This window comes from Malania oleifera, chromosome 13, assembly GCF_029873635.1.
Source record: "Malania oleifera isolate guangnan ecotype guangnan chromosome 13, ASM2987363v1, whole genome shotgun sequence".
In the NCBI taxonomy this organism is placed as follows: Eukaryota; Viridiplantae; Streptophyta; class Magnoliopsida; order Santalales; family Ximeniaceae; genus Malania; species Malania oleifera.
The window spans coordinates 70,321,641-70,465,819 of NC_080429.1; the positions used below are offsets into that span (position 1 = coordinate 70,321,641).

Here is a 144,179-nt window from a genome sequence, read left to right on the forward strand (position 1 = left end):
AAAACATTATATAAGATTGTATCAAATTATATTGGAAATCACATAAATCACCTTCGGCTCTTGCTATTTGTGTTTGCAAACACGTCATTGTGATCAATATTATGAATACATGTGTAGTTGTATAATGAAATTGAATACATTGCATTCATATAATGATATAAATAAAGATTTACTATATTTATATTTTAAAACCTATAATTTGATGGTACCAATAATTTATTTTTGCGATTCTTATTATTTTTTTTATTTTTGCCAGGAGGGAGGGTCTAAAACCCCACAACTGGGAGGCCAAAACCCTCCCTCTCCGGCCTCACAGGTAGAACTTGCTGGTGCCTTCGAACCTTTTCGCCTCAGCTGCGAAGTTCAAATCTTCAAAGAAAATGCTGTATTCAGCTACTAAAATCTTACTCTTCGGCACCTCAATCTTCCGCAGCCACATAATTGTGCCTCGCCCACTGCCTAAACCGTTCCCTGCGCCGTGCTTCCATTTCCTTCAATGCAGTTCTTCCGCCGCAGTCGACACTGCTAGTATCGGCTGTGATGCCTTAGAGCCGCACCATCCATGGACGGAATGGGTCGCCTTCGTCAACCGGTTGAAGAGCAAAGGCTACTTTCCGGAGGCTTCTGTAGTCAGCGACTATGAGGATGGTGATGTTGCTGGTGTTGGCGGGGACGCAGCGTCAGTATATAAAGACATGAATATCTTGAAAGATCCTTGTCTCAGCTTTGCCCGCGATCGCTATGACCTTTTCAAGTAAGGAGAGGTTCTTTTGCTGTTTTACTATTATTTCTCTATTTCGTATATGCGACAAAGGGTGAGAGTAGAGCGAATTGTTTAGTGAGTTTCAAATTATTGCCCAGAAGGCATACAAGAGGTTGTGAATTCGGTGTTATCAAATTTTATGTCACTAATTGCACCTACTAGTTAAACAAATTATAATAGTAGAGATAAGGGAGATTGCGATGAATTCAACTTTTTATAGTGGTTTGGTTGTAACTTGATTTACATCCACTTTCCACGAGCTCACTTTGGTTCCCCCCCCCCCCCCCCAATGAAATCGGCACTTACACGTGCACGATTTTGTGTACAGGAACTCAATCCTGGCTACAACATTATTGGTTATTGACCCATAATTAAGGTCAACTCTCTGACGGTACTCATGAACGATGAAGAAGTACACACCTAAGGGCAAGAGTCCTTCATTCACTATATAACTCTCAAGAATATTTAAATATAAGAATAGAAAGAGTCGAAGAATGGTTTCTCACATGATTTCAGCAAGAGGTCAACTTTGTTTGATGCTCACTCTGAGTATTCAGAGCATAGTATTTTTATTTTCATGTTTGTGTTCTTTTCTATCCTTTATGTTTGAAGCTTCGAAACATTTATATCAAACTGGACAGTGACTGTTAAAGCTCTATTATGAGATTTTGATGGATAGAAATGCTGCCAACATGGCCCATGAATTTCTCCTCATAATTATAATTGTCTTTTCAACCAAACATCTCTCCCCTTTGTCATAATAGCTATTGTATATAAACCATAAGTAAATATAAAAAATTAAAAGTCAATCAAACAACTCTAACGCACATGCAAAAGAATGATTTTTACTTGCCTCCCTCTTAATCATAACCTGCCATAAAAAAATTATCTTTCCTCCGTGATCATATGTGACAAAAAATATATTATAAAAAATCAAAATATCTTCCTCTAACAGGGTAAGTGACGATTTTCAATGAATTATCAATCATGGTCAAATTAAGTGAGAAAATCAAATCAAGATTCAAATTATTTTCAAATAGGTGCCTATTAGACTATATCATTAGAGAATGAGAATCACAAAGCATTAACTAGGATAATTACCACATGATCATAATTTGCATTGAGGTATGCATGTGCGTATGTATATAAAAAAGATTTTCCATATTAGCCATTGAAATGCATTAATCCTCATTTGTGACATAAAAATAAAAAAATGCAAAAAGTGATTAAAATACAACAGCGGAAAGAGCGGGAGTTTCATTTTATTTAGTTAGAACTTCTGCGTATGTATACATAAACTCCCATTGCAAAGGAAGCATCTCCTCTTGTATGCACATAGAATAAAATACCTTGTGTTTGTCATTCATGGTTTTAGTAATTTGTCTCATTTTGCATGTCATATTATCCTAGCTATTCTATATCCTTTTCATAATATGTCTCATATTATTGCTCACTAACACTTTGGATGAGAGTCAAGATGCTTTTTCTGTGCCCATTAATTTCACTTTATATGATTCTACCAATTATTAAAACCTTTTTCCCTCGAGGGGGGCAGGTTAGTCTCACCAAGTATTATATTTGTTGACACTTCGACAACCATGGTTCAATGAAAACAGGATTAGTTACATAAACAGTTACACAATAATCAGACTCTCAAGATTAAGAATTACACAAATAATACACAAAAAATCGGTTTAAATTCATAGTGATTGTTCTAAATGCTCTTTATGAAGCTAATACTAATTTTTCCCTTTATAATTACCAAATTCAAACAAATTGTGCACAAATATTTCACGAAAATCTATCATTTCATAATATTATCATTTTGGTCGATAATAGAGAATATGCCCAAGCCCAACCATGTAATAAAATAGGCAATTTGGCTCATAGCTCATATTAAATAATTTATAATCCAAAAATAATTAATTAGTTGAGTAACACATGATAAATTCCTATCTGAATTTATTATTATTTATATGATGTGTATTAATGCCAAAATTATCTCATAAACAAGTTATACTACTGGTGAAACATTGTTTGCTTTCTGTTTTCCTATAGTGAAGAAACATATTACAACAATGCGTTTGTTTATGTTGCTAGTATTCTGTTTGTGTTAGTTTTTTGTTGTTCTAAAAAAAACTGAAATTGTTTTTAGTTGTTTTGGCAACCTATTGCTTGTCACTCCTTTAATATACATTATTAATTATTTTTACAAATTTTAGTTAAGATTAAAATGACCATGTGAGTTTAAAAATATCCATAAAATTTCCAAAATTTTTAAAAAATTAATATAAGTTCTTTACTATTTTTTCAATTGTCATACACAATAAGATTGTTCTTTTAGCCCTAAAAAAGTGAGTTTTGAAATATTTTTGATTCTATTACAATATTTCTTAATTTGTATATATATATATATTAAATATTACTTAGACCTTAAAATTGTTATTTCATTCAAGGACAAAAATGAGCATTTATTCAATCAACTGCCTTACTTTTACCATAGTTGTTTGCCTATTAGGCCGAACATCCACAATCCCATTTTGTCCAATAGTTCTTCTTGAGTGTCACAAACATCAAGGATTAGACAATGATCATTAAGAATTTTCCCACTAAGCCACCTGGTGATAGCAGTAATCCATTGGGCTTTGCAGGTCTAAAGCGAAGTAGATGAATCTTTGAAGGCTTTCTTATTTCTTTCCTTCCGAGCCAACCAAAAGATGGTGGGAGGGATGAGGTTTAAAGGCTTTCGCTTCTCCTTTGTGGCTTTGATGCCTTTCCAAGCCCAAATCTCCCCTCCAACTGGATTTGCCACAACACACTGCTGCCCAGTCAAAGAAAGAGCCAAATTCCACATTTTCCTTGTCCAGGGGCGGTGGAGAAGAATGTGGTTTACTGATTCTGCGTCTGCCATACAGAGAAAACACCGATTCGTGACTGTTAGCCCCCTCTTTTGCAGATTGTCGAGGGTTAAAATATTTCCATGTACAGACTCCCAAGCCAAGAAGGCTTTGAAGGGGCTGCTGTCCTCCAAATGTGAATTTAAGGGGAGTTATTGCAATTTGTTCCCAACAGTGAGAGCTTCGTATAAAAAAATTAACAAAGAAAACGCAATTTTTGTCCAAAGCCCATTTTGGCTCGTTGGGGATGTTTTGGTGATGGAAATTGTATAGAAATCTGTAGTATTCAGACAGTGTGTTAAGTTACCAAGCTGCCACGTTCCTTGTAAAAGGAATCTCTCAAAAAATTCCCTAACCAGCGATTTGGAGGTGATAACTGATAAGGGCATTTCTATCAAGAGTCAAGTTGTATATGGAGGGAAATGCAGCTCTAAGATTATGGCTCTCGCACCACACATCATGCCAAAAGTAAACATTGGCCCCATTGTCCACTTGAAATGTCACAAATTGAAAGAAATCATCCCATCCTTTCTTGAAGAGTTTCCATACACCCACTTCATAGGGGCCTCTTCCATTGTGTGTTGTCCAATCATTGTGCTCTAGCCCATATTTAACAATAATGTTCCACCAAAGGTGGCTTTGTCCTTCATGAACTTCCATAACCACTTCTCGAGGAGGGCTTTATTGAAGGTGAGAAGGGATTTCAACCCTAACCTTTGGGAAAAATGGGTTGTTTGACGACTTCCTGTCTAACAAGGCGGTATTTAAACTCATCCTCTAAGCTTCCCCAAAGAAATCTTCTTTGAATTCCCTCCAATCTCCTAGCATTTGAGGCCTGTAAGGGAAAGAGAGGCATGAAATAAATGGAAAGATTTGTCAAAGTGCTCTTGATAAGTGTGAGTCTACCTCTTTTTGATAATAAATTTCTTTTCCATCGTACCAATCTCCTTTCAAACTTTTCAATAATAGTGCCTCAGACTCCTTTATTTTGAATTTGGCTCTGAGTGGGAGACCGAGGTAATTAATGGGAAAGGTTCCCATCTTGCAACCCAAAACCGTGTTCTCCCCAATAGGAATAAGCTCACTTCTACCAAGGTTCACTTTAAGGCCCGAGACGACTTCAAACCCTAACAAAATGCATCAGAGGTTGAGGATATGGGGGCATCATCTTCACCAAAAATAATAGTATCATCCGCGAAAAGGAGATGAAAATCTTTTGTAAGCCTCCCATTTTTGCCCACTTTGAGACATCTAAAGATCCCTCCTTCAGTAGCTTTCATTAGCACGAGGCTAAGCATCTCCATGACCAAAATAAACAGAAAGGGGACAAGGGATCTCCTTGTCTCAAGCCTCTCGAGGAGCAATAGAAATAAAAAGGGCAGCCATTAATTAGCATTGATAAGCTTGGGGTTTTGATGCATTGAGCAATCCAACTACACCGAAGCTTACCAAAGACCTTTGTCTTTCTTGAGGAGACAAAGAAGGAAGTTCCAATTGACATCTATTTCCATTTCCCCCCCCTTCAGATAGGTATCCACCACTTCATTAGCAGTTAGGGCAGCGTCCAAAATCTGTCTTCCAGCCATAGAAGCATGTTGAAATTGACCAATAACTTCCTGTATTGCTTTTTTGAACCTTTCAGCAAGCACTTTGGCAATGATTTTATAAATGCTTGCCACCAAGCTAATGGGGCGAAAATCTTTGATGCTAGTAGCCCTAACTTTCTTTGGAACAAGAGTTACAAAGGTGGTATTTATGCAACTGACAAATTTTCCTGATCAATGGAACTCCTCGAACATGTTTAACAAGTCATGTTTGAGGGGGCTCCATGATTTTTCCCTACCTCTCAGCTGGACTCCAATCTCCCTCTTCGTTTATTTGGCTGTACTGCCTTTGTGCATGTCCATCCTCACCAGCACACCAAGCTAGATCCTCAGGTCACCAAATGTGCCTTCCTTGGGTATTCTCCCTTTCAGAAAGGTTACAAGTGCTATGACCCTATTTCTCGTCGTCTCTTTATCAGCCTTGATGTCACCTTTTTCGAGACCACTCCATTCTATCCCAAGTATTCTATTCATGCAAATAGTTCCTTCTTCCACCTTTTCTTTAATGAAGTGTCTGTTAACTTCCACATGTTTGGTTCTGTCATGCTGGACAGGGTTGAGAGAGATACTGATAGTTGCCTTATTATCACAGTATAGCTTGATAGGTAACTCTAACTTAGCATGTAGTTCTTCCAATAGCCTCTGCAGCCATAATCCTTCACATATTTCCTGAGCAACAACTTTGAATTTTGCCTTTGCACTGCTCCTTGCTACAACATTTTGTTTCTTGCTTCTCCAAGTGACGGGATTTTCCCATACAAAGGTGCTACATTTAGTTGTGGATCTTCTATCCTTTGTAGAGCCAGCCCAATCAGCATCAGTGAATATTGCCACTTCCTTTTGTTCACTTCGCCTGAACAATAAGCCTTTCCCTGGGGATCCCTTTAGATATCTTAGGATCTTGAAGGCTGCTCTTTGATGTGCTTCTTTTGGAGATTGCATATGCTGACTTGCTATGCTTACTGCAAAAGCTATGTCTGGTCTGGTATGTGACATGTAGATTAGTTTGCCAACTAATCTTTGATATTTCTCCCTATCTATTGGCTTCCCAACATCTTCTGTTCTTTTTCTAGCTTCAATAGGTGTGTCGCTTGGTTTGCAACCTAGCATGCCTGTTTCGGTCAGGAGATCAAGGGTGTATTTTCGTTGTGAAACACTAATTCCCTTCTTTGATATAGCTACCTCCATCCCTAGAAAGTATCGCATTTGCCCCAAATCCTTCACTTCAAATTCTGTTGCTAGAGCTTTCTTCAGTCTTCCCATTTCCTCAATGTCATCTCCGGTGAGGATAATGTTGTCTACATACACATTTAGAATAGTCTTCTTCCCATTTTTTTGTTTGAAAAACATAGTATGGTCGGACTGTCCTTGACAGTATCCCTCTCCTTTTATCACCTTTGTAAATCTATCGAACCATGCCCTGGGAGATTGTTTGAGTTCATATAAGGACTTTCTCTGTTTACATACTTTGTTTTCCTCGCCCCTTTAACTGAATCCATTGGGTAATGTCATGTACACTTCTTTTTCTAGCTCACCATTTAGGAATGCATTTTTGATGCCGAGTTGTTGAAGTGGCCAGTCTAGATTGGCTGCCAGGGATAGGAGCACTCGGATAGTGTTCAACTTTGCCACCGGTGTAAAGGTTTCTGTGTAATCGATGCCATATGCTTGAGTAAATCCTTTTGCAACCAACCAGACCTTGTATCTTTCAACTGTCCCATCTGTTCGGTATTTTATAGTGAATACTCATTTGCAGTCTACTGGTCTCTTTCCTCGTGGCAAATTCATAACCTCGCATGTTCCATTCTTTTCCAATGCCCTTATCTCCTCCATTACAACTTCTCTCCATTTTGGAATTTCAAGTGCCTTCTCAATGTTCTTTGGAATTTTGACCCTGTCAAGGTTAGAAGTAAAGGCACGGTATCCCATGGACAAGGTATTATAGGACACAAATTTTCAATTGGATGAAGGGTACATCAACGAGGATGTTTTTTGAGAGCAATGGGAAGATCAATATCATAAGATATATTAGGAGTAGGTTCTATTACCTGTTCTGAGTTGTTGGGAGGTTCTTGGTTGCTCGGAGCTGCCACTAGTTCTGACTCTCTTGGTGCTTCGGGTATCAGTTTTTCGTTACCACTTGGCTTCGGCCTTGGTGAGTAGACTAGTGTCTCCTTGTTATTCTGTTGTTCTATCTCTTCCCCTGAGTTTAAGTTTCCTTCTGTGACTGGCAAGGAAGTGGAGGAGGATGGTAGATTGGTGAGAGGAAAGTCTAGGAAAAACATGTCACCATTGGAATTATTCCGAGTCTGAGATTCACTCACATGACTTGTTAAACATGTCATCATCGAGGATAGAAACACCCTCAAGAAGATATGAAAACATATTTGTTTATGTTGGCTGCTTTTTGTTTGTGTTATTGGTTTTGAGTTGTTTGCAAGAAAACAGAAAACTAGATTTTTGGTTTTCAGTTGTTTTGGCAACTGAATGATTTAATATCTAGACTCAATTTTTTTTCAATTAAATCATATATTTTATACTTATTTTTTCATTAAATTAATGATTATATGAATTTTAAATATAATTAAAATAAAATGTCCATAAAATTCAAAAAAAATTAAAAAAATAAGAAAACCATTTACAAAATATTTGTACTAATTTTTCAATTGTCATGTACAATAATATTGTTCTTGTAAAGTGAATTTTGAAGTGTAATAATTAAGTAAAATAATTATAATAAATTTATTTTTATTATAGTATTTTTAATTTGTATTATTTTGTATTTTTATTATTTTAATAATATTTTTTAATTGGTATTTGATTAAGGACAAAAAGAATTATTTTTTAAATAAAATTTAAATAATCGAAATGTTTCATGACTTTATTGACTCAGTTAGGAAAAAGAAGATTCCCTATTTTTAATTCCCTTCTTTTTGTATTGCTGAACTATAAAGATTAATTATATTATATTTCTATTATTTATTATTTTTATATTCTATGTAGTATATTGAATTGAATAATTTATTTCATTTTCAATAAATGTAAAGAAGACATTAGACATTCCTTCTTTTGAGAACATCACTTTTGATGTTATTTGGTGTGTAATAATTTGAAATTGCTAGTTTTCAGTTTCTATTTTTGGTCTCTAGTTTTTTGTTTTACAAATTTTGACAGTGCTACCAAACAGCCCCTAAACCATCCAGCAGAGGTGGAGGTACATAACAAATAATACCTGCTAAATCAGAAGAATATCTGTTTTGATCTATGAAGAGAGATTTATATATAAGTCTCCAAGGGGGTGTTGCACATTTACAAGCAATGAATAGAGAGAGAGAGAGAACCAAAAAAAAGTCATTGTGTGATAGTGTGTCCAAAAGGTCAAGAATTGTATGTGTCCAGCTTGTATTGCCACCAAACCGGATTGAAAGAGTAGTAACAATAAGCCATTTATCCTTGAGGATTGTGGGAGATGTAGTGGTTCCTTCAAAAGCTTTAGCATTTCTCTCTCTCTCTCTCTCTCTCTCTCTCTCTCTCTCTCTCTCTCTCTCACACACACACACACACACACACACACACACACACACACACACAATCCAAAAATCATGAGGGGGATAGAGCACAAGGCTTTTTTCTTTTCTCTATTCATAGACACCCTTCCATGCCCATATTTCCTTTCCCACAGATTCAGCAGTGGCCCAAGGCTGTCTCATAAGAGCAGTGGCCAGATTCAAAAAAATTCTAGTCCAGGGGCACTGGAGCAGTTAAGTGGTCTACATTTTCTACATCTTCTTTGCAGAGAAAGCATCTATTGACCATGTGAAATCCTTTCTTTGGAGGTTATTAAAAGTGAGGGTCTTCCTTAATGTTGCTTCCCAAGCAAACAAAGCAACTTTGGTTGGCCTTGGGAAACTAAGCCTGGCCTAAGTGGGGCTGTCTAGCTGCTTGTAGAAGGAAATTGTCAAATTGTCAAGCAGGCATTTTTTTTGAGCTTCCATAGAAGCACATCTAGATTGTTCCGGTTGGGCATGTTACTGTATGGGCAGGTGTGTTAACAAAAGAATCAAGCTCCCAATCATGACCATTTCTAACAGAAGGGGTGTTCCTAGGTGTTCCATTGATGGATTGGTCTATGCACATGCTCCCCAAAGCATCTTTGTTGCAGGCAAGATTGGAAATAGCAAGAAATTGAGAACTGAGATGAGATGAGCCATGCTAGTTGTCGTGCCAAAGAATATATTGTCCCCATTTCCAACTTGGAAGTGGATGAATGTGAAGAAATCCTCCCAAATTTTCCTGATTGACTTACAAACACTTACCCTATAGGAATGCTTGGGCTCTTTGGATATTATCTATTATGATCAAAGTTGTACAAACACAGTAATCATCTTCCACAGCAACTCCCTCTCTTTCATGAATCTTCATAGCAATTTACCGAGGGGCTATTGTTGAAAAGCATGTGAGATTTGAGACCTAGTTCATCTCTTGGGATTGGTTGCTAAACAATATCCCATTTAACTAAGTGGAGCTTGACATCTACCTCTGTATTTCTTTGAAGAAATCATTTTGGGATGTCTTCCAAACTTTTTCCGTAGAGCAAGGAATATGGAAGGCAGACAAGGAGTATACTAGGAGGATTGAGAAGTTTGTTTTTTATTTATTTTATAATATTTTTATTTTTATGAGAGTGAGTCTAGCACCTTTAGAGAGGTAATTATGATTCCAAGTTCTAACTAGCCTAGTATTTTATTTATTTATTTATTTTTAAATCCATATTTTTCAACAATAAGTTTCCAAATCCTTTTTCCCTTGAATTTTGCAGCAAGGGGAGGATCAAGGTAGTTAAATGTCCCAGCTCGCAACCCATGATAACCCGCCAAGAAATTTCCATCATTTACATCTCTATTGGGATAAGGTCACTATTTCCCAAGTTGACTCTCAATCTAGAAATAGCTTCAAAGCACATAAGTAAGTGTCACAAATTAAATATTTGATTAGCCTCATCCTCATAGAAGATCATGGTATTATAGGCAAAAAGGATGGGAGGAACTTCTAACTCCTTGCCCTTTCCTTCTACCATCAGCCCTTTTAAGAGTTTAGTGCCTGTGGCATTTTGCAGCAAGATGCTAGAAGCCTCTATGACAATGATAAAAGCCTAGGAGGTAGGGGATCTTCTCAGTTAAAACACTCTCATTAGGAGCAAATTTGATATCCAACAGACTTTCATAATCAGATGTGTCACCCCATTTCTTCTTCTCCTTGATATGATTTTCTTCGCTGTTCTTTACTCCAACTCCAACCTATTCGAATTGATTTTCTTTTTGATAGTAATTAGAAAAAGAACTTCATTAATAGAAAAGAAAGAGAATTACAAAGAATGGAGAATAAAATATGCTCCCTGAGAGAACCCCAGTTAAAACACTGTCATCAGGAGCAAATTTGATATCCAACAGACTTTCATAATCAGATGCGTCACACCATTTCTTCTTCTCCTTGATATGATTTTCCTCACTGTTCTTTACTCCAACTCTAACCTATTCGAATTGATTTTCTTTTTGATAGAAATTAGAAAAAGAACTTCATTAATAGAAAAGAAAGAGTATTACAAAGAATGGAGAATAAAATATGCTCCCTGAGAGAACCCCAAGTAGTGAGAACAGATGAGAGTGAATTACAACGAAAGGACAACCAGATAACAAAACTACTTGAAAGAACCACGAAGAGTGAGCCCAAAAGGAAGCACCAACTCTACGCTCCCCAAGGGTGGCTTAGGTGGTAAACTCAAGGCTCTCATGGTTGAAATGCTAGGGTTCGAGTCTGGGGGACTACAGTGTTCCATTTGAGATAATACCTTGGTGTTTAAGTGGAAAAAGGTAGAGGGGCAGACCCATTGGCTCAATGCATTAGTCGAGTGTCCAAAGGGTCTTAGACACCATTGTTTAAAAAACAAAAAAAGAAGCACCAACTCTATCCCATAATAAATGTGAGGTAGTTGTTTTGTATTAAAAATCTTCACATTGATTCACAAAGTCCAAAAGATAGCAACAAAATTGATTAGCCTCATAATGGAAAGATCCTTCTTCTCCATGCCCTTTTGCCTAGGGGTTTGGCAAGAATAAATGTGGCATGATGTTGGCTTTACCTCAACTAGAGGTTTTGCTGTTCTGTTCGACCTTTTTTCATTATTAAAATCCTTAGTAGCTCACATGAAACTGATCATCAATTATTTTAGTCACTAGCTGCCTCCCCACCTCCATCCTTCAGAGAAAATCTGATTGAATCCTCCTTGGCATGCAAAATATCCCTTCCCCATTCATTTGATTCACTTGATAAAGTTATAGGCTCACCAATGGAAGTTTTATCTCTTGCCGAAGAAGAACCATTCAACAAGCCATTAACCTTCTTGTCTCCCACCTGTGCACTCTACCTGATAGCAGAACTGCTACAGCCATCCTCTTCAAACCCCTTCTTGGCATGAACCTTTACTTATTCTTCTCAAGATATTTTGCCGAAGTCCCTTCCCCTTTCCCTCTCGCAAAACCCCTTTGCAGCCCCCTTCCTTTTCCCTTGTTGTGAATCTCCTTCTGCATTTGAAGTATCTCTTTGAAAAACGCATCTTTGTTTTCCAAGAAGAGCATCTAATTTTTCCTTTTCCATTTCTAAAGTATCTCTTTTAACTTTTGAAAATTTGTAAGGATATTTAGCAACAACTAAATCTTGATGACATTCAGATTTGCATGATCATGATACCATGTCATTGTGCTCCATGCTAGAAGAGCTCCTTGTCTTATGATGTAGTAGGAATGCTTTGCTTTGACCTTTTTTTTTGGGATAAAATAAAAAGATTCATGAGAAAAAAGGAAATGCGAAAGAGGACAAGGGATGGTCCTAAAAGAAGCAAAACAAAAGGGTGGATCAAGCACCGTAAAAGAGCACCAAAAAGCATAGGTTATGTTGCCTTCTAGTCATGCTGCAAATTACCCAGGAAATAGCCCCGAAAAACACTAACCTTGTTGTTAATGGTTATTTTGGTCATTTACTATTATTAGTATGTGCTAGTGTTATGTTAGTAAGCGTGAGTTTGTCATAGTATCATGGTTATTGGTATGTACTTGACATTATAAGTAGAGGGAGAGACCTATTGTTGTGATTAGGTCTTCCGGTTTACCCAATACTTTGGCCTAAACCCTACTGCCAAGCCAAACCCTAAACCTGATACTATGCGAATATGTCATTATAGCAGGATCAATAGCACATTTAGAGCTCAGAAACAAGTCCAGGGATCACGGAACTTCATTGACGTCATTGCCCGTCTTAGAATCCTAAGAACCCTTCCATATTTTGAAAAGAAAAGAAAAATAAAGAGAAAAAAAAAAAAAACAGATATATAGTCACAAAACCCTCAAATCTGTAGTTTTGTGAAATATCATTATTGGAGTCCCCATATGCCACACGCGTCGGCCAATTGCTGGCAGCTCTGATCCCATGTGCCGATTCCTGGCTTGCTTTTGCTCCAATTTCCTCTTGAATGACTTAAATCCTTCTATGGACAATATATCAAGTTGTTGTTTCATAGATCCAACCTTTTCAGTCGTTCACTCATGGCTAAATGTTGTTTAGTACTATTACAATCATCAGTTAGTCTTCTGTGGCAGTGTCTGTGTTTGTATGTTGGTTTGTTGGATTTGTGGCAGTGTTATGTTAGTTTGTTGGTGGCTCATTCGTGATTGTTTCAATATTCACCTTGTTTGTTGTGGTTCCGATTATTCCAACTGTTCACCTTGTTTGTTTTTGGTCTTGTTTATGAGTTTTGGGATGGAGTCCATGAATTCCAAAAGTATGTTACCTTCATCACTGTCACAAATAATGACCAAAAAGTTGGATGAAAAGGATTATGTTAAGTGGTCTAGGATTGTTAAGATTTGTTTGCAGGCTTAGTTTTAGAACACTTGTTCCAATCCTAGCCCTCTGATCATAAAGGAAAGAAGTGTGATTCAGGAAGATGCCTTGATTATCTCCCTCTTGTGGAACTCAATGAAACCCCAGATTGCACGACGTTTGGTTGTATGCATGGAGATTTGGGATTAGGTCAAGCTTCTGTATCATAGTAACATTACATGCATGTACGATCTATCCTTTGGGTATATTTAGTTACAACAGGGAGTTAGGAGTGTCGCAGAGTATTTTGCAAAGATGAAGCGTATCCATAAGGAGCTTAGCATTGTGTAACCTATAGTGCGAGATGCAAAAGCAGAGGGAGTAGATGATCGCTTTTTGGGTTCTAGCAGGTTTGAAACCCAAGTTTGAGGTAGTCTGGTCCTAGATTTTGGTAGTGCAGAGTTGCCATCCTTTGTTGATATTCGCATTCTTCGTGCTCCTTTTAGTACACATTTCCCAACCCTTGCATCTAGTTTCAACCATTGGATGTGAGAGGGCTACTTTCATTGCACTTGATTCTGATTTTCAACCAAGCAGTCACAGAAGTTCTCGTGGTGATTTAATTGACCTTGGTGGAAGAGATGGATGAGGTAGAGCCGTAGAGGCCCTCCTTGCAAGTGCACTAATTGTGGATGGGGAGCTTATTCTATTGAGCAGTGTTGGGATCCAAACTTTATGATGCACCTATGGATCCTAATAATAAGTTATTGCCAAATATGGGTGAAGGATTTTTTAGAAGAAACCATTCTTATTGAAATTTCCAAGAGACACGATTACAAGATAAATAGTAGAGGAAGACCACCAAATTAGGAAGGCCACAAAATCAGCAAATCAAATCACCACAAAATCAGCAAATCAAATTGGCAGACCTCTAGGCTAGAAAACAGGAAACTGAAACTACTAGAATCTGAAATAGTAATTTCAGATTTTATTCAAAAATTATAATTTCCTAATTTAATCCCTAGAAATCTGACAATGAGTGATTTGTTGCCCAGCCCAAGGCAATACCAAAGACTTGCAGTAAAGTTGTCTATCTTATAGTCACTTGACTAAATACATCATTTGTAACAAGTGTTGTGAGTCAGTTTCTTGATTCTTCGAGAACAAGTCAGTAGGATGCAATAATTTGCATCTTGAGATATTCAAAGGTGCACCTAGGAGGTCACACTATATTTAAGGATATATAGGTGTAGATTGGGCTAGGTCACCTTCCTAGATGATCCACAACTCGGTAGTGTACCTTTGTTGGTGGTAATTTGGTTTCCTGAAAGAGTAAGAAACAAACTGTGGTGGTTAGATTAAGTGCTGCGTTGGGCCATGGTTCACCCTACATATGAACCTGTTTGGTTGAACATTTTGGAAGAATTGGGTTTTTACATTCTTAGTTGACGGAGTTTATTAAGGCTTAATATACATTGTTAACCCACAACCTAGCAGCTTAAGCTTTAAAGTAAAGTGGTATTCTAATATTGTATTAAAGTTGGTTACAACGAGGTCCTAGGTTCTAGTCTTGTTGCCCACTTTTGTTGTTTGTTGTTGAGAATTATCTTATTCAATATAATGGGTGTTGTTTATCATTTGTTTATCTTTCCTTGTGCTGTCAAGCTGCATGTTTGGGGGAATGTTAAGGCCTGATAAACATTGTAGGCCCTCAGCCTAACAGCTTAGGCATTTAGGTAAAGTGGTATTCTAACAGAGTTGACATGTGATGATCAAGATACTATTCATATTGCCTCCACCCGGTCTTCATGAGCGGCCAAAACATTAAAGTTGATTGCCACTTTGTCTGGGAGAAACTTGTGCAAAAGCTTATTACAACCACTCCTGATAGGTATGATTTGCAGCTTGCTAACTTATGTACTAAAGCCTTGGAGGTTGCTAATATTAAATTCATTTATAGGAAGCTAGGAGGATATGATATCTATGCTCCAACTTGAGGGGGATTGTTAATGGTTATTTTGGTCATTTTGCATTATTAGTACATGCTAGTGTTATCTTAGTAAGCGTGAGTTAATAAGGGTATTATGGTCATTGGGATGTACTTAACTTATATTATAAATAGAGGGAGAGACATATTGTTGTCATTTGGTCTTCCGTTTTACCCAGCAATTCAACACCTATGTTTAGAACTTGGATTTGGATTTGTGTGAATTTTGACAAAAGGCATTACAAAATTGTATTGAGTTTTATCAAAATCCAGGGCCCAAAATCCACTCTTTCACAAAGCATATGAGGAATGAACTTATGCTGAAAATACTTTCTTGAATTTATGCAGAAAGTTCTCTAATATCTTTCTAGCAACAACACTCAAAGAAGATCAAACAAGCAAACATCCAAATAATATCTACATCTTCTCCTTCCCAAGTTCATAAAACTCTCTATTAAGAAAAACTTTCCATACTTGCTTGGCACATCCATTCCTGTCCGAAAACACCAAACTACTCAAAGCAACCTAGCGACATCACAATGGAGAAAGAGATGTGAATTATTGCCTAATGAGGGCTTACCTGGTATATGTTTCTGGACTACAAGCGCTGTAAGGTCTTTGATCTACAAAAGTTCATTAGCGTGAGTTTATTTAAGGATCAAAATTCAGGTGAAGCTTTAATTTAAGTAGGAACCTTTGCTTTCAAAAAAATTTCATCTAGGAAAAAAATGGCGCAGAGGAGTCTTTCAACAAATGCAAAGAAAATGGTTTACAGCAAAAATGACCATAACTATGACCTGTCCAAATCCTCACATGTGCCTTCAAGTGAGGTACTAGAGGGGCAAGACCTCCACTGGATGAGCTAACTCCAAAAAAAGATAAATGAGCATTCGTAACCCAAATCTCCTAGAGTCAAGTGGATTATTCCATCCCCAATTTTTGAAGAACCAAGGGGGAAAATCAGTTGGAAGCTTGAGAAATCAACTCAGAAAAATGTTTACCTTGGGGCCTGTGTTTTGCAGTTGTACTATTTCCATTAGAAGGAAGCTAGAAAGGATTCAGCTATTCAGGTAATAACTACACGAATGATAATTGTTATATTTTATTCCAATCATTACTGTTTAGTCCCCATTGCCAATTTTGATGCAATCATGGAATGGCATGAGATAACAAACATTACTGAAAGGCTATGATAGCTGATCCTGCTACCTCAGAATTTGATTCCTTCCTATCTGATTCGTCATTAATAGCATGTGGCCAAGCACCAAAGGTGCTGCTGTCTGGGGTTATTTTTCCAATTGAGAATTGAATAAGCCTCTTTTTGAAATCTGATTGAACCCAATTCAGGCCTGCTTGGGTTGCCATTTGAGTGTATAGTCTTTTATTCAAAAAATCAAAGTTTGTTGAGACTGTAGACTCTGCTCTAGATTTGAGGACAAGCCTGATCCATTGCTAATGGTGTTAAACTCAAATAAGGTCACGGTTTTTATTCATGAGAGCAGCTTATCCAATCACAGTGGTAAAACTGAAATTATACCCTCCCCGGACCCCTAACTTGTTGTGGGAGCTTTATGCATTGGGTGTTGCATTTCACTATGGACTATATTTTTGCTTGAATGACTGTAGTTATATGAGAACACTTGGTAACCAAATAAGTTCATACTTGTGACATGGATAAATTTTTAACATTGTCTGATGTTACCTTTGCCTGATAATGCAGATCATTGTCGAGGAAAGATATTCAAACCGTGGTTGAGAACGGTTGCCCTAATCTGTTACGAAAAGTTGTTAATTCAGCAAAAAGGTTGAGAGCATATGTACGACTAGATGAAGGAGATGTAAGTTTTGTTTTGTTCATTATTCACGCCCATTGATTTAGTCCATTGATGAGAAAGACATCTGCTGCACTCTTTGTTCATTTTGTCTCTTGGTTGCAAAAAATATTTTCATTGCGAAGACCTATAAATCTTGATTTTCGCTAGATTTTTAAAAACTATGACTATTAATTGAATTTGGACACTTATGTTTAGGTATGTGGTGCTTGTAATCTGCGAGGAGCTTGTGATAGAGCCTACATGATACTTAAAGATTCTGAAGCAGCAGCCCGTACAGTGGATATTGTTCGTGTATTGTTGTTCTATGCCCTAGATCCACTTGTTATTTCAGATGGAGAAAGGCCTCCTGGTAGGGAGGTTGTTGAAGCATCCGTAAGGAAACTTCTTTCTGGGTTGGTTGAGTTGAGCGATACATCCCCTGATCCAGCACTTCCGAAGCCTGCTTCTAAAGTTTCATATGAAAAGGAACGACTTGTGAATTTTGTGGATGATGAAATGTCTCAAAACGTAGAAATGAAGAGAGGAGATTGGATGTGTCCTAAGTAAGTCACTTCAAGCTTCTTTGTTTGAATATACTTCTTTTGCGTCTTTCTTTTGCCTTAATTTGGTTCACATTGTTGGAGAATGTGTTGAAAAGGTAATCCCTGTTTCAAATATGAAGGGTTCATACTCCGTAGTGACAAAAAGTGAACACAAAAGCTCACTAAATTGGCAATCAAAGAAGCTGAGCCTAGGTACATCTGTAATTAACTCAACTTTGACCTGGGCATCCCAGGTTTGAGCTGTCTTTTTCGCTGGCATTGAGGTGTATTCATATTTGGATTTTAAAGTTTTGGGGCATGCATAAAGCATCCAAAATATATTAAGAAAAAGGGGCATCCTGGTGTGCAAAGCTCCTGCGTATGCCGGATCTGGGGAAGGGGTGGATCACGATGATAGAGAAAATATATGGAGTTATGTTTAGTAGTGCAAATGTGCCATAGGTACGTGCTATATGCATCTTTGTTATACCAAAATATTTTGCATATGTACCTGTATTTTTTTGAAGACTTACATATTAAAGAGAGAAGAATGGTCAATCTTCCTATAAAAATGATTAGATGAGCACTTGATGTTTCTTTAGCCTTTCGTATTAGATTTTGTATCGTAGAAGGAATGCTGTGCTTTATTTTTTATTTTTAGGTAAACAAAGAATTATATTAAGAGAGAAGAGAATAAATACACTCTGTCAGAGGGTTTTGGCTAATTAATTTAGTATCTAGCGATTCTAGCGTGAATAAGATCATTGCTAATGTTCTTGCTGAGAGGTTGAGTTTTGTCCCTAGTGATACTATCCGACTCAAAGTGCTGTTGTGGGACGGTGGCGGACTCTGGTTGCTATCTTGATTGCAAATGCGGTGATCGAGGATGTTTGCTTTTGAGAGAAGCAGGGCATTGTGTTTAAATTAGACTTTGAGTTGAGAGTTCTTCGATAGGGTGCTTAGGAGGAAAGGGTTTGGAGTTGGATGGAAGAGCATTGAGTTTAAATTAGAATTTGAGAAGCTTGTGATATAGTGGGTTGTGAGTTATTGGATATGGTTAGGGCTGCAAATGAGCCAAGCCGAGCTTTCACATGTTCAGGCTCGGCTCGGAAAAAAATAGGTCAACACGGGCTCTGGCTCAATTCAATTTGATCTCCCAAATAAAGCTCGAGTTTGGCTTAAAAAATTAATCACAAGCTTGGGGTCGACTCGAACTCGGCTCTGTTTAAACCACAAAACAAACAAATCCAAGCCCAGCCAACTTAATTTTAAAATTTTAAAGGATTTTCAAGGCCACCTGGCCTTAAAATGGAGTATTAAGGCCCATCAATAAACAGGCCCAAATACAACTCAAAATACCCAACAATAACCCATAATAAAAAAAAAGGCCCACAACTATAATAAACATTAAGCAGGCCTGCAATGGAGCTGGTCCGCAGCCATGGGGAAGGTGGAGCCAATAGGTAGTTGGGCAAGAGCTTTTATAACCTGTTGAGGAGGCAAATATATTGTGGATTTCCGATGTGGGACAAAAGCTGAAAAACATGTAGGTGCAGCTCTCTGCCTCTCTCCCCATGCTTTCTCTTTCTCCCCACTTCAACTTTACATCCCACATTGGAAGATTGAAAATCTTCCTAGGTGAAGCCTCTTCTATATTAGCCTCTTTTGTTTCACATTTGTTTAATTAATCAATAAATAAACTACTTAATAAATAAATTAATAACTCTTAGTTATTTTTTGAGTTTATTTTGTTGACTAATGTGAAGCAATACTTAATGAACTTGAATAAATAAAATAAAATATTTTAAGAGTTAAATATAAAATCAAACTCATTACCAAGCCTAATCGAGCTGCTCATGAGCCTCAACGAACCTAAAAAATGAGCTCGGGAATTGCTTATTTGGATAATAAGCGAGCCTGAATGTGCTCTTATCAAGTCAAGCTCCCGAGCCGCTCATGAGCAGCTTGGTTCATTTGCAGCACTAGATAGGGTGCTTTGGAGGAAAGGATTTGGAGTTAGGTGAAGGAATTTGAAAAGGGGGTGTTTATCTAATGCTCATTTTTCAGTGATTATTAATGGGTGGCATAAAGAATGGTCCAGTTCATCTTGCCAGGGGGGGTGTTGGCAGGGGATCCTTTATACCCTTTGTCTTTCTAGTGGATGTGTTGACTAGAATGATAGATAGGGGGGTTGTCAAGAGTATTAAAGTGGATAAGGGAAGGTTGTAGGGTCTCATCTGCGGTTTGTTGATGGCATCATTATTTCTTAGATGAATGTGTGTCTCTTTCATTAACATTCTAACTATATTGCAGATTTTTTAGAGGTTCTCTGGTCTTAGAATTAATTTGGGCAAGAGGTCAGGCTGGTTATTCTTAGTCCTGAGAGGGTTTCAAACTGACCTTCCTAGCTGGGTGTTGTGTTTTAGAATGGCCTTTGACCTATTAAGGAGTCTGTTAGGAGATAAGCTACATTCCTTAGCTTTTTGGGATTCGATGGTGACCAAGGTAGCTAAGCAGGCTGTTGGATGGTTGGAAAGGAGTGCCTTTCTCTTTAGGTGGTAGAATTACTCTCGTACAGGCCAGCCTTTCCACAATTCCTTTGTATTTTTTTATCTCTTCTTTTTAGGATTTGAAGAGGGGTAGCTCAAAAGCATGAGAGGGTTATGAGGGTTTTTCTTTGGTCAGGTGTAGGGGAGAGGAGAGATCATTTGGTTAAGTGGGAAGTGGTGCGTAGGTTGAAGGAAGGAGGTTTGGGTGTCGGTAATTTGGTGTCTAAAAACACTGCCCTCTTGGTTAAATGGTTGTGATAATTTCCCTTGGAGGTGAATTCCCTTTTGCATAGAGTAAAAAAAGTATGGCATACAAATTAATGTGGGGGATACTAATTTGGGCTTAAGAAGTTTTCTGTACAGTCCTGGAGTTTCATTTTGCAGGTTTATCCTTCTTTTCTTCCTTTAACAAACTTTCAATTGGGTAGATGTAATCTTGTTACATTGAGAAGATAAATGCGCTTTAGAGGGATGCATTGCTATCTTATTACATTGGGAAGATAAATGCGCTTTGAAGGGATGCATTATCCTGTTCCTTTGGTTGCCCTTCTTCTCGTTACAATGATATTTTTTCCTATTTTTTTATTCTCGAAAGGGATTCTTTCATTTCAAAGGGATTTAAATGATAGAAAGGTAGAGGCTCTCTTCTTTGCTCATTGTACTGGAGGGTTGACACATCTCCAGTTTGAGTGATGGTAGAGTTTGATCTTTGGATTCATCTGGGGATTAATGTGTAAATATTTCTATTTCTATCCTTATTTAGGCTGATGTGGTTTTTACTCTCTACTGGGGTAAATGGGTGGCTAAAGTTTCATTCTAAGATAGAAGCATTTGTATGGCTGGTGGAGCTTAATAGAGTTATCACCAACAGTCTGCTGCAAAGTAGGAGGCCTTCTAAAAGCTTTTGTTCCCTGATGTGTGTCAGGTATTGTTTTGAAGGTGTGCCCATTTGTTTCTACATTGCTCATGTGCCATGGGCTTGTAGAGTACAGAGTACTCTTTCTTTGAGTTCTTGTTGAAGTGTGGATTTGTTCAGTGTTGGCAGAGGAGTCTTGATTATTTATTTTACAGTCTTAAGGATGACAAGAGGTTGTGGAGATGTGCTCTGCGCTGCATAATGTGGAATTTGGCTGGCAAGGAATGATTTATTTTTTTCCCCTAAGAAAAAATTATTGATGGGGCTTCTTTGGGATTAGGTACAGTATTTGGCTTCTCTTTGAGCTTATAATGCAGGCTGTTTTAAGGTTATGCTGTTTTGAAGAAGTGAATCAGAGACTGGGGGCTTTGTTAAATTGATATTGTTTCTTCTTTTCTCTGTTCTTGAATGAGGCTTTCATGTTTTCCTTTATTTTATCGGTTGTCCTTCCTAACTTCAATAAATCTTCTTTTTCTATCATTTAAAAAAAAATGATACAAAAGGTGGATAGCTCTTCTTTATTTACTTATGGTAGAGTGGCGGCAGTCCTGGAGCTTTTTACCTGTTGCTTATAGTTTGAAGGGAATGTTATATTCATAAACTAATTTATATAAGGATTGATCATCCGAGCTCTCTCTCTCTCTCTCTCTCTCTCTCTCTCCCTTTATGAACCCACCTCTTCTCTCACTTCCTTTTTCTCTCTTCTTCCATCTTCGATCTCTTGCCTTAATACTCATAATCAAGTAGTTCTTTCAGGTTTATAGTGTAGTATCAGAGAAAGGTTCAATTAGCATGCTCGAGTCTTGTTATTTTTCACTGTTTGCAATTACTGCTCATAGTTACTGTCCATGCACTCTTTTCATTGATGCTATTAATGTATTATTCACAGCACTGTTCATTGATACGGTTCACAGATATCTCTTCTCTTCCCTTTTTTCTTCATGCCTAGTAGACTCCAGGATCGATATCTAGAGACTGGTGTGAGCATCGCTTGACAGATTGTATGTATGGTTCTTCCTGTTTATGAGATCAAAATTGTGTTCTTGTGTTTACTGCTCATTATTACTGTCCACGATCACTGGTCATTGATGCTAGTCTTACTATTCATCACACTGTTCATTTATAATGTTTACAGATCTCTCCTTTTTCCCTTTCCTCTCCATCCCTAGTTGGCTCCAGGATTGACATCTGTGGTCTGGTTTTAGTCATTCAGGGTTCCTTTGTTCCTGTTAAAGCTTGATATACGTTGTTGGCCCATAACCTAACAGCTTAAGCTTTTAGGCAAAGTGGCAATCTAACATCGAATCATAGCCAGGTTGCTAGGAGGTCCTGAGTTCTAGTCTTGTTGCCTACATTTATCCTGTGGTGCTTAAAAAAATATTATATTCCCTGTAATGGGTGTTATTTCTTGTTTGTTTATCCCTCCACGTGCTATCGGGCTGCATGTGCAGGGGAGTGTTAAAGGTTTATATACATTTTGGCCCACAACGTAACAACTTAAGCTTTTAAGTGAAGTGGTAATCTAACAGTTTCTTTCTGTTTTGTATGTGAATTTCTTGTTGGCTCAGCTCCTGGTTATGGCCTGTGCCTGCTGTGATGGTTGATCCAGCATGGTGCACTTGTGTTGGTAGTGTGTCGAGGTTGTCTCCTACTTTTTCCCTGGTTTTTTCTGCGAGTCAGCTCATCATCTTTTCTATGTGGGGAATTGTGTTTAGTTGCTGGAGTTTTTATTATTATTTACTTATTTTTACTGTGTTGTGTTTGATGCTCCGCATACTAATATCATGGCTCCATTGATAATGTCAATGTGCAGATCTCAATCAGTCAGCTAGCTTTTTCTGTGTATTGTTTCTTGTGATCACAGGCTGCATGGGTCTATATTTTTGTTGATATTAACAGTGTGGGTGTATATTTGCACAAAAGGGAAGAACAATTACCTATTTCAACTCCTTTCGATCCCAACTAAAAGAATTTGAGGTCTGGATGAAAGAGATTGATGCAATCCTGTCATGGTTATGGAATAGCATAGAACCTAAGGTGGTAGCCAATCTTAGTTTCACAGTGCTGCCAAGGTTGTTTTGGATCATCTTTGTGAGCGCTATGCTTAAGATGAGAGACATCTTTGACTTGTAAGAGAAGGTTTTCAATTTTGATCAGGAGACAAGGCCTATCAGTGCCTGCTGAGGATGCTATGCAGGTTGAGGACAATATTGTGAAATTCGAAAGGCAATTATGCTGTTGAAAATTTTCGAAACGATCTCAGGATAAAAGATCGATGTATCTAAGAGTGGGGTAGCTGGCGTTAATGTGGGTGTCATAAAGTTGGAGGGGTTAATCCCCTGGTGGGTTGTGCTGCTTTGCACTGGTCGTTCTTCCTGCCTTGGTTTCCCTCTCGGAGGCAACCATAAATCTGCGGCTTTCTCAGGTCCTGCGAGTGAGAGGGTTGGTAGGAGGCTGGAGGGTTGGGAAAATATGTACTTATCTTTACGGGTGATACCACCCTCATTTGTGTTGCCCTCTCTAATGTCCCTAAATACTTCCTATCTCTTTTTAAAGTGCCCTAGAGTGTTGCCAGGACTCATGAGAGGATGATGCTTTTGACTCTCTCTCATGAGTTTTGGGGAGAATAAGAGAAATCACCTTGTTTCTGGGTGGTTCTCAGTAGACCTAAATCTAAAGGTAGTTGGGACTTGGTAATGTGGTTCCCAAAAATATCTCTTCTGATCAGAAACTGATTGTGAGGTTCCCCTTAGAGGTTAATTCCTTATGGCACAAAGTAATTATTTGAGTATGGGGTTCATTGGAATGGGTGGGATTCTTCAGGAAATGGCATTGTTTCTGATGCAAGACCATGGAAGTTCATGTCCCATGTTTGCTTGTCTTTTCTTTCCCCTCACCTTATTTAAAGTTTGTAATGACAACAGGGTTTGATTTTGGGAGGGCGCTTGGGTGGGTAAGGGTTCGTTGGAGTTGATGGTTCCTCACTCATACGAACCTTTTCCCTTTCCTTGTTGGCTTGGTGCTTGGGTGGTATCTCTTTCTTGGGATTTCCATATTTTGTTTTTTGGTAATCTCAATAAAAGAGAGGTCGATGAGCTTACCACATTACTTAATGCCTTGGATCACTTTAGGAGGTCTCTTTTTCCATGAAATGTTTCTTCCTTCACCTCCTTAAATAACTTCCCCCAGTTTCTTCCCTTGGAAACACATCATTTGGAAGGCAAAGGTTCCTTCAGGATTTGGACTTCATCTGGATTGCGACTCTGAACAGGATTAACGTGCATTATTCGTTACAGTTCAAAGGGCCCTACAGTGTGCCATGAGAGCAATAAAATGAATGCTTATCTCTTCCTTCATTGCAGGGTGGCTACCCTTCTTCAGAGTGCCTTATTTTCTCGTTTTGGTGAAGATTGGGGTGCCACTTGGAGCAGTGGGCGATTTTTTTGATTACGAAATATCACGGATTTGGCAAGAGTATGGAGGAGGGGTTTTAAATTTTCTGGGCCAGCGCATTTTTGCTTATGTTGAGAGGCATGTCAGAACTTTCAAGGATTGCACAACTTCTCGTTATTTATTGTTGGATAGATCGGTGTTTTTAGCCTCTTTTTGGGCCCCTACAGTTTTTTTGGGGTTTGTCACTGCCCAATCTTGTTAGGGATCGGAAGGCAGCATTATTATAACTCTCCAGTTGTTTCCTTTTGTTCTTTGGAGGACATCTTGGGAGCATAAGAAACCATCCCTTTAACACAAAAACAAAAAGTTACACCAGGAGATCAACATAATCTGAAAGCCAAGTCTATGAAGCAGAGCCAACCTGTCCCGCTGCAGGTCTCCTAGAGAAACATAACAAAAACATCCATGAGCCAACACCCACAAAGACTCGAGATAAACCACTTTACTCCAAACCAAATTATTAGATGTGGTCACCCCATTGAAAATTCTGGCGTTTCTATCCAGCCAAACATCTTAACAGCCATTATATTGCATTGCCACTCGACTTTCTTATCCTTTCCTTTTCCAAAACCTCTAAAAGCAATAGAGCAAAAACCCTTCAAAGTGGAGGGACAAATCCAGTCTTCACCACATATAGAAAATAATTTATTCTATGCAACCCAAGGGGCAGTTAAGAAACAAATGTGAGCAACTCTCTCAACTACTCAAACAAAGGACACAAACATTCATTGATAGGGCCTTATTAGGCATTCTCTATTGAAGCACATCATTAGTATTAATTCTATCTAGTACCGCAGTCCAAATAAAAGCTTTTATTTTTTGAGGGAGCCTAGCTTTCCAAATCAAAGAGTACAAACCAAAAGGATCTTCTTTAGGGTTGTGAGTCAAATAAGAGAAAAAAGGATTTGCAATAGAAATCCCCAAAAGGATCCAAGCTCCAAACCCTTTTTATCATTCCCCAAATTATTTTGAAGAGAATCAACCAAACTGTTAAAAGAGCCAACTCGTCAATCTCTCTTTCGTTGAGATTTCTCCCAAAATGGAAATTCCAAGAGAGACTATCCCCTTGCAAAAGAAAAAAAAAAAAAAAAAATCAGAAATAGGTGTATCATGAAGAATAGAGGCTTGATAAAGACAGGGAAAAGCAATAGCCAGCAGCGTCTCCCTAATCGAATGGTCCTCCCAGAAAGGAGTCCGCTTCCCATTACCCACCATGTATTGGATTTTAGGAAAGAGATAATCATTTTTTTTTTTATCAGTAAAGGAAGGAAGGAAATAATCATAAATCTGAGATATAAACTTCGAAGGACACACATGAGTAATATTAACCCCAACTTTAGCACCCCACCCTTTCTGTAGTAGACCAAATTTACTACGAATTACCTTATGCCAAAGAGAATTGGATTCTAAAGGAAAGAGCCATAACCGTTTTCCCACCAAGTAAATATTTTTGGACACCAAACTACCAAAACTCATACCTACCTCCCTTTTAGATTTGCACACATTCTCCCAGCCTACAAGGTGATCTCTTTGACTCTCTCCCCTCACTTGACCACAAGAAAACCTTCATTAATTTCTCAAGCCTGCTGCCACTCTCAGAGGAATTCTAAAAAGAGAAAGATAATAGAACAGAATGGAAGAAAGACACATATGGATAAGAGTAATCCGACTCTCTTAAGGTGAAAAGCACTCCATTTCACCCATCCAGTCTCCTAGCCACTATATCAAAAACAGGAGCCAAGAAAGAATCCACATTAGGATTACCACCTAAGGGAATGCCTAAGTATATGATCGGCCAATTCAAAACTGCACAGCCTGCAAGCCTAACAAAAGGGTCAAAATTTATGCCAAGGCCCACCAGACCACTCTTGGAAAATTTAATCTTCAAACCAGAAGCTTTCTCAAAAACTTGACGGATAGTTAGCAAATTAGAAAAACAACGGATGTTATCTGTGAGGAAGAGAATAGTTTCATCTGCAAATTGGAGATGTGAAATGACGCATTCCTTATTTCTTGCCTTAATCCTTTCCACCAGCCCTCTACCAACTCCTATCTCAATTATCCTGCTCAAACCATCAACTACAATAATAAATAGAAAAGCAGAGAGGGGATCCCCCTGTCTAAGACCTCTGGATGCATGAAACCAAGACCTAGACTCACCATTAACTAAAATAGATGACACAGACCATAAGCACACTCTAATCCATTACCTCCACCTCATACCAAAACCTTTTCTATCCATAACCTTGTCCAAGAAACTCCAGTTCACCCTATCATAGGCTATTTCAAAATCCAGTTTCAGTTATACCCCTTTTTTCCTATTAGATCCCTCTTTTTCCTAAGGACAGCATCTTCAGCCACCTCATTAGCTATCAAAGCAGCATGAAGGATCTGTCTATCACCTATAAAAGCACTCTGGCTGGGATAGTTAGTGTCCTCCAAAACAGTAGCCAATCTCTTTGATAACACCTTAGTCAAAATCTTCTATACACTTGTGACTAAGCTAATTGGTCTAAAATCTTTGACTTTAACTGCACAATCCTCTTTAGGCACTAGGATCGAACTACTCCATTATCAAAAAATTCATGGAAAACTTTGAGCAGGTCTTCTTTCAAATATTCCAACAATCTTGAAAGAAAGCCATAGTAAAACCTCCGGCCCAGGGGCTTTTTCTCTATCCATTTTCAAAAACTGAAATTTTAATCTTTTCTACCTCAAAGGGTCTCTCTTGTCACGTTGCTTTATCAGCTGATATAGGACACCAGTCCTGCCCCTCGACTATAACTCTCCCCTTTTCCTCTTCTTAAAAAGGATTTCTATAAAAATCAGTAACCAACCCCGCAATATGATTTGAATCCCTAATATCCTCTCCTCAATCATCCTCAAGCTCTTTAATAAAATTCTTTCTTCTCCTGCCATTAGCCACCTATGGAGAGTCTTGAATTACAATCCCTGCTCTTGACCCAATTCATCCTAGATTTTTGCCTCCTACTCATCTCTTCCCTAAAAACAACCTGCTCAAACTTATTGGACAACTGGACATGTCTTCCAGTAGTGTCCTCAGAAATCAGACCCTCCCTAAATAGTCTATCAATTGCCCCCAATTACTCAAGAATATTTTTTTCTTATCCCAAAAAAAGGCAAAGACCTGTCAGTGAGTACTATAGTTATTAGTACCCAAAAAGTCAATTGGAGGAATTGAATATTTATTAGCCTAGAATAATGATGTTGAGGTTCTAAAGAAGCAAGGGGCAGACTTATTAGTTTTCATGTTCATATCTGGGGCATCTTTTGGGCTTTTGGGCAGTTTGTGATTAGATTCTTGTTGGTGAGACTACACCCTCTATGAATTAATTTGGCTCAATTACTAAGGATGGGTTTGGTTCTTTTTGCCATACATATCTCTTGGAGAGCTCACAATCATTGTTGCTACCCTGGTCGAAGGAGTGGTAATGGTCAGAGAGGCTGTAGTTCAAGTTTGTCGTTAAAATTGCTGTCTGAATTGTGGATTGTACATCCTACTTAACCAAAACAATTGAAAGCATTTTTTGGGAAATAATTTTTTGTAATGGAAGAAATTGTATAAAAAAAGAGGAGGGATTACAACATAAAAGAGGACAAGAAATCCTCTAGGAAAAAACAACATAAACAACGAAAGAAAGACAGAAGAACATCTTATTTTTTTGCCCCATCCAACAAACCTTGTTGCCTCCAGGATCAGATAGCAACATGTCCATCTTATCCAGTAATTAGTGTGCTTCTAAATCCTTTCCATTTGTCTCCTCCACAGTAGTAGGCAAAATCCTGTCCTTGCTTTACTTTTTTTTATACCCATTCCATCTTTCTCAGATATGGGAACACCCTCCAAGCCCGAAACTAGAGATGGGGTCACATACGACCGATCCCCTAGTAAATCAGATGAATCAGAAGTATAGCCGTATTGTTCTTGAAACACCTCCAAAGCAAACCGCCATAATGGTTGAAACAGCTACTGTTATCGCTATCACTCTCTGACAGAACAGCCCATTCTTTCTTCACCTTCCCTTTGCTAACCCTCTCATTTGTATTTCCCTTCTTGCGACACTAAGATTCCACTATACACAAGGATCCTTCAGCATTTCTTCTCAAATTTTTTGTTCTCCCATCAGAATCACCCTGCTTGGATTCAAAAGATTTTTCCATATCTACATCTGCCTGCCCTGCCCGTTGATAGAGATAAACCTTACTTCCGCTATCATTTTTGCAAGTCATTCCGTTACTAGTAACATTATCTCCCTCGTCATCACCTTCTCACGGAGTATCCTCCACACAGCCTTAGTCAAGTACCCCCCCTCTCTTTTCCCCTCTCCCCCCCTCCCCAAAGAAAAAATCACCATTCACTGGATATATGGTCATTTACTGATCTTGTCTCGACAGTGGCCAGAGGTGTCAACCAACTTGAATTTTTCTGTGCAGCATGCATGTTAGCCGTAATCTGAAAAGAAGATGTTCTTGGATTCTTCTCTAGCTGGGAGCAGACCTAGTGGGGTTGCAAGAATGTATGATTTCAAGGTGCATCTCTGATCCTATGTGTTACTCATTCTTCTTAGTGAGATACTCCTGGGCCCAACAGTCTCTTTAGTTAATCAGAATATTGGGCCTGACTTAGACACCCATTAGATTCTAAAGCAGACCAGCTTGGTCCTTCAAAACTACTCCACAATGGGCCTCGGCCATATGTCTCGGTTTTTTTTCCCAACTGAGCTGCCTTTTTGGCCTGATTCAAATGAATAATAATAGCATTAGCCATCTTACCTCAAGTTTATTTCGAGTATATTATTATTTATTTACCAAACTAGGGCACTTTCTAAAATATTGCAGAAAATAGTCATTTTGAATTCAAGTAACCATTACTTGTGTTCGCTATATACTCAATCTCAAGTAATGGTTACTAGAGTTGATTTGATGAAGTTGAATAATCAATTTTCAAATTTACTTCAGAAATGGAGTATTGGTTATTTGAGCTTAGTGTCCCTAGAGTCGCACCCCTTGCATGCATGCACTCTTAAAACATGCATAAACTTTTGCCATCATGCTCACTTAACATCTCACTCTTGCAAGAATGTACACTTAAAACATATGCCAACCTTTGTATGCATGCTTACTGACCACCTCACCCTAGCATGCGCATGAACATAAAACATTTGTCAACGCCTAACACATATTCTTGCATGAGTGAATGTGGATGTAAAACATGATGATGACCTTTCCATGCATGCCATGTAAAACATGCCTAAACCTTCGTATGCATGTGAACCTAATACCTCAATATCGCGCGCATGCACATAAAAAATGTGTCAACTCTCACAGGCATGTGCACCTGACGCCTCACTATCACGCATGCACATGTAAAACATACGTCACCCCTCGAATACATGCACACCTAACACCATAGTTGTGCATGCATGTGTGCGTGCACGGATAAAACATGCATCACCGTTCGCACAAATGCAACCGAACAACTTGCTGTCGCATATATGCATGCATAGGCACATAAAACATGGGTCATGCACATGAAATACCTCATTAAGGGGTAATCCCAAAAATGTAGGTGGAGAAGCATAAATATTTTGGCCTTCTAAATGATGAAGCCAAGGAGTTTACAAAACTTTCACATGGTTGATATCTTGCATAGGACCTCCAAATTGTGGAATAGGGGCTCCTTTTTGAAATCTCAACACATGCATGAATGTATGCAATCATGCATTCTTGGGTGCACGCTTAAACATGCATCAACCTTTGCATGGATTCACACCAAACCTCACTCACATTTTGCACGCATGTGCACCTAATATCTTACTCTCACATGCATATATAGAGGCATGCACATGTAAAACATGCATTAGCATCTTGCATGCATGTGGACTTAACACCTCACTCTAGAGTGAGGTATTAGGTTCACATACATGTGAAGTGTTAGGTGAGCTTAGACCCACATCCATGTAAAGTTTGACGTGTGTTTTACGTGCACATGCATCCATGCATGCTTTGAGAAGTCACAACACCCCCTTATTCCCGTAGCTTAGAGATCTAAGTGAAGATACTAATCGTACATGAAATTTGCAATCCTCATAATTTATTATGGCCAAAAATAGTTATGCTTCCCCACTTGCATTTTTGAGATTACCCTTGAATGAGGTGCTTCTTGTCCATCAATGCATGTGTGCGAGGGGTGATGCCTCTCTTATGTGCCTGTGCATGCATGCATGACAGAATAAGGTGTTTGGTGTGCATGGATGCAATGGGTGTTACATGTTTCATGTGCACATGCATGCATGCATGTGAGAGTGAGGCGTTAGGTGCACATGCAATTGAGGGGTGACCCATGTTTTACATGTACATGCATGATAGGGAGGTTTTAGGTGCGCATGCATGCACTACAAAAAAACTAGTTTTTAGTGACGAAAGTATTAGTGACGGATTCAATTTCGTCACTAAAAGTGGGTATAAGTGACGGTTCCATCACTAATAGTGTAAGCATTAGTGATGGTTTTAGCAACCGTCACTAATACGACACTATTAGTGACGGTTTTAAAACTATCACTAATACTTTCGCCACTAAAAACCGGTTTTCGTTCTCAAACTATCGCGGGAAACCATTTTGCGTGCAGAAATTATCCCGAGAAAATATTAGCCACGATTCTTGGGGTATTAGTGACGAATTGAATCTGTCGCTAAAAGTCACTTATTAGTGACGATTAAGTAACCGTCACTACTAGTCTATTATTAGTGACGGTTTGGAAAATTCGTCACTAATAATAGGGTATTAGTGATGGTTTAGAGGATTCGTCACTAATAGTGTTTTATTTTAAAAATATAAAAATAATTTAGTTAACAATAGTAGTGACGGTTTGTAAAATTCGTCACTAATAATAGGGTATTAGTGACAGTTTAGAGGATTCGTCACAAATAGTGTTTTTATTTAAAAAATATAAAAATAATTTAGTTAAATATATTAGTGACGGTTTCGAAAAAAATATAAAAATAGTGTTTTTTGTATTTTTTTTGTTATCTAAACAGATGGAATTTTTGTATTTCAATTTGAATTTGTATAATGTATTAGTATTTGAATTTGAATTTTGAATTTTTTTTTATTTGAACAGATAGAATTTCTGTATTTTAATTGAATTTGTATAATGTATTTGTATTTGTATTTGAATTTGAATTAGAAATTTGAATAATTTATGAATTTTTTTAGTAATTATGGTTTAATGTTATGTATGAGAAAATGTAATTACAGATTTTTACATAGATTAATGATTAAAAAAAATTATTAATTTTAAATTATTAGTGACGGTTTTGAAACCGTCACTAATAATTGGCCATTTTTTAAGTATTAGTGAAGGTTTCAAAGCCGTCACTAATAATAGAGTATTAGTGACGAATTTCAAAAGCGTCAAACCATCACTAATAATATACTATTAGTGACGGTTTTGAAATTCGTCACAAATATTCTACTATTAGTGACGGTTTTGAAATTCGTCACTAATACTCTATTATTAGTGATGATTTTGAGGCGAGCCAATGTAGAATTTATAGTGACGGTACTAGGGTTTTAGTGACAGTTATAATCTGTCACTAATACTTCATTATTAGTGATGCTTTTAAAATTCATCACTAATTATTATTAGTAACCGCAGTTATGACGACTAATTCAAAACCGTCACAAATACTTATAAAACCGTCACTAATACTATTAGTGACGGTTTTGTGATTATTAGTAACGGTTTTGATCCTTCACTAATAACCTTATTTTTTGTAGTGATGTGGAGGTTAACATTGTCTTACATGCGCATGTGTAAGCTATTTAAGATAGTGGAATACCCAAGAAAGTTAGTTGGGAAGTGGAGGTGGGTCAAGTGAATCGAACTATTGTAAAATTTGGTGTGCTTGTGTTTGGGTGAGTAAATATGATGCTGCACTGGACTCTTGTTTTAAATTGTTATTGAATAAATAAATTTTAAATCATCTAATTCACCCCTCCCCCCTCCCTCTTGGATGCCATACCCGCAACAACAGTTTTGAGGGTGTTTTTTTCCTGGATTTACACCATGATTGGTTGGGTTTGCTTTTTTTAATTTCTTTCTATTTTTTTGCTTTTTGTTCTTAATCTTCCAAGGAGGATTTCTTATGCTCCGTGTTGTACTTCTTGTTCTCCTTAATAAAATATCTTATATTTTGGTAAAAAAAATCCTTTAGGTCAAATTTTTCGTTTGGATTGTGGCAAGAGTAAGATGAATAAAGGGCTGTAGTAATTAGCAGCTTTGACGTGTGAAGTTAATTATAATGGAAAAAATTTAAAATGGGGTTTCTAGGCTAGGTAGTGTCAGGTTTTCTTTGATTTGTTTTTTTCTGTTGCTTTGATTTTTATTTTTATTTTATTTTCTTGTGAGGACTTGTGTTTCTCTGCCTATTTTAATTTTATTTTCTTGTGAGGACTTGCTTTTATATTATTGAAATTGATGAAATAATAATATACAAGAAGTGCGTTTTTTATATCTATTTTATATGCTTAGTACAGTGTAGGGTGCTTGATCCGTTCCATCTAACATCTGTAACAATCCTATGTGGGATCTTGATTTGATGACTGTATGTAGAGATGAGAAAGGAATGGAGGTGGGTCAAAGCATCATAGAGTGGGCAAATGAAGCAGGGGGAAGATCTTCGATCAAAGTCAGATCTCTTATGCACCGATTTAGAGTCCTTTATCCCTATGAAGCATGCCATTTCTTTGCTGAAAGAAGCTTCAGGATCTTCTTACTAAGATATTTGAGGAGGAGATGATAGAAGATACACTATTACTAAATTTGAGAGGATTTGAGATTTTGTATAAATTGGGGAAGGGACTATACCTGGGCGAGAATGGTCCTGAGGATGAGACAGATCCTTCCTTGCCTAGCATGAATAAAATGGAAGAATGTGGAGAGAAGCAAATGGATTTGGGAGTGCGTAATGTAAAACTGGGAGCTGGCGACCCAATGGGGTAAAAAGTACAGGTTGTTGCGCACCATTGTAAGAATGAGGGTGGCCAAATTTGATTGAGGAGGAGACTTTGGCTATTGTTCCTGGTCATGATTGTTGATTTTTTTGTTTCCTCTTTAAGTTTCCTATGATTTTTTATAGTTTGCAGGCAGATTTGGATGCTTGGAGCAAGATGCATCCCTGATGAGATGGGTATGGGGATACAAATAATGCTTTGAGGCATATTTGGGGCATTTGGCGGGGCGGATTCAGGTTATGCCCCTCCGGATCCATATCCGCCATGTTTACATTCCTGTTGCTTTCTTGCGCAAATGGTTGTGGAGGTTTCCCATGGAGGAGAACTTCCTTTGGCATGAAGTTTTAAAAAGTAAATTTGGCTTGCAGGCTGAAGGGTGGAATGCTAACTTTGGCAATAGATACTGTGCTGACAGCCTGACACCGCTGAGAGTCCTTGGAAGGGCATTGCCCAAATCTATTCCTTGTTTCCTCCTTACATTAAATATGTTGTGGGCAATGGGTCTCAGATTCGTTTCTGGGATGACTCTTGGGTGGGGATGTTGCACTTTTTCATCTCTTTTCCTCGGTTATATTGTCTGTCCTTAGTGCGTAATGATGTCATCGCTTCCTTTGCTGCTTCAAATGAGTCTACCACTTATTAGGATTTCCATTTTGTCGGCCTTTAAATGATAGGGGGTTGGAGGAATTCTTTCTTTCTTGTTGTTATTGAAGGGAAGTCATCTCTTGAGTGGGGCGGGGGAATGAATGGGTTTGGCTTTTGGATTCTTCAGTAGTCCATTTTTCTAAATCTTTCTTACAAGTTCTTTCTTCTTTATCGTACTTTGTGGAAAGCTGAAGTCCCCTTTAAGATGAAAGCTTTTTTTTTTTGGTTGTTATTAATAGAGTTAAGACCAACAATCTATTGGAGAGTAGGAGACCTTTGAAGGTGTTACTCCAGATTTTTTTCCCTCTGCATTGATCTTTTTCTTGTAGGAGTTGGAATAGTTGTTTGCTTTTTTTGGAGAGAGTTGGCTGGTCTGGACTCCGTGGAAGATTTTTTGAATATTTCATGTTTAGACTTTGGGAAGAGCAGAGATGGTTTGGTCTAATGGAGCTGTGGGATTTTTGCAATTAATGGGGAATTCAGTTGGAAAGGAACATCTGTTTTTTCTGGGAGGAAGACCACTTGTTCTTTGCTGTGGGAAAGGATTCAGTATTTGGCTTCTCTCTAGTCATTCACAGGCTGTTTTAAAGGGGTTCCTTTTTTAGATATTCAGCGAGATTTGAAGGCTGTTTAATGTCTTATTGTAGTTGTTAGAATACCATTTTACCTGAAAGCTTAAGTTGTTCGATTGTGGCCAACAATGTATATCAAGCCTTAACACTCCCCCATATGTGCAACCCAACTCCATGTAGGGAGATAGACAAAAGATAAATAACACCCATTACAGGGAATACAATGAAGTTTTAAACACCGCAAATAAACTTGGGCACCAGAACCTAGGACCTCCTTGCAGCCTGGCTCTGGTACAATGTTAGAATACCACTGTACTTAAAATCTTATGCTGTTAGGTTGAGGGCCAACAATATATGTCAAGCCTTAACAGTAGTTTTTTCCTTTTCCTTTTCCTTTTTCTGCAGGCGTTGTCTTGTTCTCCTTTTTGTACACCCTTATTTATTTAATGAAATCTCCTCTCTTTTTCTGTTGAAAAAAACCCCTTGTGTCGGGGTGGTCATCCTTGTACTCATTGTGGGAAGGAAATTCAAAGGCGACTGAGTTAACCAATGCTTAGGTAGGCTGATAAATTATTCACTGATGGTGATGGTAAGGGGGATTCCTCTAGCACATCTTGTCATCCTACTTGGGGGTTGAGCTCATCATTTATTCTCTCTCAAAAGAAGGATGATTGTCTAGTCTGTATGGTCCAGCAATCCCTAGCTCTGCCTTCTATGGAGTCTAATGAAGTGCTATTGTGGCCCATCTATGCAGAACTTGGTTTTCTTTTCCTTCTTAGTTACCTCTTATCTTTGGATCATTGATTATGGTGCCTCATTTCTTGTGACAAGGACTTGGACTATTTAGCCTAGTGTTTAATCCTCTAAATCTTGTCTTGTTGATTCCTGGTTGTAGGGATGCTCTTTTTTCTCTCTTTCCCCATTCATCTGTATTGTGCGTGCCAAAATTTCCATTAAATTTGCCATCTTTGAGTGGCTTTGGACAAAGTCCCTTAATTCTCTATAACCTTTATTCTTCTCAATATATTATCCACATATCTAGGATCTCCAGACGCAATTGTTGGTATTTCAAATTCCTCTTGCACAATGTTGTGCTTTTCCATCTTGCTTTTTCTTTGCATCAGTGGCATGCTTGATAGAACATCCATCTCTTATAAACATATAAAGAGTATTTCTTGCTTTTAAGGCCTTTTCTCATCTAGAGCTTCTACCAAGTTCATTGCCAAAGCACAATGGGTCATCCTTTGGTTTTAGGATTTAATCTGATAGAAAATCCCGGTTTTTTCTTGTTCATTTAGATACTTGGGGTGGGGGGTCTGTGTAGGAACATGCACCCATTTGGGTACAGGTACTTTTTTGTATTTTGTGGGCATCTTTCCTGGATGACTTGGTTGTCTTTTTAAAAGAAAGGGTTTCTTACTGTGTTCATCAAAATTTCTGCTGACTAAGATTCGGCCTGGAATTTTCATTAAAACATTTCATATTGATAATGCTTTTGAATATATTCAAAGTTAGATCCTGCCTTCTTGTTAAGATAAACGTATTATTCATTGTTCCTTTACTCAGCAAGATGAAGTTGCTGAGGGGATGAATTGACATAATCTTCACATTTGCTAGGTCCTTGCTTTTTAACATGCTTGTTCCTTGCTTATATAATATTGACTGATACTGTTCCTAGAGTAGGCTGGAAATTGATTTTCTTAAATGTCACTAGGCTGAATATTTCCTTTGCTGCGGGACTTGTTAGTTTATGGAGAATCTGAAGCAGGCTCATGGGGATGCTCCTTGTAGGATTGTTCAATATCTCATGAGTTCTCTTGATAAAGGACTAGAGTATAAATGTCGAGGAGTTTTGGTATTGTAGGGTATTCGGATGTAGCTGGTCATTCTATATTTCTATTGAAGATCGAACATTAACTATCAGATATTGTACTTCTGTGGGTTAAAATATTGGGGCGTAGCAAGAAACAAACTAATATTTTAAGATTTAGTGTTGACAGAGAGTATCGGGTTATAGTTTATGCATTTAGTAAAGTTAATGTGGTTTATGGTCTCTTTTGTTGGAGTTTTGGTTTCCTTTGAAAAAACCTTCAGATTGTTTTCTACTATAATGACAGTGGTATTTATATTGAAAGCAACATGGAATTAATGTCTGAACAAAGCTCATTAAGCCGCCGCTTTGTGTGGGGTGTTGTTGAGTAGCTTGAGATATATTGTAAGCTAACCACCTAAGAACTAAAGCGGTTTAACATGTTTTATAGTTTGAGTTCTAGAAGTTCCTATGTTCAAGTCTTGTTATCTATGTTTCCTCCATTACATCCATTAGGGTGCCCTTTGTTTTTTCTTTTTTTTTTTGCCTCTTACCCATTCAAGTTCATCTATATGTCTCTCCATGTGCAAGTTGGGGTCACATGTGAGAGGAGTGTTGAATAGCTTGATATATATTGGTGGCCCAGCACCTAACAGATTTAAGCTTTTAGGTATAGTATTGAACTGGTGATCGAAGAGCTCTGATGAAGAAGACTATGGTTACTTTACTTTTCAAGGTTTGTACTCAGTTGGGAGGTGTTTACACAGGGCTTGTTTAGACCTACCTTTATCAAGTTGGGCTTGGTTTAGTGATTTAGTGTGAAGGGTATTAAGATATTCTCTGTTGTTAACTATTATGATCTATTAGGTCTGCTGGTCAAAATGATTCATGTTTCTATAGAGAATTACAAATTTACTAGATTTCAAGCAAGCAGCTGAATGAGGTATCATTTGCATAGTTGTAACCAAGAAAGGGACACTGTTATAGAGTTGTTGGTACAAAAACTTTAAGGAAGTGGTGGCCCTCATGGTAAAGAGTTTGATTGCAGAGCTTGCGAAATGTGGGATCAGGATACTATGCATGTGCTGATATAGAACATCCAAATATCTATATTTCCTCGCATAATTGGATTTGGAGGTTTCTCTGCAGGTCATGGATTAATTTTTCTGCTACCTACTCAGTTACTGTTTGTACTTCTGGTTCTCCAAACATTGCAATGCAGTAGCTGGAGTTTGTGCTGGTTATGTCTGTTGTGGAGTTCGACGAAATGGGAAAAAGTCGAGTAGCAAGGATAATTTCTAGCGAGAGTGCTTATGTTGGATGTTGCGTACTTGCGTCAAATACCACATTCCCTTTGACATGTTGATAACACATGTTGAATGAATCGGAGCAGGGCATTTCCAAAACTTTAAGTAGTTTTCATATTCGGGACACATGGTCAATGTGAAACCACCGCATATTTGGCAAGAATTCAGTGAAATAGGATGCTGTGTTCCTTTTTAATTTTAACTAGATGATCACACGTGCTACGTGCAGTGTGTTGATAAGTAAATTTATGTAGTCAATTTCAATAAATACAAATAAAAAATTAAAAATATTAAGATAAATTGGAAAGGAAGAGGTGAGTAAAGACATGTGGACCTAGCAATTGAATGTAAAAGGGGAAGAGCACACAGAAGCCAAAGGTAAACTTATTCTTTTTCTATATTATAGTGTTAATATAGATAAAGATATAATTAGAAAAGAAGATTATGTGGATCTGTTAACAAATTTAAAGAAATTTATTTGTCCTTTTAGCTGATGGGTTGAGCAGGATGGAGGATAGGGCGTGTAGAGGGGGATGGTTAGAGGTTTAAAAGTAGGGAGAGAGGGAGTGGCGGTATCTCATCTCGATGTCATATTTTTCCTTGATGATCTTCCCTTCTTTCAGGATAATTTCGGGTATTCTCCAAATTCTTGAGAGGGTGTCTGGTCTTAAAATTAATATGGGGAAGTTTGGCTTAGTAGCTTTGAATGTGCCTGTGGAGCCTGTCAGGGAGTGGACTACTAAAGTGAGGTGTGGCATTCTGGATTGGCCATTGATTTACTCAGGGGTTCCTTTGGGGGGTAATCCTATTGCTGCAGATTTTTCAAGTATGATAGTGGAGAGGATAACGAAGAGATTAAATGGTGGAAGGGGGCTCTTTTCTCTTTTAGGGGAAGAATAACCCTGACTCAGGCTTGTCTTTCTAGCATTCCGTTATATCTCCTAGCTATTTGTAATATTCTGATGGAGATTGCTAGCAAGCTTGAGAGAATTATGAGAGACTTTTTTGGTCTGGTGTGGGGGGGTCACAGGGACCACTTAGTAAGCTGGGAAGAGGTCTATAGGTATGAGAAGGAGGGCTGTGTCTAAGTAAGTTGGCGTTTGAAAACACTGCTCTTTTAGTTAAATGCCTATGGCGCTTCCCTCTAGAAGAATCGTACCTTTGGCGTGGAGTAATAAGAATCAAGTTCAGGTTGGATGATAATGGGTGGGATGTTAATTTAAGATATTCTTTGGGAAGTTCGTGGAGGTCCATTTCTCAAATTTATCATTCTTTCACTCCTCACACTAAACTTTATGTTGGGAGGGGTTGTCGTATCTGTTTCTGGAAAGACCTTTGGCGGGAAACGCATCCTTTTCCACTTCTTTCCCTCGTCTCTTTTATTTGATTTCTGAGCAAAATAGAGCCATATCTTTCTTTATTGGGGATCTGAGTAGCCTTTGATTTCCTGAAATCTCCATTTTGGGAGACCTCTTAACAATACGGAGATGGTGGAATTGTCTTCTTTATTATCTTTACTGAATGGGATTAACCTTTCTTTGGGGAGGGATGCTCGTTCTTGGTCTTTGGGTTCTCAGGAGTGTATTCTTGCAAATATTTTGTTCAATTCTTGGTTCGTTCTAATCCCTCTTTTCCACTCTTACCATATTATTTGGAAGGCCGAGGTTCCCCCAAAAATTAAGGCTTTCACTTGGTTGTTCATGCTTAATAAAATAAATACTAATAACTTGTTGCAAATCAGGAGACCTTTGAAGGCTCTCTCCCCCAATGTATATGTGCTCTGTTACAAGAACTCCGAGACAGTTTCTCATCATCTTTTGCACTGTGATGCTTGGAGGATTTGGAATAAGTGTTTTGGTATTATGGGAGAGAGTTGGGTTATTTGATGGAAGACTTGTTAGCCATTTCTTTCACAGGATTTGGAAGGAGGAGGATAAGGCAGCTTTATGGAAGTGTGGGGGTGTTTGCAGTTTTATGGGGGATGTGGCTGGAGCATACTGCATGGATATTCTCTGGGAAGAAATTAAATTGGGTGCTGGTTTGGGATAAAATCCAGTATTTGGCCTCATTATGCTGCATTGGTTATGGAAATTTCGGAGGGATTTGTTTCCAGGAGTTGCAAAGAGATTGGAAAAACATGCTGACTTGTTGATCTTCTCTTTTTGTCATTTTTAGTTGTTATTTTCTTCCTGGTTTGTTCCAGATCTTTTTTCAAGAGATATCTCATTCTCCCTTGTGTTACTTTCCCTATTAATGAAATTTTATTTTGCTGTAAAATTTTTTTACCCTTGTGAGAAAGATGATATGATTTCCATGAAAAGATACTAATTGGATATGTCATCATGAATTAATTTAACCTATTTACTTATAATTTTGTTTCAGGTGCAATTTCATGAACTTTGCTAAAAATATTCGCTGCCTAAAATGCCAAGAAGATGGCCCAAAAAAAGTTGGTGCTGATGATGTTGAAATGAAGAAAGGAGATTGGATCTGTCGAGAGTAAGTTCCCAACTACTCTACCTGCTAGTCTTCCTTATATCATTCAATCCTCATCATCCCTGTTCTTGTGGAAAGCACTCACCTTTTTAGTTATGAATAATTGAAGATTAAAATTTTGATTCTGTGATTGAGGAATAGGAAATTCTTGTTTGATTTTTGATTTTTTTATCCTTGTTTTGTTAACAGAAAGGAAACATGTTTAATTCATGTCCCTAAACATTAATGTTCATAAAAAATTACATAAGGAATATCTGGCAATAGACAGACATACTTAAATTATTAGTCTGTTATGTGTATTTACTTATTTTCTTGAATAATTTGCTTTTTTGGAAAAAAAATAAAAATCAGAGAATTCCATTTTTACTATTTATCTACAAGGATGCTATTGATAACTAATAGCGCCGACCTCAAACCTCTCTGTGAATGTGAGTTTCTAGTTAGCTTATTAGCAGAGGTAATTTCCTACTATTTTAAGAATTCCCTGCATATTTAGAATTTCTATATTCAGATTTATCATTTTTATTTTATTTTATGGGAATAATGGAGGCTCCATGGTCATTGGGAAGCATGTACCAAATACAAGTCTTATAATCTTGTACAATTAGAAGTTTTGGCATCTTGCGTTAAAACGTTGGGTGTATATTGCTAAACTAAGTCTGATGGGATTTTAGGAACAGTGAATTTGCATTTCAGAAATATTTTTCAAATGAGCCCACAGTTCCTTCCTATTCTGAACACTATTGGAAGCATGCAGTACTGTAACTCAACACTGATTCTCATCTATTTGGATGCATAGAGACATATCCTGCTTATACTTTCTTACATCATGAACATTTATAATATTTGGGTTATTACCCACCCAAACTCTTGCTGCTATTTCATCCCTTCCATAACTGTGCATAATAACCCAGCTCTTTTATAAAGCATTTTGTAACCTCATCAAATTAATAGGTTTAATTTTGTTTCAAGCAGTCCAACCAACTGTAGAAGTATTTTGCAAATGAGCCCACTTTTCCTTCCTAGATTGCACATACATGCTCTCCTACGTCAAGAGAGATTGAAAACTGAGGTGTAGCCCCAAGAGAAGGGGGGTGTGAATTGGGTTTTTAAAATTTTCTTTTAATTCTTTGCGAGAGTTCTTAACCCCTTATTAATTCAGCAATCACACAACCAAACCTTATTTCTTTACAACCGTACAATTTAAACAAAACCTAATATAAGTAAACCAATATTCAAACAATCCTCCAATCAACTTTAAAGTAAACTACCAAAAGCACCAACTCAAGATATAATATGCGACTCTATGGCATTTTTCGAATTTAAAGTATTTGTTTTTTTGCAGCTCCGTGTATGTAAATTTATGTAAGCCCTGTGGTTAATGCAAGCCCTGTGGATAATTGATTACTCAATATGAAGCCCAACACTCTTTCCAAGAATTTAGACTTTAAACAAACTTTCAGTTTAAAGAGTCTTTGGGTGTTTCATCAATCAACGTACTTCCTTACGGTTTCCGCAAAGTTTGGATAAACCAACGTACTCCCTTTCTGTTTCCGTTAGCCCAAAAACAATTTAAACTTCACTTTATTTAATTTCCAAACTCCATAGTATTTATGATTAGGAATTTAAAACATCCATGCAGTTTATATGTATGCTGAAAATTAAAGAGAGTAAAGGAAAGAGAGAGACGCCGGGTTTTTACGAGGTTCGGCTTATCCCCAGCTTATGTCCTCGCCTTTGGCAAACCACCAAAGGATTCCACTATACCAGTTCCTTTTCGGGCGGAACAACACCATTACACACTCCTTCAATAGGCTAGAGCCCGTCTCTCCAAGTGATACCCCTTACTCGGTCACTCCTTCAATTAGGCTAGAGTGTGCCTCTCCAAACGATATCCTCTCGTTTGGTCCAACGATTCAAGCACTTGAACCGTCAATCAATCTACAAGACAAGATTCAAAAGAAGGTGTACAAGAAATGCTCTCAAAAGAGCTGATAGTACAAATTCAATCTATATACTTCAAAGTAATTCAAATATGAAACTTAGATTGAAGCTCAAGAGAGTGTATCACTAAATAGTTCTTTCAATGATTGAAAGAATTCAGAATTGTAGCACAAGATTGGGGATTTAGAATCAGCAAAGCCTTAGAAAATTTTGTGCACAAGATGAGAGTGAGAGAGCCTTTGAGTGTTGAGAGCAATTGAGAGAGTTTGAATGCTGAATTTTATTCTTGGTGTATAAATTCATTGGTCTTGAGGGTATTTATAGATTTAGAAAAGTGTCTAACTTGATTCCCAAGTTTACTTGGAATAGTATCCAAGTTTTGAACAGGTTTGAGCCCCAAACAATCTACAACAACAACAAAACCAAGCCTTAGTCCCACTAAGTGGGGTTGGCTGTGTGAATCCTTTTCCGCCAATTTATGCGATCATGGACCATTTCTTTTGATAGATTCAAACATATTAAATCCTTACTCACTATCTCCTCTTAAGTTATTTAGGTCTACCCCTACCCCTTCTACTGCCCCCCACAGTAACTAAGTCACTCTTCCTCACAGGTGCACTATAAGGCCTACATTGCAAGTGTCCATACCATCTGAGTCGTCCTTCCCTTATCTTATCTTCTATAGGAGCTACACCTAACTTACCATGAATATGTTCATTCCTTAGTTTATCTTTCAATGTTATATCACTCATCCATCTAAGCATCCTCATCTCGGCAACTTTTACTTTTTGGATATTATGTTTCTTCGTCGCCCAACATTCTGATCCATATAGCATAGCTGGTCTTATAGCTGTCCTATAAAACTTCACTTTCAATTTTAAGGGTATTCTACGATCACATAGAACACTTGAAGAACTTCTCCATTTTACCCAACCTGCTTTAACTCTATGCATTACATCATCTTCAATTTCTCCTTCAGCTTGCATAATAGATCCAAGGTATCGAAATCTACAAGTGCTATTTATTTCTTCATCATCAAGTTTAACTTTGTCTCCTATATTCCTCCTATCATTACTAAAATTACTTTTCATATATTCTGTTTTATTTTTACTTATCTTAAAGCCTCTAGATTTCAAAGCTTCTCTCCATAATTCTAACTCAGCCTCTACTCCATCCCTAGTTTCGTCAATTAATACAATATCATCTGCAAACAACATACACCATGGAGCCTCCTTTTGAATACTCTTAGTCAATTGGTCCATCACTAAAGCAAAAAGATAAGGACTCAAAGCAGATCCTTGATGTACACCTATGGTAATTGGAAATTCTCTAGTTTCTCCATCTATAGTCTTTACACTAGTCATTACTCCATCGTACATATCCTTAATGACATTGGTATACCTACAACATACACCCTTTTTTTCTAAAACCCACCATAGAACTTCCCTAGGTATCCTATCATATGCTTTCTCAAGGTCAATAAATATCATATGCAAGTCCCTCTTCTTTTCCCTAAACTTTTCCATTAATCTTCTTAAAAGATAAATAGCTTCTGTGGTAGATCCCCCAGGCATAAAACCAAATTGATTTTCTGAGATCTTTGTTAGAACCTTAATCTTTGTTCAACTACTCTTTCCCATAGTTTCATTGTATGACTCATAAGTTTAATTCCACGATAGTTATTACAATTTTGAATATCTCCTTTATTTTTGTATATAGGTATTAAAGTGCTTTTCCTCCATTCATCTGGCATTTTCTTAGTTTTTACAATTGTATTAAATAGATTAGTTAACCATATAATTCCGTTATCACCCAAGCATTTCCAAACTTCAGTTGGGATGTTATCTGGTCCTATAGCTTTCCCATTTTTCATCTTTTTTAGTGCAAACTTAACTTCGTTAACTCTAATTTTTCGAATAAATCTTATATTTTTAGTCTTTTCCTCATTTGACAATTCTAAATTTAAGCCTTCTATTTGGTTTTCGTTAAACAACTTACTAAAGTAACTTCGCCATCTTTCTTTAATATCTTCGTCCTTAACCAAGACAATATCATCCTCACTTTTTATACATTTTACATTTCCTAAGTCCTTGTTCTTCCTTTCTCTAGCTTTAGCAAGTTTAAATATATCTCTTTCCCCTTCTTTTGTACCTAATCTATCATATAAACTATTAAATGATCTATATTTAGCTTCACTAACGGCCCGTTTTGCATCTTTTCTTGCCTCCTTATATTTTTCAAAGTTATCGCTGTTTCTACATTTTTGGCACGTTTTATACCAAATTCTTTTTGTCTTTATGATTTTTTGTACATCTTTATCCCACTACCAACTTTTTTTGCTATTTGAGAATCTTCCCCTTGATTCGCCTAAAATCTCTTTTGCTATCTTTTTAATTGAGCTAGCTAATCTATTCCAAAGAGTATTTGAATCTATCCCATCCTCTAAGGTCCAATCCCCATCTTTGATCATTTTATCTTTAAATTTTATTATATTTTCTCATTTTAGGTTCCACCATCTAGTTCTCCTACACTGGTTTATTTTATCCTTTTTCTTCCATTTTTTAATGCATATATCTAACACTAAGACTCTATGTTGTGTGGTTAGACTTTCACCTGGAATAACTTTACAATCCTTGCATGATACACGATCTACCCTCCTAGTTAAAAAAAAATCTATTAGACTTCTATTTTGTCCACTTTTAAAGGTTATTAAGTGTTCTTATCTCTTCTTAAAGCAAGTATTCATTATACTAAAATCATATGACGTAGCAAAATCTAAGATCATACTCATTTTTGTCTACATATCCATATCCTCTATGTATCATTTCATAATTTTTATTATCTCTTCCAACGTGTACATTCAGATCTCCTCCTATAAATATTTTCTCAGTCCCTGGTATGGCTTGTATAATACTATCCATATCTTCCCAAAATTGTCTCTTAAGATTTTCTGCTAAGCCAACATGAGGAGCATAAGCACTAATGATATTTATTATCTCTTGTCCTAATACCATTTTGATTTTTATAATTCTATCCCTTACTCTAGTTACATCCACAACGCTATCTTTTAAGTTTTTGTCTATAATAATGCCTACTCCATTCTTATGTTTTTCTTTTCTAGTGTACCAAAGTTTAAAACCTGATTTATCGATTTCTCTAACTTTCTCCCCCACCCACTTAGTTTCTTGAAGGCAAATTATATTAATTCTTCTTCTAATCATTGTATCCACAATTTCCATGCTTTTACCCATATGTGTCCCTATATTCCAAGTTGCTAATCTAATCCTAGTTTCCTGAACTAATGTCTTTACCTGCCCACGTCCAGAATGATGCAAGAACCCTCGCATATTTGACACTGTACCCGGGCGCCAACACCGCGCGTCACTTCGGTTCGACGACCTAGCCCACCCTCGCCCACTTTTCGCTACACTCGGGTGGTTCAAGTGCAACGCGTCGCTCGTAGGGGACGCCCCAACAAATATTCAGTAAGGATTCATATCATAGTGATCTGACAAATTTTACGCTGGCTGTCAGCTACCTAACACAACCCTCCTCCTTAACCCGGGCTTGGGACCGGCTGTGTGTGAAAAAATTAGGACATTTAAGTGCATCACAGCCCCAAACAATCTATTTTTCAAAAATATGTCTGTTATAAAATTTAAAATATGTCGCGTGGCAGTAGCCTGAGAGCTTTTAGTTAGCCGCCTGCTAATAAATTACACAGTTAATTTTCACAGGTAGTAGGGTGGCAGTCGCCTGTCACCTTGTGGTCAGGCGGCTGTCACTTAAATTCCCTGTTTTAAAAAATAGGCAGAAGGGTGACAGTAGCCTGATGAAACCTGGACAGGCTTCTCAGTTTGCATAGTCAGGTGCTTGTCAAGGTCTAGACAGTAGCCTGATGACCTTCTGTCTGTGTATTTTAAAAACCTATAAAATGTCAGCCTACTGACAATATTCAGTTAGGCTCCTATTAGGTAAAAAATTTGGTTTTTAAAATATTTTTGTATTCACTCTCTTTGCTTCTCAATTCTTGGAATATCAATTTGTTCTCTTTGAAAAACATGTTCCAAGTTTTAAAATTAAGGTCTCTCAGTTTTTTAATGCCTAATGAGCTTCAAAATGAAATTTCATACTTTGAATATACTTGAAGTACTTACAATACATGTCCTATTGTTTCTCTTCATTTCTTGAGCTCTTTGAGAATCTTGATGAAATCGTTGCTTTGAGTTCTTTTAAATCCCGAGCTTCATTTTTCCTTGAGCTTCCAATATTGATCACTTGAATTTTATATGAGCTTTCAAAAGATGTTCCTTGATCATATGAAGTATGCTAGGCTTCAATATCTATTTTACCTGAAATATCACAACTTTGAAGAATATTAAATAACCTTACTTTGTTATCATCAAAATTAAGAAGTCATAAGCCTTGTTTAGGCCAACAGAGATTAACACACAATTTCCTGCCTGCAACTATGCTGTTTTTGTTAAAAAAATATGATTATGTAAACTATAATGATAATCGATAGTACTAATCTAATTATTTATTTACTTTAATAAAAAGTGAAAGATATTTTAATCTATGAATAAATTACATCATATAAATAGTATTAAATATTTTCTTTATTTTATTTTAATTTTTTATAAATTACTCAAAATCCTAGTGGGACTTAAGGCTTGTTGTTGTGTTGTTGTTATCATCGTAAAATCCTAAACGTAGGGATGTGAGAGATGATTTTGAGCTTCCCAAAAACTCCATGTGATATTAAATATATGATATTTTTAGTATTGCACTTATTTAGAATGATGATTTTATAAGCTTAAATTGTTAAATGGAAGGCATTAACTTTATAATGATTTGAATATCCTATACTTGCTTGCTTTGTGATATGCAATTTATATACCCTACATACTAAAAACTTGCCACAGAAGCATTTTTTTTTTTTTAAATTATTTTGATTTCAAATTATACATAATCATGTATTTTAGTATTTCCCAAAGTTTCGTTGTAAATTTCCATATAAATTCCGTCATTTCTATAAATAAAAACCGAATCAAAATTTTGGTCGATGTTTTTGTTTCCATTGAAATTGAAATATAAGTCCTTGGTTATGAGTGATTTTCTTTGGTCAGGTGCAGAGGAGAGCAGAGATCATTTTTTTTAAGTGGGCGGTGGTGTGTAGGTTGAAGGAAGGAGCGTCGATCTGGGTAATTTGGTGTCTAAAAATGTTGCCCTTTTCTCTAATGTTTATGGCAGTTTCCCTTGGAGGTGGATTCCTTTTGGTATGAAGTAATAGAAAGTAAATATGGCATACAGTGTGATGGTTTGGATGCTAAGTTGGAATTTAGAAGTTCTTTAGGGAGTCCTTGTAGTTTCATTTCGCAGGTTTATCCTTTTTTCTTCCTCAAAGAAAGTTCCAATCGGGCTGAGGTAATCCTATTAGGTTTTGGGAAGACGTTTGGTTTGCTCTGTGTGTGTGTGTGTGTTTTTTTTTTTTTTTTTGGGTGGGGGTTGGGGGTTGGTGGGGTAAGCATTATCCTGTTCCTTTGCTCAATTGTATCGTCTTTCTACATGTCGCAACTTTGTGATTTCTTCACCTTTTATTATTGAGTGGGATTTTTTTTTTCTTGGGATTTCATTGTAGAAGGGTCTTAAATGATAAAGAAGTGGGGCAGTGTTCTTCTTTGCTCATTGAGATGGAAGGATTCCATATATTTAGTAGGAATGATGGTTGAGTTTGGCCTTAGGATTTATGGGGGAAATATATAATATATAAAATATTTTTTGTCAGCAAAGAAGAAGATTTCATTAAAGAGGCAGGAATTTTCAAAAAGGATAATAAGAAATCCTCCTAATAAAAAAAATAAAAATAAAAATAGAAAAGAAACAAAACAACCAAAACAAATTTATATCTCTTGAGCTGAATTTTTGATTGGAAAATTTGTTTGGTCAAGGTTGCTCTTCAAGGACAAGAGTTAAAGAATAGGCTGCAACACAATGTTCGTGGAGGACAATAATCCCGAGAGTTCTTGCAGTTTTTGAGAAAGTTTGAAGATTAACTTAGAGTGGTTGATATATGCTCAAGAATTGGGGGTTCTATTTTCTTTTTCATAGAATCCAAGACTTTTGAATTCTCAGTTGAGGAGGGTGGTTCTTATTTCATGTTACGCATTTTTGAGCGAAATCGATACTCTCTCCGATTAGTTTGCATGGGCAAAGAGAGTGCAAAACGTTTGCTAGCTATTGTGGAGGAGCTAATGTCCAATGTAATTCCTAGTAATTTTGCAGAAACATTCAGAGATGGTGAGAAAGTATTTATTTTGCAGTTGGGATCCAATGCACATGGTTGTTTTTTAATGATCTCAGAACTTAAACATGGCCGTCGGAAAGGATTTCTGGTGGTTCTAGAAGGAAAACTGGGCTGTGGGTGGAGAGGGTTTGGATTTCATCTACAGAAAGCCATTGCTCCTAAGACGTTAGCCAACAAACAAACATCCCAATCTACACTTAAACTCACAGGGGAGAATTCCAAAACTTTTATGTTGGTAGTGGTGGAGGGTGTCGGAGAGATGATGGTGGTAGCAAGAATGGAAAGCAATTAATGCCATATTCTCAAAATTCAAAATTGAGAAATCATAGCCACGATATACGTGATTTAGGTACTGGGAAGGAACAAGCAAAATCAAAGGCTAATGTTTCGGTGGAAAAAACTGAGAACGTTTGTGGTAACACAAACTCTTATGTATCTCTAAATATAAGACTCATATTGCATAGTGGGCCGGATGGAGAATGGGAGGTAATATGGTCCAAAGTTACTCATGCTCAGGAAGTCGGTTGTACAAAGAAGATAAAGGAAAACCATAAAATTTTTAAGCCCAAAGCTCCCTTCAAGCCAAAGCACATACCTAATCCCTAGCCCATCTCAGTCTAGCAGTCCAAACCAACACAAGCCCTTCAAAACAATAAGACCCAGAATCCAGAATCGTTATCTTTAGCCTTGGGGAGTTCAGTGAGAAGGGGCGATGTTGTGGTTCTCGATTCGAAGCGATCTGAAGTTGATCACCGAAGCGCATCGATGCTAGCCCAGTCGATGAAATCTTCTGATGACACCGGGACTGACAATATCGGCACCGATGAGACTGATACTGAGCTCTTAGGCTCCGACGAGACCATACGGAGCACTTAGGCTATGATGAGGCCGATAAAGAGTGCCTTGGCACCAGTGAGTCAGCAAACACATCCGATGGTGAGGAAAACTTGCAGTGAGACATCCAATTGATTCTTCAAGAACATTCCGGCAATATTTTCAATTAGTAGGGAAATTCTGAGCAGTGGGTGCTTGAGCTGCAAGATGGAAGAAGAGTTGCAGTTCCAATTCAGATTTCTTTGCCACCTAGTGAAGTCACAGAGGGTTTGGAAGAGCAAAACAAATTGTCCTTGGTTCCGTTTGCAGATATTTTGGAGGTGTTACCAGCTCAGTTTGATCGGAATGATGTACTTTTGGAGGATTAGGCCTCAGACAATGATACAGAGGTTGCTGAGCTACCTAACGAGAGGGGTTTGTCACCTTTAGCAGTGGAACCACTAGCCTATTCTTTACCCTTGACTATGGAAGGACAGGAAGTTGTGGATGTGGAGAGTCCAGTGAGGGAAGTACCTTATTCCAAGTGGTTCCAAAGAAGATTTAAAGGGTTTGACAAATTTCTAGGCATGGCCTTACAAGATTTGGAAAATCAAGTAACCACTTTTTTGCTAGTTGTTGAGGCTGAATTACACCGTAGGGCAACTTAGGAAAAAAATGCACGTGACTTGAAGAGAACTGGTGCGAAAGGTTTAAGAGAACTGAAAGGTTTATTCAGTTCAATTAGTTATGGTTCTACTTCATCTAGGTGCAGTGGTATTAATAGGGAGCGGGCTCTCTCTGTTTCTAAATGACTCTGAAGATACTTTCATGGAATGTCAGAGGATTGAATGAGGTTGAGAAGAGGCTTCAAATTTGTAATTTGTTGTGTACATGGAAACCTGATATTGTATGTTTGCAAGAGACTAAACTTGAATGGATTGCTAGAGGAATTGTCCGAAGTATATGGAGTTGTCCATATGTAGACTGCTTGTACTTGGGTTCAGAAGGTGCTTCTGGAGGTTTTGTCCTTATGTGGGATTGAAGGGTAGTGGAAAAGGTGGAGGAAGTAGTGGGGTATTTTTCTATTTCATGCAAATTTTAAAATGTCAATGATCAATTTTAGTGGGCTTTCACAGGTGTTTATAGGCCAAATTTGAACAGGAGGCATAGGAAAATGTGGGAGGAGCAGACAGGGCTGATTAGTTGGTGGGATTCGCAATGGTGCCTAGGAGGTGATTTTAATATAATTTGCTTCCCATTAGAAAGACTAGGGGCTGTAAGTTATACTCGGGCTATGCATGAATTTTTGGATTTTATCTCTTTTTATGGGCTGATGGATATATCTATGGAAGGAGGCCTTTACACCTGGTCCAATTCTTCCTCCGCTTCTAGAATAGATCAATTTCTTCTCTCTCCATTCTTGGCGGATCACTTCACTCAATTTTCACAGAGAAGGCTGCCCAAAATACTTTCTGATCACTACCCAATTCTGTTGGAGGGGCGGAGTCATCGGACAGGTAGAACTCCTTTTCGCTTTGAAAATATGTGGTTGAGGGTTGAGAACTTTGTTGATAAAGTGAAGGAGTGGTGGGCATCCTATTCGTTCCAAGGAAATCCTAGTTTCATACTAGCTAAGAAATTGCAGCATTGAAGTTGGATTTAAAAAAGTGGAACGAGGCGGAATTTGGGAATGTCACTGTTAAGATACAGCAACTTTGGAACAAATTGAATGACTTGGATGTTAGAGAGGAAACTCATCCTTTAATAACTGAGGAAAAGTTAGAACAAGCTACTCTCCGCACCAATATTGAAAAGCTCACTCTTTTGGAAGAGATTAGTTGGAGGCAAAAGTCTAGGGTGCTACATTGGAAGGAGGGGGATGCAAATACCAAAATTTTCCATAGAATGGCTAATTCTAATAGAAGAAATAATGGTATTGAGAGCCTTGTGGTTGATTGTGCCTTGTCTTCCGATCAAGGTATGATTGTTGATTACATCACTCAATTTTTCATGAATTTATACTCCGAGCAACAAATTAGTCGATCATTCCCAGGAATCTTAGTATTTCCAAGAATATCCGGTGATAATGCAGATTGGCTAGATAGACCATTTGAGGAGGCGGAAATTTTTGATGTCATACAAAATTTTAATGGTGATAAATCGCTTGGACCAGATGGATTTACAATGGCTTTCTTCCAAGCTTGCTAGGGGATTCTCAAACCTGATCTTATGGTTGTGTTCCATCATTTTTTTTGCTAAAGGCTAGTTTGAGAAAAGCCTGAATGCTACTTTCATCACTCTCATTCCTAAAAAAAATGGAGCAGTTGAAGTAAAGGATTTTCGCCCTATTAGTCATGTTGGGGGGGTTTTATAAGATCATTGCTAAGGTCTTTGCCACCAGACTTCGCACGGTTATGGAAGATATAATTTCAACTTCACAGAATGCTTTTGTGAGGAACAGGTAGATTCTTGACCCTGTTCTTATTACTAATGAATGCCTTGATAGTAGATTGAAAACTGGGGTGCCAGGGCTACTTTGCAAATTAGACTTTGAGAAGACTTTTGATCGTGTAAATTGGGGTTTTCTTATGCAGTTACTTGAACGGGGTGGGTTCTCTGCCAAATGGAGGCGGTGGATTTTCTTTTGTATATCTACAGTTCGTTTCTCCCTTCTGATAAATGGTACTCCTTGTGGGTTTTTTGAGAGCTCTAGGGGGTTGAGACAAGGTGACGCATTGTCTCCTTTGTTGTTTGTCTTGGTTATGGAAGCCCTGGGTAGAATGTTGGATAAAGCTGTCCATGATGGTCACATGTCAGCCTTTGGTGTGGGGCGTATAGAGGGAAGAGCTTTGGTGGTATCTCATCTTCTCTTTGCGGACGATACTCTAATTTTTTGTGATGTTGATCTGGATCAGATTTTGTTTCTCCGTGTGACACTTATGTTGTTTGAGGCGGTCTCTGGTTTAAAGATAAATTTGGGCAAGTCAGAGTTGGTTCCTGTTGGTATGGTGTTTAATTTTGACTTATTCTTGCACGTCCTTGGCTGTAAACAAGGTATCTTCCTATGGAATATTTGGGTCTTCCTTTGGGAGCCAAATTCAAGGATAAGACAATATGGAACCCAATTTTGGAGAAGATAGAATGAAGGTTAGCAGGGTGGAAATGTTTGTACTTATCTAAGGGAGGTAGAGTCAAGTTAATTAAAAGTACTCTATCTAATTTACCCACTTACTTTCTATCTTTATTTCCTATTCCTGCTGCTGTGGCTAACCGTATTGAAAAACTTCACAGGAATTTTTTATGGGGTGGCATTGGTGATGAGCCAAAATTCCATTTGGTTAAATGGGATACTCTTTGCTCTCCCATTTCTTCGGGTGGTTTGGGGATAAGGAAGGTAAGACAGTTTAATGAAGCTTTGCTTAGGAAGTGGTTATGGAGATTTGGGATAGAGAAGGCTGCTCTTTGGAGGCAAGTGATCGAGGTGAAATACGGCTGTGAATGGGGTGGTTGGTGTAATAGGTCTGTTAATGGTCCACATGGTGTTGGCTTGTGGAAAAATATTAGTCAGGGATGGTCTTCTTTTTCTGGCCACATTCTATATGATATTGGAAATGGGTCTAAGGTGAAATTTTGGCAAGACCATTGGTGTGGTGAGACGTCTCTTGCAGTCAGCTATCCTGATTTGTATAGATTTTGCCTAGATAAAGAAGCTAGCATGGCTGAGCTTATGAAGCTTGATAATGGAGTCTTGTTTTGGGATGTAAGTTTCTTTAGGGGTATGCATCTTCGGGAATTAGAGGCCTTGACTGGGTTTATGGATACCATATATGGTGCATCGGTGAAGGGGTTCGGTGAGGATAAGATGTGCTGGAAATCTGATAGAGAGAAGGGCTTCTTGGTTAAAGGTTATTATGGTATTTTAATGGGCTCCAAAGATTGTGGCTTTCCTTGGAAAAGTATTTGGAAACATAAAATTCCATCTAGAGTAGCTTTTTCTGTTTGGACTGCTGCGTTCGGGAAATGCTTAACGATTGACAATTTACGAAAAAGAAAGGTTTGGATATTGGATTGGTGCTACATGTGCAAGTGTAATAATGAGACGGTTGATCATCATTTTATTCATTGTCTGGTTGCAATGGACTTGTGGGTTATGGTGTTGGGTTTGTTTGGAGTGAGCTGGGTTAATGCCACAATCTGTAGTGGGACTTCTAGCATGTTGGCAAGGCAGATTTGGTTGTTATCGAAATGGGTTTATTTGGTTGATTGTTTCTCATTGTTTATTGTGGTGTCTTTGGAAGGAGAGAAATAGTAGGTGTTTTGAAGATAAGGAAAGATCCATTTCGGACCTGAAGCTATTTTTCTTTACAACTTTGATGGATTGGTTGGCTGCTTTGCGAAACCAATCATTTTCTTCTGTTTTTGATTTACTAGATTCTTGTAATTTCTGTTTTTGATTTGTTTACCCTGTGTACACTCCTTGTGTACTTGGTGTTCATTTTTTATATCAATAAACTTATTACTTACTGTAAAAAAAGAAAATAACACCAATCAAATCAACAAAAAAAGACAGTCCCAGTGGATATCTGAGAGGCTCACTCCTTTAAAGCACCTAGAACCAGCACACCATAACAGAGCCAAGTAACAATTTATTTTTTTTTGCCCCCCATAACAACAACATACAGCTTCTTCCTGAAAAAAGTACATGCGTTATTTTTCAACCATAAACTCACAGCAATGCGAAAAAAGTGCATGTCCATAGTGCTACAAAATCCTTTTTCCTACCAAAACTGGAAAGGAAATTGCCAATAAGTTCTCCACCATATCTAGGCTAGCCCAAATTTCCTGATAAAACAAAAATGCTTATTCCACACTTTCCAAGCAAAATCACAGTGCAAAAACATATGAGAAGCTGTTTCTGGATTTTTAAAGCATAAAATGCATACCATTGGAGAAAGAGCCTTCAAAGATCTCCTACTTTGCAACAAGTTATGTGTTGACTCTATTAAGCACATCCAACGAAATAAGAACCTTAACTTTTGAGGGGATTATTCTTTTAATCTTTCCTTTCTCACCTTATTAAGGTTGATGTAGTCTTTCCACTCTATCAGGATATATAGGGGGCTAAAATTCCTTCTAAGGTAAATGTGTTTGTTTTGCTGGTGGCACTTAATAAAGTTAACACCAACAATGTGCTAAAGAGTAGGAGGCCTCTAAATCTGTCTCCTGATACTTGTTTCATATGTGGGAGTAGCTTTGAAGATGTGTCTCATTTGATTCTTCACTGTTCATTTTGCATGGCACTTGTGGAATATGCCTTTTGGAGTCATTGGTGAAGTTTAGGTTTGTCCAAAGAAGGTGGAGGAGTTCCTGTTTATTTCTTTTACTGATTTTGGGAAGGGTAAGGAATGAGGACATTAATAGGTTGTGGAGGTGTGCTGCATTATGGGGAATTTGACTGGAAAGGAATGCTAGAGTTTTTTGTTTTTGGAAAGGGATTATCAATAGGGCTTCTTTGAAATGGGGTGTGGTATTTGGCTTCTTTTTGGTTTATTATGCTGGCTGTTTAAGGGCTGCTGTCAGGATGTCAACCAGCTTTATTAAGTTTATATATATATTTTTCTTTTAATATGTTCAGAGTGATGACTTATTGCTCTCAGCTTATTTCTTCCAATAAAGCTTCTTTTTTTACTTAAAAAAATGCAGACAACTCATGGGCTCTATCATAGTGTTAGAGTCAACCACTAAGAGGTCTTCTTAACATTAAAGCTAATATAAGTATATATTCTGTCTTGGACCACACGTTAGTCAATGCAAGAGCTTAAGGGAGTATGCTTGATGAGGGAGACTAACAAGTGGATCGAGGTAGAGAAGTTGGTGTAGAGGCCTTGGGAGCAAGAGCTCTGTGCTTCGTAGTGTTGAGGAGTTTAGGACTGAAGAGGTTTTTAGGATGTAGTTGTAGATGGTGATGGCCATGGTTTGAATGTGCTTGAGGTGGGTAAGAAGTCTAGGTTTGATGGTTTTGGGTGAGTGGATGGTAATGAGGATGTATTGGAAGGCAATGGGAAAGGATTGGGAGTTAAGAACTGCTAGGAATTTCCACTCATATACAATTTGGCATCAGACATCAGATAGATAGGGAAGGGGAGGGGGAAATGGAAATAGAGCAGAAAATAGTCTGAGCTTCTATTTAGAGGCTCTCTTAGTGATAATCTTAAAATTGATGTTGAGGTCACATTTGGTTCGTGGGATGGAGTAGGGAAGGAATGTAATAGAAATGTCTAGGGATGGGTGCAGTTCTAAGGCAAATTATTGCACAAAAATTGGTGTTATTTTGATGAGATATGGAAGAGATGAGGAATGACCATTCTCAAATTTAAATGTAGGTGTGTCCATTCCTATGTTTTACATATTTGTTTGACTAACAACTTTTTTGCATGTCATTAGCCTTAAAATAATTCCCTCGTCTTTTATAAACCATTGCATGAATATAGCAAAGCTATTCTACTCCACAAGCCAATTGTAACCTATCCAAAAATTACAAAACAACGCACAACTAAAACTAAAATGTAATATATCCCCGAAATCATGATATAAAAAGAAATCAATTAAATTAATGCCTGCACTGAGTAGAGGTGTGGGGACATGCAGGTGTCGGATTGAATTACCTAATTTCCTTTATTTATTGATTGATTGGATATTACATTTCATTCTTTAGTTGTCAGTTGTTTTGTTATTTTTGGATTTAGGGCATGGTATTAAATAACGGCCGTTACGCTACGTAACAAAAAATTAGGTCTCCGATATCGTTACAGGCTGCATTAGCGGTGAGCAGAAAATTCACGTGGGTAACAGCCATTACGGAACCATAATGGCCCGTAACAGCTGTTACACTAATGTTACGGCACGTAACGTCCGTTACGACATGTTACAGCTGACAGCACCTTACACTACTGCATGCGTCCCTTATCTCCTCGAATCTGCTCCATTTTGTGTGTTTCTCCATCGTCTGGCTTAGATCTCCTCATTGGAAGCCTCCAAAGAACCAAAAAGCAGCTTCGAAGCCTTCGATTTGTTGTGCTCCGCAAGCTGAGTTCCCTCTTTCACTCAAATCACTCTTTGTCTCCTTCATATAGCTTCGATCTGCTGATCTGAACTTCGAAATCCCCAAAATCAGCTTCGATTTTTGCCTTGAAGGTGTTCAATTTTTCCCTCTTCGTCATTCGTCTCCTTCATCCAGCATAAGAACCCAAAAATCAGCTTCGAATCTTCGAAGCCTTTGATTCCTCCATTCGAATTTTAGTGTTATCATTGTCAGAGCCAATAATAGGGGCTCATGGTATTCTGTGGACAGTTTTTATGATTATTGAACCAGAATTTCTCATCAGTATCTCCTCTCTATTATCTTTTCCCTTCCCATTCTGTTTCTTTCCACTGTGCTGCATCATTGCCATTTTCCAAATTAACTTTGCTTTGGTTGCTGGATAAACACTAATTTACAGGAATCATTGGAGTCTTTTGAGGGAGACTTCAGAAAGACCTGGGAAAGGTCAATTCGTCCATTTTGTTATTCTGTTATTTATTAGTATCTTCATAGGTATTTTATTTTCAGTAATTTAGTTCTATCATTATTTTCAGTTCTTTTTAATTAGTTTGTAGGTTTTTTTATTAAGTCTCAAGTCTATGGATAAATATAATGGAAGTGAATTGAGTTCAGGGTTTCTCCCCTATCTGTGGGCATGCAAGTCCTCAGAATCTCTCTTTTCTTAGTTCTTTCCTTCACTATCCTTTTTGTTCTACAATCTAGATCTCTGGTCGTTAAGAAAGCTTTTTTGGCAATAGCCGCTTTTCTTTGTTTCCTTGCCATGCTATTTACATTTTTCCCATTTTCAAGCTACATTGTTATCAAATGCTTGCACTAAGTTTTTGGCCATTGTATTTCTAACTCTGACTGGTGTCATTTGCTTTTTGTTGCAGATGCAGTTTTATGAACTTCGCTAGAAATATCCGTTGCTTAAAGTGCAAAGCAGAAGGCCCCAAGAGAGTCAATAGTGATGACATTGAAATGAAGAAGGGAGATTGGAACTGCACCCAGTAAGTTTTCAGCTGTTTGGATGCTAAGAATTCCTTTGCATGCAGATGCATCCTCTTCATTGTCAATTTGGTGAACAAGCAACATATGTGTGAACCTTTGTCGATTAACAGTGCGAGTATGACCATAATTATATTATTTGTGTTTTTTTCCTGGCCAATTACTTTTTTGTTTGAATAGCTTAGTAATGATGGGATATAAAGGAATGGAAGGGGAGAAAAGGGAAATAAAAATATATGTTTGGCTATCTGGTAAAAAAATGAAATAACTATTTGGTTTTTTGATAGACATATGGATAATGGCAAAGAAATAATTATATTTTAGCTAGAAGAGGCTTGCTGCATGTTAGTCAATTTTTAACTAGAAACTTATGTTCTTTCCGATGGTAGATTTCAGGGTGTTTTCACAATGAAAGCAGACAGGAAGATTTTTCATTTTGAGAGACGAGTTTGGTCTGATGTGTGCATTTGGTAAAATCTGGAGGTAAATCATCTCTTTTGGTTTTAGGGGTGAATGAACTTCACTAGGTGAAGGATCAACTTCTAGTATTCCAGTCAGAAAAATCAGTTATCCATGGTAGGGAAGAAGTTGAGATTCCAAAATGGCGTTACTTCGATAAGATTCTTGGAAAATAATTTTGTAGAACTTATTCCTGTTGAAAAGATTTTTTGATTCTAGGAGAAGGTTCCAATGAGAAATCCAGATGGAGATGAGACATCTTGATGGTGGAAGTTCTGTAAACTGGATGAGATCTCCAATGGCCAGGAAGGAATAGCCTGCGGGATGGGCAATTGAAGTGCAAGGATGTGGGGTTCATTTGATATTATAAAGCTCAAAATCGGGCATCAGTGTTTCAGAGACTAGAAAATGAACCTTCATTTGTGGTTATCCTCGAGGCTGGGAATCAATTGGAAATGGAAGGGGGCTCAGTCGGGAGCTCTGGACAAGAGATGATGGACAAAAATGTTGCTGGAGAATCCAGTTGGAAGGAGTGATTTGTTGGGCAACAATCTTGGAGGAATTTCAATTTAAATCCTTGTGAGATATGCTGGATGTCAGAGAGAGTGAAGGAAGAGGATTGGGTGGGTTGGGACTGCATAATTGTTCAATGGGCCCTCTTGAATTAGGCCTGCCAGTGTTGGTGGAGTTAGCCAGTTAAAATGTTAATGATTGTTTTTTGGGCTGGTTGGTCCTAGGCCTAAAAGTAGGATTGTATGGGCTCCCCTAAAAGTAGATTGTATGGGTGGGGCAAGTGAATTGGACAAATTGGGTTGAGGCCAAAAGAATTTTGGTTGGGCTGTTATATTGAAGCCCCAAGACCAGGGAATTCAGAAACTTTATTGGCTACTGGAGGAGGAGTTGAACTCTTGGAAGATTGTTGGGGTGGAAGAAGCGGCGGTATGAGGAATGGTTTCTGAAGAGGGTCATACAGGAGAATGCAATGAGGCACAAGGAGGAGATAGCCTAAACTTCATATGCGATCTGGATAGGGTAGGTGGGAGAATGCAAGATTTCTTCCTGATGTTTTGCAGAGTCAAGGGGCTGGTGTTGATGAGTGTTCAAGGAATGGTGTGGAACTACTAGATCACAATATTGTAATGATAAGAGAAGTCAAAACAAGAGCATTTGAGGAGAAAGTGACAGATGCTATGGAACCAAATGGGAAGGAGGCAATGCTTAGGGATGCTGGACATAATTCTCCATTGACCCTAGAGTTCAGTGAGGAGGAGGATGGTGAGTTCAACAGCTTGAATGAATTGGAAAGAGGTCTCTTGCTGGATCGATTAATTAAAACCATGGGCTCGGATATGAATTTGTGAATAAGCTTTACAAGATAAATAGGCATCGAGCTCTGATATTGTGAACTGAGGGAATGTGATTTTCTGAATCAGATAGAGGGGTTGACAGTGGACTCTGAGTGGACCTCTAAGGATGCACAGGTGGTTGTCGCTAGTTGAAGGGAGTTACTGGCTCTGAAAGCTGTAGTCAAGGATGGCTCCTTGGCCATTGTTTTCTTTTGATTCGAATTCATCCCTTATGTTTCTAAGAGTAGTGTGGAGAGGGGTTTGGATAAATCCCTATTCCATGTAGTAGTTCAAATTTTTTTTTTTCTATGTACCAGGGGTGGGGGGGGGCGGGGGGAGAATTTTGCAGTTTGTCTTTTAGGGGATGAGAGAGATAATCGAGATCTGCAAGGCCTTCTGGAAGAGATGGGCTTTAAATTGACGTCTCCTTTTGATAAGGAGCTTAAATGGCTGCTTCAAGCTTTGAATCTTCAATCAATTATCCCTTGGGGGGGGGGGGGTGGTTAAGATTGTTAAAATATGCTGTTGATGAGTTGAAATTTCAGAGGATTAGGAAATCTAAGAAAAGGGGTCTGGTCTGGGAAGTGGTCGTTAGAGATTCGCCTGAGATCTTAGTGTTAATGACAACAAAGTTAGAATGTGTAGACCGTGCATTATTAGGGAAATTTGACCAGGTAGAGGTAAATATTGGGATATACTATCATTTCAAGGGACTTCTGGAATTATCTTTCTCATTTGGGACACTTGGATGGCTAACTTAGTAAACTAAATTGAGGGCTTTTTTTCCTTCTTGTTGGAAGTGGAGGGCAGGGGGTACTGGTAGATTACTTTGGTTTATGGCCTTTCTAAACCTGCCTTTAGATCTCAGTTATGTGAGGAATTGGGGGCTGTGTATGGTTGTCTTATTCTAGATGAGTGATTGGGGTTGACTATAATGTTGTGGATTCCAGTTGGAGAAAAGGGTTGCAGGAGTAGGTTTTTGTCTAATGCGCAGTTTTTTTATAGTTTCATTAGAGTGAGTGGTTTGAGAGAGATTCAGTTGCAATATGTTTCAGTTACTTGGTCAGGCGGAGACTCAGAGGGAACATGATTTTAAAACACGCACTGGACTGGATGGTCCAACCTGGTTTGACCGAAACCAGTCACCAGGTCGGTTCAGTCAACTTCTTAAAACCAGAAATTCTGCAAACAAGGGTTGACCTGGCTGACCCAGTCCGCACTGGTCCGATCTGCATTTGCGGATCCGCATCTTTCAGCACATAAATGGATTGATGTAAGAAAAAGCTTCATGGTCCCCTGCCGGGCAGGAGCATTGCTTGTTTGTTTTGCATTTGATGAGGAGGTCCTTCCTTCTGCATTCCTTGGTGATTTTCATGCCTGCTTTCTGGACAGATCTCTTGCCCAATTTTGTGAAATACAACACAGAATCAATCAAAGCTTCCTTATTCTTTATCAGTCATTAGAGATGCCAGCTCTGCCCGACCAAACACAGCCTTCCGCGGCCTTCAACAGGGTTGAAGGCAGGTCAACCCAGCCCTTTAAAAAAAAAGATGCTGGATTCAAACCCATGACCTTAAGGGGAGATACAACGAGAGTTTACTACTACACAAATTTGTGGTTCTAATATCTATATATAAAGTAAATAATGTATGTAATAACAAGCTATATACACAAGTACTAGGACTAAACACACTCCAACTTTTCTCTTTCTTCTTTCATTGAATACTATCTATTACTCTTAACTGGATGACTAACCAATCCTTAAAATGAAAAAAGATTACAACAAAAAAGAACCTCTTCTACAACCACAAAAAAAGAGATTTCTAGACTTCACATCTAATTGAATTGTGAGAATATAACAAAATTTCCTCCATGAATTATTAGAAACCAACTTGTTGGATTCACATTTCACCTAATCCTCAGTTTCTAGTCCGACTCCACTAATGGAGAGAAACCTTATACTACAGGAATTTGAATATTTTTTTTGCTTTGACCAGAAAAAATTATTTTATGAGAATAAGAAAATAGTTCAAATTTCAAATTTTATTTAGTTCATGTTAGTTATTTTTGGTTTTAATTGCTTGATTTATTTTAATCGTTTTCTTATACTCATTTTAATTAAGCGTTGCTACATCTCTTGTAGGGTTGCGAGTAGGGTTTGCTTCTCACATTCTTTGGGGCTTATTCTTGTAAATCTTTCTTTGTTCATCCTACTGAGACTGATGTCATATTTCCTTCCTTTTGGGGTGTTTTGGAGGCTAAAGTTCCCTATAACGGCTTTTGTTTGGCTGGGGGGCTGTTTATAGAATGAACACCAACAATCTGGTGCAGTGTAGGAGGTCTTCTAAAGTTCTGTTGCCAGGTATGCGTCATGTGTGGAAACAGTTTGGAGAATGTGTCATGGGTTCGAGTCCAAGGAAACAGAGTCTCTACATAAAAGTAAGGGTAAGACTGCGTATACTGTGACAACCCTCCCTTTACCCTCACTAAGCAGGGAGCCTTATGGCCCGGGGATGCCCTTTAATTTGTGGAATTCTCTTTTTGTGGTGATTTCAGAGATGTGTGTACAACCAAATCAGTTGAAGATCTGTTGCTATATCTTTTGTCAGTTGTAGGAAAGGTGAGGATCTTAAAAGTTTGTGGAGACGTGCTCTTTGTGCTGAGTTGTTGGGAATTTAGCTGGAAAGAAATGCTAGAATTGTTTGGGAAAGAGATTTTCGGTTCGGATTTTTTGGTGTTGTAGGATTTGATACGTGGTGCCTATTTAGGCTTACTTTTTAGATAATAAAAGAGGATATTATTAATAGAGAAAGAAAATACAAGCAGGAGAGAAAAGGATCTTTAAAGAAAATAAAAACAAACATTAAAAACCACCCAAACCCTAACTGCCTATTTTAAGGAGTGCTGTTTTCAAGATATAATCATAGAGTGGCGTGCTTTATTAAGATGATGTAGTTTTATTTTCTTTTTCTTCTGATTGAGGACTGCTTGTCCTCCTTTTTTTGTATCCTTTTCTTCTTCTGCTATTTATTTAACATTCTTTTTCTGTCCAAAAATAAAAAATAAACAAGAAGAAAAAAAAATGGTCCTTGGGTTATATTCCAAAGGTTTCTAATGCCAGACTTCTATATGGGAGTTGTCATGTTTGAAACTTCAGACCATATGGGGATGTGCTTGGCATGGGAAATGGGTTACCCTACCCCCCATCTTGTGTAGCCCAACCCCAATCCTTTCCCTTTATTATTGATTAGGGAAAGGAGAAATCTGTTATCATTTGCTTAAACAATTGCACATACGTTAGTGAAGCGATTTTTCTAAAGCTATATCTGCAACATGAGCATCTAAATTTCCCCTGTGGTGGTCCTTTATCAGGCAGATTATGTTTCAATGAGTTCTCTTTTGGTGCATTTGTTTTGGTGGCCGAGGTTTGTGGGACGGGACTGTACGGAATAGTGCTGGACTAGACTGGCTTTGATAGTTAGGCTAATCATTCAAAACACCTACTACCTTACTGAAAAGAGTAATTGATGCCAGATCAGTCCAATAATTTTAATTCTAAATTCCTTTCTCCCTTAAAACGACTTCATAGGGGTCTTTTATAGGCTTACAATGCTTTGAAGATGGGGAGACTAAATTAAGAAACCTAATTAAGCCAGAATATCAGTTTCTGAGCGAATGTGGTATTTTTATGCAAACAAAAGGGGTCACATTGGACTCTGGTCGAATCTCTGGAAATGCATGGGTTGGTGTTGCCATTTAAAGGAAGATGCTGACCATCAAACTGCTGTAATTCAGGAAGGATTTTTGTTGTTGTTCCTTGTATTCAAATTTCAGTTTCAGTTTCTGATTCTTTTTTGCCTCGTATTTCACATTTGGCTTCTTCACATTCCAATATTTCTCGGCCTGAGGGTAGTATGGAGAGTGATTTGGATAAATCTCTAATGGTATCTCCTATAACTACTAAAGGGGTTTCTAATCCTGTGAAGGGTATCCTTCCCATTCCAAGAAGTGACCTAATATGCTGAACTATATTTTGTGCCAAGGGGACAAAACTAGAGGGGAAAGTACCATCGTCATTAGTTCTTTAGGGGGTGATCGAGGCAATTGACAGCCACAAGACCTTCTTGATAAAATGGGATTTTTAAATTGATGAGTCCTTTAGGTAGGGAGCTTAAAGTGGTTGTGTCACCTAGACTTATGAGAGGAAGTGGAGGCTTTATATCCTTGTTGGTGTTGTCAGAAGTGGAGGGTAGGGGGCAGTAGTGGTTTACTTCTGTGCACGGTCCATCTAGGCCCACTTTTAGATCACCGTTTTGGGAGGAGTTGGGGGCTGTGTATGGGTTGTGTTATCCTAGATAGGTGTTAGGGGAAGACTGCAATGCTATGATTTCTGGATGAAAAAGGTGGTGGAAGGTTTTCATCTAGTATGCATTTTTTTGATATTTTTGTTAGAGTAGGGGGGATAGAGCTGTAGGTAGTAGATCAAATTGTTTTCTTTTTTGATACCTTGCTAGAGATTTTTTCTAGGACTGTCTGATCATTTTCCTGTTTGGTTGGAGTCTAGAAAGGTTAGATAGGGCCCTACTCCATTTCGATTTGAGAATATGTAGGTGGATCATTACGGCTTTAGTATTTTGGTCGAGGAGTTTGGGATTAGTTGTGGTGTTGTGGGTTGGGAAGGATTTATATTTATGAAGAATCTTAAAGGGTTAAAGAAGTTTGAAAAGTGGAATTTAGAGGTATTTGCAAGGTCTTAAATTTCGATTTCGACTCAAATTTTGAAGCTCCAAAAGTACGGAAATTTCAATGGAAATTTCGATTTCGATTTGAAAAAATAACGGAAACTAGTAGTAAAGCATGGAATTCTTTGTGAAACTTTAGAAATGGTTAACAAACATAAAAATATAAGTTTTAAGACTAATATATTACAAATTAAATACATCTATGTTTTGTATAAGGTGGAAAAGTTGCAAAATAGTATGTGTATCAAACATGTTTGTAAGATAATGTACATTAAACATATTCAGTTAATGCAAATGAAATTCATAAATCATTTAAATATTATTTATTATACAAATATTGATAATTTAGACATGAATGGTTAAATAAAATATTACTATAAGTTTATTTTTTCATATAATTTCAAAAGCACTTGTGATAACCTTTTGTTTCAATAAAATAAATAAAATAAATTAAAAAAGAAATTTCACTTCACTCTCGAGGTTTCGATAAATTTCGACAAATTTCGCTAATATTTCGAGGTTTCGATAAATTTCAGATGATTCGTTGAGATTTTGACGGAAATTATGCAATACGGAAATCGACTGCCATTTTGATTTCAAAGGTGGCGGAAATCGGAAATTTCGACAGTTTCATGGAAATTTAAGACCATGGGTATTTGGAGATGTTAGAGTTTTATAGTCAGCATTTTGAATGAGATGAGTGTGTTGGATAGAATAGAGATTAAGGAGGGTCTTATTGAGGAGGAGAGAGTGGGAACAATGAGTTTGAAGAATGGGCTAGAGAATGTTTTTCTTGAGGAGGTCAGGGTTCGAGGCAGAAAATGAAGTTTAAATGGGTTAGGAACTTAGGAGGGGACTGCAATTCTAAATTCTTTCATAAGGTGGTTAATGGGCGAATGAAGTGTAATTATATTAGAGAGATGGGGTTAAAGCTGGGGAAATTAGTGACTGATGAAAGGTTGATAGCTGAGAAGTTTAGGAATTTTTCTCTGAGGAAGATTTAGAAAGATCTATGATTAAGTTACTGGTGTGGAGTCCTATTTCGGTTGTTCAGTTGTCTTGGCTGGAGAGGCCTTTTGAAGAAGAGTAGGCTAGTGCAGACTGGGCAGTAGTTTTTAGTCTTGAGAGGGATAAGGTTCCTAGGCCTGATGTGTTTAATATAACTTTTTTTCAGGAGTTTTGGGCTCTGGTGAAGGGGAATTTAATTAAGGTTTTTTATGAGTTTTCATGGTAATGGTAAAATGGGAGAGCATGAATTGCATCTTTATCTCTTTAGTGCCTAGAAGAATAGATTGATTAAGGTTTCAGATTTTCAGCCTGTTAGTTTAGTTTCACGTGTGTTTGTATGGTCATAGCTGTGGTGCTGGCTAATAGGCTGAGTCCTGCATTTACTGATACTATTTCTCTTGCTCAAAGTGCTTTTGTGGGTGAAAGGCAGATCGTGGATGCTATATTGGTTGCTTATGATGTTGTCGAGGATGTTCCTTTTAGAAAGTAAGGGTGGTATTGTGTTTATATTAGACTTTGAGAAGGCTTATGATTGAGTTAGTTGGGATTTGAGTAAAGGCTTTGGTGCTGGGTGGAGGAGTTATTTTATGGGCTGTCTGTCGGATGCTTATTTTTCTTTAGTTATTAATGGGCATCTTAAAGATAATCTTTATTCTTTTATGGGAGTTAGGTAAGGGAATCCGTTACCGTCCCCCCCCTCCCGCTTTTATTTTGTTCTTGTGGTGGATGCGTTAGAGTAGAATGATAGAGAGGGGTGTTAATAGGGATGGTGAGAGGTATTAAGGTGGGTATGGAGGAGGTTGTTGCATCTCATTTGCAATTTGCAGAAGATGCCTGTGTCCTTTTAGATGATCATTCGGACTCTTTTGTTAGCATTCTTACTATCTTGGTTATTTTTGAGTCTGTGATCTTATAATCAATATGGGTAAGGGTGGTATTGGTCCACTTAATGTTTGCCTAGCGAGGGTTTTGGAGTTGACTCCCCTAGTTGGTTGTGGGCTGTTGAAGTGGCTTTTGGTCTATTTAGGAGTTTCTTGGGGAAGTAAGCCTTGCTCGGTGCTGTCTAAGGTAGCTAAATGGTTGGATGGGTGGAGTGGAGCATTTTTTCTTTGGGTGGGAGAATTGCTCTTATTTATAGCAGCCTTTCTATCACCACATTGCACTTCTTTATCTCATTTCAGGATTCTAGAAGGGGTAGCTTGTAAGTTAAGGAGGATGATGAAAGATTTTCTTTGATCAGTTGTAGGGGAGAGGTGAGATCATTTGGTTAGGTGGGTCGTGTTCTATAGGTCTAAAGAAAGTGGGTTGGGTCATGGTAATGTGATGTCTTAAAACACCTCCCTTTTGGGTAAGCGGTTGTGATCCCTTGGAGGTGAATTCTCTTTGGTGCATAGTAATAAAAAGTAAATCTGTTTTCAACAATAATGGGTGGGATGCTAATTGGGGTGATTAAAGTACTCTTCTAAGAGTCCTTGGAGGTTTATTTCTCAGGTTTATCCTTCTTTTCTTCCATTCACAAAATTTCAACTAGGGAGAGATAATTGTATTAGGTTATGGGAAGATCCTTGAGTGTTGGGTGGCGCCCCGGGGGCGTATTCAGCTCTTTCTTCTTCCTTTGCGTGGTCATGTCGCCTCTCTACCCGTCATAATGATGTTATTTTCTCTTATTTTTAAGAGGGATTCCTTTTTTCTTGGGAATTTAGAAGGGATTTGATGATAGAGAGGTGGAGTAATAGTCTCCTTTACTCATTTTACCTGAGAGTTGCCATATCTCCAGTAGTAGTGATGGTAGAGTTTGATCCTTGGATTCTTCGAGGGAGTATTCTTGTAAATTGTTCTTCTCTCATCTTACTAAGGTTAATGTGATTTTTCCTCTATATTGGGAAGTTAGAGAAGCTAAAATTCCTTCTAAGATTAAGGCTCTTTTTTTTTTTCGACTGGTGATCCTTAGTAGATTTAAACCCAACAACCTGCTGCAGGGTTGGAGACCTTCTAGAGCTTGTCACCAGACGTGTATTATGTTTGGTAAGATTTCAGAGGATGTGTCTCACTTTTTTATTAATTCTCTTTTTCTTGGAACTTATAAAGCTCACTTTTTGGGGTGTCTGGAAAATTATGAGTTTGCCCAAATTCAGTGGAATATCTTTTAACTATTTCTTTAGCTGGTTTTGAGAAAATTAAGATGCTAAAAGGCTGTGGAGACGTGCTCTTGTAATTGTTTAATGGGGAATTTGGTTGGAAAGAAATGCTATAGTTTTTACCGAAAAATTTGTAAGTAGGGTTTATTTTGGATGGGATCTGATACTTGGCTCTTTTTTTGGCTTTTGTGCTGGCTGTCTCAAGGGTTGCTCTTTTCAAGATGTTTCCAGAGATTGGAATGCCTTATTGAGATGATGTTTTTAATTTCTTTGTTCTTTGTGAGCACTTATGGTTATCCTCTATTGTATTTTTGTTCTTATATATAATAAAGCTTCTCTTTTTCTCATTGAGAAATTAAAAAAAAAAAACTTGAACCTTGTTGATGTTATAGAATTTTTCTTCCATCACCTCCTTAAATCTATCCCCCCTGTTTCTTTCCTTGGAGTTACATTATTTGGAACGCTAAGGTTTCCTTCAAGATTTGGACTTTCATTTGAACAGCGACTCTTAATAGGATCAACTCGCATGATTTGTTACAATGAAGAAGGCCCTACTAGGCTCTTAGAGCCAATATGCACTCCACATGCCTCAAGTCTAATGAAAGGAATACACATCTCTACCTTGGTTGTAGGGTGGCAACCCATATTTTGAGTATTCTCTTTTCGTATTTGGTGAAGCTTGGTAGCCATCTCAGGCAGTGGCTGCATTTTGTTTGCTGGATATTGGGGTTTTAAAAAGAGCAAGAAGGGAGAAGCCTCATGGAGTAGCGTGTCTTTGCTATTTTGTTGACCCTTTAGATTGAGAGGAATGTGAGAACTTTAAAGGATTTCCCAACCTCCCTTAGTGTGTGTGTGTGTACTAGTAAATATGTCATTATGTGAATAATATTGTGTAAAATATTTTTGATAATTTTTAATAAATTCTAGATATATTTTGAAAACGAAATAATAATCTATTGTCATTAATTAGTTTACAAATATAAGCATGAATATTAAATGTTATTTATAATACTTTGTTTAAAATTACAAAATATGAACATTGATATGAGATACCATTATGACACCATGTTAGTACAGGGACAAGAAAAATCTTAAAAAATAAAAAATATGATATGACATGAATGGTCTAATTAAAATTATTAGAAATATTGAATGCTACTATTTACATAACATTGTACAATAAGTAGATTTTTCATTATTTTTATTTTATAAAAATCTCAATATATGACTACTTCCCGTGAAAATATGTATAACTTTATTATTTCTAAATTGTGATTTGTTACCTAAAATTTTAATTTTTTTAATTTAATTTTCCATTGTGAGTTTTTTAATTTTAAATAAATTTTAATTTTATTATTTTGAGGGTACTTTTAGGTCAATAGTTTCTTTCCTAAAAAAAAAAAAATTATATTGTTATGTATTTAAATGATCTTAACCTCATAATAATTTTAGAACATAGAGGAATTTACCATTTTTGTTTTGGAATGTACATTTTATTTTAACATTTATAATACTATTGCATTTATTTTATCTTTTGAATGAAATGTATTTTTTTAAGTCCATATCTTCACCTGTTTAAAATATAAAAAAAAATTAAATGTAGATTTATCTAATATTATTTAATTTAATTTTTTTTTTTAGAAATACTTGTCTTCTAAAATATAATAATATTTTTGTCTATAAAATTATTTTCACTATTTGTACTTTTATATATTATATTTATATACATGTCCATTTTTTGCCTAAATAGAGTATAATTTTATAAATATAATTTTTCCTAATTTTGTTTGAATTTATTTTCTTTTACAAATATTTTGTATTACTTTAGAAATATAGGGATATTTTTGCCCCAAAATGGTTTTCTTTATTTGTACTTTTATTAATTTATTGTTATAATATTGATATAGATGTAGATATTTATACATAATGTTAGTCTATTTTCTTTTTTAACCAAATGGAAGTTTTTTATTTACGTTCAAGCATTTAACTTTTAGACATTCTAAGTGTAATTAAAACTAATTTTGGTTGAATTCACTTGCTATATATTACGAAAATTTATTTATTTTAAGAATATTTGGTTTTACTTTCAGGAGATAAGAATATTTTAATCAATAAAATGATTTGCACTACCCTTACTTCCTTATATAATAGAAATTTAGATGTTTTAGTAGTGTTGATCTTATAGAAATTTACATTTAAAAATAAGGATATTTTTGTTTACAAATTGATTAATAAATACATTTTTTAGGAGTTTTTAGTTTTTCTTTTATAAAATAAAGATATTTTTGTCTATAAAATGATTTATACTATTTGTACTTTTACATATAGTATGGATATATTGATAAAAAAAAAAAAAGTGAATTAGAAAGAGAAAGAGAAGTTGCAAACGAAAAAGGAAATGCACCCAAACAAAAAATAAATAAAATAAAAAATTAACCAAGAAATCCCCTTTTCAATCCTTTTCTGTCATAATTCACTAAACACTTCAAGTTAGCTAACTTCCTCTGATAATCCTTAGCTTTGGTGTAGGTGAAATTCCATCCTTGCACTGTAGTTCATTAACCAAACCATTGTCTTCGAAAATAGAAAGTTAGAAACCCCCTCCAATCCTTCCAAAGGGGATGGATGTATATATGATAAGTCCCCTAGAACATCATAGGAATAAAAATATACTCATGTTGTTCCTAAAACTCATCCAACATGAAACCCCATCACAGTCAAACTAAGATCGTCAAAATCATTATATGGAGATCCCCTCATTTCATTTCCTCCTTTCTTTTGCGAGCCTCATCACAAGAATCACTTTTCTTCTTTAAAAAATAATCTTCCACAATACTTAAACTCCTAAATTTCTAGGCATTGTGTCACCAAAGTGCTCTTTCTTTTCATCGTGTAACTTCCTCATTTCCGCACCTATCAGAGCAGCCTTTTGGTTTCTGTCTTAGAGCCTCATGGTATTTCCGACCGAAATCACCATCTCCACTGTTAGCCCTGGCAACACCAGCCTCTTGTCCCTCTGTAGAATTAGAATCATCAGCCACTTCTACACTTGATTTTCCATCTTTGTTGCCCAGAGACTTTATCAAATCCAAGCTATCGGCATCCTGAATTTGCTATGCAACTTCATCTGTTCCCCATATGTCTTAGGGAACTAGAGAGAGGTTTTGGACATTGTTTACAAATGGGTGAAGTTCCTTCTTCCTTGTATTCAGCTTCTGTGAATTGAGGCTTAGGAGTTGGGCCTGCCTATTAACAGAATCTGTGAGTTGATCGGCTGAGTTGCCTTTTTCCCTATGATGGGCCTGTTAAAGACCTGGTCCTTATGCAAGAGACCCATATAGGCAAGGCATCCTTGTCATGCAAAATAATGCCCGGAACAATATAGGCCTCTCCAATTAAGTTTCCCAATTTAGTTAAAAAGGAGGTTCCTCCTTTTTCAAATGTCTGGCCCAATTGCAAAACAAGGAGTAAGTGGCCCAGCCCAAGTTTCTTGGTCTCCTCTTCCCTGAGTGTAGCCCTAGCCGCATCCTCAGCTAGAATCATGGTATCCTCCGGAATCCTAGCTGCCTCAGCAGTTTGAGCAGACCCAACTGCCTTAGCAATATAAGCGTACATTTCTGAAGGGAAACCTTCTGGCATCAGCACTCCGAAAACATTTGGCTGCAGCTCACCCCCACACCGAAGGCACAGCTATATCTTTCCATCAGGAGCTCTTTTGCGTTGAAAACCTTCAGGTCCTTCTATAACGTGTATCACACTTCCCCCACTCTCCAACTGCTAGTCGTCGAGGTTCCATCTACATAAATTTCCAGGCTGTGCTAATTTAGAGCTTATTGAATTTTGAAATATGGATTCCACTACAAGATCAGCAAGCACCTATGTGCATATTGTTGGCAAAGGTTGGTATTGCACATCAAAATGACAACACTAAGGCCCATTTCTTTAGTCTCCTAGATGTTTTCTGCTTGTGCAGAACTTTCTTGATTGGCTGAACTATAAGCATAATCAAAAAATAGAGCTTTAGCTCTCAAGGTGCAGGGATTAGAGCATATACTATTTTCTCCATCCTTGGTAATTCAGTTAGGACCTTTAGGAGATGATTAGCACAGCACATTGGACAATGGGTTCTATACCCTAATGGTTCATCATGAATCTGAGGAACTTGGTAGAGGATACCTTGGAGGCACACTTGGTCGGATTCAACTTCTTCTAGTACTTCCTTAAACTCAAAGATCTCTGTCAAAACTGTTGTCACTGCCAAACATGTGCTCTTGGTCAGCAAGGCATCCCTGTCTGCCTCGATGTTCAAGCCCATGGGTCCTTGAAAAGCCTCTTCACCAATTCCTAAGAAGTAGCCCTAGCATTATTCAAATCAAAAGGTATCACCTTGTATCAGTACATCCTTTTCCAGTCACAAAGAACTTCTTGTCGTTGTTTTATGGGGTCATTCAAACCTTGTTGTAGCCATTGAAGGCATCCATAAAGCTATGCGAGTTGTCACCTGCGGTTGCATTCAGTAGTTGGCCAATTTTCAATGAGAATCAATTCCTAGGGCACGCTTTGTTCAAGCCGATAAAACCAACGCACATCATCCAATGTCCGAAGGCCTTGACCAAAACACCATTCAATAACTATTTTGAGTAACTCGCCTCTCTAATGAAACTTGCAATGAGCTTTTGCACTTCTTCCTTGATCATATGATTCCATTTTTGGTTGAACATCCTATCATTCTGCCATACCAGCTTGCAGGTTGGATCTAGCCTCAAATTTCAAGAGATGATGTGAGGGTATAACCTGGGTGTATCCATTGCATCCATGCAAAGACATTAGAATTATGTCTTAAGAAGGCCAATAGTTTTTTTCTTATTTAATGCCCTGGTGCATCCAACTGAAACCTTCCTGTTTGGGATTGCCTCGTCCCAGGGACTTTTTCTAAGGTCTCAATTACTCAGAGCCAACGCCTTGGGTGTTGAAGCTCTTCCACAACCATTTTTTCTTCCTAACTTGACCTTCCCTTCAAAGCCATGAAGTAGCATTTGCATGTCATAACCTGGTCACGTCGAAGTTCTCCTACCTCATTAGGAGTTGGAAATTTCATCAAATGATAGGTTGAGGTCACGACCTTGATTAGTTCAAGCACGGTCTCCCCTAGATTATATTATAAGATGAAGGGATTTTGACTGAAAAATCTACCATTGTTGAGTCCTTCAGCATAGCTATAAGCTTATAAGTGAAATAGCTAAGTTGTTCTGGATATGTACGTTTCCTACAAAGCCTATCATTGGTGTTTTTATAGGCTTTGAGCAAGATGTATCTTCATACGTGTGAGACTTTGGTAGGGAATTCAATAGCATCAATGCCTTGTCTTCCTCCTCGAACTTCACATCAACCCGCATCAAATCACTTACATTTTGATTGAATACATCGATGTGTTGGTTCAAATCCGAACCCTCCACCATCTTAAGTTAATACAATCTTTGCTTAAGAAATTACTTGTTCGATAAAGACTTAGGCATATAACGGCTTTCAAGTTTCTGCCAAATAGCCGCAGGAGATTCCTCATCCATGATGTGATACAACACGTCATCGGCCAAACAAAGTCAGATAGTCAATACAACCTTTGCTTCCAATTCATTCCAACTTGTTTTATCCACGCTTTTCGGTTGATATCTGTATAAGATTTTCACCATACCTTGTTGTACTAATAGATCTTTAACCCTTCTTTGCCACAAACCGAAGTTTCCTGTTTCATCGAACTTAACAACCTCGAATTTTGTAGAAGAAGTTCCAGAGGCCATTACACCAATGCTTTGATACCAATTTGTTGTGAAAATCGAATGCATAGCGGAACAAAACGATCATACAATGCAACACTTAACGGTGAAATATACAAAACAACAATCACACAGATTATAATGAAAGCAATAACAATGACATAAAGAATTACGTGGCTCAGCATTGCCAACATTCACGGGAGCAAACGACAATGTTTTTCATTATCTTTTGTCCAAAGACATGAACATTTCATAGTTACAACATAAACCATGTATATATAAGTTTCCCGAAGTCTTTTCCTCCAAAACTCAACCTGTCCAAGGTCCCAATTCAAAATTTGAAAACAAACGCTGAGTTCCCGATCCAAACCGTCGACGATTGGTAGAGATACTATCGACGGTTTAATACTGAGAGCAAACAGTCGATCTAACAAATTCAAAATTGTCGACTTTTTCACTGAACTGGACCAAACCAACAACGGTTACAGGGAAACCGTCGACGATTTCCTCCTGCAAGTCAACATTCCTATTTTCTTCATGTTTTCTTTTTGTATATGCCTTCCACTCAATCATATGAGCCACATATTACAACAATCTCCACCTTGGCGAACATTCGTCCTTTAGGAGAAAAATGACAACATAAACCCACTGCTCCACCTGGACCTTAAGACATGAAGTTGGGATCGCCTCCCGTCTAGCAACTGGAGACAAAAACCAAGTCCAAGCACTGCTTGAACTTGTCAGTGACAGCTTCGGCTACTACCAAAAACCCCGATTCAGTTGTAAATAGTACATCCAGAGACTGTACCCTGGACTTGCAACAAATAGGTCTTCCCATAACAGTAAACACATACCTAAGTGGTGGTCTGATAGTGCATCTGAGTCTATTGTGATCCTGCTGGTCTCCCAAGCTATAACTCCTTGCATTATGAACAATGTTATTTCTGCACTAAGTCTGTAACACCACCTGCATCACATGCTCATTATTGTTGTAGTTTTCTAGCACTTGTTTCTTTTCATCTACTTGAGTACGCTGCACCATGGTCACCAAAAATCATATCTCCACTGATCACCACCTTGTTTGTCATTGGATCACACAACTTGAACTCACCTTTCTTATGCCCTATAAAGATGTATCGTCTAGACATTTCACCAAGCTTAGATCTCACCTCATTAGAAACGTGCATAGCTGGACCTCCAAACTCTCTCAACCCAGAGTAGTCTACCGCATAACCTGTCCAAACCTCTCTTGCAATGCTCACTGACTCTACCAAGAAGTTCCTTGCAAGCCCTGCATACAACCTGCCATGCTGCTCACAAAACTCCTTGAACAAAACCAGCGTACTCAGTTCCAATGTTTGACCTAAGGATCTCTCTACTGATTTAGTTTTCCACCTCAGCCACAAGTTAAACCTGACAAACATCTCTAACTTATGCCGCATGAAGTACACCAAGACCTTTCGTGATAAATTCACGAAATACATATGTCCGACCTGTGACGCTACCCTCACTGGTCCCCAAACATCTGAATAAATGTAGTTAAGAATACCCTCAGTCTTGCGTGGTTGTTTTACAGAATACAGTATTACCTGACTCAGATTTTACAGCTGTAGCTCCACCTATAGCTATGGTACCCACCAATGCATAGATATTTCCTGCTCACCATCAATTCACCTTCACACACCTTCATTATCCCACTTTCAGACTTGTAACTATACCCGTTACAATCTAAAGTTCCCAATGAAATCACATTCTTCCGTAGATTCGGTATGTGCCTTGCATCACATAATGTTCTTACAATACTATCATACATTTTAATTCTGACATTTCCTATTCCAATTATTTTGCATGCAGCATTATTTCCCATTAGAACGGTACCAAAATTAACTGACTTGTAGGTACTAAACCATTATTTATTTGGTGTCATGTGATAAGAGCTCACCGAATCTAGGATCCAAGAAAACGTATCACCATCATTGTTTTCTGAGTTTCCTTCCTCAATTACATTATGAAGTACCCTCTTGATTTTTAGCATTCTCCTTCTTCCACTCCGAACATTCCGGTTTTATGTGCCCAATTTTTCCGTACTTAAAAGACCGTATGTCCTTCTTCCCGAACTACAACCGAGATTTATTACCACTCGATCCACTCCGAAACTTGCTTCTCCCATGTTCCTAGTTACCCTTACCACAAGCCCTTCACCGTGTGAAATTTCATCGCTGACCATCTTTCTTTGATGAAAACCTAGCAGTGCGCTTGTTACCTCTTCCAAATTTAGAGTTTATTCATCCCCTGTTAGAGTAGTAACCAAATTCTCATACGTATGAGACTTTGGTAGGGAATTCAATAGCATCAACGCTATGTCTTCCTCCTCGAACTTCACATCAACCCGCATCAAATCACTTACAATTTGATTGAATACATTGATGTGTTGGTTCAAATCCGAACTCTCCACCATCTTAAGTTAATACAATCTTTGCTTAAGAAATAATTTGTTCGATAAAGACTTAGACATATACCGACTTTCAAGTTTCTGCCAAATAGACGCAGGAGATTCCTCATCCATGATGTGATACAGCATGTCATCAGCCAAACAAAGTCAGATAGTCGATACAACCTTTGCTTCCAATTCATTCCAACTTGTTTCATTCATGCTTTTCCGTTGAATTCCATATAAGGCCTTCACCATACCTTACTGCACTAACTAATCTTTAACCCTTCTTTGCCATAAACAGAACGTAACAACATCAAACTTTGCAGAAGAAGTTCCAGAGGCCATTACAAAAATGCTCTGATACCCATTTGTTGTGAAAATCAAATGCACAATGGAATAAAATGATCATACAATGCAGCACTTAATGGTGAAATATATAGAACAACAATCACGCAGCTTATAATGAAAACAATAACAATGACACAAAGAATTATGTGGTTCGGCAATGCCTGCATCCATGGGAGCAAACGACAATGTTTTTCCCTATCTTCTTGTCCAAAGACATGAACATTTCATAGTTACAACATAAGCCATGTATATACGAGTTTTGCTAACTCGCGGAGGATTTCCCTCAAGACCCAACCTGTCCAACATCCCAATTTAAAATTTGAAAACAAACGTCAAGTTCCCAAGCCAAACCGTCGACGATTTGTAGAGATACCGTCGACGGTTTAATATCAAGAGCAAACATTCGATGTTACAGGTTCATAACCGTTAACTGTTTCACTGAATTTGACCAAACCGTCGACGGTTATAGGGAAAATGTCGATGGTTTCCTCTTACAAGTTAGCATCTTCATGTTTTCTCTTTGTATATGTCTTCCACTCAATCAAATGAGTCACATATTACAACAATACCTTCCTTATTTGCACTGATGCAAGCATACCATGGCTAATTGCTAGGTTTCACCCTTACTAACGCAAACAGCAGAGGGTTTTCCTAGAGCTCCTCTTCAGTCACCCCTTCTTTGTTTTGTTCTCTAGAAATCATGGTTTCATAAAAATCATCAACTTTCCGAGGAGGTCATCCATCCAAAATTTGCTTTGATAGTATAGATAACCCATTCATATTGGGCTCTGGAAAACCCTTGAGTGCTTGAGTTTGTAAGGGTAATTGGAATGGCTTACCTTTACTCTCCTTCAGCCCTTACTGTGTATGTTGTATCTCTTTTTTGAGTGTCCTTGATGGTTTAGTGGGGGTTCCAACTCCCACTCTTGGCAACGGGGTTGGAATATAACTTCTACCGATACTAAAGTAGTGACCTTAGTAGCCGGTTTGAGGTTCTAGGTGGTGGATGTACAATATCTTCCGCATATCAGATTCATGCAAATTTTTGCATTTTCATTAGCGTTATGACTTATTAAATCCTTAGATTATGACCATTCTATTTTTAGGAATAAATATTTCATGAACCAAACGTAGTCTAGGTGTATGAATTGGCTAAAATGTACCTCAGGTCTATGGCTGGCTTAATGTCCAGGAGTATTGAGAGAAGACTAATGACGCTACATCTTTTGTTGTTATTTTTGCATTATAACAAATGACAGCTCCAAAAACCATATTATCCCTTGTCAATAAACATTTAGTAGAAAAAGAAGGAAAGAGGTAAGACAAGTGAGAAAAATAAAATAGCTGGAATATTATTCTGGCCCCTCCCCAAGATGGTAAAGAGACACAAGTACAATGTTACTGATAGATAATCATCTTAGATGTGGTTGATTTCCTTTTTTAAAAAGATTTTCGAATTTCTGGGCTTATAGCATTGACAATTTCTGTAATATTTTTCAATAATTTGTTATTCTTCTGCAGCTCTGTAATTTTAGTTTCTGTATGCAGGTGTGGGTTCATGAATTTTGCTAGCAATAGAACTTGTTTGCGATGTCGAGAGCTGCGACCTAAGAGGCAGTTGAATCCTGGAGAGTGGGAATGCCCATCGTGAGCCCCCCCTTCTCTTATTCGAAACACATGCGCGTATCAAAATTTTTTTCACACTTGTTGTCATCTATTTCTTGTTTAACATGTGAATTGCATTTTGTAGATGTGATTTCTTGAACTACAGAAGGAACATGGCGTGCCTGAAGTGCAATTGCAAACGCCCAGAAGAGACAGAAAGGTAGTATGAGAAGAATATATTCGAGTGCTTTATTAACTGGCGGCTATTTATTAATCCATGGAAATCATGTGGAGCATATTGTCTGATGGAATTCCCCCATAGACCCAATACAGAAAGGTGGATGCAAGCGAAGTTGATTTGTTTTAACTCCATACAGTTCTCTTTTGAGATATGAGAGCTTCGGCAAGCTATGTAATTTTGATTATTTCCGTTTCTTTGTTCTAAGGCCTTCAAGTATTTTTTTTTTTCCTGCACGATAAAACTAGAAGGAAATATGAGAAAGGATTTTGTGATTGCTAGCAACTAGTGTGTACAGTATACAATTGAAAATGTCATCTCTTTTCCGTGTTATATTTAAGCATAATACACAAGATGGTACTGAATTCATTATAAATTGCATTCAACTACAACAACTTCAAGACTTAATAGCTATTAAGTCATAATAAAATTTTAAATTTATCCCTAAATCTTAATGCATTCTTTGAGTAATTATGTCTCCTTTTGATAGGCTCATTTTTGACTTTACATTTAGTTTATAATTATCAAATACTATTTCTTTTAAAATTATATTTTTTTTGTTTTCTAGATAACCAAATTATGTTACAAGAAACATTTGTTATGGTAATACTTGTTGTGAAAACAAATTGAGTAAAACCTATATGTGTGACGCCTCGATTTTCGTATAATTTTTTTTCTTTTATAAATAATAATAAATAAGTATTCACTCAGCATCCACAACATTCACAAATCGGTCACGTCAACAATCCTACTATCATTCATACGACCTGACCCGTATTGGGTACCGAGTAAAAAATTATTTTATTAAACAACCTAACAGCGGAAGATAGTATATACATATCGGTCAGGAAACAATACCTAGTGTATCAATATATATATATACACAATACTATCTTATATTCAATAACAATACAACCCTAGGGAATCATACCTCCTTAGTCTAAACTCACCCTGTATATTAGGGTTTCAGCTCCCTACTATCACGGAACTCTGTCACCCGGTTGGTCTCTACTCCTTGAAAAATTTAGATAAATTGGGTGAAATATATTTCAGTAAGAAGGAATAAATTATTTAAAGTGTGTGACCATATGAGTTCAATTATAATACACTTTACTTTACAAACCATCGTTTCATCTGAGAAAATACATTGATATACACATTCATAATCACATAGATATACAACACAAGTTTTTATAAGTTTTAAAATTATTTTTTAAATTCAATAATTTCCAACACATATTTATTGCGAAATTCCTGAGAATAGGGAAGGTTACTCGCCCATACAGGTAGCTTTCTTCTACCCTAACACGTTATGCAACCAGATATAACCACATCTGATACCTATCAGGGCACTCACCTTACTCAGTAAGCCCTTAGACGTAGAGTTTTACTTCGCCTCAATTATTAATATTATTAACTCACACGGTTTCATTTCTCAATTTTGTCATTCTTTATTTCTCAATTTCCATTCTTTATTTCATTTCTTATTTTAGCCAATTTTATTATTCTTTCACTTTTCGTTTCCATTTTACTTTCCAGCTCATGAGTATCCTCGGTATCAAATACCAACATCGCGTCTACAACTCATGGCCACCCTAAGGATCTTTCTATCCATGCCATGCTTCCCCCCATGGTCAAGATTGTGCTGCCCGAAGGCTGAATCTAACCGCGGTTGGCCGACCCGGTTAGATCAAAGTATCATATCACATATCGCATCTGTAGTACGACTAGCCGGCCTATAACCCTGATCTGGACTTAGGGGCCCCAACAACCCTACAAAATGGCACAGTCGATTATCATGCAACATGCTCCAAGAGTCCGTGTTGTTGCACTAACACCACTAACAACGGTACAGTGCTCAATATCATAACTATCAATCAGGGTTCACTACCACATACCCGCAATCATTATGCGGTATTGGTATTTTATCAATTATATTCTAGTATATTTTAATTCAGTTCAATATAAATATTCTCAACGTTTGTGATTTTTTTTTCTTTCCTTTAAACGTCTAATAATTCAAAAAAAAAAAACCCATAAAAAATCATAAAATGCCAAAAAAAAAAATCACAATAGTTTTTTAGGAAAAATTCCAAAAATATTTTCAAACTTTGACTTCTATGAGTTTTGTCTTAATTTTATTTGTACTATTTTGAAGTTCAGGAAAAATATTGAAAAATCATAAAAGTCACAAAAATGTTTTCACACTTAGAAAAAATCACAAAAACATTTTCAAGGTCCAAGAAATCATTTTTACCCCGAATAAACCCAAAACCTCCCAAGGTTTCAAAAATGTCAATTTTCCTTCCTTAAAAAAAATCCTATAAATTTCAAAATACCTGGGAGTAATTTTTTGTAAAAACCTATTTTCTCGATTTTCCAATCTCAAAGATTGCAAAGAAGGGCATTGAACTTTTCGATAAATGATATGCCCCGATTCTAAGGGAATACCTATATGTTATTTTTTTTCTGGTATTTGTTTTACAATTTTAAAAAGGGAGTAATTTTAAAGGCTTATTAAATTAATTTTGGAATAATTTTTGAATAATTTGGTACCGTTCGTAAGAACGGCCGCGTAGGGGGTGCGAATACCTTCCCCTCGCGTACCCGTATTCCCGAGCCCATCTCTGATAACGTAGACCAATTCTACCCTTAATTGGGTAGTAATCAAGTGTTCTAACCACACTAAAAGGTTAGTGGCACTCCATTACACCATTTTTCATGAAAATTTAAATTCACTTTTCATTCGCTTCGTTCCGCCTGGGAACGTCGCGACAATTATTATTAATTCAATAGCATTGAAAAATAAAAATTTTAGCAATAAAAAAATTAATCTATGGAATTTCTAAAATATCAAAATTTCCTAGTTTGAATACATTATAAGCCCTTAACTACATTTAATTTTTCAAATTAATCTTCATTGCCTTTCTATATGAATACTTCATTTGGTATGATTTTCTACTAATCACCCCCCCTAAAACAAAAAAAACAAAAAACGAATGTCACTTAGATGACCAAGTGTGTTCTAGCTTCACTCAAAATGCACCGATCAATTATGCAGTTAAACACCTGGTCCTAGAATCAATCAATTGTGAAACTCAAGGTTTTTCCATTCACAACCATTATGCCAAAATCCATAAAACAAGTTCAATATTCTGTGGTGCACATTCATATGATTTATCACAACTCCCAAACCTATTCAATGCATCACAACATTTCTACAACCAGTTTTCCATTTAGATTTATTTATCCTACCCATAACTTAGTCCAAAATCGAGTAACTAAATGTTAACTCAAACAAACCTCTTCATGCCAGGATATGTAAATTAAAGATAGAATAGGCAAATTATACTTGTGAGTCTTCCACTCCTCCTCCTTTATTCTCTCTATCGGTTGAATTTCCTCTACTTGTGAATAGGTCCCTTCACTCTCGATTCTCACTCTTTTCCTCTCCTCCTTACTACCCAAGTGGCTCTCTATGATCTCCAATTTTTTTTACTTCTCCCTTCCCTTTTCCTTTCTCTCAGCCTCTCCATTTATAGGCCAAAAATAGAAAGCAAATCCTTTGATTGCCCCCCTAATTTCCCTATTTTCAAACATGGATTGGGTTTCTTGGGTAGCCATATTTGCTGCCAAGCTACTGCAGGCAATATAGAGGGTAGGGTAGCTGCTACAGGTAGGGGTGGCAAAACGAGTTCACAGGTCAGGTCTGGGTGGATTGAAAACGGGTCGGATCGTAAAGCGGAATAGGGTGACTGGAGGGTCCCCCATTTTGCCAGGCCTAGCTATATGGGTAGTCGAATAGGGTGCTTGTTTGTAAGGGCAACAATGGTAATGGCTGCAAAGGGGAATTCTAGGGTGACTGGAGGGTGAGGTAAAGATAGGAAAGGCCAGGGACAGTTGGGCTCAAAGGAATTTGGGCCTACCTACTTTTTTTTGGGCTAAGAGTGATTTAAATTTGGGTTTTGTGTGCGCAAGTGCAAGGATCCTAGAAGAGTAGGCTTGAAGATCCAAAGATGAGCCAGAAGCTGCTTTTCCTTTTTTTGTATTTTTTTATTTTCATTTTTTTGTATTTTTGATGTATTTAATTGGAATATATAAAATTTGTGACATGATATAAAAGGATGCAAAAATACAATTTATTGTCGGGAGTGTTGGGGGGGGGGGGGGGGACGATAGTTAGAATACTAGGCGAGAGTAGCAATATAAAGAAAGACCATAGAGGGCATCTTTGATTTAACCAAAAAATTTACCAATTTTCAAAAGGAAAAATGACAATTCCATTTATTAAAATTTGGAAATTTTCAAAAATTCTCTCAAAATTATTTTAAAAATTTAGAATTTAATGCCCGTTTGGCTATATAAGGTTCGGATAAAATTAGCTGTGCATATATAGAATAGTCCATTCATTGTCATTAGTAAATTTGACCTTACTTAATAACATGCACATGACCAAGTAGCAAAAAGAAAATGATATGATTTTTTTGCACTACACATGTACATAATTAATATTTATTCATTAATTGTGTTTTTTTGCACCTTTTCTTTCTTTAAAATTACATCACAATAACATGAATTATGATAGATCTATGGATGAAATATAAACAACAACAACAACAACAAAACTAAGTCTTAAGTCCCACTAGATGGGGTCGACTATATGAGTCATTTACCGCCAATTTATGCGATTATGGACCATTTTTTTTTACAAATGTAGGGTTATTAAATCCTTATTCAGTATCTCATTCCAAGTTATTTTAGGTTTAGCCCTACCCCTTCTATAACCCCCCATAGTAACTAACTCACTCTTCCTCACTGGTGCACTATATGACCTACGTTGCAAGTGCCCAAACCATCTAAGTCGTCCCTCCCTTATCTTATCTTCTATTGGAGTTACACCTAACTTATCATGAATATGTTCTTTTTTTAATTTATCTTTCAGTGTTATGCCACTAATCCATCTAAGCATTCTCATCTTGGCAACTTTTACATTTTTAATATTCTGTTTTTTCGTTGCCTAGCATTTTGATTCATATAGCATAGCTGGTCGTATAGTCGTCCTATAAAACTTTCCTTTTTTAATTTTAAGGGTATTCTACGATCACAAAACATACTTTTCACTTTATGCATCACATCATTTTCAATTTCTCTTTCAGGTTGCATAATAGATCTAAGGTATCAAAACCTACAAGTGCTATGTATTCTTCATCATCAATTTTAACTGTCTTCAATATTCTTTCGATCATTACTAAAATTATATTTCCATATATTCTATCTTATTTATGCTTATCATAAAGCCTTTAGATTCTAAAGCTTCTCTCCATAATTCAAAGTTAGTCTCTACTTTGCCCCTAGTTTTATCAATCAATACAATATCATCTGCAAATAACATATACCATGACACCTCATTTTGAATGTTTTTAGTCAGTTGGTCCATCACTAAACCAAAAAGATAACGGTTCGAGGTAGATCCTTGATGTACATAATGGTGATTGGAAATTCTCTAGTTTCTCCATATATAATCCTTACTATAATGCCCCGACCCTCCTAAGTGGGCCCGGAGTGCTACTAATCCCTTCATTTACCCAATAATCCACATGCTAATATCATTTATGCAGCGGAAAACATAACTAAAATCTTTCAACAAATATAACATCAAAGTTTTCTACATCCATCTACATTCTAACATACATCATACTTTTATCTGTAGTCATAAAAATACTTATCTCCAAAACATAACCTAGACCTCCAGTATTCACAAACACCAGTATATTTCACAACCATCCATTATTCAGAAGACTTAAAACATAAAACATAAAATATCTACATCCCAAAATATTATCAAAATTATACCTTTTTTTCTCCAAAAGTACTATAAAATCTCAAGCTCTCTAAGCTCAATCTCGAGGAGGTCTTGAAAAAAAATACAGTTATATTCGGGTGAGACACATCTCAGTAAGGGAAGAAACAATATATTAAAACAGTGTGTGACCAACATGAGTTTATAATCAACATAATATTTAACATTTGAAAATCATTGACATAATTTCTAAAATCATTTTCTGATCCTATTCAAACACAAGTAATATATTTTACCTACGAGATTACCTAAGGATGAGGGTGATTACCCGCCCATACAAGTAGCACCTCTCTACTCTGATACATTAGGCAACCCAAAGGTCACAACAGAAACATATCAGGGCACTCACCTTACTCAGTAAGCCCTCAAGTGATAAATTAATCTCGTACTCAATCAATTCATACAAAAGTTTATCGGCGAAGGCTCACAAGACTAGGGAAATCTACCCGCTCATACAAGTAGTTTCCCTCTGCCCTAGCACGTTATGTAGTCTACTACTACACCTAATACAACCAAGGCACTCGCCTTTCTCAGCAAGCCCTCGGACGAAGAGTTTGCCTCGCCCAAACGTAACATGTTCTACTCGCATAGATACTTATAATACCATAATACATTATTTTGTTTGCCATTATTCTGCATCTCTCAGCTATTCATGTTTTCACTTTTTACTTTTCATTTCGTTTCACTTTATGTGGCTCTTCCTCATTTTACATTATTCACATTTCACATTTCATATCTATTTCATTTATTTCCATTTTCATTTCATACCCAGCATTTTTCAGCTGTCATACATTTACCCAACATCTTTCAGCTGTTTTACCCAACATATTTCAACTGTTTATATGGTTGCATTAACACACACACAAGCAGCATATTTCATATAACATTTTCATACTTAGTTCATTTCTTGAATATCATACATCTCATACATGTATCATATTTCCACACAGTATTCATATTTACTCATGCCACACAATTTAGTATAAAATTCATAAATTGCCTGAAAATAAGCGAACCCACACTTAACATTCATATACTAGAAAATACCTTTAATTTCTTATATAATTCATCAGAAAATTACTTTTCACTTTCTTCCGTTTACTTTCACATATACATAACTATATAAGCATTCCTAGGCTCAAAAACATAGTTTTACATGATTGACATTTTAAATCCACATAAAAGCATCTATATATATATATATATATATATATATATATATATATATATATATATATATATATACATATACATATACGTAAGTAACACATCATTCTTTTTAATTCATGAAAAACCTGATTTAATATATAAATTTCCCTCTTACCTAAATTCTCGAACTACACCGACAGAAATCCCACACAAATGCCAGCGGCGCTCACCCGGACGTTGATTCAAAAACCCTAATTCCATTAAATTATTCCTAAATAAAATACTATTTAAATATTTCTTAGGGCCATAATTTTTCAAATAAATAGTTATACTCGCAAATATAACCAATTTGTCAAATTTCTCAAATCCCACTCTCACTTTGGAGTGAGACCTAGAAAACCCCAATTGGAAGTTTACCTACGTCAACATGATAACAATCGCGACTAAGACCATACGGTGGTGTCCGATCGTCGATTTAATGGCTGATTTAAAGAAAAATTATGAAATTAAGAAAAAATTGCCTTACTTCAGGAATAGTACCTAAGCCACTTCCACGACAAATCTGCTACAGTAGAAATGTCGACAGTGGAACTAGGAATCCAACAACACCTTCTGTTTCCCGATCCGCCACAAATCCGTCGAGAAATTGAGAGAGAGAGAGAGATGAAGACGGAGGGAGGCTGCGCAAGAGAATTCCAGGGGGCCGTGAGTCTTCTCTGGATTTTAAAATCTTTCAATTCTTCTTGACTCTTCAGGAAGGATTGTTAAATTATATATATATATATATATATATATATATATATATATATATATATATATAAAACATAATATCTTATTATATTATATTATTTAATTAATAATAAAATATTTAACTATTTTAATTAATTTTTTAAAATTTTAATTTAATTTAATTTAATTATTGATTGATTGATTGATTTATTTATTTATTTATTTATTATTATTATTTATTTTTTGGAATCACTACATTCTCCCCTCCTTAAAAAGAATTTCGTCCTCGAAATTTTACTAACTAATCATCTTTTCACATCACTAATATTTATTAACTCATGCAGTTTAGTTTATATCACCAAATAAACTGCTATATCATCTAAAATTAAATACGATCATCATTATCTTAAACATGAATTCATACTTGCCCCTCTAGCATTCTCTGGCTCAGGCTGGATCAACGAGTAAACTCGTGCTGGACCACCTCTGTCAAGTGGTATTGGCTGTTTTCCTTGATCCTGATTCTGTGCAGGCACTACATGCAACAGTTCCCGACAATTCTTTTTAACATGCCCTGGTTTACTGTACCTGAAACAGGTAGGAATCCGAAACCAGCATTCTCCCATATGCCTCTTGTTACATGTTTGACACACGGGGTAGGACTGATTACCCTGATAACCGGGACCCACTGCATCTTTTCCTTTCTTCCCTGACCCCTGACTGATCTTAGCTTGGAAACTAGATGGTGCAGGCCTCTTCTTCTGCTCTATAGGCTATGTACTGCTTTAGATGCTCTTTTCCAGCACCGAAGCCTTATCAACCAAATCTGAAAAATTCTGAACCTGAAACCCCACCACTAACTCATAAATTCTGCGCCTCGGGCCTTTTTCAAATTTCCTGGCCTTCCTTACTTCATTAGGGATAAAAAATGGAGCAAAACATGACAATTCAACAAACTTGGACGCATATTCACCGACCGTCATATTCCCCTGTGTCAGATTAGTAAATTCTTCAATCTTTTCCTCTCTGATAGATGAAGGAAAATACCTGTCAAAGAACAGTTCCTTGAATCTCTACCAAGTAAGAACTATTTTTACTACCCTCTGATTCTCTAGCAGCTTCACAGAAAGCCACCAGCGCTTTGCCTCTCCAGTCATCTTGAATGCAGCATAACGGACCTTATTCTCGTCTGTGCAGTCAAGTACTTCCAATATCTCTTCTATTTGTTGAACCTAGTTCTCTGCAATCACCGGATCAGGTCCCCCTTCAAAAGTAGGAGGGTTCAACTTCATAAATTCCTTGATGCTACTGCCCTTATCTGCAGTTGGGTTGTTTTGTTCTCTAGAATCCTTTCTCATTTCTACCCTGACTTACTGGGCTATTCCTCTTCAACATCATAGATGTATCAATTTCCTTTTCACTGGAGGTCTCCGAATCATCCCTTCCTTCTACCTCTACGTCCTCATCTCTAGGATCCATCCTAAAAATAGGACAAGAAAAAGATATAAACCTCATATCATAATCCCAACAACACAATTATATAATTTAAATCCAACATATATCCAAGTTCCCCATATAAGGACTAGTCTCACGGCTAGGAAACATCACCGTCGTTGGATTTGCCACGGTTTTCTGAGATCGTCAACTGAATCAGAAAATCACAGAAGTTCGCCAAGGGATTTCTGCCTCCAAACTATAAGACAAAATCTTATACTTCCCTACACCAAACCTACTTCTCAACACCTAACCTACCCATCTCTTATTTTTCATCCTAACTCATTCCTATACTCTAGTATAAATCATCTCTAACCTAATACTCCAACATATCTATATCTAGGCGATGTGTAATTAATCACACTTCTGGCTGGACATTGCTCTAATACCATCTGTAACGCCCTAACCCCCCCTAAGTGGGCTCAGAGTAATACTAATCCCTTCATTTACCTAATAATCCACATGCTAATATCATTTATGTAGCGGAAAATATAACTAAAATCTTTCAACAATTATAACATCAGAGTTTTCTACATCCATCTACATTCTAACATACATCATATATCCATCTGTATTCACATAAATACATATCTCCAAAACATAACCTACACCTCTAGTATTCACAATCACCAGTATGTTTCACAACCATCCATTATTTAGAAGACTTAAAACATAAAACATAAGATACCTACATCCCAAAATATTATCAAAATTATACCTTTTTTCCTCCAAAAGTACTATAAAATCTCGAGCTCTCTAAGCTCAATCTTGAGGAGGTCCTGAAAAAAAAATACATTTATATTCGGGTGAGACACATCTCAGTAAAGGAAGAAACAATATATTAAAACAGTGTGTAGCCAACATGAGTTTATAATCAACATAGTATTTAACATTTGAAAATCGTTGACCTAATTTCTGAAATCATTTTCTGATCCTATTCAAACACAAGTAAGATATTTTACCCATGAGATTATCTAAGGATAGGGGTGATTACCCGCCCATACAAGTAGCACCCCTCTACTCTGATACATTAGGCAATCCAAAGGTCACAATAGAAACATATTAGGGCACTCACCTTACTCAGTAAGCCATCAAATGATAAATTAATCTCGTACTCACTCAATTCATACAAAAGTTTACCGGCGAAGGCTCACAAGACTAAGGAAATCTACTCGCCCATACAAGTAGTTTCCCTCTACCCTAGCACGTTATGTAGTCTATTGCTACACTTGATACAACCAGGGCACTCGCCTTTCTCAGCAAGCCCTCGGGCAAAGAGTTTGTCTCGCCCAAACGTAGCATGTTCTACTAGCATAGATACTTATAATACTATAATACATTATTTTGTTTGCCATCATTCTACATCTCTTAGCTGTTCATATTTTCACCTTTTTATTTTCATTTCATTTCACTTGACGTGACTCTTTCTCATTTTACATTGTTCACATTTCACATTTCATTTCTATTTCATTCATTTCTATTTTCATTTCATTTCATTTCATATCCATCATCTTTCAATTGTTTTACCCAACATCTTTCAGCTGTTTTACCTAACATTTTTCGGCTGTCATACATTTACTCAACATCTTTCAGCAGTTTTACCCAACATCTTTCAGCTGTTTTACCAAACATTTTTTAGCTGTCATATATTTACCCAACATCTTTCAGCTATTTTACCCAGTATATTTCAGTTGTTTACATAGTTGCATTAACACACACAAGTAGCATATTTCATATAACATTTTCATACTTAGTTCATTTCCTGAATATCATACATCTTATACGTATATCATATTTCCACACAACATTCATATTTACTCATGCCACAGAATTTAGCATAAAATTCATAAATTGCCTAAAAATAAGCCAACCCACACTTAACATTCATATACTAGAAAAATACTTTTCACTTTCTTCCATTTACTTAATTCATTTACATAATTCATCAGAAAAATACTTATATAGTTATATAAGTATTCCTAAGCTCAAAAACATGGTTTTACATGGTTGGCATTTTAAATCTACATAAAAGCATATATATACGTAAGTAACACATCATTCTTTTTAATTTATGAAAAACCTGATTTAATATATAAATTTCCCCCTTGCCTCAATTCTCGAACTACACTGACAGGAATTCCACACAGATGCCCGTGGTGCTCACCCGGACCCTGATTCAAAAACCCTAGTTCCATTAAATTATTCCTAAATAAAATACTATTTAAATATTTCTTAGGGTCATAATCTTCCAAATAAATAGTTATACCCGCAAATACAACCAATTTGTCAAATTTTTCAAATCTCACTCTCACTTTGGAGTGGGGTTTAGAAAACCTCAATTGGAAGTTTACCTACGTCAAAATGACGACAATCGCGACTAGGACCACATGGTGGTGTTCGATCGTCGATTTAACGAATAATTTAAAGAAAAATTGAAAAATTAAAAAAAAATTGCCTTATCCTAGGAATAGTACCTAAACCGCTTCCACAACAAATCTGTTCCAGTAAAAATGTCGGCAGCGGAACCAAGAATCCAACGACCCTTCCGTCCCGATTCGTCGCAAATTCGTCGAGAAATTGAGAGAGAGAGAGAGAGATAGAGAGACGGAGACGGAGGGGGGCTGCATAGGAGAATTCCATGGGGGGCGTGAGTCTTCTCTAGATTTTAAAATCTTTTAATCCTTCCTGACTCTTCAGGAAGGATTGTTAAATTATATATTTATATATATATATATATATATATATATATATATATATATATATATAACATAATATATTATATTATTATATTATATTATATAATTTAATTAATAATAAAATATTTAATTATTTTAATTAATTTTTATAAAAATTTAATTTAATTTAATTTAATTATTTATTGATTCATTTATTTATTTATTATTTATTATTTATTATTTATTATTTTTAATTTTTAGTTTTTTTATTTTTTGGAATCACTACACTTACATTAGTCATTACTCCATCGTACATATCCTTAATGACATCAATATACCTACTATGTACACCTTTTTTTTTTTTTTTTTAAACCCACCATAGTACTTCTCTAAGTACCCTATGGAATATGATCTACTAAAATTTTAATTAAAGCTTAAAATATATTAAAATATTTAAAAATTTGAAGAAAAAAAATTATTAATATGGTAGTTTGATTTGATCATTTTCTAAATGTGATTGGCCTAATAACTATGATAAATGAAGGCATTGCCTTCATGCGAAATTAAACCCAAAACCTCTTATTACTAGGAAATCTAGTAGCATGCCCACTTCGACCAACCCTCGGTGAGAATTGGTAAACTATTATTTATATAATAAACTATAAAATAAATACTTCAAAAAAAAAAAAGGGAACATGACCAAATACTCATCTTATGAGTTTTGAATCAATCTAAAAAAGTTGGTAAACCTAAGCCGTCAAAAGAAAATTCTCTCTCTCAATCAAGAAAAGTACAACGAAGATTTGTTAAAGAAATTTAAAATGCATAGTGTGAAATTCATTTGAAATTTATAAATAACAAAAACATTTTATGATGAAAGTTTACGATGAAAAATTGAGTATTTCATGCAATTAAGGGATCATAATCAATTGCATTATTGACCGAGATTAAAGCTTTTACTTACGAATAAATTAAAATTAAAATGTATAGTGTGTCGTAATTAATTCATTAGCTTTAGGCAAAGTAATGTTGATTAATTAAATCAAATAGGTATAATCTATCATAATGAATACAGATCAGGTGAGCAAAAGTATTGCTGATTAATTCAATGGGATACAACCAGATCATTAATTAACCAAATAGAATTTTTAGGTATATTTGATTTAACACCAATGAACTAAAAGAATTAAGGATTTAATGGCTAACCCATTTTGGATTGTACGAAATTTCCTTCGGGGGTTCTATTAACGGATTAGCACCAATGAACTAAAAGAATTAAGGATTTAATGGCTAGCCCATTTTGGATTGTACAAAATTTCCTTTGGGGGTTCTATTAATGGATTGCATATAATGCAATTAATGGAATGTATTAAAGATAGAGCTACCTATACTTGACATTCGGCCTTTCCCTCAGTTTAATGTCCAATTCACTGTTTACAACAATAGCAACAATATTATTATTATCAAAACAAGAAAATTTCAAAACAAGAAAAAGTATTTTTGGCACTTAGCTTTTGTCGGTTTTTTTTTTTTTTTTTTCTCGAAACTCTAGATCTCATATGAGTCCTTTAGATCCATCAAAGTTTACATTACATTTTATTCAAGTTCATACAAATCCAAACCTAAAATTCGAATTCTAAGATTTCCAACTTATGGAAGTACAATTTAATTGGAGATATTTTTAATTCCCTTATGTTTGTTCGCTTTGTTGGATTGAGGGCGAAACTTTAGAGCATTTATTTAGGTTTGATTTTCTATTATGCATAGTGAGAAGAAAGTTCACATTATATTGACCAAGAATTGAGCGTTTCATGCAACTAAGAGGCCGTAATCAATTACATTATTGATTGAGATTAATTCTCTTAAAAATAAAATGCACAATCTCTCATAAGTAATTAATAATATTTTCATATAAAATTAATTAATGAATACATTCCAAGTGACAAAGTAATATTGATTAATTAAATTAGATACATATAATCTCCCATAATTAATTAGTTGATAAACACACAATAAACACATAAAATATGCTTGGGGTTTCTCTTTACGGAGTGCATGTAATGCAGTGAATGGAATCCATTATTATTCAAGATATTTATAAGCATGTGCAGGTGCAAGATACATTGATAATTGAGCATTGATCAAATTTTAAAAATGATGCTTGCTTTAAAAATTAATAAATGCTTTAAATTTTTTGTGCAATTAAATAGCAGTAATTGAGCATTGGGAATATAGAATTCTTATTTTATATACCAAAATAAGCCCACAAATAGGGAGAAAGTGCAGTGCATTTCGATAGCTTATACTTGTAATAGCCATAAATATCCAAAATTAAAAATTAGTGAGTGATTGTTGTCATCGTTTGAACGATAGATTTATGTCATGGTATTTATGATACGATATTTTGGTAGATCGGTGTTATTTTGTATAATATGCTTTTGTTTATTTCCGTACTATTAATTTATTTTTTTTGTTTTTTCTACTTTAACATCGTAAGTCATTGAATAAAATTTGCCTAGTAAAATTTAATTAATATTTCAAAATTTAAAAACTAAAGTATTAAAAAAATATATTAGAGAATGAATTCTAATTATGGGTTCATTAAGAATTTTTAAGTTTATTAAATTCATTTTTTATATCTCTATGATTGATTCAATATCCCAATAGTTTATATATATACGTATGAATATGGCAAGTCAATTGAATGATTGTATTGAGTTTTCTTATTTAGAAAGACTAATAGTATTGATATTTATACGAATATTTTGGTCAATGATAACAACATGTAATCTTGTGACCAATAATAACAAAAGAAAGGATGATCTCAAATTCTACAATCTTATCAGTATATTGGGAAAGTAGGAAATAGAATTGAAGCAATAAAACCAAATGATCTAAAGAGGGACTTGCATGCATAGTGGAAGGCTAGAGTGTGCCCCCAATATGGTAACAAATCCTTAACATTGAAAAACAAGTTAAAATACACGTTAGAAGATTTTTAATGTATACTATTTTATAATTTTATTATTTTTAATCATATTTTTATAATATTATATTATTTGAAGATTAAATTTAGTCTTTTAAATTAAGTTTTTAGTTTTATAAATATTAACCAAACATTTTTAATTTCTTCTAACTTTTGATTTTTGTTTTTAGTTTTTCTTGCTGCATTTTTTGACAATAATACCAATTTTAACTAGTTAGGATTGTTTTGTGTCTTATAATTTATTACTTGAAGGATGGGACATTTTTACTCAAATGCACGTACAATATATATAAATAAGAATAAATTGAAGGTCAATAAAGAAAAAAATTAAGAAATATTTAATCTTTATTATTATTCAAAATATTTATAAGCATATGTAAGTATAGGTAATTGAGCATTAATCAATTTTTTAAAATGATGCTTGCTTTAAAAATTAATAAATGCTTTAAATTTTTTGTGCAATTAAATAGCAGTAATTACATATATATATATATATATATATATATATATATATATATATATATATATAAGGTGTTTATAAATAATTAAGTACTAAAAAGAAAACGATATGATTTTGTTTATATATATTATCAAATATCAATTGGACAGATTGAAATGCACAATATGTATGTGTATAAATACAATTTATTTATTATATTTTTGTGCAATTTTTTATCTCTAGAATTACAATATGAATTATTTCAAATCTTTGGATGAAATCTGATCCACTAAAATTTTAATTATAACTCAAAATTTATTAAAATATTTTCAAATAAACCACAACAAAAAATTATCAACTTGGTAGTTCAGATCATACTCTTCACAATTTAAGTAATACAAAGAGAGAAAAAAAAAAAAAAAAAAAAAAACCTAAAAATCACTAGACCAGAAACTGCTGTGGAAGTTGTTAGCAGCGTGTGTGTTGGTGGCATCCCCAATCAACGGCAGCATCGTATTCATATCCTCCCCTGCTCCTCCCGTCGCCGCCGAGCCGCCGCCTCCTCCAAACCCTCCTAGACTGTTTATACTCTGATCCCCGTTCACGCTTGACGAGTTGAGCAGCTCCATCAGCCACCGGTGACTCTGCATCGCCTCCGCCCCCAAATTCCCAACCTCCAGCCCCACGGCCGAAGCCGCCTGCAGGTGGTCCTGCTGATGGTTACTCTCTCCAGCACCACCAGTACTCCCGCCGCTGCTACCACTACCGCCGGACAAACCAAAAGAGTCCATGCGGCGGCGGATGTCGTTGAGGTAATGGTCGAGGAGCCAGCCGAGGTCGTGGAGGTCGGGAAGGGAGAGGGCGTGGAGAGAGGCTTTGCCGGCGAGAGCGCGGTACATGAGGTTGGCGACTTCCTTTTCGCGGTTCTCCTTGAGCTGTTTCTTGAGCTGGTCGCGGGCCTTGGAGATGCGCTGGCGAAGGAAGCTCTCCTGGTTCACCATCTTCTTGCTCTGCTCCATCTCCGGCATCTTGCGGAACTTGGAGAGGACGCGGTGGGCGCCGGCGGGGGAGGGCCAGACCTCGGGCTTGGAGTCGTAGGGGCTGTATATGATGGCGCAGGCGTCGATGCCGCACAGGGTGCTCAGCTCGCTCACCTTCTTCATCAGCCCCTTCTTCCTCTTCTTGAAGGTCGCCTTCCTGGCCGAGTCGTTGGTGATGTATGCCAACTTTACCTTCTTCCTTGTCATGTTGATACTGAGATTGCGAGGGGATGAGAGAAGTGACAAAATGAGGGGATATATATAGGCAGTAATTTGACTTTCCCTTTTTGTTATTTTAAAGTTGTATTTATTACGCAGTAATTATACATGCATCTTACGCGTATATATGTATTATGGGTAGAAGCACGTGTGCGGGGATAAACGCAAAATAAATACGTGGAATTATTTTTTATCAATTATGCAGGTAGGTACATATATTCACATTAAATATAGGGAAAGTTTGAAATGCTGCCACAGTTTATATGGGAACAAGGTTGTTCAGTTTCAAAACCGAAAACAAAATTTAAATTGACCTGAAATAAAATCCCTCGTGCTAAACCAAAGTTGTCATAATGTGTCAAAGATTACAATGCATGGACTGTGTCATGTTAGTCTTTTCTCCTTCTCAGGTTGTCATTAATGCTGCACTCTACTTGAGGCTTAGAAAAGGTCCAGATTCACAGGAGGGCAATGTGGAGGACAGCAGATCTTTTGAACCCTCAAAAAGACGGTAGCATTGAACGAGATGCATGCGTTGAGTATTTGTTAGAATCAAACGCAAATCTGTGAGAGTAAAGTTGGATTGTCTCGATCATCCAAAATCCGAAAGCTCAAAAGATATCATATTAACTAATTCTTCTATCCACATAAATGTGTCCCTTACTGCAATTTTGGTTATATTTTTGTAATTTAATTCTTGCCATTATTGTTTGTTTTAATAAATAGGCAATTTAATGCTTCTTTTTTTCTCTCTGTTTCCATTTTTAAGAAAATCCACAAATTACGGTGCTTGTATAATCTCGAGGCCTATTTAGTTGGTAAGTATTAACTACTTAAGAATCCTTTGCATATATTTACCTTTAATTATTTCTTTAATATATTTATTACTATCAGTAATTATTATTTGGAACATTTAGCTAGGCTGCCCTCCACTACACAAAGCCTATCTTTTGTTAAGGTGGGTCCCTTCAAAAAAATTTTATCTCTTTTTTTTTTTTTTTTTTTAAACGATAATCAATATTGATATTTAGATTGTTCCTATCAAATCATGCTATTTATCACAAAAAAATTATCAAAAGATTTTCATTTTTTAAAAGTGATTTGGATTTTTAAGGTTGATTGAATTTCTTTACGCCCATGGTATAATTTTTATTACATTGCTCACGAAAATCTCTTACAATAATTTTTTTGTGATAACCTATTAATTCGATGTTATTAAGGTTGAGTCATAACTATCAATTGTGTGTGTCGAACATGCTCCTTGGTTTCTAATAAACTATATCAATTAAGAAATATAAAGACATCTAATTCTGATAAGCAATTTGTGTATGCCATTTGTTTAGGAATGAGATTTGTCCACTTGAAAGAAAATTTTAAGCTATCCAATTAAGTCATCAAAGTACATTTTCAAAAAAAAAAAAATCTCTCAAACTACCATTATCAAGCATGCTATAACTTTATTTTTAATGTTTTACAATAATCAATTAATTGAAATCGAGAAATAGAAATGCAAGAAATTAACAGTCAAGTTTCATGTAAAAGAAGAATTTGTAGATGGATGAGATTTAAGTCAAATAATGTACAAAGAAACATATAATTGATGGAAATTTAGTGTGAACTCATTTGTTCTGGTTGATGTGTGCTACAAGCTAACACTTTGTGAAAGCTTAACAACCATGTAAAGCTAACTATGGAGTTTTTCAATGCATTATTGTGACTTTGTAGATGAATTTGGAATAGTATACATATCTTGGTACCAACTTATACACTTTTCAATTAACACTATTTAGGTCTTTACATATTCCTTAGCCATGTATAAAAGAGTTTATATTCCTATATATAAGCCTTAAGGCACTAAATATATCCCTTCCTTTTAGAGACATCTCCCTATTCTTTATGGTTACCTAAGTACTCATTTCCTATGCAGGTCAAAAAGAGCCCTTGGTGAAAGCCTCAACACCTACGATAAATTATTGCATCAACATTACTGTTGACCCATAGGTCACGCCCGATTTTGATTATGACAAATACTCTTTATATACTTAATGGGTGTTTGAGAATATGTGTAAGAACCAAAACTGTCAAAATCATAATACACATGCACATGAAGACAATGAAGAACTAAAGACAAATCTCTTATTAAGTGTTGTTATATATATTCCTCTTGCAAATTTGGCCTGTAATAGTAAATGAGGTTATTTGGTTTGTAATAAGCACACACAACACATGCATGGTTTAATCTGTAAGTTCAAACCAAATAGTGACCTAGAAATGACCTTTGGTGTCTTAGATTTGGACACAAAATGATCTTAGGACACTCACTCATGCATACATATGTTTGAATATTTGACTTAGGTAATTGCATGCTTGAAAAAAGACAAAAATGTACAAGTCTTGTACTTTCGGTCGACCGACCCACACAGGTCATTTTCTCCTGGTCGACCAAAACCGGTCCGGGTCAACATGTTGACCACAGTCCAATCGACCGAGCCCTTACAGTTCATTTGACCCCAATCGACCGAACCACCTACGAGTCAACATTTTGACCTCCCGATCGACCGACCACTTTTGTACTCTAACTACCTAGTCGACCGGAGGGTCCTTGGGAAATTTTCCAGCGGTCTGGTCGACCGAACTAGGTAGTTCAAAATGGTCCGATCGACCGAATCTCGAAAATTTGAGAAATCGCCCACTTCCGGTTGACCAAGCCCTCAGTTCAAAAACCTCCTGGTCGACCGAACCATTTGAGTCCTGATCAACTGAAACATTTCTGGTCGACCGGACCTCTCGGGTTGCCATAATTTTTACCGCGGATAAATAATTTTTAAACAGGGTTAAAATGGTTTAAGTGTCATTAAACTTTTCCAACAATCATTAATAAGTCCCCAACGGTCAAAAATTTTGGTATGTCTATATATACCATTTCAATTGGGAGAATTAAGAATCAATTAGAAAATATACTCAAAAATTCTCTCTCAAGCCAAAACATCCTACTTCTCATACCCTTGCTAAATCCACTCAAACTTACCTTCTCTATCCTTCTATATCATTTATAAGTACATTGAGTGATATTGTTTAGAGGTTTGCTCTCATTGTTTAAAGTGCTTTGAATCGATTTTTCATACGAGAGCATAACCTAAGTATTCTTAGGAGACTTTTCTAATAAGCCTATCCTAAGAAAACTTGTTAAACTTCCGAGTGTTGCATTATCATTGCAATAACTTAGGAAGTTTGTATTTGCATTTGGCTTGCAAAACTATTTTCAAACGTATTAAAATATCTTGTGGTATTCATATTGATATTCTTGTGAAAAGATATTTGTGTGTGTTATATTAATCTTTGTGGCAATATTCATTCAAATCTATATCATTTGCTGAAATACAAAGATTACTTATATCTTGCAATCCAAGCATACATATATTCATGTGATTGAGACATTCTATTGATTGATATTATTGAGGCTTGTTTGATATTTTGTGTGAACACGTTTGATTGAATATTTTGAAATACACAGATTATTATTGATACTCTCACGTACTCACTACACTAATAGAAAATATCTTTGAGAGTTAAACTATCTAGACAACACTGAGCTTACATTATTAAATCATATGTGGTGTATGTGATACTGTGCGAATTTGTGGTACAAATCTGCTTTACGTGAAAGCACCCCTGTATTGTACCTTTTGATTGTATATCTGAGAGATTCCAGGCGTGGCCTGAGGGGGCGGTAATCCAGTCCGGTAAGGATTGGTGTAAAGTTTGAGGTCAGCCCTGTGATAATTTCACCTGATTGTATAGGTGCCGCTCCACCCGTTTAAGTGAGCAAGTTATTGTGATAACCCTTGTGCTGGTTAGCTAAGGCGGGAACATAGGCAGTTGGCCGAACCTTGATAACATATCTGCGTGTCACCCTTTATTTACTGATTTCTGGTGCTTGTGCGATTAATTAAACTGCTTCATTTAATTTTTTATATATTTATATTATTCGTGTTAGATTGACAGTAGGGTTGTGAATATACTGCTGTTAGGAGAAGTACCTAGGGGATAAATTTTAAAAGTACCAATTCACCCCCCCTCTTGGGATCACAGTAAAGCTAACTATTACTAAACTAATTCATGTTATAACTAAGCATACAATAAAATTTTCTAGCAATGTGTATGTGAGACAACTAAAAACAAGAAGTCATATGTAATTTTGGGGACCGTAGAGTTCGTAGTTGGAATTCGGGTTAAGGTAAGGGGGTTTAGTTTATATCAGTTACTTTTTGAAATCGGGATCGGTAAGCTTGTAGGCTATAATCATATGTATGTTTTGGTAACTTATTTGGGGAAATCTATCGGGTAAATTACGGAATTTTTGGGTTATAGTTTTCGAGAAAATTTGGGGATTTCGGGCATCATCTCTACTTTGTTTGGAAAACCGTTTGTTTTGTTTAAACTATATTATTGAGATAACTGTTATCCATATTTGTATAAACTGTATACTTGAATTAGGAAACGATATGATTTGTCGTAAACCAAATAAGTGTGGTATGTATAGTTGTATGTAATTGTTCTAGGTATTTTCTAAAACAGTTATGTGGCGGCTAATTACTGTATGCTGATATGTATAGGAGTGTGAGCTCCAAAATGATTACAGGTTTTGTGAAATTGGGTAGTGGCGGCCAATTACCGTACGTCACGCCATGTACCGGTGTGAAAATCGTGGGCGAGAGTGTCCGGCTCTATATCCGAGGGTGTGAAATATCACTACGTATCCCGGCTGGTCATTGAGGGGTGTGAGCTACACTGTATTGGCAATGTAATCACTGTGAAGCTTCAGGTTTCATGGAGTAGTTGCGTGTTGACAATGTAATCGTTGTGAAGCTTCGGATTCATGGAGTAGTTGTGTACTAGTGTGAGCTACATCGTATTGGCAATGTAATCGCCGTGAAGTTTCGGGTTTCATAGCGTAGTTGCGTATTAGTGTGACGACATTGATTGTATGTTTTGGGTATCGTATGTACTGAAATGAATTTGTGAAAATACTGAAACGGTATGGAAATGTTTTCGAACTGTACTATATTGTATTGTATAATGTTATGTTTTGCGTAAAATGACACTGTTATGCCACACACTGATATAATCCGCTTTCTTCCTTACTAAGAGGTGTCTTACCCCGAATGTACGTACAATGTTTTCAAGTCCATCAGGTAGTTGTAATTAGCATCCTAGCAATCGGAAGCAGGGGTGTCACTAGCTGCCGTTAGTATCTGATTAGGTACGAGATTTTGTAACTGGGTTGTCGTGATGGTTTTTGTAGACACCCGGGGTATGTACGGTATTTATGGGATTGTATACCTTAGTATTGTATGGGTTCATGTATCTTAACTTTGTACAGACTCTGGTATGGTATGTTATATAGATAGATGAAACATTTTCCGCTGTGTAACTAATGAGTATAGATGTATATGTGCATGTGTATAAAACCAAATGATCTAAAGAGGGACTTGCATGCATAGTGGGAGGCTAGAATGTGCCCCCAATATGGTAACATATCCTTCACATTGAAAAACAAGTTAAAATACACGTTAGAAGATTTTTAATGTATATTATTTTGTAATTTTATTATTTTTAAACATATTTTTATAATTTTATTTTATTTGAAGATTAAAATTATTTTTTTAAATTAAGTTTTTAATTTGTTTTAATTTTATAAATATTAACTAAATATTTTTAATTTCTTCTAGCTTTTGATTTTTGTTTTTAGTTTTTCTTTTTGCATTTTCCTTTAGTCTACAATTTTAACTTGTTAGGATAGTTTTAAGGTTGATTGAATTTCTTTACGCCCATGGTATAATTTTTATTACATTGCTCACGAAAATCTCTTACAATAATTTTTTTGTGATAACCTAGTAATTCGATGTTATTAAGGTTGAGTCATAACTATCAATTGTGTGTGTCAAACATGCTCCTTTGTTTCTAATAAACTATATCAATTAAGAAATATAAAGACATCTAATTCTTATAAGCAATTTGTGTATGCCATTTGTTTAGGAATGAGATTTGTCCACTTGAAAGAAAATTTTGAGCTATCCAATTAATTCATCAAAGTACCGTTTCAAAAAAAAAAAAAAAAATCTCTCAATGTACCATTATCAAGCATGCTATAACTTTATTTTTAATGTTTTACAATAATCAATTAATTGAAATCGAGAAATAACAATGCAAGAAATTAATAGTCAAGTTTCATGTAAAAGAAGAATTTGTAGATGGATGAGATTTAAGTCAAATAATGTATAAAAAAACATATAATTGATGGAAATTTAGTTTGAACTCATTGGTTCTAGTTGATGTGTGTGCTACAAGCTAACACTTTGTAAAACCTTAACAACCATGTAAAGCTAACTATGGAGATTGTCAATGCATTCTTGTGACTCCATAGATGAATTTGGAACAGTATACATATCTTGGTACCAACTCGTACACTTTTCTATTAACACTATTTAGGTCTTTACATATTCCTTAGTCATGTATAAAAGTGTTTCTATTCCTATAAATAGGCCATAAGGCACAAAATATATCCCTTCCTTTTAGAGAAATCTCCCTATTCTTTATGATTACCTAAGTACTCATTTCCTATGCCGGTCAAAAAGAGCCCTTGGTGAAAGCCTCAACACCTACAATAATTTATTACATCAACATTACCAAACTAACTCATGTTATAACTAAGCATACAATAAAAGTTTCTAGCAATGTGTATTTGAGACAACTGAAAACAAGAAGTCATAAGCACGTGAATCATGACAAAAATAATAGGCAGCGGAGTGTAAGCCTCTAGGTGAGCTACAAGAAGGTAGATTAGGAAAATGACATTCATCACAAGTTTGCGATATCATGGGTTAACGTAACAAGGAAAGAGAGTAGGAGAATTGTGTCTTATTATATTTTTCTTGCCAAGTTAGCTAGTGATAATCACTAACTTATGATGAATAAAATCACTTAGTAGATTATCATATGCCTAAGGAAGGGCCGTGACTAGATTACTAGCCACTATCGAATTGAAAAAATGAAGAAGGTGGAGCAAAAAGTTGTTTTACTCTAACAACTCCCAAGAAATGCCCACATCAACATAGTGTGAGAATGTTATGAAATAGGTTTTTTTTTTTTTTAATTTTAATAAATCAATACAATTCTCTCTCTCTCTCTCTCTCTCTCTCTCTCTCCCTTCTTCCTCTTAGCTCTCTCTGAGCTTCTCACACTTCTACACTCTCTCTGTGCTGTGTATATACATCTTCTATAGCCCTCCTTTTATAGGCTTGGAATATTAAATCACAATTAAGTAAAATCAATACAAATGGAAGTTTATAATGAAGAGATTAATGGAGAGATAATTCCACCAAGTTTTCTGACTCAACAACGCGTCGTCTCCTGACTGTCTTCTACTCCATCTCTAACAAATATATGGCTCCCCTTTTTACCCTTCTTATTGACAGACCTTACAAATGTCACAAGCATACCTTCATGCTGTGGAATGTTATAAGGAACAGAGAAACAAAGTTTCACGTTTAAAGAAGAGGATTGCACGCACATAAGGCTTTAAAGAATATAAGAAAATTATGGATATGACTAAATTAACTGAAGAAAAGATTAAACGGTTGAAGGCTAGATCAAACCGTTTGATTAGTCGAATGGAGCAAATTGAACCATATGGTTGGAAAGAATTTCTGCAGGTAATATCAGTGTACCTAGCTGTTCATTTCTCGGCATTCTAAAATATTTTTTTATACAGTTATTTATTTGTTGATTGGAAGTGCAATTGACATATTAATCCAGTCAGCTACATTTATACAATAGAAAACATATTGATATAGAGTGATATATTAGATTCACGTATATACTTTGACTAATTAATGAAAGAAAAAAAACATAGTTGATGCGTTTTGTATGCCTCGTTAAGATCAACTGGACGAATATTTTCTTGTCTCGATTTTATACAAGCACAATACCTCCTTTTTCTAGTACTTCTGTTCATGTTCTTTTTATTCAACAAAGGAGTTGAGTCGATGCATTTTTTTCTCTTCCTACATACTTTGACATCACTGGTTCTTTGTTCTTTTAGATCAGCAATGTTATACATGAAACTAGGGCATTGTATATCAATTCGCACGTAATATTTCCTCTTGGTGAAACTGCTGCTGCAATTCAAGGAGAAAATGAACTTCGGCTTGCAATGGTTCTTCGGAATAAAATCTTACTAGATCTAAAGCCTCCACAGCTTGCTGCTGTCTATGGAAGTCTAGTTTCTGAAGGGATTAAAGTTCGGCCTTGGAAGAATAACAAGCATGGTTCAAATTTTCCTGACGTGTGGACCTGTCCTTTTCTGGCGAGTGAGCTGAGAAGACGTCATTTTGGTTGTAACAAGGGACTCATGATGTGAAATGCATGCTCAAATTTGAAGGATGGCCAAACATCCTCTTACTCTATGGTAATAATTGAAATTTTTACTCTTAAAAACATACCACGCACTACTAGTTGCACTTTAAAAAGAGAGAAAAATTAAATAAGCAAATACAGATGGATATGGCTTTAGTGATCAGCTTAAAATCTCTCTAGTGAATGTGGAAAGTAGTTAAAATAGCCTGGTACTTTAGTTTCCTTCTTGCAACTATATTAATGAACCATCTACCACTGTATTGGATGTCATCAGTTTTTTGGATGAACAATTTGAATTCAAGAAAAACATGGGGTAAAGGTAAGCTTATTAGAGAAATAGCGCATCGTCTTCTTACATCATCTAGTCCGCATTAGAGTTGATAAATAAGATGTAGCATTCTTTGCATACAAATACTTTGTGGTTTGGATTGCCAATTTTCTGGTATGGTTGAAGCCTGGGCCTCTGGTCTAACCTGGAGGGAAATTATGATGGACTGTGCAATGGACGAGGGAGATCTAGCTCATCCTTTACGGCGAACAATTGATTTACCAGCTCAGGTAACCCAATTTCAGCAGATAGCACTTCTCTATCGATTGATTTCTGATCATAGGGTGCATGGCCAAGTGTCACGGTCCGACTATTTTCAAACCGTTGTGAAGGGTCGTGCAGTGCTAGCTAAAGCACTCTTGTTTAACTAGCCAGCCTATCGTTTACCAACATTCATCCACGAAACACTTTCATTAGCATTCATTCAAATAGCAGCGGAAACAGTAATCAATTCATAAAAGCCGTGGTAAGCAAGAAGTAAACATTGAAGCAAACGTAATTCATTAACAAATCCTCCATTGACATGGTGTACTTAGCGAAGGAAGCAAGTAGGCTAAGCATGTTGACAATTGCTAGTGAGTTTTACAATGATTGATGAACACTCACCCTCCCCTAAAGAGCTTTCTGAGTTATTTTCACTCTGGCACTAGGATACATTAAAGTGACCGAGAAGTCATACTGCCTTATTTGGCATACAATGAAATAAATACTGAAAAATAACCCTACACTAGTATTTACATGATGGAAACTCATCCCAAACACACGAGACAAGCGGTCACAGGCAAGCATAATGCCCTGAACAAGCTTAGCTCATGACATTCTCCCCCACTTATGCGGTCGACGTCCTCGTAGACTTTGACGCTAGGTACACTTCGACTTTGTCCACGAACAGTTGCATATCTTCCGCAGAATTCCAGCTAATTTCTTCGTCACCAAAGCCTTTCCACTTCACTAAAAATTCTTGCCGCTTCTTCCTTAAGGATGTGAACTCTCTGTCTGCAAGGATATCTTCAACCTCACGTCTGTCAAGTTGAACTGTACTCACTTCTGCTCTAGCTGACTGATTTCTACTCAGATCGTCAGTGTCAGTGTTGTACGGCTTGAGGCAGCTGACGTAAAACACAGGATGCACTTTCATCCAAGTCGGAGGGTCGATTTTGTAGGAGACCTTCCCGACTTTGGCCAAGATGGGGACTGGTCCTTCATATTTGCGAAGTAGTCTCCTATCTCGTCCTCATAGTGACCTGACTTGTTTAGGATTGAGCTTAACAAGCACTAAGTCACCTACGTTCAAGTGCTACGGTCTTCTCCCCAGATCTACCCACTTCTTCATCCGCTTAATAGCTTTCTCCAGGTAGGCTCGAGCAATCTCAGCATTCTGTTTCCATTCTTTGGTAAAGATGTACGCCCTGTGACTCTTTCCTCTGTACGACTCATCCATTGTGTGAGGTAACAGCGGCTGCTGCCCTATAACAAGCTCAAAAGGATTCTTGTTGGTTATGGAGCACTTTTGGGCATTGAAAGATAACTGAGCCACATCAAGTAGTTGCACCCAATTCTTCTGGTTAGCGTTGACAAAGTGGCGCAAGTACTCTTCCAGTAGCCCATTGAATCTCTCTGTCTATCCATCTGTCTATGGGTGATAACTCGAATAGATTTCAAGTTGTGAACCAAGGATTCTGAAAATTTCTATCCAGAAGTTGCCGGTGAATCTTGAGTCTCGATCACTAACAATGTCTCGGGGAACACCCTAATATTTCACAATATTTTTGAAAAACAACTGTGTTGTCTCCTCTGCCGAACAGTACTTTGGTGCGGCTATAAATGTACCATACCTCAAAAACCTATCTATAAGAACAAGTATAGACCTTGCATCTCCCACTCTGGGCAAGTTGGTGATGAAGTCCAATGAGACACTTTCCCATGGTTTGGATGGTACTGGTAGGGGCTCCAACAGCCCTGCAATTTTCCTCCGCTCCACCTTGTCTTGTTGACAAGTGAGACAAGTTCGGGTATAATGAACCACATTATCATGCATGTGTGGCCAATAGTACGCCCGCTTCAGTAAGGCCAAAGTGCGCTGCCATCTTGGATGTCCGACCCACATGGTATCGTGACATTCCTTCAACAATGTCTTCCTCAGATCACCAGCTCGTGGCACAAAGAGTCGGTTACCATGGGTCATCAGTAATCCATCTTCCATCCAGAACTGTAGTGCCTTCCCTTCCTCGGTAAGCTTCATTAAATTCTGCGCAACTGGATCTTTGGCTAAGTTCTCCTTGATGTGCTCCCGCATCGTTGTGGTAATAGTACTCAAAGTCAAGTGTGTTACCATTTGTAAAGCCATCAGTTCGGCCTTTCTACTTGGTGCATCCACGACTTGGTTCAAACGCCCCGCCTTGTGCTCAAAGGAAAAATCAAATTCTGCCAAGAATTCCTGCCATCGGCCCTGCTTGGGTGTCAGCTTTGGCTGTGTGAAGAAATGGCTAACACTTGAGTTATCTGTTTTTACCACAAACCTTGACCCAAGTAAGAAATGCCTCCACACACGGAGACAATGTATCACCGCTAGCATCTCCTTCTATTGAGTTGTGTACTTCCGCTTTGCTTCACTAAGCTTATGGCTTTCGTACGCAACAAGGTGCCCCTCCTGTAACAAGACTCCTCCAAGGGCGAAGTCTGATGCATCTGTCTATACCTCAAAGGGTTTCATGACATTCGAAAGAGCAAGTTTCAGATCTCTCATCATGGCATCCTTCAAGTCATCAAAGGCTCCCTGGCACTCTTCTGTCCAGTTCCACCCATGACCCTTCTTCAGTAGTTCTGTCATAAGAGCCGTTCTCCGTGAATACCCCTCTACGAACTTCATGTAGTAGTTGGCAATGCCAAGAAAGGAACGCAACTCTTTCACAGTTGTTAGGGTCTTCCATTCTTGAATTGCCTTTACCTTCTCCATATCCATCTTGATATGACCTTGTTCAATCACATAACCAAGGAATTTGATGCTTTACTGAGCGAAAAAGAACTTCTCTTTCTTCACATACAGACTGTTCCCCTTCAGCCTGTTGAACACGTTCTGCAGATGCTCTTTATGTTCCTCCAGAGTGGAACTGTAGACAACAATATCATCCAGGTACACCATAACAAACTTGTCAAGGTACTCACGAAAAACCTAGTTCACTAAGGTATAGAATGTTGCAACCACATTCGTCAACCCCAATGGCATCACCAAGAATTCATATGCCCCATACCGTGTCACACAAGTAGTCTTCGATTCATCCCCATCAACAATTCTCACCTGATAGTAACCTGACCTCAAATCAAGTTTAGTGAAGTACTTGGCATGACTCAACTGATCCAATAAATCAGCAATAAACGGAATAGGATACTTGTTGCGCACTGTCACCTTGTTGAGCGTGCGGTAGTCTACACACATCCACAGGCTCCCATCATGTTTCTTTTGAAACAACACCAGTGCTCCAAATGGTTCTTTGGAAGGGCGAACATATCCTGCTTCCAATAACTCATCAAATTGCTTCCTCAACTCTGCTAACTCTGAAGGCGTCATCCGATATAACCCTTTTGCAGGTGGTTTTACTCCTGGAAACAGCTCAATCTCATGCTCCACACCTCGTAATGGAGGTAATTCGTGAGGCAACTTATCTGGCATCACCTCCTTGTACTCATCCAACACCGCTTGGATGGTCGTAGGCACCAGCTCTTTGCCTACTTCCTCATCTACCACCACCGTGGCTAGATATGTCTGCTATCCCTTTCTCAAACCTTTCTTGAGTTGCATGGCTGAAAGGAACTTCCCATCGTCCCCTTTCGTTACAACAGCTTGCACCATGCACGGGTGATCTCCCATCAGACATAAGGAACCAGCCGAAGGCATCAGTACTGCCTTTGTTCCCCTTTGGAACTCCATTCCCAAAATGATTGGAAAGTCATCCAATGGCAATGCTATGAAATTCACATGACCTTCCCACTACCCAAGCTTCACAGTAACTTGCTTGGCTACTCCCAGAGTAGGCTAGGCTATAGAATTAACTACTTTCATGCGTCATGTATCCTTCTTTAAGGATAAGTTGAGTCTCCAAGCTTCAGGTTGCGAAACAAAGTTATGGGTAGCCCCGGTATCCACCATAGTGCGGGTTCTATTCCCATTGATTCTCAAGTCCACAAACATTAGCCCTCTGGCTCGTGCAACATTTGGGGCTTTAGCCTGCTTTTCCAATGCGCTCACCTGCCGCATTGCACCCATCCTCAGGGTCTCATCTTCTTCCCCATCGTCTTCCACTGCCTATTCGGCAATGGAAGCCTGTAAAGCATTAAATGTTGCTTTGTGAGGACACTCAAAGACTCTATAAGGACCTCGACACAAGAAACACTCAAGTTTACCCTTTCCCTTGGGTGTGTTGAACCCTCGATACGACGAAACTTCCTTTGAGGTTGATGCTTTATAGTCGGCTCCCCCACTCTTGGGTTTGCCTTTCTTGAAAGACTTTCCACTATTTCCCTCTCCACCAAATCCTTTGGACAAAGCAGTATTCTCCCCAGCGTAGTCAGTCAAGCGTTTTGCAGCAGCTTATGCGGTAGACAAGTCTTGAACCCTTTGTCTATGAAGTTCAGTTCTTCCCCATGGTTTCATCCCCTCTAGAAAATAGAACAACTTGTCCTTCTCCGACATATCCCGGATATCCAACATCAAAGCAGAAAATTGTTTCACGTATTCCCTGATCGACCCAGTATGCTTGATGTCTCTTAGCTTTTTCCTTGCATTGTACTCAACATTCTCAGGAAAGAATTGGTCCTTGAGCTCTCTTTTCAAGTCTGCCCAATTATCAATTACACAGTTTCCATTTTCAATGTCATTATACTTAGCACGCCACCACAGTTTGGCGTCACCAACCAAGTACATGGTTGTAGTATCCATTTTCACCTATTTTAAGTCCATCCTCACAGCGCGAAAATACTGTTCCATATCAAACAAGAAGTTCTCTAACTCCTTAGCATCACGAGCACCCCCATATGTCCTGGGTATAGGTACCTTGGTCTTACTAACTCCCGGAGTGTTGGAGTTCCCCATAACAAGAACCATCAGATTCACCTTTGCATCCAGATCAGCCATCTAGGCCTACAAAGTTTCCACAATGTGGTGAAAGTCCTCTGACATTTCACTTGTCAAACTTGCTTGATGCTTCTGTGATCCCATCACTTCATCAACAAGTCCCCTTAGTTGGGCCATCTCGTTGGTCATATTGTTGGTTGTCTCTTCAACCTGTGCTTCCAGTGCACTGATTCTTTCAGCATTGTTTGGTGCCATGGTCACTTACCAAAGCTTTCTAAATCCCACAACGAAGGTAACTGAATTCTCATAGCAACTGAGCCTTGGCTCTAATACCAAGTGTCATGGTCCGACTATTTTCACACCGTTGTGAAGGGTTGTGCGGCGCTAGCTAAAGCACTCTTGTTTAACTAGCCAGCCTATCGTCAACATTCATCCACAAAGCACTTTCATTAGCATTCATTCAAATAGCAGCGGAAATAGTAATCAATTCATAAAAGTCGTGGTAAGCAAGCAGTAAACATTGAAGTAAACGTAATTCATTAACAAAGCCTCCGTTGAAATGGTGTGCTTAGCGAGGGAGGCAAGTAGGCTAAGCACTTTGACAATTGTTAGTGAGTTTTACAATGTCTGATGAACACTCACCCTCCCCTAAAGAGCTTTCTGGGCTATTCTCACTCTGGCACTTGGAAACATCAAAGTGACCAAGAAGTTATACTGCCTTATTTGGCTTACAGTGAAATAAATACTGGAAAATAACCCTACACTAGTATTTACATGATGGAAACTCATCCCAAACACACGAGACAAGCGGTCACAGGCAAGCATAATTGTAGAGACCCAAACCGTAATAAGCTGGGTTCGTCGACGAAGTCCTTCAGAGCCTCATCGACGAAATTCAGAGCCTCGTCGATAAGCAAATACTGAGCGGGTTAGAGAAATATCTGGAACTTGGGCTCTGTGAAGAAGGGATGGCTTCGTCAACGAGCTGTGTGGTGGATTCGTCGACGAAGACGCCGCCTCATCGACGAGTTGGACTTGGTCAAAGGTCCTATAAATATCCATTTTGGTTGCTTAAGGGTTAAGGTTGCTCCCAAAAGCTCTCTCTCTCTCTCTCTCTCTCTCTCTCTCTCTCTCTCTAAGGATCTTTGCCGTTTGACGCTCGTTTCTAAAAACGGAAGTTCCTGCAGGGATCAGAAGAAGAAGTTTTACAACTTTGACGGATCGGATCATTATTTTGAGGATTTTCGGGTTTTTCCAAAAATCGAGGTAAGAATCTGATCTTAATTTTGATTGGATATTTGGATAGTGGTCGAAATTATAGTAAGGTTATGTTCTGTGGTTTTAGGATTTTAGGATCCCGGGTTATCGGTTTGGATCGTTTTCATACAAAGTTTCGTTTCGAGTTTAAGGTAAGGGGAAATTGATTACAACAGCATTTTTGGAAAAACTAAACCGCTAAAAAGTTAGTTTACATTTATATGTATGATTTAACTACTTATTTGCTAAATTCTACCGAGTAGAAATGTCAGTTTTACGATTTTATGATTTTTGGTAAAAATGAGGATTTTAGCGTATGATCTCCAAATCTTATGAAAATCACTTATTTGCATTTATATTGTAATAGGAGATGCTTGAATCCTTTACTTTTCTTTTTAAATGATGTTTACTGGATTTATATCATTTAGCGGATTTTTGGACTAAACTCGTGTGATATATGTTGAAATGGAAATGTATGAATTTTCTATACTATTGATATAGATTATGGGAACGGAGTTCCAATTTGTTATACTGAGTATGTTGAAATGGAAATGTATGAATTTTCTATATTATTGATATAGATTAAGGGAACAGAGTTCCAATTTGTTATACTGAGTATGTGGAAAACAGAGGCCGATGATACACCGAACTGTATCAGTAAACAAAAGTGGTAAACTAAGTGGATAGGCACCAGTTTGAACCCAATGTGATTATCTGAAATTGTGAAAATACTGGAATTACACAGGCTACTATATTTTTTTATAAATTATATATATGATACTAGAACCACAGCTTGTGACCAAAAGAAGTTGAAAGAAATTTCAGTAAAAGAAGTTGAAAGAAACTTCAATAAAAAGTGTTGAAAAATACTCCAGCTTAGGGGTTGAAATAAACTCCTAGGGTTAGGTACTGATGCTGGCAATACAGTGCAACCATACATGAGAAATCAGTACGGTATATTAGATGGTCGACCTACGAGGAGTTAGTAAGCTGCTGGTAAAAATAAACCAGGGGGCGGTTGGATCATAAAAGATGCTCGGCTTTGACTGCACGAACAGGACACTATCAGAGGCAATCAGTGCACAACCCGTGCCACGGGGTAAACAGGCAAATTGTCATACCAAGCTGGAGGTGTTCTAATAATTATATGCATAATTTAAATATTTGATGTGCAGATAAATGTTACATGATACAGTATATTATAAATAAATGTTTCAAACGTATGAGTTTGTATGAAAATGTGCATATATGCAATCACACACTGTTGTAACACTTTCTTCCTTATTGAGAGGTGTTTCACTCTATTATAAAACATTTTTTTTTAGGTCCATTAGTAGGTTGATCCTAGTAGCTATAGAGACTGGGGAGATCGTATTTTTGGTTTAGCTTACATGAGCATTCGAGCCATGTATTATACTTAGATGAAGGTCCTTTCTTGAGGATTGTAATAACAGGATTTATTCCATGTCTGGAGTTATGTACTTGTGAATGTATTAGTAAACTCTGGTATAAGTGTAGTAGAAATCTCAATGAATGTTTATGTTTTTCCGTAACATTTACATTACTGTTATGTATGAGTTATACCCGTATGTCCCTGTTTAGGACGGGTTGTCTATGTATCTTGAATAAGTATAGATATTATGTACGAGTGAGTAACACTTGGGTCCATATAAAAGGGCCGGGTTGTTACAATAATACCTTGAACAAGCTTAACTCATGACACCAAGTCATCTCACCGTTTTCTTTGGGTATGTAACGGCATATTCCTAAAGGACCGTCACTGCAATGACTGCTTCCAACGTCATGGACTGGCCGCCAATAAGCGAGCTGGCTGGATGAAGTTAGACCACCATTCTTACAGGTGAATTCCTAGAGCGAACACATTTTATATTATTTGACAAGATCCAATATGATCAAGCCAAATCCCAAACATATGTGCAAATAAAAAATTGTAAATTCTTGTTTAATTTAATTGTAACAGTTTCAAATTTCTACAGGGTACGGTCGTAAATTTGTGTTCTCACCGACTCCATGTTTATCTTTGTTCTCTGTTGTGGACTGAGATAAGATTACCTTTTTCTACAAAAAATTATTCGGAGATTACTTGCTTTCTGCAGTTGGTCTTGAAGCAGTCTAATTTCAAACCCCCCAGAACTTTAGCGTATTAGAGGTAATCAATTTATTTCTGATCACATAAATCATTATCTGAAGTGCAGTTGTTGGTGCTGGTACTCCTAAAGAATTGGCAAAAAAAAATGAAAGCCGCATGTATCTTGATTGCCCATTGACAGAAATCAACACTTAAAAGTTGAATGCAAAATTATTAACCAGTCACTGACTTGGTGGAATGATGGAAAGGAGGTTTGATCTAGGAGTTAAATTGTTTTTTCTTTTTTTTTAAGTGGATAACTGTTTACAGTACTGCAGCATTACTGTTCATGAGAGCATTTTTGGGTGATTTTCATTTCACTATGGGTCCTGTGTTAAGGGAATTTTGGGTCCATATTTTCAGTTATTTCTGGAGTTCTATTTTATGTAGTCTGTTTTTTATGGTCAAGATTAGTTTAGTTTTAATAGTGGTCATTGATTATTGTTAGGGTTAAGCTACCAAGAGGCTTATATAAGATTCATATTAATTGTTGGTGAAGTTGGGGATGGTTAAATGGGCATGCTTGGTGATGGAAGAGAATGCACTTTTAGTTCATTTGAAGTTAACTACGGTAATCTCTTAATTTCATTCTTTTTTCAATTAGTTCTGTTGTGTTGGTTGTGGTTTTATAAAAGGCATTTGATTTTCATGTATAAAAAGAAAAATAGGTTTTTTTAAGCAATTCAACTATGTATCCATTGGAAAATTTGGATAACATGGCTAATCTTCCATGCAATAATCTCCTTTTTAGAAAAATGTTGCCATATTTGCATATTCTCATTTAAAAAATATCTATCAACTTCATATCTATATACATAGCCTTCTCCAGGTCAAGAACCCATATCAAGAATCCATCATCTTGTTGATCTAGGAGGAATAAAATCAAATGTTACATAATTGGGAAGCAGTGGAATTGCTTAACAACTAATATAGTGGACGTTGGTTTGTTTTATTGTGAAAGGAATTGAATCTTGTGTGAAAAATAGTCATGAAAAAGCAATATTTCATTTGAAAGAAAGGCAGTAGTATATCATCTATTTCTTTGCAATGTGAATAAATAGCTAGTTTTCCAGCTGGAATTGGTATGATAATGTCATGTTCTTCTTCTTACTTCTAGGAGGGAAATTTAACTATTTAAAATTGTATCATTCTTTTTAACTATGTCTCAATGTCTGATTATTTTGTTTTCAAATCATTGATACTTATAGTACGTATACATAGATGTTCAAAAATTGTATATTAAAAAAATTTTTAATTCTTAATTTGTAGGGTTTGCGGCTGTCACAATATTAAAACGATGTCATGCACTATAATCGGATGCAGCTTTTGATTATTATTTTGTATTTTTTTTTTTGTTATCTGAACAGGTGGAATTTCTGTATTTTAATTTGAATTTGTATAATGTATTTGTATTTGTATTTGTATTTGAATTTGAATTTTGAATTTTTTTGTATTTTTTTTTTTTTTTTGTTATCGGAACAAATGAAATTTATATATTTTAATTAAATTTGTATAATGTATTTGTATTTGAATTTGAATTACAATTTTGAATAATTTATGAATTTTTTAGTAATTATTGTTTAATGTTATGTATGCGAAAATGTAATTACATATTTTTACAAGAATTAATGATTAAAAATTATTAATTTTAAATTATTAGTGACGGTTTTAAAACTGTCACTAATAATTGTCCATTTTTTAAGTATTAGTAAAGGTTTCAAAACCGTCACTAATAGTAGAGTATTAGTCACGAATTTCAAAAGCGTCACTAAAGTCCAAGTATTAGTGAAGGTTTCAAAACCATTACTAATAGTAGAGTATTAGTAACGAATTTTAAAAACGTCACTAAAGCCTAAGTATTAGTGACGAATTTTAAAAGTATCACTAAAGTCCAAGTATTAGTGACGAATTTTAAAAGTGTCACTAAAGTCCAAGTATTAGTGACGAACTTCAAAACAGTCACTAATAGTGTATTATTAGTGACGGTTTTGAAATTCGTCACCGATACTCTACTATTAGTGACGATTTTGAGCCAATTTAATGTAAAATTTATAGTGACGATATTAGAGTTTTAGTGACAGTTCTAATCCGTCACTAATACTCTATTATTAGTGATGGTTTTAAGATTCGTCACTAATAAGTAGTAATAACCGCAGTTATAGCGACTAATTCAAAACCGTCACTAATACTATTAGTGACGATTTTATGATTATTAGTAATGGTTTTGATCCTGCACTAATAATCATATTTTTTGTTGTGATATTGTATTTATATGTTGCAATAACCTACTTGCATCAATATTCATAGTGAAAAATAGATAACTCAGATATCATTCACTTCATCACAACCTAATTTATCACCAAAGTAGGCTTGTTGATAAGAATTCCTAGTGAATTTTGATTTCTAACTTAAGCGCAAGACGAGGTGGCTGAACCAAGTCATGAATGCACTAAGCAAGATGGCCAACCTTGCGGCCTTACATATAGTAACACACTTGACAATATGTATGGTTACCACAACAATATGGGAGCATATTAAGGAGAACTTTTTCAAAGATCCAAATTCCCAAAACCTCATGAAGTTGGTGGAAGAGGGCAAAAGATGCCAGTTTTGATTAAAAGATGGATGGCTAATTACATCAAATTTTTGTGCCTCAAGCTAGTGATCTAAGGAAGACATTATTGAAAGAGTGTCATTATTAGGATTGTAAATGAACAAGTAGCTCACAAATGACTAGGGATCTCGACTCAATAAAAGCTCATTCGGGCTCTTTTATTATATAGATGAGTGATTCCTAAACCCAATTTTTAGGCCCATTTAGTAAATAAGCCAAGCGTGAGAATAAATGCACTCAACTCATTTAGGCTCATAAGCAACTTGATGTAAGGCTCGGCTAGGCTCAATAAGAAGCTCGGATTAGCCTTGCTCATGAATTTATTTAGGAGGCTTAAATTAGACTTAAAAGTGATGGGCTTGTTAATTTAGATTAGTTATTAATAAAATTAGGCTTGACTCAAGCGTTGTTGTAGAATTTCTCCTACACAGAACACAAATAATATACATCATGAAAAAAACGGATGCAGGATAAGTTCACAATCCACCTATATATAAAGGTAATTGAAGAATCAATAAATGTTCAACTACAACTCCTCAAAGAATATATATATATATATATATATATATATATATATATATATATATATATATATGTATATTCATTATTCATAGTAACAACAACATCAAAACACCTTGCAGAGATTTTTAGCCCATAATTCTTAAAAAGAAACAAGATGAGAATAGTAATAACAATATCATAAATATGTAGCTAATGCCTAAATATAAAAATAAAAGAAAGAAACAAAAAACACACTTGTTTTACGGAGGAAGGAGCTTGTCTCATGAGAAGCTCAAGCATCACCAGGACATTCCCTCACTTCCTTTATTTGTCTCTCTTACCCATTATTTCTAACAAGCGAGTAAAATAAAGAAAAACACCAATATCCCAGGCCACCCCAAGAAACCCAATAAAATAGAAGTTGACTTTGAACTTTAAATGACCATGAATTTAAAATTAAGACCTTAAGTACCCGTGATTTTCAAAAAATCGAGTCCTTACTAATTCCCTTAAAAACTTTCAAAAGAATATAGTCTCTCAAAATCATTTTAAAAAAACTAAGTTTTCCTTATCATAATCCTAGCATAGAGTCCTCTTCAGATCTCCTTAGTTGAGTCCCCGTAGTCTCTAAACTCATTGTAGGCTAGGCTTTATGATCCTTTAATTACAGAATCATTGTTCTCTATAATAATCTAGGTCTTATTCTCTAAATTTTAATTTTAATTTCAAAACCAAAAAATTAATTTAGTTGATCGTGTCCTCTAAGTTTCCATGAGTTTGGGAATTTTTAAATTTGGAATTGAGCTTTCAAAATCTTAAACTGTTTTGAAATTGGGTTTTAATTTTAGGACATCTTTTGTTGGGTTATTAAATTCATATTCACTGGTTGGTTTGCTTGTGTTCAAAAGTGGTCAACTTCCAAAGTCAAAAAAAAAAGGACATGCATCACAACAGGCATGTAAAGAAATAAAAAGGTTACAGTACAAGGGGGTGGGGTACATCAGCATACAAAATACAGAGAAATAAAAACAAATACAAAATACAAAATACAGAAAACCAAAAAACAAAAAAGATGCCAAGCCCTCCACTCTTGGGCCGCCACCTGGAACATATCACCTGCGCACCAAAGAGGGAATCAACTAGTTAGACCATAAATTGAAGGAAATGAAGAAGACCGAAGGAGAGAGAGCCTAAGGGTAAAATCTGATACCCTTTTTTCTAGTTTTATTCAATTTATTTGGTGTTTGCTTGAGAATGTGAATGCAGGAATGGCTTCCAGAGGGTTTTAGGTTCTCGTGTGAACCCGAACCCAGTCTCTCAGAGCTCAGAATACTCATGAACCCAAACCCGAACTCGGGTTCGGGTCTCTGAACCCAGGATCAACTACTAGACCTGAGCTCGGGCTTGTACCCAACCAATTCATTTAACCACTGGAATCCAAACCCGATTTCGGACTCATCAAATCAGGACCTAAACCGAACCCCCTAACCCGAACCCGAGCTCAATTTCAAGGCCTTCTTTTAGAACCCGCATTCCATTTTGAACCTCCCAAGCCGGTATCGCATTTTTAATCAAAATCGAGGCCCAATTAAAGCCCCAAGCCCATTTTTCTATATTCAGCAACTCAGGCCCATTTAGTTTGAAAACCCCAGTCCCCCGTTTTAATTTCAAGGACCTCAAGCCCATTGCAAAAACCCACCAGCCCAATTTCATTTCTAAATCAAACCCGGGCCCGTTAATTAGACTAACCGTTAATTAGACTAAGTCCACGACATTTTAAATAATCCCAGCCCACATCTTCTTTTAAAAATTTCCCCAGGCTTTTAAATCATCCCAGCCCAACATTTTTTAAGAAAGAAAAATCATAACTCAGGGCATTATCCTGAAGCCCAACCGACCCTCAAACCCAGCATTATTTGCAAAACTTGCCCCAAACCCATTTCAAAACTCACCCTCTAAGCCCAATTTCAAAATACCTTGAGGCCCAGCTTCTGTTTGCCAACCTAAAACACAACCCCCATTTTTGGATACACCTGGCCCGTTTCATCAAAATCAAATCAAGCTCATCTAACTAAACCAGCCGACCGCACACAGTTGACTCGCACGAGTCAACCTGGGCATCACTTATCGATCCAAAGACGAGTTGTTTCGTCTGCCTGAACCCAAGACCAGAAAAACCTAATTGCCTCACCCACTCACGGCCACACCTCCATCGTGCACATTCACTCACACACAGCACTGTTCGCACATAGCCGTGCACATTCACTCTTGCATGGCTTGACCCAATCACAGCACAGAAGCCACAAGCAGTACCGGTATCATGAACACACCAAAAATCTAAAAAAGGAAAGAGAAGACCAAAAAAAGGAAGAAAACGAACAAAAAACTAATCTGTTGTTTTCGAACACTGGGAGAGTGGTCTTCGAAGCCGTCCTTCACCCGGAGATCGCACGCCAAATGGATGCCCTCGCTGAGAAACTTTCGTCTTTCGGCGTTTGCTGTGGGTTTCGAGTATTCGAACCGCTGAGCCTCGGAGTTCGTCTGAGAGGACTAGCCACGTAACTGGAACCTTCGAGAAGCGAGGATATCATGCGGCGACAACCAGGGAGGTCTTCGTGATGCCTGATGGCTGAGAGGGAGAAAGACGACGAGAAGAGAGAAGAGACGAGGGTTGGGGCTTCGATTTATGGATGAAGAAGCAAAAAGTATAGAATGGAAATAGGGTTTTCGTATAAGATAGAGAGGAGAGAAGAACAAGAGAGAAGGGGATCGAGAGAGATTGCGAGGAGATGAGAGAAGTGACAAAATGTGGGGAGAGAAAAAAATTTTAGCTTAAATACGTGAGGCCTTGGGACCTGCAATTACTTCGTGTGGCACGTCTTTGATCGTTTGATCAAGCCACGTATGAGATCTTCCTCCGGACGTTGGATGAGTGGGGTGAATAAGATTTTAAAACTTTATTTTAATTCTCTTCAAGAACCCTTAATCTCTTTCAAGTCTTTTTAAGAATTATTAACTTCTTATTGATTTTTTAAACTTTCAGCAAAAACTTATTTTTTAATTCAATCCATAACAACACAATCATTCAACCATCTAAGTAATCAATCATCCAATCCAATCAACCACAATTTTAAAAGCAAATAATCAAACCAAGATTTAAAATATACAGCACTTTGGTAATATAAAAACTTAATATGGTTGCTTATTTAAATGAGCCTTAGTGAATAATAATTTATGCCTGCTGATATGGATTTGATTCTTCAATATGATTTTCAACAAACCATTCACAAACACACTTCTTCCCAATGTTCAGCTTTTAAATAAACTTTCAGTTTAATAAGTTAAAGATGATCAACCAACGTAGTCCCTTTTGGTTTCCGCAATCAATGTTGATCAAACCAAAACAAATTTACTTCTGGTCTATTTAACAACCAAACATTCATAATTCACAGATTTATAAAGCATCCACGCAATTCATAAAATTTGCTGAAAAGTTAAGAGTAGGGAAGAGAGAGTGAGATAGGGATTTTTACGAGGTTCGGCTTATACCCAGCCTACGTCCTCGCCTTTGGCAAACAACCAAAGGATTTACTAAATCTGTTCCTTTACTGGACGGAACAAACCTTTACACACTCCTTCATAAGGTTAGAGCTCGCCTCTCCAAACGATGTCCCCTCATTCGATAACTCATTAATTAGGCTAGAGCTTGCCTCTCTAAGCAATATCCTCTTACTTAGCCAACGATCTAAACAATCCTTGGAATCGTCAATCTACAAGAAATACAACCAAAATATGTGTACAAATAAATTGCTCCTCAAAAAGCTGATTAGTACAACAGTTACAGCATAATAATATACTTCAATAAAATTCAAAATACGAAATTCAGATTAAAGCTCTAGAAATTTATCATCATAGGAATCTTTCAATAGATGAAAGAATTAGTGTTTGAAGCACTATCTCAGTGAGAAGATCAGCAAGACTTCAGTAACTTTGTGCAAGATGTGAGCAATAAAGCACTTTCATAATTTCAGAATGCTTGAGAGAGAGTTTGATTGTTGAATTAATTTCTTAGTGTTCAAATCAATGTATCTTGAAGGTATTTATAGATTTATAAAAATTTCTAACTTGTTCCCCAAGTTTACTTGGAGTAGGGTCCAAGTTTTATATTAATTTGGGCCTCAAGTAATTTAAATTTCAAAAATATGCCCATTGGTTATTATGAATTTTGTCGCGAGCCAGACGACTGTGTGCTCCTTGGCAGTCATCTGTCCATGCATTTTGAGTACAAAATTGACAAACAAAAAGGTGGCAGTCATCTGTCCTCAGGTGGCAGTCGTCTGTCACTGAACAATCAGGTTTTATAAAACATACAGAAGGATGGCAGTCGGCTGACAAAACCCACACAAACGTCTCATTTTGCAGTGACAGTCGTTTGTCAAGTGCCTGACAATCGTATGTCATGCTTCTGTCTCTTTGTTTAATATCCTTTAAAATGTGTCAATCATCTATCCACTAGACTTTCCTTCTTTTAAAAATATCTTTATCTCTCTCAACTTTGCTTGATTAATCTTGATATATTAATTTGTTTAACTTTGAAAAATATGTTCCAAAACTTTAAAACTTCAGGTTTCTAAGTATGTCTTTTGCCTAATGAGCTTCAAAATGAAAAGCATACTCGAATCATATATGAAGTACTTATAAATCTTGTCCTAAAAACTGAGGTCACTCCTCTTCTTTGCTTTAAGTTCTCTTTATTGCTGATCTCTGATCTTTCAAACTTCTTTGAGCTTCATTGATCTTGAATTTGATGTGAGCTATCATTTCTTTATCTCTCTTGATCTTTCATCATTAATTCAGATTTTGAGCTTCATTGTTCTTTGAGCTTTCCATGTCGATCACTTGAGCTTTCATTCTTGAATCTTTTTAATATCAATGCTCTCATGATCTTCGAGTCTTAATCCATGTCTCAAGTTTGATATAATCATCCTTCTTTGAAGTACAAGCTTTCATGAATTCTTTAACCTTGCATTCATCATTAAGTCTTGAAAATACATCACTTAAACAAAGCATGTTAAGTTCTATTTGTTTGTTAGCATCAAAACAAGATATTAAGCCTTGTAAGGCCAACAATCTCCCCCTTTTTTATGATAATAAACAAGAAGCAAAAATTAGAGTGAGCTTTAAAAAGACTCTCCCTTTCAATAAGCATCATCTTAACATGTTGACAAGATCAATATTAATTTCAAAGAACTCTTTTATAATCATGCTCATCACTTCATTCAAGTTCAAATTTATCAACTCAAGTTTATCAATCAATATCAAGTACTTCTCCTCCTTTTGATATATATTATGTTTATGCTCAATTTTTGCAATATCATGCTCAATTTTTGCTTAAAACTGACATCAATCAAAAAGAGATTAAAAATGATTAAGTTCAAATAAAATCATATTCTGAGCATATCATCAAACATGCATATGTATGCACTCAATTTATTATTTTTCAATATAGCATGTGTTTTAATAGTCATATCTTTACTAATAACTTTTTCTTTCTTTGACATTATTCAAGATACTAATTGTTGATTTTATGATACCAATTTAACAAAATATGTGATACCAACTGAAAAATATGTGATACTAGTTTAAAATTTAATTAATGATATCAATTTAATTAATAGGAAAATAATCATAATATAAGCAATAAGTTATAACGCTCCCCCTGAATTCAATGCATTCAGTTTTGTTACCAATTATGCATTTATCATCCCATGTTTCAAAACATTGATTCACATCATGTATCAAATATCAATATCAAGCTAATAATCATCAATGTCATACTATGCTCATAGATATAATCATACTTGTCATGCTTAAAAGACAAATTGAACTTCTAGATTGTGATACCAAGTGAGCTTTTAAATTTTGATACCAATTAAAATTTTTGAAATGTGATACCAAAAATACTTTATAGATACCAAAGCTAATATCACATCATGCATAGTTTATGGACATCAAAAATACTTTATAGACACCAAAGTCATTATCACATCATGCATAGCTCATGGATCTTTCATAGCTCATGGATATCAATATAAAAAGTTGTAAGTTTATTCATGTGATTCATCAATAGCATGCATGGACAAGAATTAATCTCATATCAAAATTCATGCTTATGCTCAATAATCTCATGCTTAAATTTTCAACATAGTGAGCCATAAATTTTCAATATAAGTCACATGTAGCATATAGCATATCATATAGGCATGTAAGCATGTAGCATATAGGCTTTCATTCTTAAATATCTTTTTCTTAATCAAGGTACTTATGTAATAAGCTCAATTTGATATTTTCTTAATATTTTCTTAAGTTAAGCCTTGCAAAAAAAAAAAAATCCTATGATTTTGGCCAACAAAGCCATTTTGAATTTGTTATAATAAGCTCTTAAACTCATCTTTAAGTTTTTTTTATTTCAACTAGTTCGTTTGTTGATCATGAATTAAGTTACTTTCTCAATTTTTAAAGGGAAACGACTTAATTCATGGAGTTTTCCGTTTATGAACTAGTCTTTCATCTTGGTACGCATACTTTCTTGGGTCCGATTGGTTTAACAAGGGATGTTTCTTTTACTCTCCATATTTGTTTAGTCTTCACACCCTTTTTTTTAAATGGACATTCAAACTTTATATGTCCCTTTTTCTTACATTGATAGCATATGGTGTTAGTGTAGGCATTAGAAGATGTGCTAGTATAATCTTTGGATACTTTTGAAAAATAACTCATGTAAAGATTATTTTTCTTTTTATTTTCAATCCCATTAAATCTAATACCTTCTTTGTTTAAAGTCATCCTTTGTGAGCCTATCATTTTGTCAAAGTTTGTCTTTCCTTTTGTGAAATTATAAATGACATTTTCTTTATCTTCAATCTGATTTTTGAGATCATTTATCTCTATCTCTTTCTTATCATCAACCTTCTTTAGTGATTTCTCTAATTCTTAAGATAGTTTTCTTATTTTATCTTCTAATTCAGAAATATTAATGTCTTTCTTATATTTTATAAAGGATAGGTATCAAAGGTCTTCTATCATCTTTTCATTCTTGCTTTCTAATTTTTAATTTTCAAGTTTTTTTTTCTTTTTCAGCAAATTTTTTAGATTCTAACTCTTTTGTCATAGCTTCATTCTTAATTTCCATTTTCTTGATTCTTGAATCCTTTTCTCTTTCAGCAGTTCTAAGGGATTCTAACTCTTTCATTATATCTTCATTCTTATTTTTCAATGAAGTATTTTGTTTGGTTACTTTCATTAACATCTTATGTACTTTGAATAGATCATTTTGTAATTCATCATAAGATGGCATACACTCATCATTGGATTCATTTGATGAATCACTACAAGAATTATTTAAAGATTTAGATGAGGAGTTTTCCTTATCATCCCAAGCCATAAAGCACGTATAAGCAACCTTTTGGTCACTTGATTCATTTTCCGAACTACTTGTACTCATGTTGTCCCAAGTAGTGGCTTTCATGGCCTTTTTGTTTTTCTTTTTAGACTCTTTCTTTAGTAGTGGACATTCAAGTTTAATATGTCCAGCTTTGTTGCAATTATAACACGTAGGAGTTTTATTCTTTGATTTATTCTTGCTAATTTCTTCTTCTTCTTCATCTGATTCATATTTGGATTTTCTTTTGAATTTATTTCTCCTTCTTAGTATCCTTGCTAGCTTTTTAGATATGAAGGCTACTTCATCTTCATCCATTTCTTCTTCACTACTTAAGTTTTCTTTTAAGGCTTTAAAGGCTATAAATTCTTGGGCATTAGTTTTTCCACTTCTTTCATTTATTGTCATTTCATATGTAAGTAGAGAACCTATTAGCTCATCTAAGGAAGTAGTTTTCAGATTTCTTCCTTCAATTATGGCAGTAGCCTTTGGTTCCCATTTAGGTGGTAGCCCTCTAAGAATTTTCCTTATCATCTCATAAGTAGTGTAGGTTTTTCCTAGTACATTTAGGAAATTTATTATATGAGTGATTCTAGTAAACATGCTAGTTATGGATTCATCCGAGTTCATCCTAAAAGCTTCATACTCACTTGTAAGCATATCAATCGTATTATCCCTAACATCTATAGTGTCTTCGTAAGTGACTTCTAACTTGTCCCATATTTCCTTAGCTGATTTGCAAGTCATTACTCTATTAAATTCATTAGCATCTAAAGCATAATATAAAACATTCATAGCACTAGAGTTAACTTGCAACATCTTATGATCTAAGTCTGTCATATCAATTTTCTCCTTGGGAACTTGTTTTCCATCGACTAGTTTAAAAGGAATTTGGTCACCATCCATAACAACCTCCCAAGCTTTCCAATGCATAGTCTGGAGATATATTTGCATTCTCTTTTTCCAAAAGTTATACTTTAAACCGCAAAAGATAGGAGGCCTAGTTGAAGATTGTCCCTCTCCAAAGGGAGCTACACCTAAGTGAGCCATTAGGATCTTTTATAACTACTGATTTAGATTTGCTATGACGTGGCTCCAATACCAATTGAAAAGTAAGGTGTAGTCCCAAGAGAGGGGGTGAATTGGATTTTAAAACTTTCTTTTAATTCTCTTCAAGAACCCTTAACCTCTTTTAGTCTTTTTAAGAATTATTAACTTCTTGTTGATTTTTTAAACTTTCAGCAAAAACTTATTTTTTAATTCAATTCACAACAGCATAATCATTCAACCATCCAAGTAATCAATCATCCACTGCAATCAACCACAATTTTAAAAGCAAACAACCAAACCAAGATTTAAAATATACAACACTTTGGTAATATAAGAACTTAATACGGTTGTTTATTTATATGAGCCTTATGGATATAAATTTGAACCAAGCCCTGTAGTGAATGATAATTTATGCTTGCTAATATGGATTTGATTCTTCAATATGATTTTCAACAAACCATTCACAAATACACTTCTTCCCAATGTTCAGCTTTTAAATAAACTTTCAGTTTAATAAGTTAAGGATGATCAACCAACGTAGTCCCTTTCGGTTTCCGCAATCAATACTAATCAAACCAAAAAAAATTTATTTCTGGTCAATTTAACAACCAAACATTCATAATTCACAGATTTATAAAGCATCCACGCAATTCATAAATTTTGCTGAAAAGTAAAGAGTAGGGAAGAGAGAGTGAGACAGGGATTTTTACGAGGTTCGGCTTATACCCAGCCTACGTCCTCGCCTTTGGCAAACCACCAAAGGATTTACTAAACCTGTTCCTTTCTCGGGCGGAACAAAACTTACACACTCCTTCAGAAGGCTAAAGCCCGCCTCTCCAAACGATGTCCCCTTGTTCGGTCACTCATTAATTAGGCTTGAGCCCGCCTCTCTAAGCAATATCACCTTACTTAGCCAACGATCCAAACAATCCTTGGAATCGTCAATCTACAAGAAATACAACCAAAATATGTGTACAAAGAAATTGCTCCTCAAAGAGCTTATTAGTACAACAGTTACAGCATAATAATATACTTTAATAAAATTCAGAATACGAAATTCAGATTGAAGCTTTAGAAATTTATCACCGTAGGAATCTTTCAATAGATGAAAGAATTAGTATTTGTAGCACAATCTCAGTGAGAAGATCAGCAAGACTTCAGTAACTTCTTGCAAGATGTGAGCAATAAAGCACTTTCAGAATTTCAGAATGCTTGAGAGAGAGTTTGATTGCTGAATTAATTTCTTGGTATTCAAATCAATATATCTTGAGGGTATTTATAGATGTAGAAAGATTTCTAACTTGTTCCCCAAATTTACTTGGAGTAGGGTCCAAGTTTTATATTAATTTGGGCCTCAAGTAATTTAAATTTCAAAAATATGCTCGTTGGTTATTTTGAATTTTTCCGCGAGCCAGACGACTGTGTGCTCCTTGGTAGTCATCTGTCCATGCATTTCGAGTACAAAATTGACAAACAAAAAGGTGGCAGTCGTCTGTCCTCAGGGTGGCAGTCATTTGTCACTAAACAATCAGGTTTTATAAAACATACAGAAGGGTAGCCGTCGGCTGACAAAACCCACACAAATGTCTCATTTTGCACTGACAGTCGTCTATCAAGTGCCTGACAGTCGTCTGTCATGCTTTTGTCTCTTTGTTTAATATCCTTTAAAGTGTGTCAGACGTCTGTCCAGTAGACTTTCCTTCTTTTAAAAATATCTTTATCTCTCTCATCTTTGCTTAATTAATCTTGGAATATTAATTTGTTTAACTTTGAAAAATATGTTCCAAGACTTTAAAACTTCAAGTTTCTAAGTATGTCTTTTGCCTAATGAGCTTCAAAATGAAAAACATACTCGAATCATATATGAATACTTACAAATATTGTCCTAAAAACTGAGGTGACTCCTCTTCTTTGCTTTAAGTTCTCTTTATTGACGATCTCTGATCTTTCAAACTTCTTTGAGCTTCATTGATCCCGAATTTGATGTGAGCTTTCATTTCTTTATCTCTCTTGATCTTTCATCATTAATTCAGATTTTGAGCTTCATTGTTATTTGAGTTTTCCATGTCGATCACTTGAGCTTTCATTCTTGAAGCTTTTTAATATCAATGCTCTCATGATCTTCAAGTCTTAATCCATGCCTCAAGTTTGATATAAGCATCCTTCCTTGAAGTACAAGCTTTCATGAATTCTTTAACCTTGCATTCATTATTGAGTCCTAAAAGTACATCATTTAAATAAAGCTTATTAGGTTCTACATGCTTGTAGCATCAAAACAAGATGTTAAGTCTTGTAAGGCCAACAATGGTGATCATCCATGTTAGCCATAATAATAACGCCCGCATTCCCCACTCACTGAGCAACACGTGGGCCGCTTGTCCCCCACACGTGCAAGCAGAGGCATGTTTCCCTAGGGTCGTTTGATTAGCATCTCCTACCAACACCCCTGATCAAGCCAGCTCACTGATCCCCATATCCCCATTTAAACATTCGTAGCCACTCGAAAAGCGCCACGTGACGCATAGGTCCTAACCGGACCTTAAACTTGTTTCCCTCCCAGACCAATCAATGTTTGACTAGTTCACCCTGAACCGGTTTCCAATCGATTTTTCTTCTTTCTTATATGTTTAACACATTTAAATGTTTGATAATTCACCAAAAATCCATAAAAATTCATAAATATATAAAAAAAAATTGTGTTCAGAGAACCCATGAGAAAAATCTAAAAATAATTTTTTGGACTTCATATTCATGATTTTGTTTAATTTTCTTTCTGTTATTTCAAAATTTGGGGATAAATAAAAAAAAATTATTTTAAAAATTTAGAAAAATCATAGGAAAACATGAAAAAATATTTTTGAGTTGGGAAACTCATCTTTAAAAATTTTTCATCTCCAAATAAATTCAAAACCACCGGTTGTCGTAGAGGGCCCCCCACCAAACATAGCCCCATTCGTCCTAGGGTTCCCTATGGATAAAGCACCTCCAATGGTGGCAACAAAGGCCGGAACAAGTAAGTTTGCAACCGAGCACCACTGCAGCGTGCTCAAAGAATGCCTAAAGGCCATCGAGGGGGTAAATGTATCTAGTTCCTTCAACCCCCCAGACCTCTATCTAGTACCTAAAGTAGTATTGCTGTCAAAGTTCAAAGTACCAGACTTTGAGAAGTTTGATCGGACTAGATGTCCACAAACCCATCTTCTATTGTACTCTCAAGCGATGGCAACCTACTCTGATGACAAAAAATTGATGATGCATTACTTCTAGGGTAGCCTAACCAGAGTAGCAATAAGATGGTATATCCAGCAAGACAGGGCACAGATACGTACCTGGAGAGATCTGGCCAATGCCTTTCTCGTCCAATGCCGCCATGTGGTGGAAATAGCACCAGATCTGATGACCTTACAAGAGATGGGAAAGAAGCCCACAGAGACATTCAGAGAATACACTTGTCGATGGAGAGACATGGCTATTAGGTGGACCCTCTAGTAAATGACCGGGAGGCCATTTCTTTGTTTGTGGGCACATTGAAAGACCCCTACCGTGGACATCTTCGGGGAGCAACTCCCCACGATTTCATGGATATTGTAGCTGCGGGAGGGAGGATTGAGGCCAACATCAAGGTAGGCTTGGTCAAGAACAGTGGAAATAAGGTTGGTCCAAGTAAGAAGTGGGCCAAAGAAATGAGAGATGAGGAGGTTCAGATGACTCAAGGGCGTCCTTACTAGAAGGGTAAGACTCAGTGGACAAACAGAAATTTGGCTTATGAGGTTACAGTTAATCATATAGCACAACAGGGTGCACGCCCACATTTGATTGCATGTGGTCCTCCTATGACTTTGGGGCAACAAAATCTGCAGATGCCAAAGAGAAGAATGAGAAGAGTTGAAGTTCAACCAATTCCAATGACCTACACAGAATTGTTTTCACAATTGGTTGAGAGGCATCTAGTTGGGTCCATACCAGGCGTATTGATACAACCCCCTTTCCCCAGGTGTATTGATACAACCCCCTTTCCGCAGGTGGTATGACCCAAATGCTTGATGTGAGTACCACACTAGAGCAATAGGCCATTCAATTGAAAAATGTTAGTGTTTCAAGCACAAGGTTCAAGCCTTAAGAGTTGCGGGATGGCTATATTTTGATGATAAAAAGCCCAATATGCATGGGAATCCATTGCCAAATCATGGTAGTGATGTGGCTAACGTCGGCAGATTGGAAGATTGACTGTTACCCGATTACTGAATCAATGTTGAAAAATTTCCCAAGAGGATGTTTCCATTTTGTTTTAGTTATTTTGAATTTGAATTGAATGAAACGCAGTTCAGTCTCACTACCTTGTTCCAAAATTTGACTAGCTTTGGCTTGCATTTTCTATATTGACACAGGAAATGATTTCACCATAACAAAGTAGTTAGTTGGTTATGTGAATCTGCTCATTGGGGAAAAAAAAAAAAGACATGGCAAGATGTGAAGCCTTGTTGATAATGGAGAATTTTAAGAAAAGAAGACAGAAACAACTTTTGCTTAATGAAATTGATGAACGAATGGGTGTCCTAGAAGTGTGATGATCATATTTCGATCAAATGAAGGGTGGCTGTTCTTGGTTAGCCAGTTTTTCTCTAAAGAACTGAACATGAATTTATCATTTGCTAACCCATTGGAACCTGAATATACATAATAAACCAACTTTTTCTTAAAATTCAATGCACCATAAAATTAACCAGGGTTTGGGGCCTTCCAGGGTCTGGCAAATCATACGAGACAATAATTAGCTGCCAAAGTGACGGCGGACCATTTTTCTACTACCTAGAAGAAAACCAAAGAAGAAATCCCTTGCAAGCCCTCTTGAGCCTAAAAATTTTATTTCTTAGCTAACCCGTCAAATGATCACACCCCACACTAGGGCAATTTTATAAAAGAATCAATCCCAAATACAAGTCCAGTTGAAAATGATGCTAAGTTTCCTTCATGAAAAGAAAAAACAAAAGATTTAGTAAAAAAAGGAATATACTTCGTACGTGATCTTTGACCAATTTGACAAATATTATGAATGCTCAAAGAATGTTGAAGCTTAAGACGAGATGAACTTAAAGCAAGGACATACATGAAAACTTCAAGATTTGAAAGTTTTAAAGTCTTAAGGAAGTCTTATGTAAGTACTTCAATTTAAAGTTTAATATGAATGCATTGAAGCTATTTAGGAATAATAAAGACCAGGAGACCTATTTTTAAGACCTTGAAAAATATTTTTCAAAGTTATAAATTAAAAAGCCCAAAAAGCACAAAGAGTTTTTGAAATAAAAGTCTTAAAAAACAAGTTTTTCAAATGCTAAGGCGCCTGACCTAAAATAGACAGGCGACTGACCTTTTATGTTTTTTAAGATTGGATGACAGAAGGGCGCCAAAGGCCTCAAGTTACTCTAGCAGGCGCCTGACCTTGACAACTGAGGCGACTAACCTTGTTTCGTTAGGCGACTATGTAACAACCCAAGATTTCTATCCATTTTCTTTTTTTATCTGTCACGCTATAAAACATAATCTCTGATACCCTGTGAATAAACATACATCATCTTCACGGCCTAGAGTAGGCGTCGTGGCCTATGCAACGGAAAAACATACATCCAAAACATAACCCAAAAATACGCAATACTAGAGTTCCACGGACCACCTATATATACATACCCATATATACATCACTTCCCAAAAGCTCCAAAATACTATGGGTTGTACTATCCAGCCCAAGACTCACTCCAAAGCTACGTCAACTTGGCCATCTCCTCGACTTCTGAGCTGGCCCTGCACGCCTCTCTCGGTTACCTGAAATATTTATAATGCTGGGGTGAGACACCTCTCAATAAGGAGAAACATGCTATTACCAGTGTGTAACATATGAGTCTATACATAAAACATAACTTTTAATTAAAATTGTAAATAAAAGGTATCTATACAATAATCCACATCTATGCCATTTAAAATACATTATTTTTTGAGTTATCTATTCAATCATAGTTATATCTATATTAAATAATCTCTGTTTTCTGTGAATGTTATAAATACATACATAACTCTGAAAACTTCCCTAGATGACTATATGTCATGATTTAACCCCTCATGACAGGGTTGTGCGGCTCGCAGGTGGGACCTATCATTGGCTAGTTGACTAGGATAAGTCAACTGAACTCCGAAATTCAAATCAACCTCCTCAACCCTAACTGATGGGGAGTCTGTCCACAACATAGGCACGATCGACTACTAAAAATTCACATACTATCTGAGTTATGTGGTTGCACTCTGAACTGAAAATAGCTACGGTACTGTGCTCTGAAACTGAACTGGTCCATCAGGGTCTAATACTATATATATGTAACTGATATTTCTAAATTATTGTTTTACCATGATTATGATATAATTGAAATAACCATAACATGAAATAACTTAACTGAATATGCTATATAATCTGAATAATTGTATATCTGCATACTGAATATCTGAAGATTTAAATACTGAATATTTGAAATGTTATGGTTCTGAAATCTGTAAATCATGGTATACCGAAAATGTTGTATTATATTTTTTTTTTCTAAATATATTCCATAAATTATGATTATGCAAAATCTAAAAATATCTTTCTATCTGTCGATATTTATACAAGTATAAATGACGTACATCATGATATTCTAAAATACATATAAATTTTGTATAATAATATTTTCTGCTAAGATACTGCAAATCATGATATATGGAAACTATATAAATACTGTACTAATTTGATACTAACTCATGCCACACAACTAAATAAAAGCTCATGTATTAAAATCAATATAAATCTATATTCTGACATATTCAAATCACACCTTGTACCCATATTCAAATACTATAATCGATATTGATAAAGATTCCTGAATTTGCTAAAATATCATATTTCCTTTACCTAACTAGCTGGGAGACTTGCCACCCACTTATCCTCACGCTCACGACGTACTATTCCCTAAATCCTGAAATAATACATATTTCCAATAAATCAACTATATTTTCCCAAACCTATATACTTGTAATTTACCGAACTATAATTTACCTGGGCTCTTGGAAATATTCTCTGGAGTCCTCAACCCAGGCCTGCAAGGTCCCAAAAACACCCTAACCCTGAAAACATCACTGTAATGACCCAAAGAATAACGAAATTTAAATAATAAAAAGAGAGGAAAATGGAAATAGTAAAAGAGGGCGGCAGCAGACTTCGTCGACGACATGGCATTTTGGGCTCGTCGACGAAGGTGTGCTTTGTCAATGAGAAGATACCAAGAGACTGTTTTTCCAAGTTTCGAATTTCATCAACGAGGAGTAGGTATTCATCAACGAACCTCATTCTTGACCTCGTCGACAAAGGCCAGAGTTTAAATAGTCTTAACCTCAGATTTTACACAGAATTATCAGCAAAATCTTCCCTCTCTCTCTCCTCTATGGTTTCTCCCTCTTCTCTCTTCGATTCCGGCCCCATTTCTCGCCAGATCGATAATCTGAGGCCACCACGATGCTCCTAGGGAAGTTCTCTACAAGTCCGCCAGAGCGAATCGTTGGTGGGACTGAGTTGAATTTCATCCCAAATTTAGGGTAAGGTCTTTTATTCAATATTTGACTTTCTAGCAGTTGTAGAAAATGTAGTAGTCAAATAAATAATGATATTTAATCCTGAGAGATGTTATTTTTAGGGCGTTGAGTGGGGAACCCTGCAGGTGTAAGACCAATCATAATAGGGGATTTTAGCAAGAATCGGGTAAGAGAAATATGTTATGCTAGGAAATCTTAGTATGATTTCAATATAAATTATATATTTTTACCAGATTGTTATACAGATCATAATTATAGTTTTCAGAGCCTGAGAATCTTAATATTTATTTGTGTGGCATAAGTTAGTATTTATACAATTTACAAATACCATGTTTACAGCATATTAGCAGTAATATCATGATATTTTCATGTTTGTAGAATGATGAATTTTCAGTATACAGTATACTCAGAAACATATAATTTCAGCAATTTCAAAACATCATGATTTCAGAACCATAATACCTAGATATTCAGATACTTAGATAGCTATTCAATTATACAGAAACTAAATATTCAATCAGTCATTCAGATTTTCAGATAAGTTTTATGGGGTTATGATTGTTTCAAAATCATGGTAAAATAGTATTTTAGAAATATCAGTTACTTATATAGTATCAGACCTTGATGGACCGAATTCAGTCAGTAGAACACGGTACCGTAGCTATATTTAGTTTAGAGTGCAACCACATCACTCAGATAGTATGTGGTATTGAGAAGTCGATCATGCCTATGTTGTGGACAGAATCCCCTTCAGATAAGGGTTGAGGGGGCCGATTTGATTGCCAGAGTTCAGTTGACTTACCCTGGTCAGCCAGCTGCCTATAGGCCGCACAACCCTGTCGTGAGGGGTTAAATCATGACTTTCAGTTGTCCATCTAGGGAATCTTCTTAGTTATTATATATATGTATGATCAGATTTATAGAAAATAGACATACCTATTGTAATAACCCAAGAAAATCATCAAGGCCTCGTCGACGAAGACCTGTTTCGTCGATGAGAAGATACTGAGAGAGGGTTTAAAGTAGATTGAAACTCGTCAACGAGGGTGCAGGTTCGTCGCTGAACTTTCTACAGGACTCGTCGACGAATTCGGCTCTATAAATAGCTAAAACCCGAATTTCTGAGGAAAATTCAGCACAAGAAACCTCCCTTCTCTCTCTAAACGGTTCCCTCCCCTTCTTTCTTCGATCCCGACTCCATTTCTCGCCTGATTGAAGATCTGAGGCCACCACAACGCTCTTGGGGAAGTTCTCTACAAGTTTGCCGGAGTTGATCGTTGGAGAAGTTGGTTTGGAATTCATCACAATTTCAGGGTAAGGCAATTTATTCAGGATTTACTTTCCCTACAATTATAAGAAATGTTGTATATAGAAAAATACTGATGTTTGGCTCTGGAGGATGTTGATTTCAGGGAGTTGATCTGGGAACTGTGCGGGTATATGGCTAGAATTTAGTAAGGGCTTTTCAGATTTAAGGTAAGGGAAATATGCTATGCTAGGAGATTTACTTACGTTATCAAAAATGTTATATATATGCATGTATACCAGTTGTTATACAGAATATGAATTTTTAAAGTACGTGTGGCCTGAGTAGATATTATCTGATATGGAGTTTTATATAGTTTTTTGATATATCAAGTTGTATAGACATAGTTAGATATTTACAGATTTTATACAGACAGAATATGTATACATAAATAGTTATAAGAAATGTTGTGTACAGAAAAATACTGATGTTTGGCTCTGGAGGATGTTGATTTCAGGGAGTTGATCTGGAAACTATGCGGGTATATGGCTAGAATTTAGTATGGGCTTTTCAGATTTAAGGTAAGGGAAATATGCTATGCTAGGAGATTTACTTACGTTATCAAAAATTTTATATATATGCATGTATACTAGTTATTATACAGAATATGAATTTTTAAAGTACGTGTGGCCTGAGTAGATATTATCTGATATGGAATTTTATACAGTTTTTCGATATATCAAGTTGTACAGACATAGTTAGATATTTACAAATTTTATACAGACAGAATATGTATACATAAACAGTTTTTATTCAAATGATTACACAGACATATATATATATATATATATATATGTATATATATAATAGTACATAGATGTTTATTCAGATCAGTATATGCAGTATGTAGAAAGCAATGTTTTCCTAAATGCGAAAACACTCTGAGTATACAGATAGATTATACAGACAGAGTATACAGATAAATTATACAATTTAGCATCAAGATGCTACAGTTATTCAGATATTACAGAATTTACAGTACAGAACTATAGTGTTATGGTTATTTTGAAAACATAATGAAAATAGTATAAAGAGTATAGTGTATATATATAGTATCATATCCCTGTGGAAAAGATTACAGATAGATACAATTTACAGAGTATGGTACCGTTGTTACATTCAGAATAGAATGCAACCACATATCTTGGATAGTGTGTGGGTACCGTTTAACCGTGCTCAGAGAGAATGCAGCTCCCCAGTTCACTGGGTTAAGGGGGCCGGTTAGACGAGGTCGTAGCCAGTCCCAAGCTTAGGAATGGATGTAGTTTGGTCGAGCTGAGGTAGTGTAGAGTATAGTGACTTACTTGGAGGGCCGACCAGGTTAAGTCCCGCCTACAGGCCGCACAACACTATCATGAGGGGTCAAATCATGACATACAGAGTCTCAAGGAAAGAGCATAGTTATGTATATGTATATGTATACAGTTTTACAGCTTTTGTTGTATGTAGTATGATATTAGCAGTATGAATGATAGAAAGTTCAGATGATACAAATATTTTAAGCTACTATACATGTGATATATGTGTTTTACAGATTTACCAGATCATGCAGTTTTAAATATTATTATTATTATCGTTATACAACTCAACCGCCACACACTAGTAATAGCATATTTCCACTTACTGAGCGTCTCACCCCATTACTTTACCATTTTTCAGGTGAGCTAGTTAGGCGAGCAGATCGGGCTTGCGAATAGAGAGTTTACTTGATTACCCTGGTTATAGGGTGTGTTTGTGACAGAGTTTTGTATTTTTGAGGTAGATGGTACTAGAGGGAATTGTTATGTGGCTATGGTCTGTATGTTCTGAATTCTGGTATTGTATAGTATATATGGTTGTATGACTTATGTTTTCGCTACATAGGTATGGTTATATATATTTATAAAAAAAAAAAATGGTGTAAATTTTGAGGACGTTACACCTATAGATATTAAAAGTATTATGAATAGAATATTCAGAAAATCAGTTTATGTTAAGCAATATAGATATGCTTTTTTTCTCAAGCATGTAACTCACTTGCCACACACTAGCGATAGCATATTTCGTCTTACTGAGCATTGTCTCATCCTAGTGATTTAATATTTTTCAAGTGATCCAACTAGGCAAGCAGATCCAGCTCGCAGGAAGAGGGGCTACAGTACTGCCCTTTCTGAGGGTGAGTATTTTAGGAAGTTGTTTTGTATCTCCCTAGTTTCAGTAGGGAGTATTTTTAGAGAATAGTTGAGTATGTATATTTTGGAAATATTTTGCCACTCTGGTATTGTATCTATATGGTTATGGTTATATGACATCAGCTTCTCGCTGCTTAGGTTGAGGGTTTTATTTAATTAAGAGGTATCAAAGCAGTGGAATTTCCTAGTATTTATTATATTAATAAAAAATTATATTATATAGAGAATTAGCAGGACATTACAATCACATCCTAATTTTATTCCACAAAACACTAGTATGTTCTCATAGAATACAAAATCTCAACTCAGATAAGCCTGCAAATACTGAAAATACCCAAATAATCTACTTACCCTGAATTTGGATGGTGCCCAAGGAAGCCTAACCAACGATCTACTCCAACGGATTTGAAAAGAATCTTCCCAGGAGTAGTGTGGCGGCTTTGGATCGTCAAACCGAAGAAAAATGAGACCGAAAACGTAGAGAGAAGGCAGAGCAAACTGGCCAGAGAAAGAAAAATGAAGGAGAAAATGAATTTTCTCACGGAAAGACAATTTTTGGCCTTAAATAGAATGCTTGTCCACGTGTACTCGTCGACAAACCATGTCACCTCATCGATGAGTTCAAGAAGGAGTTTCATTAATCAACGTATGCTCCTCGTTGATGAAATTCAGGCCTCTACATTCTCTCATCCTTATAAAATTTTGTCCTCAAAATTTGCTATTTGTATTGAACATCATCCTTAAAGAAAAATGGGCTACTTATTTTATTAATTACCCTCACTTATGGCGGAGGAATACTATGGTTACATTCAAGGTTCTGGAAGATTACAAATACATAAGATAAAATTCTCCCAAAACCAAAATACTACCTATTATCATAAAATTTATTGCATACACTAACTAACCTGCATAAAAGAAATCTTACATGCTTACCTGAGTCTTTTCCTAATTATTACTTGTCCCCACCAAAGAGGTGCGGGTATTTCTGTCGTATTTTTTCTTCAAGTTCCCAAGAAACTTCTTCCACCATATGATTCCTCCACAAGAATTTTACTAATAATATTTTCTTACTGCGCAATTCTTGTTCCTTTCTGTCTAAGATCTATACTGGAGTTTCCTCATAAGCCAAGGTTTCACTGAGTTCTAAATCTATATATCTGATGACATGGGAGGGATCTAAGACGTATTTCCTTAACATAGAAATATGAAATACGTCATGTATTCCGAACAAAACTTGTGGTAAAGTTAGCCGATAGGCAACTAACCCAACCTTCTCAAGTATCTCAAATGGGCCAATAAACCTAGGATTCAACTTACCCTTCCTATCAAACCTCATGACTCCCTTCAATGGTGCTATTTTCAAAAACACATAGTCACCCACTTTAAATTCCAATTCCCGGTGGTGAATATCTGTGCAGCTTTTCTACCAACTCTAAGTTGCACTGAGTCTGTCTCGAATAAGTCGAACTTTATCGTACGCCTGTTGCACTATTTTTGGCCCCAAAACTCGCTTTCACCTAACTTTTCCCTGTATAGAGGAGAACAACACCTCCTACCATAAAGCACCTCATAAGGTGCCATGCTGATGTTAGCCTGATAGCTATTATTGTATCCAAACTCAACCAGTGGCATAAACTGGGTCCAACTACGTCCAAAATCCAGCACGCATTCTTGAAGCATATCCTCTAATATCTAAATCGTCCTCTTAGTCTTCCCATCCATCTGAGGATGAAAGGCCATGTTGAATGATAACTGAGACCACAGATCCTCCTGTAAGCTCCTCCAAAACAGTGATGTGAAACGTGGGTCTCGGTCTGATACTATAGAAACTGGCACACCACGTGATCACACAATCTCTTAAAGATATATCTCTTCTAGTCTGTCCATGGAACAATTGACTTTAATAGAGATAAAGTGAGCGTTCTTCATCAATCGATCTATGACCACCCAAATAGCATTCTGTCCCTGCTGTGCCGGTGGTAAACCTATCACAAAATCCATAGATATATGGTCCCACTTCCATTCCGGGATGAAAAGTGGCTGCAACTGTCCTGCCGGCCTCTGGTGCTCAGCCTTAACTTACTAGCACGTCAAGCATTGCTGCACAAATTCAGCAATCTCCCTTTTCATGTCTCTCTATCAGAAATACTCTCACAGATCCCTATACATTTTAGTACTACCTGGATAAACCGTGTACAAGGATCCATGAGCCTCCTCTAGAATTGTCCTTCTGATATTCATATCTACAGGCATGCTCAACCTGGAGCAGAATCTCAGAGCCCCTTCAGCAGAAATTTTGAACTCCTCTCCCTGTCCGTCCTACACCCTAGCTATCAGCTTTTCTAATTCTGCTTCATCCCCCTAAGCAGCTTTAATCCTTTCTTGTAGGGTAGGCTGCACCTCCAGGTTGGCAATAAATTTCTAGTGATCACTCTCTAGTAACTCCACGTTGAGTCTCTTTAAATCCATTAAGATCGGGTGCTAAACTACTACTGCTAACTGTACTGCACCCTCTGATTTACGGCTCAGTGCATAAGCCACCACATTTGCTTTACTTGGGTGGTAGATGATGGTGCAATCATAATCCTTGATAAGCTCTAACCATCTCCTTTGTTGCATATTCAACTCTTCTTGCATAAAGAAGTACTTTAAACTTTTATGGTTAGAAAATATTTCACATCTCTCATCGTACAGGTAATGCCTCCAAATCTTCAATGCATGAACCACTACAGCCAATTCCAAATCGTGAGTGGGATAATTCTTTTCATATTTTTTCAATTGTCAGGACGCAAAAATGACCACTTTGCCCTGTTGCATCAATACACAATCGAGCCCTTTCAAGGACACGTCACTATAAATCACATAACCCTCACCTTCTGATGGGATGGTCAAAACTGGTGTAGTGACGAGCCTCTGCTTCAATTCCTGGATGTATTAACCCAAGAAAATTTATCAGGGCCTCGTCGACGAACACAGGGGATTCGTCGATAAGAGTGCATGAGGATCTCGTCGACGAAGGCACGTCTCGTCAATAAGAAGATACCAAGAGGGGGGTTTTTGGCAGTTTGAAAATCGTTAACGAGGAGTTCAAGTTCTTTGACGAAATTCTTCAGGGACTCGTCGACGAGATGACGTGTCTCGTCGATGAATCTAGGGCTATAAGTACTCTTAAAAACGGATTTTTAGCACAACAATGGCACAAAACCCTTTCTCTCTCTAGGATTTTCATCCCTCTCCCCTTCTCTTTAGAAATTCGGCTCTGTTCTTCGCCGAATTGACGATCCAAAGCCGCCACGTCACTTTTGGGAAGATTCTCTCCAAATCAGCTGGAGTGGATCATTGGCAGAATCAATTTGGATTTCATCCCAAATTCAAGGTAAAGTATTTTATTCAATATTTGGCTTTCTAGTAGTTGTAGAAAATATAGTAGTAGAAGAAATAATGATATTTAATTCTGGGGGATGTTGTTTTCAGGGTGTTGAGTGAGGAATCTTACAGGTGTAGGACCAGTCACAAGTAAGGGACTTTAGCAGGAATCAGGTAAGGGAAATACGCTAAGCTAGGAAAATCTTAGTATGAATTCAGTATAAATTATATGTTTTTACCAGATTATTAATCAGAGCAGGAATTTATACAGTTTATAAATTATGTTTAAGATGTTTTAATTATTTTGTGGCATGAGAATACGGATACAGTACATAATCATGTTTTACAGTATTTTTAGAATCATGTTTTATAGAATATACAAATAGAGAAATACTTTTATAGTTTTACATAAATCCATGACTATACAGTTTTACAGTACCATGACATACAGATTTACAGTTTATTTCAGAAATACAGTTGTTACAGATACAGTTTATTACAGTGTCATGGTTAATACAGTTAATATATGATCATGGTAAAATAGATAGATTGTATATAGAAATATATTATATAGTATCAGATGCTGATGGACCAGCTTCAAACAGTAGAGCACGGAATCGTAGCTATTTTTAGTTCAGAGTGCAACCACATTACTTAGATAGTATGTGGTATTCAGAAGTCGATCGTGCTCATGTTGTGGACAGGTTCCCCGTCAGTTAGGGTTGAGGGAGCCAATCTCACTGTCGGAGTTCAGTTGACTTACCTTGGTCAGCCAACCAGGATAAGTCCCGCCTACGGGCTGCACAACCTTGTCATGAGGGGTTAAATCATGACGTACAGTTATCCATCTAGGGAAGTTTTTCTCAGTTATTATAAGTATAAATAGATTTACAAAAACAATAGAAGTATCTATGAATGTTAGAAGTATTGTGAATAGTAAATTTATAAAGTCAAATATGTTAAGCCACGTAGATAGTAGTTATATTATACGTTATTTATACCAGCATTCTCAGATTCAATTATCCATGATGTTTTTAAATCATATTTTTACAGAAAAATAGCTCATTTGCCACACACTAGCAATAACATATTTCGTCTTACTGAGCATTGTCTCATCCCAGTGATTTAATATTTTTTAGGTGATCCAGTTAGGCGAGCAGATCAGGCTCGCAAATAAAGGGGCTACAGTACTGCCCTTTCTGAGGGTGAGTATTATGAGAAGTTGTTTTGCATAGCCACTGTTTCAATTGAGGGTATTTTGAGAATAGTTGTATGTGTATATTTTGGGAATATTCTGGCACTCTAGTATTGTGTATATATATATATATATATATGATTATGGATATATGAATTTAGTTTCTCACTGCTTAGGTTGATGATTAGATTTAAATTAGAAGGTCTTAAAGCAGTGTAAATTTCAGTATATATGTGTATATAAAACAAAATTAGCAGGTCGTTACACGCAACTCTATTCAGAACTGACATCCCATTCAAACCTGATATTCTTCCTAGTAAGTCACGTTAGAGGAGTTGATAATGCTGAGAAACCCTCTACAAACCGGCGGTAATAACCCACCAGTCCTAAGAAACTCCTAATTTCCTAAACATTTTTTGATTTGACCCATTTCAACACTACCTCAATCTTGCTGGGATCCACTGAAATTCTATTCCCTGATATAACATGCCCCAGAAACACCACTTTCTCTAACCAGAATTCACATTTGCTAAACTTGGCATACAATTTCTTTTTCCTGAGCGTCTATAGTACCAGTCGTAAGTGTGCCTCATGCTCCTCAAAACTCCTCGAGTAGACCAATATATCATCAATGAAAACCACAACGAACTGGTCTAAATACTGACAAAAAATTCTATTCATCAAGTCATGAATACCACAGGAGCATTTGCCAGACCAAATGGCATAACTAGAAATTCATAATGCCCATACCTGGTCTTGAAAGTTGTCCTAGAGATGTCCTTTACTTTAACCTTCACCTGGTGATAGCCTGGCTTGAGTTCAATCTTGGAATAGACTCGTGTACCCTAAAGCTGATCAAATAAGTCATCTATACGGGGTAGAGGATATATGTTCTTAATGGTTACCTTGTCTATATCCCTATAATCTATGAACATCCTTATAGACCTGTTTTTCTTCTTTACAAATAGCAGTGGTGCTCCCCAGGACAATATGCTAAGTCTGATAAACCCTTTATTCAACAAATCTTGCAATTGTTCCTTTAATTCTCTCAATTCTGCTAGAGCCATTCATTAAGGAGCCCTAGAAATAGGCATCGTTCTTGGAAGTAAATCTATAGAAAAATCTACCTCGCGATCGGGAGGCAACTCAGGTAGCTTTTATGGAAAAACATCTAGAAATTCCTGTACCACTGGTGTATTGCCAAGCTTTGACTCATTTTCTAACACCTTCTTTACAAAGGCCATAAACCCCTTACATCCATCCAGGAGTAGTCTTTTTGCCTGCATGACTGACACTAACTGAGGCGAGGAATACACCTGGGATCCCACAAATTTAAATTCTCGCTTGCTTGGTGGTTTGAATATCACCTATTTCAGACAACGGTCAATATTAGCATAATTAGCTGCCAACCAATCCATATCCAATATTACGTCGAATCCATACATATCTAGCACAATCAGGTCAACTGGTAATGTAACGACCTACTAAAATTTTATATATATATATATATATATATATATATATAAAGTTAAACTACTCTGATAACTCCTGATGGAATAAAACATCAACATAAGTAGCGAGAAGCTGATGTCAAGTATCCACAACCATGTACATATACAATACAATACTAGAGTGTTAAATGCTCCCCAAAATATACATACATAACTGAGCTAGGGCTACATAAAAATACCCTCTTTCCCAAAAACACTCACCGTACTAGTAGGGTAGCATTGTAGCCCCCTTCTATCAGTGAGTCTGATCTGCTCGCCTAACTGGATCACCTGAAAAATGTAAATTTATTGGGATGAGACAACGCTCAGTAAGACGAAACATGCTATTGCTAGTGTGTGGCAAATGAGTTACAATTCTGTAAAAGTTTGATTCTATATAATCATGTATAACTGAACTTGTAAATACAATACAAATAATATAAACCACCACCTATATCCATGTTGCTTAACATATCCATACTTTAGGTTTCTACTCATAATACTTCTAATGTACATAAGTATATTCTCTATTTCCTATAAAATTGTATATACATAATAATAATAATAATAATAATAATAATAATAATAATAATAATAATAATAATAACTGAAAAACTTCCCTGGATGGATGGCTATATGTCATGATTTAACCCCTCATGACAGGGTTGTGCGGCCCGTATGCGGGATTTATCACTAGCTGGCTTACCAGGAAAAACCACTATATTCCGTCAGCCAGATCGGCCCTCCTCAACCCATATCTGATGGGGAGTCTGTCCACAACATAGGCACGATCAACTTATCTACCACGTATTATCTGAATATATGGTTACACTCTGAACTGTATATAACTACGGTACCGTGCTCTGTAAATTGTATTTGTAATAGTCTATCAGGGTCTGATACTATATAGTACGTTTCTGTATATAACTATCTGTTTTACCATGATTCTATAGTAGTTGTATTAACCATGACGCTGAAATAAACTGTTTCTATAACAACTGTATTTCTGAAATTAACGGTAAATCTATATGTCATGGTACTGTAAACTGTATAATCATAATATTCTGAAAATTACTGTAAACATATTTCCTGTCCATATATTCTGTAAAACATAATCCTGAAAATTACTGTAAAACATGTCTCTGTACTATATCTATATTCTCAAGCCACACAGTAATTTAAAACATATTAAACATAATTGATAAATCATATAAATTTCTGTTGTGAATAATAATTTGGTAAAAACGTATAATTTATACTAAAAACATATTAGAATTGCCTAGTATATCATATTTCCCTTACCCGATTCCGGCTAAAATCCCCTACTGTGACGGGTCCTACACCCACGGGGTTCCCCACACTACACCCTGAAAACAACATTTTTCATAACAAAATATCATTATTTCTACGTCTACTACATTTCCTACAACAGCTGTGAAACCAAATATTGACAAAAAAGTCTTACCCTGAATTTGGGATGAAATCCAACTTCGTCCCACCAACGATTCGCTCCGGAAAACTTAGGGAGAACTTCCCTAGGAGCGGCATGGTGGCCTCAGATTGTCGATCTGGCAACTAATGGAGCCAAAATCAAAGATAGAGAAGGGAGAGACCGTGGAGAGAGAAGAAAAAGGGTTTTGGTCGATTTTCCTATGAAAAAACTGAGTTTAGCACTTTTTATACTGCAGGCTTCGTCGACGATCCACGTCATCTCGTCGACGAGGCTAAGAAGGAGGTTTGTCAATAAATGCCATCTTCTCATCGATGAAATTCAAACCTTAGGAACAACCTCTCAGTATCTTCTCATTGACGAAACATGTCCTCGTCGACGAGACCCTCTTGTCCCCTCATCGCCGAATCCCCTATGTTCGTCGATGAGGCCATGAGAAAATTCCTTGGGTTATTACATTCTCCCCTCCTTATAAAATTTCGTCCTCGAAATTTACTATTCATATAACTCATCGTCCCTTAAAGGCAAAACGGTCTACTTATTTTATTACCTACCCTCACTTATGGCAGAGAAATACCGTGGTTACATAGGTAGTTCTGGGAGATTACAAGTATAAAAGAAAATTCTCCGAAAACCAAAATACTACCTATCCTATACACTACATTATAATTCCATTGTGCTAAACAAAATAAAATTACTACTACCTTAATTATATATCACTGTTGTATTCACTAAACAAGTGGGGATATTTCCATTTGATATCATCTTCAAGCTCCCATGAGGCTTCTTCTATCACGTGATTCTTCCACAAAACTTTTACTAATGGTATCTTCTTGCTGCGTAATTCTTATTCTTTCCTATCTAGGATCTACACCGGAGCTTCCTCATATGCCAGAACATCACTGAGCTCCAATTCTGCATAGCTAATAATATGGGAAGGATCTAAGATATATTTCCTTAATATAGAAACATGAAATACGTCATGAATCCTGAATAGAGATGATGGTAAAGCTAGCCGATAAGCCACTGTTCCAATCCTCTTGAGTATCTCAAATGGGCCAATGAACCTAGGGCTTAACTTAACCTTTTTCCCAAATCTCATGATCCCCTTCAGTGGTGCTATTTTCAGAAATACATAGTCACACACTTCAAACTCCAGTTCCTTGCGGCGAGTATCCATGTAGCTTTTCTGCCAACTCTGCGCTGCACTGATTATATCTTAAATAAGTCGAACTTTGTTATGTGCCTGTTATACTACCTCTAGCTCCAAAACTCGGCTCTCCCTTAGCTCACTCTAGTATAAAGGAGAACGACACCTCTTACCAAAGAGCGCTTCATAAGGAGCCATGCCTATGCTAGCCTGATAGTTGTTGTTGTAGGCAAACTCTACCAGTGACAAATACTGAGTCCAGCTACCCCAAAAATCTAGCACACAGGCTCGTAGCATATCCTCCAGTACCTAGATTGTTCTCTCTATCTTACCATCTGTCTGAGGATGGAAGGCGGTGCTAAATGCTAACTAGGTCCCTAAAGCCTCTTGCAAGCTCTTCTAGAATCATGACGTAAAGCGAGGATCACGGTATGAAACTATGGATACCGACACTCCATGGGGTCGAACAATCTCCTGTGTATAAATCCTTGCTAGTTTGTTCATAGGGTAGCTAATTTTAATAGGCAAAAAATGAGTCGTCTTTGTCAGCCTATCAACAATCACTCAAATGGCATTTCGACCATGCGGTGTCGTCGGTAGCCCAGTAGCAAAATCCATGGATACGTGGTCCCATTTTCACTCGGGAATGAGAAGTGGTTGCAACTGCTCAGCCGGCGTCTAATGCTCAGCCTTAACCTTAACCTGCTGGCACGTCAAGTATTGCTATACAAATTCTACAATCTTCCTCTTCATGCCGCTTCACTAGAAATATTCTCGTAGATCCCTATACATTTTCATACTGCCAGGATGAACAGTGTATAGAGATCTATGAGCCTCCTCTAGAATTGTTCTCCTAATACTATCATCCGCAGGCACGCACAATCTGGTGTGAAATCTCAGAGCCCCATCATTTGAAATGCTGAATTCCTCTCCCTGACCATCCTGTATTCTGGCTATTACTTCTGCTAATTCTGAATCATCCCCCTGAGCATCTTTAATCTTTTCATATAATATAGGCTACACAACCAGACTGACAATAAATGCTTGGGGATCATTTTCCACTAATTCCAAGCCGAACTTTTCTAAATCCATCTGAATTGGGTACTGAATTACTGTTGCTAACTGTGATGTATCCTCCAATTCACAGCTCAGTGTATCAGCAACCACATTAGCTTTATCTGGGTGGTAATTGATGGTGCAATCGTAATTCTTGATGAGTTCTAACCATCTCCTCTGGCGCATATTCAACTCTTTCCGTGTAAAGAAGTACTTTAGGCTCTTGTGATCAAAAAATATTTCACATTTCTCACCATATAAGTAATGACTCGAGATCAGTGCATATACAACCGCAGCCAATTCCAGATCGTGAGTAGGATAGTTCTTTTCATATTTTTTCAACTGTCTGGACACATACACTACCACCCTACCATGCTTCATCAGTACACAACCGAGCCCTCTCAAAGACGCGTCACTATAAATCACATACCCATCACCTCCTAATGGAATCG

General features: G+C 36.6%; 3 protein-coding genes and 1 long non-coding RNA gene across 4 annotated transcripts; 2 read left to right on the forward strand and 2 right to left on the reverse strand.

Moving 5' to 3' along the window:
• The first annotated feature begins 224 nt into the window (after nt 1-224).
• Nucleotides 225-77,888, forward strand: LOC131146858 (zinc finger protein VAR3, chloroplastic). Its single transcript, XM_058096670.1, has 7 exons — nt 225-754; nt 16,847-16,964; nt 17,157-17,503; nt 40,154-40,270; nt 57,306-57,422; nt 77,218-77,316; nt 77,420-77,888. Exons 1-7 carry the CDS (start codon nt 381-383, stop codon nt 77,496-77,498), a joined length of 1,251 nt encoding a protein of 416 aa, XP_057952653.1. The 5' UTR covers nt 225-380; the 3' UTR covers nt 77,499-77,888.
• A 7,763-nt stretch (nt 77,889-85,651) lies between these two features.
• LOC131145890 (agamous-like MADS-box protein AGL8) lies at nt 85,652-94,097 on the reverse strand. The gene is made up of 4 exons (XM_058095070.1): nt 93,292-94,097; nt 86,625-86,730; nt 86,328-86,482; nt 85,652-85,838 (listed from the first exon to the last, which is right to left on the reverse strand). The coding sequence occupies exons 1-4, from the start codon at nt 94,089-94,091 to the stop codon at nt 85,652-85,654; spliced, it is 1,248 nt and encodes a 415-aa protein (XP_057951053.1). The 5' UTR covers nt 94,092-94,097.
• A 205-nt stretch (nt 94,098-94,302) lies between these two features.
• On the forward strand, nt 94,303-102,525 carry LOC131145891 (DExH-box ATP-dependent RNA helicase DExH15 chloroplastic-like). The gene is made up of 4 exons (XM_058095071.1): nt 94,303-94,308; nt 94,514-94,571; nt 101,682-101,818; nt 102,208-102,525. Exons 1-4 carry the CDS (start codon nt 94,303-94,305, stop codon nt 102,523-102,525), a joined length of 519 nt encoding a protein of 172 aa, XP_057951054.1.
• A 12,814-nt stretch (nt 102,526-115,339) lies between these two features.
• LOC131146859 (uncharacterized) lies at nt 115,340-117,249 on the reverse strand. Its single transcript, XR_009134482.1, has 2 exons — nt 116,822-117,249; nt 115,340-115,557 (listed from the first exon to the last, which is right to left on the reverse strand). It is a non-coding gene; the product is annotated as an uncharacterized LOC131146859 (long non-coding RNA).
• Between the last annotated feature and the right edge of the window lie 26,930 nt (nt 117,250-144,179).

Bases quoted from the DNA above. Each gene is read 5' to 3' on its own strand.
- LOC131146858 (XM_058096670.1), top strand. From the start codon at position 381: ATGCTGTATTCAGCTACTAAAATCTTACTCTTCGGCACCTCAATCTTC. The intron at 16,965-17,156 runs GTAAGTTTTGTT...ACTTATGTTTAG, and splicing joins TACGACTAGATGAAGGAGAT to GTATGTGGTGCTTGTAATCT. The intron at 77,317-77,419 runs GTGAGCCCCCCC...TGCATTTTGTAG, and splicing joins GGAGAGTGGGAATGCCCATC to ATGTGATTTCTTGAACTACA.
- LOC131145890 (XM_058095070.1), bottom strand. From the start codon at position 94,091: ATGACAAGGAAGAAGGTAAAGTTGGCATACATCACCAACGACTCGGCC. The intron at 86,731-93,291 runs GTCTAGTGATTT...TCCTATTTTTAG, and splicing joins AACTTCCACAGCAGTTTCTG to GATGGATCCTAGAGATGAGG. The intron at 85,839-86,327 runs GTAGAGATTCAA...TACCTGTTTCAG, and splicing joins GTAAAAATAGTTCTTACTTG to GTACAGTAAACCAGGGCATG.
- LOC131145891 (XM_058095071.1), top strand. The intron at 94,572-101,681 runs GCAATGTGGAGG...CACGCACATAAG, and splicing joins AGGTCCAGATTCACAGGAGG to GCTTTAAAGAATATAAGAAA. The intron at 101,819-102,207 runs GTAATATCAGTG...TTGTTCTTTTAG, and splicing joins GTTGGAAAGAATTTCTGCAG to ATCAGCAATGTTATACATGA.